At 33.6% G+C, this 114747-nt stretch overlaps 1 protein-coding gene across 1 annotated transcript; it reads right to left on the bottom strand.

Moving 5' to 3' along the window:
- Positions 1-16682: 16682 nt before the first annotated feature.
- LOC111053876 lies at positions 16683-98486 on the bottom strand. The gene is made up of 6 exons (XM_022340809.2): positions 97932-98486; positions 34930-35107; positions 33266-33408; positions 24855-25005; positions 23734-23848; positions 16683-20127 (listed from the first exon to the last, which is right to left on the bottom strand). The coding sequence occupies exons 1-6, from the start codon at positions 98008-98010 to the stop codon at positions 19993-19995; spliced, it is 801 nt and encodes a 266-aa protein (XP_022196501.2). The 5' UTR covers positions 98011-98486; the 3' UTR covers positions 16683-19992.
- Positions 98487-114747: the final 16261 nt, after the last annotated feature.

Here is a 114747-nt window from a genome sequence, read left to right as displayed (position 1 = left end):
AAAATGGAGTTTCCATTCACTGTGATTAGGGTTATAATTTTTGTCTTTTAACTTCCTTTGAAAGTGTGCATCTGTGGTTTTGTGGTCTGTCACACTCACTCAAGCACAAACTTTCGCAACTCAAACTTCATTTTTTTTGCTTTGTGAAAAAAGTTCAATTTATAACTTTCTGCGGAATACAGGAATATTTTAAAAATGAGTTTACGTTATGCTCGATAGAGATAGAATACATAGAAAGGGTGGAAGAAATATATTTCAAGTTGCAGTTGTGATGTTGAAGGAAGAATTCCAGCAAAACTCTGCAATTTGAATGGGGCTTCGTTCGATTACAAAACTGATAATTCTAATTTCCACCACATTATTTATCTCTGAAGCAATAATAATAATACCAGCTAATGCAAATGTCACGTTGAGTTCACCAAATCTGTCAAAATATAACGATCGATTAATTCCTCCTTAACAGTGTGACGCAATATTCAAAACGAGCTCTATTATCCACTTTCGAGAGCTTTTTTCCTTCAATTTTACATGTTACCTATCCTATCAGGCAATTAAAGAGATTTAACTCCTGATTGGATGATTATAACTATTACATTTTGATGCTCTCAGCTCACTTGCCTCTCCAAGGCAACAAAATGCGATGAAGAATGTCTGGAAGTAACAATTTAATACCTTGAAGAGAATAAAACTACGCAAAATCATTCTTCTTGGTTGCAACAATTTGCTTATATTTCCCATCCTGGATCAGTAATTTAGTTACTTTGTCCATGCTATATAATATGGCTTTCTGACTATACTCATCAAATTTAAGTTTCAGATTGATTTTGATGATGAAACTTCGAATAATAATCTTTGGGGTCGAAAATAAGCAACGAAAAAAATGAATGCTTCAGGCTAATGATACTTTTATGGTTGTTACACCTTATCCTAATACAGAACCCTGCGAAATATGACGTTCTGAACATAATTGATACCGTTGTAACTCTATGAATGTCTTTTAAATTCAGTGAATTCCCACTGGATTTACTCCTTATGTTTCTGACATCTGTCATCCCCTACAATGTTCCGCACTGGGCGGTCCCAGTTCTCAAAAAACAGTTCTGTGGATTCACCAGTTCAAGTTCATTGATTGATCCATGAAAACAAGTGAGTTCACTAAGTTTCTGCTCGTATCTGCTCATTTAACAGAGTAGACTGGTAGACAAATAGTAACTTCATGAAGTGAAAGCACCCTTTCCCGAAATCTTTGTTGATATACAAAGTTAATTCACTTGCTGACTGGGTCAACACGTGACTAGCTATGGCTTGGCTAGCTTCGCTACCTTGTTATAAAGAGTTAACTTACAAAGTTGGCTAACACATAGTAGATAGTAGCGCAGCAACGTATCCATAGTGATATGCGGGAATCAATAGTAGGCCTATCTGTCTACAGATGGAATTAAATTAGAGATTGCATTTGAGATTGCAATTAGAGATTCCCGGGCTGGCAAATAATTTTTGAATAGTAGCTCTCATCGAATTGCAATCTAGCTGTTAACCCTGTTGTCAATATTTGCAGTTGCAGAAGCCTTCGGGGTGATTTACAGCATTTAATTGGGATTTTCGTTAAATAATAATAATAATAGTATCTGTGACTTCTGTGTTGTATCGGAGATATCGATATATTCCAGTTATCCTAATATTCTGTATCAGTATCAAATTGGGAGAAGAAAGACAAGTGCACTTTAAAATGAACAATTATTCGGAACTTAAAATTTCATTATCATAAATAAAGTAATTCATTATAATTCAATTTAAAAGTGTATAAATAAGATTTATACGATTTGAATGAATCGATTTTATTCATGCGTTATGATGATCAAAGGAAATTATATGCTGTAGAAGTCTTCTATTAAAACTATTACAGAGTATCATAGATACGTGATACCCTAAACATTTCAGCGTCATGATAATCAAGAGAAATTATATACTGTGAAATAAAATTATTCAATTAAAACTACGGGTATTTTCGATACCTAATATTCTACAGACCTTGACCTATAGGAATAGAATAATTATTTATTCATGTGAGAAATAACCACCCCAAAAAGGTGAGGGAGTTATTGTAAAGATGTTTACAGACTTAAGAGCCACGAATGTTTCTCAAACAAAAATTCGCCAAATCTGTACTTTGATTGCAAACAGCTCATTAGCTGAGTTTCTCATAATTTCTTGCATGGATCCTCAAAATTTAAGATAAATCGCTTGTGAGCGGTTCATGTGTTGTTGATCGTCCACGTTGTGTGTGAGTCTGTACAGTTGTTTTTTATTGTATATATCGTATTTATACGTATATCGTATCTCATAAGTGAGCCTCATAATTCTGAAACGTAATCCCACTATTAATCATTCTTAGTATTAATTAATTAATTTATTTATTTATTTAATTACAATATGGGCGCATACAGGGCAAGCCCCAAAAATTGCTCCCCAATCGAACAATAGAAAATACATCAATTTCTTAAAAATATATAATTTAACACAATAAATAAAATATACTCCTGAAAATAATAAAAATAACAAAAAAGCAAACTACAAAACTGAAGAAAGTTATAAAACTAAGCGTGATAAACTAAAAAAAAAAAAAAAAAAAAAAAAAAAAAAAAAAAAAAAAAAAAAAAAATTAACCAATAAACTAAAAACTAATAAAATAAAATAAAAATAATAAAATGATAATCAAAATCTGAATAATATAATGCGAATTTAGATAAAATTAATTGAAAAAAAGAGATGCAAAAATAAAATCATTACTAATAAGAGGAAATTTATATAAATTTTATGAGAGATGAAGATGCTGATGATGATGATGATGAAGCTGGAGATGATTCTGACAATGATGATGATGATGAAGCTGGAGATGATTCTGACAATGAAGATGATGATGATGACTATGGAGACCAGGGTGAAGAGAAAAGAAGATTCAAAAAAAAAAAAAAAAAAAGATAATAACCTACATAGAATTACCGGCGGAAAGATGGTGGGTATAGGGCTGCACAAGCTTTCTTGAACTGCAAAGTTGACAAATGAAATGGATCAAGATGAGCTCCACAAAGATTAAAAAGACACATCATACGATTAACTGGGGAATTATAGTGATTATTGGTTCTGCACTGAGGAAGCTGGAACCTAAAACTGGAACGCCGAGCCACTTGGGGGACATAGATGTTAAGCAAAGAAAGAAGGTAAGAAGAATCAATCCTTCCATTTAAAAGATTATACAGGAATACAAGCAATCTGCAGTTACGCGATGCCCCAAGGGATTGCATTTGAAACATTACTCTCAGATCAGAAGTTGGGTAATTGAAAGGACAAACTGCATTGAAGTGTTTAAAGTACAAAAATCTTAAAAATTTTAAAAATTTATTCTGGATTTTCTCAATCTCCACACTCTGAGAAACTAGATAAGGATGCCACACCTCGGAGCAATAATTGAGCAAACTTTTAACAAGTGAGTTGTACAACAGAATAAGAACTGAAATTTCATTGAAATGAGAGCAAGTTCATCGACTTATGTAATCGACTTGTTATAGTAATCGACTTATGTATGCTAAACTACGGGATGCTAGAAGATACAACAAACAAATCTTGTCATCATAAAAATGTCCTCCTAACTTGTATTATTCTATGATATTATGATTCATAATTTCCAACCAGCGTAGAGAGTTCCCAATTTTGACTCTAGGCTATGATCACTATCGGAAAATTGATTCTCTTTAGAGGATGCAGTGTGCAACGAGTCTTAATCTAATTCAATATTGTTTCAATGATATTGGTTTTATTTAACCCTTAAGTGGTCGCGCAGCTTTTTGAAACACAAGTGCTCGCATGGGATGTTCAGAACACCCCAAATGAAAAATTTCATAACTGCTTTCCTTTTTATTACTAAGGGAAGAAACTATTTTTAAACAATAAAATGGACTCCCCTGATATCATTGTGCTTACACTCATGTGATTTCAAAATTTAGTTTATAATTATCAGATTTTTAAATAAAAGATTACCAGATTTCGAGTCAAGCTGTATTTGTACAAGTTTTGTAAAACATACATATATTCAGAATAATGTTTTTCTTGTTTTCAATGTTTTACTGCATTGAATATGAATAATACTAAATTAATCCCATGAATTTCAATCCAATCATGCTTTCCATGACATAGCAGCTCATATCCAAATATGACCAATTCATATATTATGCGAGAAAGTGTAACAGAAATTTTTACTAAATAGGTAACTTTATATTGATCTGAAAATTGACGTAAAATATGAGGAAAAGTAAATTTAGGCCATGTTCAACTTACATTTTATTTGCATCAACATCATTCACCTAGTTTAGGCAATTGTTACATACTGTTTTCATGTGTCAGTAACTTAACAAAAAGTTACTTTAGTAGTCGCGTGGGGTGTTGCCGACACCCCAAAGACAATTGAAGAGATCTTACTCGTACAATTAGTGTCCCAGAACTGGTTTTTTGATTTGGTTCTCCCACTCATGCACTGGTTTGAAGGTACTGTACCGGTCAGCAGGTTAGGCAATCGATCAATCAAGCTAGAGCATAATTTACCTTACTGGGGTGTTTAAAACACCCCGCTCGACCACTTAAGGGTTAAATTGATACATTGACTGAAATATACTTATGTATACTTAATATACTAATTTACCACAGAATTGAATTAATAATATTTAAAAAGAGATTTCGTGTCAAACTCAATTATTAAGTAACCATATGCCTTCAAAAATGCTATTAATTTGTATGTAGTTACACAATAAATACGGCTCTTATTTATAACATTATTGCATTTTGTCTGCTTGATTTGTAATTTTATGGCAAATAGACTGAATTTGAATTTGAAAATACCTTTTTGTCCATTATGCATGGTGAAGGGAAGGGCCGTAACTCTGTATAATACATACATATCTGCCGGACACGCACTAACAGAGACAAATGATAAGTTTTGAAAAGGCATGTAGACGTCGAGTGTGGCTGGGTTTACTTAAACGGAATCTATTATTTATTTCGAGAGTTTTAGAGGTCCAGCCGACAACAGTGTGGTATGTGGATGTGATGGACGACTCTCCACCATGAATTCCATCCATTAATTTGAAAAGACAGTATTTCACCATTACTGACGCTCGCTCCGATGCGAGTTCTCTGTTTAACGTAGCACTGGCGGACACATGCCACTGTTTACTTGTTGAACTCTATCACCGGTAAAAGCATAAAATACGGGTAACCTGACTGGCCCGCTGAATTCTGTAATTGTTCTTCAATGATCAATAATGAAATCGATTTGTTGTCAACGGTCACCTGCATGGGTGCGAGCTAATCAGCCCTTCAATCACCAGAACTGTACAGCAAAGACTCAAAATACACTTTGTTCTCAATAATTCAACTATTGTAACTCATGGAAGTCTACAATGATTGTTTTATTGAATGAATGAGGTGGAAAAATTTATTGTAAATAATTTTTCATTTCAGGACAAGCAGTTCAAAGATTTGTGTTATTACTTTAGTGGAATTTTTGCTTAAAATTGTATGGTAAACGGTACTACTGGTATGGTAGATGAATTTGTATTTAATAATTCCTTATTTTCTTTTTTTGTTTAATCTCACTCAAAACCTCTTGAAATAGTTGTGTTCAATTCACCGAATAAAATCCTCCTATCACATTTCTTGCAAGCAATAGCTTGAGTATTGAATAATGTGAATCAACACTGAAACTCAAACAATACAAAACAATTTCATGATGTTCTTATTAAATACTAAATTAGACTCTGATAATATATCTACTTGGTTGAAATCGGGTGAACAATGGAATGATTGGAGAAAGGTTTTGGGGGAAATCGCGTTGTTTCAAGAGTGAATAATTAATATTCACAAAGCACGTATTTTTCTTAGAGAATAAGATCCAATATTCATTCCATTAGGAAGTATTATGAGAAAAATTAATTTATGCTTGAACTTTCATTAATTTTCACAGATCTGTAAAATAATAATTGATGGTGCGTTTGCTCTTTTGAATTATATATGTGAGTTAAATTACAGTAAAAAGTGAAATGTTGTACGGTAATACAACCTGATCCTGATATATATACAGTCTTATTTTCTATATATCTCTTATCTCATATAATTCCTTCTGGAGATAAGATACTCCCATTAATAATTATTAATTATAATTAAAGCTGATTATTGACTATTTATCTCATCATATTTACTGACTTACGAAGCAAATTTCATGTTTCGTGTGTTGACTATGAGATTTAACTATTCTAAGACGAGTTCTAGAACGGTCTTCAATCTGATTCTGATGAGAATTTTCAAGATTTCACGCTTCCATTATTTAACAGATGATACATATTTAGAGGAGGGGAAGGAGGGAAAGAAATGATTACCAGCAAATAGCTTTCTCACTAACAGCACCTGGTCTTTGATTATAGGAAATTTTTCACTTTCCGTGTTTGGAATATCACTTCGCTCCTTGTCTAGAAGGAAAAATCGGGTGTGGTACACTCACACAGCTTTCCTTGCTCATTGAACTGTAAGCCTCATTCTTAAACGAGAATAATTTATGGGAATAACATAATGACGATTGGCGGCAAAATATTTGCAACTACGATCACACTACTGTATATGTGTATATATAATTGTTTTCAGAGTACTTTTTCCCTTTGTGTAAATTGTGAGATTCGATGATTTTTTCAAAAGTCGTCATAACAGCTGTTCTACAGATGAAATATCTCGACTATGACTGTGTTCTTTTTATAAACTGCTCTACTTACCTACCTCATGCACGAGAAGGAGGTTACAAAGTCCATTTCTCAAGGATGGGGTGGACCCCCCATTAGTTTCCCAGGAAAAAGACTCATGCCAGTTGATAGAGCTGATAAATAACTATACAGGGTATGAATTTGAAAAAAAAACGTTAGAGCCGTTTTTGAGAAAATCGTGAAAAACATGGTTTTTTAGTAACTGTCATTTTTCTTAAGAATATTACGGAGCTCCTACAATTTTCCCAGAAATGAGACTCATGTGAGTTGATAGGGCTTATGAATAGCCATCCATGGTATAAATTTGAAGAAAATCGTTAGAGCCGTTTTCGAGAAAACCGTGAATAAAATGGTTTTTTAGTGGTTATCCGCCATTTTTCTCAAGAATATTACAGAGCTCCTGCATTTTTCCCAGAAATGAGACTCATATTAGTTGATAGGGATTATAAATAGCTATCCATGGTATAAATTTGAAGAAAATCGTTAGAGCCGTATTCGAGAAAACCGTGAAAAGCATGGTTTTTTAGTAATTATCCGCCATTTTAAATTCAATTTCATTGAATTTCTTATTGTCGGATCCTCATGGTTTAAGGACCTCAAATTTCAAATTTCAAGTCAATCGGTTAATTAGGAATGGAGTTATCGTGTTCACAAACATACACATATACACACACACACACACACACACACACACACACACACACACACACACACACACACACACACACACACACACACACACACAGACCAACACCCAAAAATCATGTTTTTGGACTCAGGGGACCTTGAAACGTATAGAAAACTTGAAATTAGGGTACCTTGATTTTTTTTGGAAAGCAATACTTTCCTTACCTATGGTAATAGGGCAAGGAAAGTAAAAATGCGAGTTCCCATGGAATGTTTTCAAAGTTTGTAACGTTTATTTTTTTGTTGCAACTAAGTCTCAGTGCTGGCTGCATCAAATCCGGTTAAATTTTCACCGCGATTAATTCTTCGAGAACCAATCAGAGAAGCCAACTTTCAAAAAGGCCTTCTCTGATTGATTCTCGTAAAATTAATCACGGTTAAAATTTAACCGGCTTTTGTGCAACCGGGCCTGAGCGTGTTCAATCCTATAGTAGCATAATCATATACACATGATAAAAGATCCACACTCACGTAACCAATTTTCTGCTCACGCTAGCATAATATAATGCTCGCAGTGTAACCTGAGTTTTAAGTTGTAGATCTTATTTAGTAGGAGATCGAAGCATGTTTTGATCTAACCTAATGACTAAACAAAATCTAACTATCTAACTCTAAATTTAATCTAATCAAAATCTAACTCTAATCTTACGTAATGAGTAAACGAATAAATAATAAGATGTTGTAACTGATTAATAGACCTACATCACTCCCGGCCCGGACAAAATATTTATCTCGGGCCACTCCCGTGTTTCGGGTGGACCCATTAAATTGTCGGTCCCGGCTGCCTGAAAAGCAGTCGTTAAGTCATGTCATAGGACCTGAAATTGATCTGTTATGACCTGAAAACTCTGACACCAATTTACTCTGAATTCGATCACTTCAACAAGAAGTTAATATTTTAGTTACACTCGCACAAGAGGATTGTTTTCACACAAGTTGGAATAAATTTGCTGTGAAATTAAATGTAACTTTATTCCTTCAGTGGAGTAAAACATTATTCACTCCAGTCAGTGACAATGTGGAAAACGTGTCGAGATTTTATTGAAGCACTTTGTAAACAATTATAAATTCAATACGCTATTGCTGTAGAAAGTGACATCCTGTGTGATAGCTACATGAATAAGTGATAACTGTAAAGTTCATATTTTAATAAGTTGAATTTAAACGATTCTCTTTTCTAATCATCATTCCTTCAATTGATTCATATCTCCCAAGCTTATAATTGGCAACTTCCCTTTCCTCCTTTATTATATAGAACACATAGTGTTATCCTAGTGTGTGAATTTATCACACTATTAGAATCGGCCTTCCTTGTACAGTTTATCAGTTTACAGTTTATTATCTTAAAGTTAATGTTTAATTAAATGATTTTGGGTGCAGCACAAACGTGTGTGTAATAGACGTACTTCTAACTTAGAAGTTTGGTAATAGCAGTGAAATCTTCTATAATTAATGCTATTATTAATTGTGTGGTAATAGTAATGTGTGACTGATACACTGATACCATGGTGATGGTGATGGTGATGGTGATGGTGATGTTAGTTAATTATTGTGAATGAGGAGTAAATTTGTGTACGTTTATATGTGGATGTACTGTGATTATTATTGAATATATATAATCTTGAAATTTGTTTTGTTTTGTTAGAAATGGTTGAAAGCTTTTATTAATCAATACATTGAAAAATGAGACATGTAGAACTTGAATGGGAGATAAGCTAGAAAATAGTATCTAGTTATCATATGATATTTTTTATCATAGTCATTGAATCTCAGCTGTTTTCCATGCATGAAATCAATCCGGTAAACAGCTGTTTGCAGAACAAATAAACAAATGATTCTCATTACAGCATACTCTACTATAATGAAACCATACTTCTTTACAGTCGAGTGTGTTTCCTAGTACCGAAATAGGAACAGCAAAACTTTCCAAAAAAAAAAAACACCTTCAGCGCTCCAGGTGGAAGTTTTGTCAACTTCCACGAAATTCCCGATTCGGAATTTGTAAACTGGGTCATGTTTATAGAATGCATGTAGTAACTTCAGCACAAGCAGGTAATGTTCACTATTTCTCAATTATTCTTCTTTAGATTACTATGACAAAAAATAGTGTACGTTACTTGGACGTGAATGTCTTTTGCAGTGCTCAAATGAAATTTTAGTCTCGGCTAACGCCTCTACTAGAAACATCATTCTCACCTGCAAAAGGCCACTTCCCGTCCATTCTCGTGATGTAAGATACTATTCAGGCTTCTAGGCAGCATATTAGCAGATGTTACTAATGCTGATTTTAGAGATATAATAGTGGGTAATGAGAATTGGAGGAGAGACGAGACAATACGAATGAACGCACATCGAAGAGTATCAAAGGGATTATTTGTAATCAACTTTATTCTTAATGCTCTTAATGTCAGGATGTCGAACTTTGTAAGACAATGTCAAGTGAAGTAATTTCCTGCTGAATGCATCTTGATTTTCAGTTTCCAGAATTGATGAACTTGCGAATCACTGGCTTTGTAATTGAAGTGGTGTTCAGTGGAATGCTATGTCAAATTCTGAAGCTATCATAATCGGATCATTAATCTAGAGAGTTACTTATCAAGTTATTTCATGAAATCTATATTAATATTAAACTAAAGTTCATCATGAATTTAGATTATAGAGTTTATTTTGGAAAATTCATTCGGATCGATTCTTTAAACCTGAAGATCACTCTTCCATGCTAAATAGCACAGAAAGACTCACCTAAAATATTTTCCAACAAAATTATTCTTATAAAGTGTAAATTATCAATGATCGAAGTTATTTCTAGAGTTTTGAAGTAGCCTTATATAAAGAATAGGCTGATGATTTCTGATAGTTATCAGTTGGCTACACAAAAATCATTTATCATATCTGTGTAGATTTATATAAAATTTATTCCAACCATTTAATGGTTGAAGTTCTTCATTGTAGTAAACAGGAAAATTATTTACAGATTAAGCATTCTTATAGTGCTGAATATAAAACTAGAACCATTGGAGTTTTCCTCAATTAATTCATAAATGACAGATAGTAATAATCACTATAGTGCTATTTATAAATGTGTGTAAGATTATTCAACCGTGTAGCTATTAAAGGGAAACTATCAGATAGGATCAGCGAGAATGAATATTTTCCACGAGCTTGCTATCGAGTAATTAATTATTCATTTTATCAACAATTTCATCGTATTTTCCCAATCGGAAATTATTAATATGTGATGTATATGAATAATGTTATTATTTAGAGCTTCATGCTTCAAAGCATTTCGATTGGTTCATAGGAATGAAAAGATTCTATGCACTTTTAGAGAATTTTATATGATAATTCATTCTGACACTCCAAACGATTGCCACATGACATAGAAACTGCGCCAGGGATAAAACATTTTTTCCTAGTAATGGAGCTTATATTCTGATGCGATTTCTTTTCATCGGAGCATTTGGGATGAAATTAAAGCAGGTCATTGATATTTAGGACAAGAGTAGTCCGAACTTGCATTTTTTGCAGAACAAGGTTAATAAGAGACACGTAATGTGAATGTGGCCGTAGACGAATGATGAAAATCTTTCAAAACATTCTCAATATTTTTTTCTCTCTCACTCACTCACTCTCTCTCTCTCTCTCTCTCCCCCCCACACTCTCTCTCTCTCTCTCTCTCTCTCTCCCCCCACTCTCTCTCTCTCTCTCGCTCTCTCTCTCTCTCCATGGTATAACACTACGAATTGTATATAGTGAGGTCCACGTTATAATGGCATTGTTTGATTAGCAATGGTATTGCTATACTTGTCTATCATTCAACAAAGCGGATAGCGCTATTTCTTTCTCACTTTGCTCTGTTCCCAGATAGTCTTCTAACAATGTAGAATTAATAATTAATTAACAAAATATTTCATCTCAATCATGAAAATTCATTATGAAATTATTGAAAAATATTATTTTCTGCTCAATAGAATATAATTGACTATTTTAAACGAGAATGAAAAGTTAAAATTACATGAATCTACTAGTATCAGCTACTGTCTATATAAGGCATTGACAGAGGATCGGAATAGTATATTTCGCACCTAGAGCAGAAAATGAGATTTTTCCAGCTCGAAATCTCGATTTTTCCGGCTCGGCCTACGGCCTCTGACTAGAAAAGATTGAGAGCCGGAAAAACATTTTTGCCCTTGGTGCGAACGCTATTTTTCGCCACACACAAAAATAACCAATATATATATATATAATATATATATATATATATATATATATATAATATATATATATATATATATATATGTGTGAGAATAGTTGTTTACTAAGCACTTCCGAAAGCAGAAGTGGAAGGTGATAGCTTTAGCAAATCTGAGGTAATCTGAATATCAGGAAATTGTCCAAGTATTTTTATTTTTTATTCTGATTTGTCTAACTAACCTAAAAGATGATGTTCAATTATGTGGGAGGTTGAGTTTATACTTTTTTATTCTTTCAAATGACAATAAGATGATATTATTATAAATGTTTTAATTATTGAATAATGAACACAAATAATGAAACGTTTTTTGATCAGCTGTTTTTTGATTACCTTTCTTAGTTCCATGTTAGCGGCTGGAAAGGGTACTCTTTCCGGCCTAGGCCAGAAAGAAACCTGTTCTGACGTCAGACGAGAGTCGTCTGCAAACAATGTCTTTCAGATCTACTTTGTGACTGGAAAACAGCTGCTTTCTGTGCAGTGTGGCGAAAACGTTTTTCTCCTATCTTTCTCCACTGCCATTTTAACGTGGACCTCACTTAAGCATAATGCGATCCATTAAGATTTTGAGATTCCTATCAATAGCCAGTGAACCTGGTGTACGAATGTGATAAATTTCATCTTTGATATTGATGGTTATACTACTATTAGCTATGTATAACTTATTGCAAATTTATCCTTTGGAAGTGCGTTCATTTGGATTATTCAAGCACTCAGGCAAAAATATTTTGATGCCTGGCAAACCGATATAGAAGCTCTTTCACTTGTATCAAAGAGAATAAATGTCTTAGATTCTCTTTTTCAATCCTTATCAATTCTTTTCAATCCTTATCATCGCCAAGTGCAGAAAGATATATATATTCTTTACAAAGCAAAGAGCCTCTCTAATGTAAATACTGGTGAAGGGTATATATTTAAACTTTTTAAAGAGGTTGAAAACTTTTCCTTATTGATTCTGCCACGATCTTTCTGATTGTCTGTTCTTGCTCTAAATACCTCAATAGTCAGATTAGCGGGGTTGGAAACTACTAAATGGCAGAAGATAAAATGGGTGAAAATTCCCTCCATACTCATGACAAAAGATTAAATGGAAAGAAATCCACAATAAATTTTTCTAAGAGATTGTTAGTCAATAGTGAATCTAAACGGGAAGATGTCGGAGAAGAAGAGAAGATGAATCACAAATTGAGGTGAAAAAGTAGATTCACAAGAAAATCGCGAAGATTTAAAGTTGTGGAAGAAAAAATTCCAATAATGTCATCAAAATTGACCCCTTTTATTTCAAGTACAGTATATCCATATACTTCAAATAAACTTTCCACTGTATTATCCACCGTTTTAAAATCAGAACTATTTGTTGTTCTGAATACGAAAATCTCTGTTATCACAGTTAAAGATTAACATAAATATCAGTTACCAGCTATTTTTCAAGTTTTTGATGAACATCTTTTGAAAAATATCTTGAATATCATATCATATATGAGATATATAATTCTATATAGGCCTATATCGTTTTTTCTAAAAGCAAAAAGTGATTTAATAATAAGCAGTTCGTGATGGAAAACAACATTGAAGAATATAATATATGTATATTATAGATGATATCCCCGGTACCTGAGGAAAGGATGGGTACCGGAACAGGTTAATAACTGATATACGAGGTATAGTTATCAATATACCTAATGCTTGTAGTGAAAAAGAAGAAGAATTAATATCTTATATAATCTCATTATTCCACATAAAATCATGAAATGTTGATTGGATAATCTCATGTCATTCAATTAATCATCTCACAATAAGTATATATATAAAATTATCACATTGTTTACTATCCAAGTAATTTAATCCTTCATCTCTTAATTTTTCAGAATGCTTTCTTGATACTAGCAGTAATCGTTGGTTGCAATCTTGGACAGCGGATGTACATAAGTATGCAAAGGGAAGTAGGTCCAGTTTTACCCAGAGGCTTCATCAATAGATCGGTCTCTGGCTTCCTTGCTTCGTGTATGTCCAGCGGATATCATGTTGTGGTTTTGAGTCTGTGTGTGGGGGGGGGGTGTTAAAAGAGTGTTAAGAGTGGGGAGGGGTAGGAAGGACGATCCATTCGATAGAAACAGATCTTTGCTATTCCAGTCCCGAAGCATCTGCACCCAGTTTTCTTTTCTATTTCTTCCACTAGAGTACTTCACACCATCGTGATGTCCTGGTAAATGTACTGCACTTTTTCCTGGATTCTCTATCAATTTTTTCACCTCTTTCTCTCCTACTGCTTATTCGCTCTTATTTTTAAACTTTTCGTCTTTTATTCCTCTCCTCCTCATTCTTGTTATTCTCTGAAACACTTTTCGTTTTTCCACTAATACAAATCTTCGCCATATTCAAGTGAATCTACTTTCTTTTCACCCATATTTCTGATTCATATTCTCCTATTCTACTCCGACATTTTTTCGTTCTGATTACCTGTTCTTGGTTTTGAGCTTTTAATTGTGTTTAATTTTCTTCCACATAAATCTCAACTCCTCATCCTCCTCCTTCTGCTACCCATCCTCTACCTCTCACCACAACTCAACATCATCTTCCTCCTTTTCTTCCTTTCACTCCCCCCTCTTCACCATCATGCACCTCTTCTTACTCTTCACCCATCTTCTCCTCTGCTTACTCACCACCCACTACCTCTTCTTTTCCTTCTTTAATCCTGCTTGCTTCTTATTTCATTCTCTTTCCACTTCTCTCAATCACTATCATCTACTTAAATTTATTATTTCTCTTCTTCTTTTTCCTTTTCTTCTCATATTTTCTCTTCTTCTTCCGCTTCTTGTTCTTTCATATTCTCTTCTTGTTCTTCTATTTTCTAATCTTGCTTTTTTATTTTCGATTCTTGTTCTTCTATTTTCTCTACTTGCTCTTCCTTTTTTTATTTTTCTTCTCCTTCTTCCTCTTCCAACTTTTACTTCTAGCTCTTGATGTTGCTCTTCTTTTTCTTCTTCTTCTCTTTTCTCTTCTTCTTCTTTTTCTCCTGGCTCCTATCTCTTCTTCTTCTTTTTATTCTTCTTCTTCTCCATCTTCTTCCTTTTTCTCTTCTTCTTCATCTTCTTCTTCCCTTTTCTCTTCATATTCTTCAACTTCCTCTATTTTCAGTTCTCCCGCCCTCCTTCATATCTTGTCTCCTTTTCCCACACCTTTCATCCACCGCCTTCCTTCTTCGTTTCACCCCCTCTATCTCTGTCTGATAGCTATCTCCAGAGGCGAATGGTGACGTGATGCGGCTATCAAAGCACTGGTCACAAAGCCGGCATTCACTTGGCTCCCGCACCCATATTCCAAAACTGATAATGTGTGGAAAAATGAAAACGCGCTTCATTTATTTCGATCAGAACTCTTGTCGGCTCTCAAAATGATTTTTTTTTATTGAAAAATGAGCAGTTCTGAGTAACCATGTTCTGCTTCAAACATGAGAAATATTATATTATTAATAGTTATTATCAAACGGAAATCACATTTAAATGCTGAAAATCACTCCGACTTCTTAATTAGCATCTGAACAAATGCAATTTCCAATTTATTTCCATCTGTATCATATCATTGAATATAATTCAATAAAGTAATATTAACACGTTTATATTCAATTGACAAAAATCATATAATAGCAGTGATAATCAGTAGTATTCATAATCTTCAATTATAAAACATCTACGCATCACCAGATTGAAAAATATCATACAGGAATCATTGAAGAGATCCCGAAATTACAGAACGTCAAAATAGGGTTCTATCAGATTTGAGCTCCCTTCTCTGTTCTCCTTCATTTCTTCTACTGAGAGATGACGAATACTCATATCAACCAATCATGAATGGAACCAGCCCTGCCTTCTTAAACTCTACATAAATTGGTGTTTTCTCAATTTTTTCAATAATTTATAGAAAATAATAATTCAAATTTAGTATATAGATTCTGCTGAGGTGGAAGAATGTTGTATAAGAATTGCTTTGAAATAACCTACCGGCAAAGATACGCCCAAAATAGATGTTTTTTATAGCGTTTCTCTGCGTTTTCATAGCTTTTACAAGAACAAATAAACATAAAAATGTTCAAATCAGGTACATATATTCAGGTACATATCAGGTACAATCAAGGTACATACATATATCAGGTACATACAAATCAGGTACATATGTTCAAATCAGGTACATAAATCAGGTTCAGCTAGGGTCTAAATATCTTATATTGAAAGGACTTTAATTTTTCTCCGAAGATACGCTCAAAATTGGCGTTTTTAAAAATGTTCTAACACTTTCATTATCTTATTGACACGAGTTGTTAAATTTTGGTACACAGATCCGACTAATATTTCATGGGGTTTGAGTAAGTTTCTCCAAGGCTTTCAGGGAGAAATGAAATTGAAAGTGTGAACGATGTGTACACTGGTTTAGCTTGAGTTATGGTGGTGCTGAATTAGAGGGTTCCTTCTCTCAAATTTTTCATGCTTGAGAGGCTTCCATATTGATGTTTGTTAAGTTTTCCACATAATTCTTGTTTGAAATTCCGAAGAGACTAAAATACAATAATATTCTCATAATATCTCAACGAAGTAAAATTAAGAAATAACTAAATATTTATTAATTCTGATAAAAACAAAGATGTTTTCAACCCTTCACAACATAATTTGAATAGAGCTTGTGAATGAATCGAGCCAGAAAGTCTCTTTTGACTTTTTGACGGAAGGAAGCAAGCTCAAATAAAAAATGCAAACGAGCCTGCTGATCCTATTTCTGGATAATCCAGCCGGGGGTCCAGGGGGCGGAGCCCCCTGGCTAGACTCAAAGCGAGCGTAGCAAGCCTGTCGGCTAGTAATTGATGAAGTGTTTTTCGATATAAGGTATTTATTATTTTAAATTATGATAAGAACAGGATAGAGGAGAGAGGAATAAAAAACAACTAGTTTGAAGAACCTCGAACATTTTATTCTGTTTTATATAACCAATCTGTGGTATGTATATTACCATATCAACTTTAATTAAATAAATAATATCACATTTCAACTGATAATATCTCCACCCAGTATTCGAATTCTGTTATACATCATATATATTACAAACTCATTTCAATAAATAGACGAATATTTACAAGCAGTTCAACTTTCTCAAATACATTGAAAAATGCTATTATAACGGTAGCAAGAAACGCAAAACTCCACGTCATGTGAAAAATATGACTGCTCTGATATTATTGTACAATTTGAAGGTACTACAACTGTGTTTTCAACAATTTCTAGTATTATGTATTATCAAATAACAATATGCTATGTCATGTATTCAAAGTTACATACACATTTATAGAACACACTATTATAGAACAGTAAAGTATCACCGACACACAAAAGATCAATATTTCCGTATACATATTTATTCTATGTTCAAACATTAATTATTCACATGTAGGCCTTCTGTAAAGTAACGGATACTTACTTACATCAAGCTAGAAGAAATTTTATCATAAATTATTTTTGTAACAAAATGGCTAATAATTTACGTGAAGAATTGGCATATATATTTGTGTTACGATATCGCAAAACAAATTAAATAACTTCGATGATAACATTTTCATGGAGTTCTGATATGACTCGACGCTCAGGACATTGAGTAATAGAAACGATACGGAAACGAGTTCAATGAACAGAATCGTATCCTTCAAATCTACACATATGCTAGATAAAGGAAGCAGCCTTTAAAATGTACAGTGAGGAAAACTTATTGGAACTTAAAAAATTATATCAACAAAGAATATGAGCAGAGCAAATAATATTTTACAAGCAATGTAAAAGATCAAAATATTTCATGCTTGTTTAAAAAAATTTCTAAACTCAATGATCCAATGCGGCCAATGATACAACATAAACTTAGAGAGCTTAGTTGTACATAAAAAGCACATTGCTACGTGAAAAAAAAAACAATATCTATAACACTATACGACAAAAACATAAAGGTACTCAACAAAATTAAAACACTATGGTCTATTGTTCACAATTTGTGTTTCAAACGTAATAAAATTGTATCATAGACATGTAAAAGGTAACTTAGTAAGTTGTAATATGTTTCAGCACATGATGATCAATACTCTCCATCAAAGTGCTTTTGTATAAGAATCGAATTGATTTTTCATGGGTATGAATAAAACCTACTTAATGCACCGCATCTATTCGAACGAACTCGCGCAATAGTAAACATTTATAATATCTTGAAACCTCAACTCAAGTTACTACATAGATACTACATATTTTTTGTGCGAAACAATATTTTGAAATACAAACAAATTGTTGAAATCTAAGTATAAAAATATAATAAATTCTCACTAATAATGTATGTAAAATAGGTAGTAACTGTAGGGCCAAGGAAAACAATAAACAGTTCTATGAGTTACTCATCATAACAGTGGATATGGAGATACCTATAATATAAGAATTGGTATAGATGAGTGGAATAGAACGTGCGGAACAATGACTATAATATTACTATTAAATGGAACACAATCATTCGGTCATTGGTGCATACATACACACATTTATAAACTCATTCGTTCATCGATCACTAGTTTATCTCTAACTTTAGTTTTGGACCTTTCAGGTATCATTCGAATAAACAACAATATCGATCACTACTTATATTAATGGAACTTATTACTAAATCTCACTGGGGCTTCATTCAACTTGGTTATAAGTTGATAAGTTTAAAATTCCCAGCTTCAAAAAGTAGGAACCGACTATTCAGTAAGTTCAAAAGTCTTCAGCACATGAATAAGTTTTGGTGGATCTGACTAATCAGGCTCTCAGTTCTCCGTTAGAAATATGTTAGAAATGATCATGACTTTAAAAGCATAAAATTGTTGAAAGTTTTTCATAGTTTTTGATATTCGGAATAATACCGGCTGTACAGTAAGGTGTGCTTTAGGTATTTAGATGATTAATAATTACCTACTGATTAAAGAAACAATTCTTTGTTATAACTCAAAGTGGAATCAACCTTAAAGTTGGGTGATATGAGGAGGTCATGTCTTTTAGTAAATGATTGAATGTTTTTGAAGGAGAAGCATGAAAGAATATACTACAATGATTTTAAAATAATAGAGAAACATGAAAAGACACAGTGATCAATTGAATATCATCCAATATGGTTTTCTTTGAATACCATATCAAAATTTAATATGAGCAAAGCAAACAATATTGCAAGATAGAGTTCTGAAGGATTAACAATAAGTGATTTATTCGATACATAGAGTGAAGAGATTTTAACGATACACTGATGAGATAAATGATGATAAACTTAGATTATATATAAACAGTTAACAATAATAAACTTGAACATATCTCCTGAACCAAATTATCAGATTCATTATTCAGATCTTCCTCTCATCAATATCTCAACGTTTCACTTCACATCTAAAAAATTCTCTCCAGCACGAAAATTGTAAGCAACACTGTACAGCCCGCACTCTCACTGATTTATAAGGCATAGGCTATATATTATCGAGTTGAATATTACTATTTTTAAAAACATTCTCATTAAAACTGATTTTTCACTATCATGAATATGAGAATTCAGCAATCGCAGGATGAGGATAATGATAAGAATAATAACGAGCAGTGATATTGAATAGTTCATCTCCGAACTTTCTGTTCGGAAATTCAATAAAATATTAATTGTTACTCAAATCAGTTGATTAATTTGTTTTGCAAAATTGAAAGCATATAAACTCAAGAGATTCATTTGGTATTAAAAGGTGAGCCTAGAAAATTCTCAAGTTTATTAAAATCATCTCGAGTCTCTCTTGAACATTTACATTATTATTAGAGTCTGAGCTAATTCGGTTCATATTTTTTATGCGTCGATTAAAAATTTGGAATCTCATCGACGACAATTAACAAAAATGTGACAAAGAAAATTTCATAAGTTTCACATTGACAACATTTTCACAAAGATCGAATATGTGAATTTTAATTCATTTTTGTTATTTTCATGAGAGAGATCAGTGGAAAGATTGGAACCATATAAAGGTGAGTGTTCAGCTTATCTGTAGATACAATAGTTATCAAAATAAAAAGATGTTAACTGAACGTTCCGGAAAAGAGGAGATACTATTCTGTAGTGTAAGCTATCACGAAAATTGAATTAAAAATTTGCTTCATATCAATAATTACATTGAAAGAATTATTCGGAATGGTGGAATAGACGTTTTGTAACCTACTATGATATAGGTTAGGACAGAGAACTAACCAGCAGGAGAAAGAGAGAGACTGAGAGGATCCAAAGGCTTGAAAGAGAGGCTGAAGGTGACCCATTTCCCATTTGCTCACATACGTCCATGTTGTTCGAGTATTTCTCACAATGAAGCTGGAAAACAGGAGAAAATAAAAAATGATTATTGGATTTCACTCATAATATTTGTTCATTAAAAGTTTACACTCAAATCCATTCCTGTTACAGTAGAAAATAAATTTCTCGTAGAGTATTCACTTGTCATTAGAGCTGTAGCCATTAGAGTTCACTTGAATTGGAAGTTAACCCTGTTGATAACGCATTATTGGTTTCTCTGTTCACTTTACATAGAATAAAAATTTCTGAGAGTTGTAGGTCGTAGTAGATCACTTTTTACCGAAGAATGTTATTGACTCACTTCCAAGAGCATGTGGCATAGATAAGTTGATGAGTTTTCTTTGTTCCTCAATAGAATTGTGAACTCTGAAGTTGAAATGACAACGGGAATAAAAAAACAATATCCTTCAACTATTCTAGAACTGTTCGTAAGAAGGTCTGAGGTAAACATTAACTAACATTATCAAGTTTATCAAATAATATACAGGGAAATTGTAATTATATGCAGAGAAGTCAATTAGACAAAATTATTGGAGAAAATATTAATTTCATAAGCCATATTCCCTGACTGCCATAAGATTGCATATTTTTATCATTACTATATGATTCTTTTGTGAATTTCGTGATCTACTGCAAATACCAATGATGGAAGAAATGACAATTTCATACAAAATGAGAGAAAAGTCAATTTTCTGGAAAACTTTTTTCGCAGCTCATCTAAAAGTTGTTATATTTGATGAATGCCACAAAAGCTCCTGTAAATAATGAATTGAAAGCTTTATGCTCTACTGACTGTTAAAGCCAACGTGACTTTAATCTGACTTTTGGTTCTCTGCGATGCTGTACTTTTCGTTGGAGAGACAAATAGGGGAAAACTCAATGAGAGAATAATAAGGTATTTGATCATATGAACTCTGTGGAACTTTCATTCTTGTCTCAGTATGGTTTGTCGTTATAAGACAGTGAGCTCTATAATAATAAACACCTACTGTATTCACTCAATTCTGATTCGTACATGGGGCAGGGCGTGCAACAGTCTCTCCTTTATATATGTCGAGTGTATTTGGATTATAATAATAATGAAGATAATATAATTGTGGAACAAATTTGTACCGATTGTGATGCTACTGTTTCATGTGACAGGATTTTCCCACAGAATAAAACAAACATGATGTTCTAACATCAATTATCACCATTGTTTGTGTAGGGTATGGAAAACAGTACTTCTCTGATAAGGGAAGTTAGAAAAACAACGCAAATTCTCAAATGCAAATTATTGGTGGAATAACATTCACATACCGATAGACAGTATTTGAGTCTTTCTCTGCCAAAGTGTATCAAAGTTTAATTTTGTAACGATATTATGATAATGATGAAGTCAGTTTTCAAGTTGAAAAGGTTTGTGTTCGATTTTGGAGTCACACAACTCATCAACTACCAAAAGACATACTTTAATCGATTAATTTTATTTTCACTACTTTGTGACGGACGTCGTTTTTACTTCATCAGAAAGTTCATCAAGCTGAGAGAAGCAGGTAGATGCAAGAAAAATTGATTTGAGATGGAAAAGTGCCGTTGGATAGAGGTTGCAATGATTTAAGACGACGAACCAATAACGAACTAACTCTATTCAAGCTCCACCTCCTTCCCCGTGATTGGTCGATGTGTATTTCCAAATTCTGATACTAGAATGCAGTAGTAACTGGCTAATCAACAACTTCTCTACAACTAATTTTCCATTTCATACAAATAGCACTAGTAACTAGATGACCAAACTCAATTATTTTTATTTTTTCTTAGCTTGTAATATACTTCTCAGAGAGCATTAAAATATCTAACTTTAATTCTGTTGAAAGTTAGATTTCAAATAAATTCATGATTAGTATGGAAACAACAGGCTATAATTATTAATCGTATAATGGATAGAACATTAAAAATATTTTAGAGTCTCTTCCAGCTTCTTGAGCACTTTTAATTGAATTTCTAAATATTGAATCTCTAGATATTGAATTTTTTTATTCAAAATTTGAAAGAGTCAAAATCAATTCACAACTCTTGTTATCGGCTGAACAATTCATTCTCCAGTCAAGGCGATTCTAATATTCGAATTATATTTGAGAAACCTAGAAAATATAATTGCTACAAGAGTACAATACAAAGGTTCAATGGCTGGTGGGGTTACGCCTTTTGAATTCCACTGCAACGAGGCTAGAGATAAATAGCTGAGATATCGTTGAAAAGTAAGTGGTTAGTGGTTCCGAGTTGGTCTCATTCTTCAGCATAAACTACTCTCACGTTACGTCTTACGTGTCATGCCAAATCCATAAGAATTGTACGTATCCGGTGCTGCTACCACAACGGTTTTCGTTTTCATTCTTGATTGCCGGGCAGTGCACGAAATAAATAGGAATTGCTTCCAGACATACTTTCCGACCATACTAATTACACCCACTGACGAGCATTAGCTGGTTTTCATATCAGGACCCCGATCCAACCATCATAATGTTGGCATGTTTGGAAACCCCCACCCCCCCCCCTGCCACACCACCTGTACCAATTGACCCACGTATAAAACAGGTGCACGGTGTAACCCAACTCTCCCTTGCAACATAACGGGTAGTAATTTTTTGTCCGACTACCAAGTATTAAACATACTATTCAACTCAACCTTCCAACGATCAATCCAACAGTGAAATATTGAAATGACCCTAGGACCCTAATGGGTATCTGCACCAAGTGCCACTCCGTCGATTAAGCGTCCACAATAACGTTATGCGCTGTGCTTGCAAATAGGATTATTGATTTTTCTTTGTAATGCCCATATTTTAGAACAAACAATCGAGAGATAACAAGCGCATAAATAACTCCATTTGGATAATACACTGAATAACAATTAAACATGATAAGTATTAGTTTACAACCCAAATGTGCTTGAAAAATGTACTAGAATCTATGTGATATATGGTATATGATGTTCAAAATATAATATGCATATAACATCTATACTAATCAATAATTCTCAAATGTAAAACGAGTGATATAAACTGAAACTTCCATCATAGAGAAAAGATAGCATAAGAAGATATCCCATGGTATAGGTCGTTTATCTTCCAAATCTCAAGCTGATTTTTTGCTAACTCAAGTCGATGACTGTCGACTACTGTCTATATTTACTGTTTTGGCCAGGTGAGAGTGTTAGAACGGCACAGTATCAGAGATTACCAGCGTCACATAGATTTACGAAAAAGAACTAGCCTACTTGGACTATCAGCTTGAGTAAGCAGTGAAATTTGGAACATAAACGTCCTATACCATGGGATATCTTCTTACGCTATCTTTTCTCTATGCTTCAATGTACACGGGTTCATTATTTCTACTCATACAGCGAACCAAAATATCAATATATTCGTAACCGAAACTTAAGAGAAATAAATATTCTGGTATAATACAGATTTCAAACAAAGACATTCAGATAATATTATTTTTAATAAAACTTTATTCAATTCAGTTTTGTAGAATGAGAAAGAGCTCCTTTCTGATAATATTCATGCAGAGGAATATATATTTTTAACTCATAGCATTCTGATAGAAGGGTTGACTAAGAGACATAATATAAAAGCTTACTTTTATCATTGAAATGGACATCCGTTGCAACAGCCCAGCTGTGAATTTTGCAGTTCCCTCTCCGCATTTATCCAACATGATGCTCCGTGAGCAGCTTAGGTATTCTTGAAATGAACTGAAAAAAAAAGAATTTTACACACTCAATGACAGGCTTTTAAAATATCCAATGGAACTCCTATGTATAGTTGTCAAATAGGCGACTACCATCACTTGAGTGTTCACTTGTAGGGATTAAAACTATACTATTTTAAGGGTTGAAACGCAACTGAAAAATTATGTCCATCACGGCTGATAATATGAATCATCAAGTCTTTCCAAGAGAAGACACTTATTTATTCTGATGGTTCTGATGGAGTGCTCAGAATGAATTTGAGTTTATGAGATGAAAAACGTTTTTCGAGTTTAAACATGTGAGCGGGGCTTGTAGGACAATACAGTATTACAAGAGGACAAATGTTAAGAATTCCAAGTACTCGTTCATGAAAAATTGTCATCTTAGTCATGAGGTAGCGTTCAATACTTACTCAAGAATACTAGCATAATTGATTATATGCTTCAATAAAATACATGGTGGATAAATACTTCGTGATGCTATTACAAAAGTATATTGAATTTTAACTGTGGTGAACTGAGGAGAACAAGAGATAAATTGAAAAATAGATCTGCGAATGAGAATCATCCAAAGTACCTGATTCGACGTATTTCCAACTCTCGATAAAGATATGCTGAGCAGTTGTTTTGATGAATATATAATTGGAATTTAGATAAACAGTAGTACACTTACACTACGGTAGATGGGTACATGGCAATTAGGTTAGTTAGGTTTGATAAAGCTAGGTTTTGAATCTGAACTGTTGCAACACAAAAGAATTTCATATACTGCATTCTATGGGAGTAAATATGGACTCCTCTTAGAAATGACGTGAATTCTACAGTATGAAACAAATCAGGTTATCTTCGATGATTTTACCAGGTGATCATTTTTACAATTTATTGAAAAAAGCTCATTTAATGCACTTTCTCCAAAAAGTTTCTATTATTCTTCGAATGTACTAAAACAATAAAATGTATATAGATAAGTTCATCATGGAGCTTATTAGTGATTTTCATTTACTACTTACCAGCATAGTTTCTTGATATTTTTGTCATTGTCTCCTCCTGGATGATTGTTACTTTGACTAGTCATTTCTGTAAGTTTGGTCTGGTAAGTTCTTGTGCACCGTTCATATTCGTCTTTCACTTCTCTCATGCAAGGTGCGTGGCGTAAAAACTCTGCAATATAAGAAAAAAATGTTATTCCATATAAACACTAAAAACAATCCATCACACTGGAAAAATGGATTTTCACATTTTCATCCAACGTAACATGAAGTAGATAGAAGACTGATTGCAAATTCGTAGAAACGGAATTGGAAAGAATAGGCCTATGTGATTAATCCAATCCACTTCTACACACAGGCAAAATGAATAAAAACAGTACCACGTTTAACCTACTCTTATACTTGGCCAAAATGGATACAGTACCTATATCGTATAATCGTAGTTTTTCTTTGTAGTAGCTCAAGTGGTGAAGGTCTTTTTATAAATTTAATTTGTTTTGTGTTTTTTCCAAAACATTGGAAATTCTTCAAATTAGTAATTGATAGGTTCATTACGATTTGTTATTTTTAATATGAATAATTCTGTGTGAATATAAATTTGGACTCAACTTGATAATTCGGAAATAGAAAATAAATTGTTTACGAGAATAGATTGAGAAATAGAAGAAGCATTATGCGTAGTCCCGATCATGAATTACTTTCACCCTCCCACAACCATTAAGAGGCATTCATAACAAATATTATACAATGTGAGTCTAGCTTTCATTCTCTGACATCAAATAAGTTAGATGTGGAATGAAATGTCAAACTATTGAAGTATAAAATATCCTTACTAGTGAGAAAAATGACATTTCAAGATAAACGTTTCATTCGTCATGCACGTTATGTTTCAGATAACAAACAGAACGTAATCTATAGAACAGAACGTAATCTATTTTTATAAGACGTAATCTATGATCCACTAATAGTTCTCTCTACTCTCATAGTAGTCCAGGCAATGACTGCTTAAGAAAGGGTTTAGAGGGAAAAGTTGGGAAGACAATTTTTGACCCCGCAGTTCTGTTTAAGGTAGTAAGGAGGTAAACATATCAAAAGTCCCCACCCCTACCAACTGTGCTAAGGAGGTGGGGTGGTTTAAAGGTAACATTTTTTGGTTTCTCGCATAAAACTCAAAAGCTAAGCCTCTTCACACTAAGGGCGATACCATCCATATTAGGCGGTTTTTAAAGGCGCCAGCCCAGTAACCCAATCGAAAACCTTCCTGTCCTGCTGACTCTGAAAACGCCTGAGAAAATAATTAGCCATTATTTTCAATAATATAAAGTGAGAAATGAGATATCAGCCCTCAATCTAAAACTGGAATGATTTAATAATGAAGGTTTATTGGTAATATATTCTAGAATGGGAGATTAGAGAGGACTGTATAAGTATTTCCGTGCTTCCTCATTTCCATATCATGAATCAATTTCACCAATACTCGGTTATGTTTGCAATTCTGAACTCAAAATTGGAGCAAATGACAATAATGACCAATACTCCTGATGAAATTAATAATGTTTAAAACAGATTTTCTCAACAAGTTGAATTTTCATGTTCCATTCACTTTATAACGGATAAAATTGCCCAACTTATATTTTTTATATTCATTCAATTATACTCAGTATGAGAACACCCTTTGACTATGTTTCTCTTGGCACTAAATAATCGAATACGGTTTAGTAGTTTTGTGTTTTCTTCCGGTTTTGTATATGTTTGGACTTTCAACATCAAAAAGAACTTTATTTCGAAGTGAAAAGTGTAAATTTAAAGTATTGTCTCACTATGACCTTAGTGTTTGGTTTTCTAATGTTTCTCATTAGGGAACTTTGAACTACATAGGGAGAGGTGGAACTACCCTTGGGTCTCCCCACCATTCAAAGCCATACGCTAATAATAATAATAATAATAATAATAGTCGAATACGGTACAGGTTTTATCCCATATAATTATTGTGAAATGTCTTTTCAACTGGTATAACTGATTGTGTATTGGAGTAAGAAAAAGATGAATCATTTGAATCAAATCATCGTCAATATTGTCTGTCTCAAATGAGGATTCTTCATTTTCTAATAAATTTATGATAATTATGATCCCACTTTGAATTATAAACTTTCCTTGAATAATTAAAAACATATCCAATGAATGTGAAAGATTAATATTGAGAGGAAATTAAAAAAACTGAACAATTTGATTTCACATGAAATTAGGATTATCCATTATTAGTTAACAAGTTTGTTGAAAGCGGGTTTATAGTGCAAACAAAGCAGATAAAATTGGAAATCACAATTTGGCTCGATCAATAAACGGGTGATAATGGGCGATAAAAAATAAATTATTGATGCAATGACAGTAAACATTGTTTTGAGTGACACGAGTGCTTGTTATGTGGAGGCTGATTCGTGGATACGTCACTGATAGCGTGAGAAACCGGCTTTTCCAATGTGCAAGGTTATCCCCGATGAATGTGGAACAAGTACCAACAGTCAACACACCTCCTTGCTTCCATCCCCATCCCTTCCACTCCACTCATCAAAACACAAATTTGTTTGCTTTATCACTTGGGCAAGTCTTCTTGCGTCTTCTTTTCCGTTCTTCTGCTTCTTCTTTTTTGTTTAAATTGTTCGCTATTACGTCAAAGACCGGATTCTCCCTGATATCCAGTTTGGTGCTGCGACTCTATAATGATTCCTATTTCATTCGATTTTAAGTTTGAGAGCTTCCTCTGTCAAGATAAACTACCTGCATACTTCATTCGATACATCGACCAGCACAGGCTGACCGCGAAAGCCTTTACATTTTAAATGACATGTGGTATTTGCATTGTTTTGTCAACTAAATTCACGGAAACCATCGATCCATAAATCTGATTCTGTTGGCCTCACATATGGATTGCAGGGAAGTATTTGATCAGGAAAATGTGTTCCAAAATTATTGAACAAAATAATATGAAATGAATAATAATTGTTAAAATAGGATTTCCGTTGAGTTTCATACTCTTATTGATGTAACTTCCGACTTGGACTATATGTTATATTTACAAATCGTATCAGTTGGAAGCTTGCAACGCCTCAGTTTTCTCAATAGTAGAAAAAGTTACATTCTTGAGCTAGCTACCACACACATCGATTTTTGGACGTACGATTTTTACCGTCCTTATAAATTCTATTAAATTGAAGAGATGATGTTTATTAAGTTCCGTATGATCTGATAGAAATCATAAGGACGACAAAAAATCGTAGGTCCAAAAATCTATGTGTGAGTAGATGGTTTAACACAGTATTACTCAAATTCATGATGTGATCTACAGTAATTCGCAACAAACTAGTGTATTGTAGCTAGTCTACAATATACACTAGTATGTACACTTCCCTTTCATCTTGCTGATAGTATGGAATACTAATGGCAATAGGTAGCATGTGTGATTGTGTACGACTATTATTATAGCATAAAAATATAGGCTTAAAATTTTTTCTCTTACATTACTTTCTCTTCATATTTACTTATTCGTAGCCTATTTATGAACTGAATATAATTTTAAAATATAATTATCATTGCGAGACATGTAGCTTGCTCATTTAGTATTTTAAATTTTCTGTCGCTTGATATCATAATAAAATTCGACCAAATGCTTCGTTTTTTGACTGGAGATTCATCTACAGAGTCTGATATGATCGGATAAAAATTTAGCTTTGCAAGTGTAGAGATGCAATGGGTTTCATTAAACTGGTACAATACTTAATAAACATAACAATAGTGAAATGTACCACAAAACTTTTTCAATACCTTTATGGTATTATGAGTGCAAAGAATAAGACAGAAAATCTTTGAAATAAAGATAGAGGTTTTGTGGACTCAATGGAACTAGTCTCTCAGGTCTATTACAGCTTTCAGCTGATATTTTCGCAATCAACACTACAGAAGCACTGAATTGACTGAATTTAATGAGCAAACTGATCCACTTAACGCTGTTATCGACTATATCGAAACTTGAATTCTCTTATCGTAATTATTATTCTGTAGCTCAACGATCTCCTTGTATTGATTATCCAATCCACGATAAAATCGATTGAGGCCCTTGAAATATTCACTCCAGTGCTTATGACCTTCTGTATCATATACTAAATAGTGTGATTATGATAGTATAAAGTGCTTAAGGTGAGATACCTTCTCTTGGTATTCACCAGATTTATATTATCTACTACGTTTAATCTATCGGATAACAATTGACTTTTCAAGTTAGAATGAATTGAGTATAAACTCAAGGAGGATTCAGCTGAGACTAAATTGTAAAACAATAAATTCTTGTCCAATTAGTACAGAACGAGTATGACACATAAATGTGAGACCATTTCTTTGATTTTAACTGTCAAATCAAGTATAAAAGGTTCCGATTTTCTCTCATAATGGTTCATCTCCATGAAAATGAGAAATACTTATTAAAAAGTCTTATTATACAAGTTTTGAACTAACTAATGAACTTTATTGCTAAGGAGGATTTTCAAAGAAGAGAAACAAACAAAACAACCTGGGTATGATAAACACAAATATGAAGAAATATAATGAATGAAAAAAATACGCTTAAAAGATTCAATGAATGATATTATTCGATGTTGTCCAGAGAGTACAGAAATATTTTCCTCTATACTATACTCTCTGATGATTATAAAAGTACTCTTTTTAAAATTATTTTTTTTTAAACTCTGATGATGTCCTACATCATAGATTGCTGTCACTAGAATCATGTTTTCAAGGATGATTTGATTTTTTCATCGTCTATTCGTTGTCTCTGGTTGAAACTCCACTGGGATTATCCCAATCCAAGGTCTCACTAATAAAAAGTCAATAAAGCCTCCATAAAGTCAATAGAGATTCAGGGTTTTTTCAATTGGTAAACATATCAATCAGTTGGGCATGTTAACCTCATAAGTAACAATAAAATCCACGGTAAAATGTCCAGGTACTCTAGGTATTCATAGGGTAGTAGTGGAAGAAAACTAATTATTAATAGTATTTTCATGATTGTAAATTGTAAGTTTTCCTATGTATGGTCTATGATAGTATCCTGTCAATATTCCGTACATACCCACCACAACCTATCATAAGTGGATACGCTATACATAAAAATGCTACACATGACTTATTGAAATAAAAGATTGATTCTTATTCATGAGTTTTAGCTACCGTGACAAATGAATTATTTTATTTGGAAACTGGCCCAAATTTCAAAGTTGGAGTTCCTACTATCAATATGGATTGACATGAGTAATTCAATAACATCATAGTAATAGTGAGTTGGTCGATTTCTCAAACTTAATTATGAGTTATTTTCGGAAGTGCTCTAGTCAGTAAATACCTTTCATTTATCAAATTGAAATATTGATTACGATCAGGTAGAAATAAGAAATAAAAAATAGATAGAGGATCAATTGAATCATGAGGTAACATTTATGTTGTGAACGCTGATCCATTCATTTATCTCAAGTAATAAATTCGAAAATGTACTGAGAAAACTGATCAAATGATCAATTTAGATACCACGGGTAAATGAAATTAACAATGTGATTATTGTCATCGAACGTTGAAAGGTAGATAATAAATAATAAATTATGTTGTATGATATTATGAATTGGGAGTATTACGTAATTTGATACAATTGTTGCATGAAACGGGAGTTGAGGTCTTCCCTTCACCCTTACTTACATTCGTGCTATAAAAAGAGCTCAGCTCCCCTACAAGTCAAGTGTAAATAACAATACTCAACACCGCTGGTGAAACCGATAAAGAGAAAAACTTTCTTGCCCCAGGTGATCAGACTGGGTTCTGAGTTGATATTGACTAATATATTAAATTTAATTTTTATTCTTCTAATTTGATTTTATATTCTTTATCCAACTTCTCCTTCTTCTTCTTCTTATACTTCTCCTCCAACTCCTCTTCATTTTCCTTATCCTCCATCTCCTCTTCCCTTTATTCCTCGTCTCACAATAATTGATCTATCTGTCCCTCTCCATCAACTTCTTTTTATTTTTTTTTCTTCTTCTTTTACTTCTCCTCCTCGTTCTCGTCCACCTTATCATCCTCCTCCTACTCCTCCTCATCATCAACCCACTCCTTCTCCCACTCCTCCTTCTCATCCTCATCCCCCTTCCTCGTTCTCCTCTACCTCTTAGTCTTTTTTCCCATCTTCTCCTTCTCATCACCCTCTCACTACTTCCAATTCTGCTTCCACTTTCGTCTCTTTTTCCCTCCGCTCCCCTTTTGGCTCGCATGTTATTATTGACATGAGCTCATATTTTCAGTGCTTCCTGCGTCATCGTTTAATCTCATTTGCATCGTTCTAGACCTCTCTGCGAAAATAAGAGCATCTCTAACTTCCGAAATCATTATTTTCTGCTTCATCATTTTTGCATCACCTGAGGGGTTTTTCAAGAATTAATACGATATTAATGCTATTGAGTCAGGTATTAGGAGTCTTTAATATTTGAGGAAAAAGCAAGATCATGCATTTCGTAGTTTAATGTTTCAGATACTTTTCAAGATGGAACTGAAAGAATGGTTCCAATTTTTGATGATAAACATGATCAGAATCCTCCATATCATTTCAAATTCATATTTTTATGAAATCTTTTCTCAATCACAAATGTTCACATTATACCGCTAATATAGATTGAAGAAATAAAATGTTTGATAATCATGCAGGAAAGATATTATTGAAATCTATCTAATTAAAGATTTTGTGCATTTTTATCAAAAACAGCTTCTTTTATGAGAAATTTTGGAATTTCATTCCCTTTTACATTTCTTCGTTTGCATTAATCATCAGTTACTCAGTTCCAGGGCTAGATTTCTCAATAGGCCCGGCAAGCCAGGAGAGGGGACACACGACCAGAGAGAAAAAACCTACTGTAAATAAAAATGAATAGTCATAAGTCAACATATTTTCCAAGTAACTGTTAAAAATAATACATTGTGATTTCCAATTTCATTGGACCAAATAATTAGAGAACTATTTTTCAACTTCCCAGATAGCAATAATTTTCATCAACTGATTTGCATCCAATGATAGTAAATGTCAGTAACTTTGAGACAAACTTTAAAAAAAAGACTTATGGTTAGTATCAATCAAGTAAATTCTTTGCAAAATATCCTGGTTTGCTTTGAAAACAGACTCTGTAACACACTATCAAAACTTTTCATGTAATAGCTGTGTTTCTGAGATCCAAACTCATTATGATAACTAACTATGATTCAGTGCAAGTGTATTATTCAAAATTATTTTATTATGGTTAATTATATTATTTCAATAGTCGGTTAATCCGCTCTGCTCGCCTTATACATTAAGCAAGAGTTCTCCGCCTCCTGTATCACCGGCTGCATTAGTCGTGTGTTGATCCAATATAGGCTCCCTTGTTTTCTTCATGCTTTCTTTGCAGTACTATCAATAAAGAAAGATTTTAAAACTCGACTCAATAGCCTCTTACTTTTCAAACTATATGTGTCTTCTCTGGTGTTGCGAAAATCTCTGTCTATTTTAGATTGAAAATAAGAATATGCTTTTCCACGTGGAGAGATGATTGAGATATAATGATAATTCTGCAGATGGATATGAATGAAAGATTGCTAAATTCCTAAACACGTCGCTGCTCATTTCCAATGAAAAGTATGAGAAATGCACTTTGTAATTTATGTTTCCGATGCTATTCGTGAAGCAAAAATCACATGAATAAAATTTATAAAAAATTTCCAATTACTAGTTTCTGTCTATTGTCAAAGTTTGTGAAATTCGCTCTATGTTCATCAAATACCTGCCAGCACAAAATTGCAATAAACTACGAATTCTCTTTCTCTCTGCTAATACCCAGTGTACAGTATAGTGTACATATGGATTTCACTCTATCAAGTCTAACCTCAAGGTTAAGGTGCGAACAGAGCGAGTGAATCGCAGTGTAGATTTCAGTTACGACCGATACCACTTAATTAGCTTTTAATGCTAAAATCATTTGAATATCATCGTGCTGAACGGAAATCTAGACTCAAACGTAGGGTTCACTTCCATGCTTTACAATGACGTGCTACTTGAAGATTGGTCGCGAGCTCTATTTAAATCTATAAATATCGTCCTGGCCAATCTGTTTCTACCCTTAGAAATTCAGTTGAATTGAATCTGCACATTGATGTAGTGTATATCATGGATTTGATAACTAATTATGATAATTCTATCATGAGTAAATCATTCAAATATACTTATTGATAAATTTGATCATGAATACAAAATTCAAATATAATTCAAACTCACTTTTAGAACTTTAGTTGAATTGTGTCTGCACATAATGCAGTGCACGCTATAGATTTAAGATGGAATCATGCGAATTGTTTTGGTAGTTAAGCCTTACCTTCTTGATAGGGACCCTTCTGGCATATTTCCTGGATAACTATGCTGGTATCTGAATAGAGCAGATTGAAGTGCTGCCTTTGGTGGAGTTCCAAACATTTGCGTGTGTAATCGTCGATGCATCTTAGTCCTTTCTCTAAGTTACTGTGGAAAACAAGATTACAAAATCGAGAATGATTTAACACGATATTTGAATAGGATTAATATTGACTGAATTTTGTTCTTGAAATGTTCTCTGAGTCTGCATATTTCTGATGTTCTTTGCAAGGAACTAATCTAAAATAAAAAATAAGTCAAAGAAATTCATATGATTCATCTCAGTCATAAATGAATAATGAATATTATTTATCTTATCATCCACAATGATTTGCTAGTACACATGATGTGATCCAGGACTATATGTATTTATTGCCGAATTGAAATTTGGGAGAGGTCAGATTTAAACTTTGTGGGCCCCCTAGACAGATGTATAGTGCGCGCACATCACTATCAAGCCTCTCGGCTCCCCAGAGTAGGATCAAGAATGACCCTTCGTAAGAGAATGAATGAATTCTTTAGATATGGATAAAGTTGAAAAACAACAGATCAGTCTCTTTTATCGTTAATTTTCATGAGGTATATGAATGGAGTAATATGGTAATCATATTAAAATCAAAAATAACTCTGATACAATAATTGAAAACTTATCTTTAATCTGTGTGAAAGGCTTTGAGGGATGTCACAGTAGGCTACACATGAGAACAATAATCAATGATTGGGATTATTGGGATATTCATAAATAGGGAGGGAGAGGGGAGATGTCGTGGGAGACGGGGAAGGACTAAAGTTGTGAGGGAAGAATTTATATAATTTGTTTAGAAATTTACAATGATACATTTCAAGACTGTAATTTGAAATTGAAAGATATTTCCAGCGAATTTCGCATTCATTCTCTCCAATGATCCCATAATAATGTTGGAACACTTATTTTTTGGATACTTAAATATTGAGATTGACATTTTAGTTTATCCTGCTGATAATTCTATCACTGGTAATTACTTTTTGTGAGAGAGAATGGAGTCCAGAAGAATATTATTATTATTATCAAAGAATGAAATTATAAGGGAATTCAATATCAAAGGCTTTTTTCTACCGATCAGAGTTTGGATTTGTTAGAAACCAATGAGACAAAGGCAAATGAAACACACGTCTTTTGCAGATGTTCATTTTATTTGCGTTATGAGCTTCAGCTGCTTGATTGTGATAAGCAATACTTTTCACAACGAATCTTATGTAAAATATCATAGAATATCATATATTCTGGTAAAAGCAGACAATAAGTTTCGTAATCAAGGTCCTGAAGACAGGATTGAAGTAACCACGGAATCATCAAATTGTTTTTGCAGCGTGAAAAACAAATTATTTGCTAACAACCTAGTGTTTTCATTATTGATAGATATCACAACATTTCACCAGCAACAGTATCTGAAGAAAAATCAATGCGTTTTGGTTTATTTGATTCTTCATATCTGAATAAATCATGTTGAGACGGTTCAAAGTATCCGTGTTGCCAAATTATGCTGCGATATCACAATCCTTACATGCTAGCCTACATTCAAATTGACAACTCTTCGTTGAAAGTGTTTTTTTTTATAATTCTAAAAATACTTATAATTCTGTACTTACGGACAAAGCTCTTCAAGTTCCTCTCTTTTAGCTGCAAAACTCAGGTCTTGCGAGTTATCGCTGAGCACTTTTAGCGGCAGCGCGCACCTACTCAGCATTTCTTGGGTGCATTCTTCGTTGTGGGAGGTGGGCAACTCATCAGAAGCCTCGCTAGGGCTAGCAGTGCTCCACGATACACCTGCAACAAAAGCGAAATAACGAAAATTATATGATTGTGCACTGTGAGAGGCCGTTCTGTAGAATCGGCAAATAAGGGAATGAAAACGAAATGAAGAATGAAAAGGTTGACTACAATGAGGCTATCTTAGCCTGAAGAGACTGTATAAGGCTAGTGAATTATTAAATAAAAAGGCTAAGAAATTGTCAAAAACTCTTTTTATTTAATATGAGTAATTACCACAATATCAACTTTTCAACCAAACAAGAACTAGTGAATTATACTGGAACATTATAATTGAATAATTATTTTAAGGATGGATGAAACAGGAAAAGACTATAAAATGCTAAAAAAGGGGGAGATAAGCTTCAGAAGGCTAACATTATACTAAAGTTAGGCTGCAATGAGAACGAATAAGAAAAAGAGATACAATAAAAATGTGGAATCGCTGTGTCAATAAGCACTCATTTTTTAAATTCCTTATCAACTCATAGTACCCATTTGAGTGTAAGAATTATACGTGGATGGTGAATATAGTACAAAGAATGCCAACTGGAATCGGTCAAAAGTTCAAAAAAGGATCAACAGAAGTTGTCGAAGCGATCATCAATGATGAAGCTTGATGAATGTTGTGATTCAATGATGACAAGCGATCTACAGCTGAGTTGGCTAGTATTTTCAAATGGAATTGTTAATTTCTTGATCACATACGATGTTTCATCAGATTTTCCAGCTTGAACATTGTTGACTTTCAATTTGATTGCACTCAGCGGTGAGGCTATTAGTTAAAGTTGATATAAATTACTCCAGCTATAATACTCTCAAATACGGTAATCTTTTTCTGCTATTACCGTACTGACTGGAACGTATAGTAAAAATATAACCATCCACGATGCGAAACCGTCCGAGTTTTGATGGTACAAAAAATTGTGATGTGCAACTAGCATAACTGTCTGCAAGTAATTATGAGTACTGATAACTCGATATTAGAGAACTTAGAATACCATTGCATGGTTGACTTGAGCCAGTTTGAAAAAAGCTTGAACGGAATTTCAGCAAATCAACTGCTTGCTATCTTCATTTGGCTGATAACTTATTATTTTGTGCTGATATTTGAATGATTAGAATGTCATTGCATGGATGACTGGAGACAGTTTAAAAAAGCGTCAACTAAACTTTTATCTAAATCGGTAGTGTAGACCAATTTATGTTGGTGAAGAATGGTGTGGCGGTGTGGATTTGTTGGAGGGGGTTGGTGGAGAATATGGGTGCGTGGTGGGGGGAAGGGGAAGAGCCGTGTGAAGTAGGGCTGAAGTCAACTCACGTGCACGTTTGTATGACGGCAATTTGATGGCCTTTTCCAAACAACAGCTACTGCCTCTTGAATGATTTATCCGTTCCACAACACTCTTCTCCAGGATGAACTATAAGACGCTCTAAGTTGATAAGTGCAGCAGGAGTAAAGACAGGACGGAGAGAAAGAGAAAGAGTGTTGCTAGGAAGAAGAAGAAAGAACGAAACAAGTAAAATAAAAAGAGTGGAGGAAAACTGAGAAGATGCCAAAAGAGAGGGAGGATACGAATGAAAATGTAGTGTAGGAACAATCGGGCAAAAATAAGGGTTAAAAGCGTCTGAAACTCTTGCAAAGCTTTTTGCAAGTCTTTTTAACACGTGCTATAGAATCACATCCGTTTCAGAGCCGCTTCAAGAACTTTCAATTCAAATATAGGATGTGAATGATTTTGTGTCGGATTTTCCGGAATTCTGAAGATATTGAAAGAGAAAAATTTGAATTCTGTCAAAAGAGAAAAATTATCACTTGGGAGAACATATATTGAGAAATTTCATATAACATACATTCAGGAGAAGTTTTATTTGATAATTTTTTTTAAGTTAGTTGTTATAAATTAGCCTGTAGAATATCATTGAATTGTAGGACTCAATCTTCAAAAGTTGAATCTTTCAATAGTTTGAAAGTTAGTTGATAATTTTATAATCCATTTGATAATTATATTGCAAAGGTTTGGAAATTTTGGAGAGATTTTTGCTTGTATGAAGTTCTCTGTGGAACAGTATAATTGATCAATAGTAAGTAGTTGAGTATATAATTGAGCTCATGTGGGTGAACCCATACTTAATGTTGAAAGATTATGGCACTGTGTAGTATGGGATGTACACACAAGTACACATTGTCAGTTAGTATCACAATTCTCTAAAGTCACTAAGTCACTGAAGTTCGTGAGTATGTACTCAATCCATGAGTAGGGAGGAGAATGGGTGTTCTGATCCAGTGTGTGTGTGTGTGTGTGTGTGTTTGTGTGTGTGTGTGTGTGTGTGTGTGTGTGTGCGCGTGTGTGTGTGTGTGTGTGTGTGTGTGCGTTTCCTTCAATTTTTTTTAACCAAATCTTGTAAGAATTTACGACATTTGAACAAACGTCAATAAAAGTTTGAGCATATGGTAAGCTACATCTTATATCCTGTTCAGATATTGTGAAATTCTTCAACTTGCATTGAAAATTATGTACAAAATATAATGGATGAATTTCATCGTTTTTGTAAGCTGTTTTGCAGCTATTGTAATACATGAATTTTACAGTTTGAAATGCACCGAGCAGAAATTACGAAAATAGACTCAGGAGCTTTTGTTGAAAATTTCAACTTTCAGAGGCAACAATATGATTGTCCTCTGTCAAAGGAATCGAGCGCTGTGTTTTAATAGCTTCGTTATAACTCATAACAAGTGGTAGAGCAAGGATCGATCTACTTTAAAATGGAGTAATTTATTGAGAGAAGAGTTTTGGTATTCTCAACACATTTTGTACAGAATTTTGTACTCATTTTTGCACGGAAGCTGAACCAATAGTGCACAACCATGTATAAATTTAATTGATTCTCGAGAATTGTTTCTACATGAATACTGAGGAAAAAACATCAAAAATTTGTTTCATACTAGCTCATTTTATGAAAACGATGCCCTGTCTCAAATGAATGCTTGAGATTCAAGCACTTCATTACTGATAATTACAATCAATCAAGTAATAATTATTGATGAGTGTTGAGAATTCAACATTTGAATAATGGGAATTAGTAGTGAAAGCCGATGAGAAAAGACAAGTCATAGAATTTATAAATAAATTTAGGGTTTGACAAGCCATGATTCTCTACAAAGTATAATCTGGATTACTTATCAATTCAACAAAAAGTTGAAATTGGAAAGAATTTTAATCAGTGAGAATTGATAAGCAACTATGTCATGGTACATTGTTATTGGGAAACTCCTTCACGTAGAAAGAGACAGGATAGAGACAATGCAACGAAAAGCCATCAAGTAAACAACACGAGTTTTTTAAAAATTAATTAAACAACTTCTGAGAACTCCATAACGTCTTAAATGCTATCAGGCTTCTGTACTTTTGAATACAGCTAGTTCATTATTCTTGAGTCTGTTATTCAATAACTGCGTCAACCAGGATCTACTATGTTCCAATCAGCTAATCATACCAAGTGAGCTTGATAATGACTTAAGATCAGAATTGATCTACCTTTTGATAGTGCAACTTAGTTCAAGTTCAATTCTTATAAAACTAGCTTTTCTCATGAGCAGTAATATGAAGGCAGAATTTTTGTGAATAAAAATTGTTTTATAAAATGCGATTGAAATAGATAATTGAGTGCGTACCAATGCAATCAAAATGGTCATAATCATAATAATGATAACTATTATTGCCAAACGATAGGTTGCTGAGAATTGAATGGAAATCAACCATTGATTGCTTTTGGTAGCTCCTGTACAGAAACAGAAAGCATAATAATACAGCATTCGATGCTTTCACAGCGTCCAAATATTTTCCATCGATCTCGAACATTCCAGAGTACTTTTGAACAGGAACCTGCTCGAAATTTCGCAATAAAGCTGACTCCAAACAGAAATCAACAGGAAACAACAGACCTAGGTACTTAAAAGACGAAGTACAAGGCATATTAGAAATATGTATGGCTTATGCGGGAGGGAGTCAGTTTGGAAACTCATGAATAATAGGTATACTTATCTATGACATTCCATCGACCAAAAGTTTCCTAAGTTACCACCAACACAGTATTTCCCTGAAAGGGAGACGCCTGGTATTCCATAAGACGAGACAAACTGCAGTGCTTATTAAGATACATCTCCCACAATACACACAATAGAATGCTGAAAAAATTATATCACAAGATTCATGTTTATCAACTCTACTATTTGTGTAATCAACCGGTATTTCCAATCCTTGTTAATTGTAGATCAATGATTTCAAAGATGGATATTGAATCACTGAGGCTCGGTTGCACAAAAGCCGGTTAAATTTTAACAGTGATTAATTTCACAAGAACCAATCAGAGAAGGTCTTTTTGATAAGACGGCTTCTCTGATTGGTTCTCGTGGAATTAATCACGATTAAAATTCAACTGTCTTTTGTGCAACCGGCAGTAATAATTGTGCCCCAATTTCAGAATCAATTTCTATCATCCAAACACACTAACTTGAAAAAATATGCTTCTATAATACTGAATTTCAATAGATTTAATAAATACAAAGATTTCAATACAGATTTTCTTACTTCTAGGTTTATTTTTGAAGCCTGAGACACTGACATTTTATCTTCAAAATTTCATTTCCCATCAACTCCAATGATTTAGAATGCTGGTGCAATCAAAAGTTTCATTGCTGGTGCAATTAAATCAAGCTATAATCACACTAGCTAATCTTGTGAAATATTTCACTTTTCAATTGATTTAATTGGATTTTGGCAACTATATCAAGGTTCATCATTCATCTTATCATGAACTATAAATATATGAGTATCGATGATTTAATTATCATTGGCTGGTAAGTTGACTATTATATTGAGATATTTCATAAGCTTTGTTCCCGATTTTACAACATGTAATATTATCTTTTTTATCATTGTTATTGATTATTTCGTAATAAAGAACTTGATTATTTGGATGAACCATAATGTAAATATTGCTTTGACTACTGTACTAAAATTTTAAAATTATAATTGCAGCTCTATTTGATTGAATCACAGTCAAATCATAACCATCTCTATCAATGCTAATTGAACAAATCGATGAATCCTAATGATGTAAACTATTATGTCCAACTTGATTCAATGAATCAATCACTTCTAAACAAAACCTCGATTCAATAATCCAATACTTTTCCAATCCGCAGCCGAACAGGTTCAATTTCATGCAAAGCTTAATCCTTGTTGTTTTTCAGGTCACTGTGATAGTTTAGTGAGGTTGAAAAGAATCGAGTTTACAAGCGGAAGTTGGCTGGATTAGATGAAAATCTGAAATAAAAGGGCCTCTAGGTAGCGTCAGGTCATTCAAAGGAACAAGAGCATATATTATTTGGTTGGCTGGAATTAAAGTGGATGCAATTAGGTATGAGATTGTAGCCGTGCAATGCGAGACGCGAGAGAGATGGAATTTCACAAAGGGGCTGCGCACATCCCTTCATCGCTCCTTTAACGGCCGATCGAACTGGCAGTTGAATGTAATTGGCGTTTTCGTCAGTTTGCATTTTTTTGCGCCCATGCTTCTATTTCTGGTGTCTACGACCCTCCTCATCGACTGCCTTGTACACCAATTTGCATTATTTCTTCAGTTCTTTCACATTCGCACACGTCCCCGCCATCGGCAATTCGTTCCTTTTCCTCTGGACCGAATCATTTTCCGCGCAAGATTCACAAGCCGGCCAACTATCAAACGAAGCCGGATAACAAATTTGGTCCCGTTCTTTTGAACTCGAGCACGAAGAGTTCTTTTGCGTCTTCCTACACCTATTTCTTCAGGATTCATTTCTTGAGAGCCACTATTTATAAATTACATGCTAAAGAATCTCAGGTTCCAAAAATTCAAAAGTTTTTCTCTATATTACAACATTTATTTCTCTCCTTTATCTTTACAAGCAAATACTTCCGGATTTCCATTCATTTTATCCATTTATCGTGTTAAATGAATGGATCAATTTCAAATTGTAGTATTATTATGAATTTTGTATATTATTTATAGAATATTTTGTTATATTTATCATGATTATGGATAATTTATATCACATTATCATGAATCTTGAACGTTTTCTTTAAAAGTTTGTTATGTTTGATGTAAATTTGTAGACTGGAATTCCCTATTTTTAATATATATAAAAAAGGACTTTCAGTCCAGAAGAAAGACTGGAATTCCTAGGACGTTTTAATGTTTTTTCCATTAATTTCTCCTCTTTATTATCACTTCAATTACACTCGTTTCGAGTTCAGCCTGATCTATCTCCCAATTATAGCTAAGACTAGTGAATTATTGAATAGGTAGAGAACATATCAATGTAATTTTTTCATAAATTTCATAGCAATGAGAATACAGCATTCGACATGGTTTTATGATAGTGACGATATAATTTCATAGTCTACTGGTATAACAAAAGTAAAATAGATTCATTATTAATTTATTAGAATGAATGAAATAGTATTACTTTCTTTATTGTGTAAAATGTTAAGTAAAGTAGACTAATGCAGAACACAGTATTTCACGGCAATGTACTGTAGTACCCTCTAATACACGATAATGGGTTATCCAAAGTTACAAAAAGTATACATCAGGAAATATCTGTTGTTTCAGCGTTACAGCGGGTTATAATTCTCATGACAATCACAATATTGAGGTGGGAGGGAACGTTGATAAAGCAGCAGAGAGGGTAGAGAGGAGAATGATAACACAAAAACATTTATGATGAATTGAATTTTATGAACGACTATGAAAAATAGTTTTAGTTTTGGGATTCTTTCCAAATTAAAATTCCACTCAATCTAAAGTTTCAATCGAGAGCAGATTTGAAACTGTAACTATCAAATAATAGGTGAACACGATTTATACTAAATATAAACTAGATACAGCAAACTGACCTCCATTATTAACTACCAATTGTTCACCTACTCTAGTGCATGGGTTTCCCATAGTTGAGTAGGTTAATTTCCAATGGAATTAAATTCCATTTTTTTATAGACCTATTGTATTGTATTTTAGATATCTTGTTCTTTTTATGTTTTAATTGCTTGTTTGTATCCTTTAAAGGAAATAAATTTATTATCATAATTATATATAAATACGAAGGGAATTCAAGCTTGAACGAGCCAAAAAACTAACGAAATTGCTGGTGAATGTTTACTCTATTATCTCAATTTTTACAATTTTTGCGGCCTAAAAAGCAGACTACGCAATCACAGGAATAAGGTAGCTAGCAGGCTAGCACTCTTATCTTTGATTTTCCAATTTCTGTTTTTACACCTTAATTACGTCCTGACGGAAAAATACTGCGCTCTGTGTGTAATTTGTTGAGGCTTTGTTTAATAGATTTGTAAACAAGCTAGCTGCAATTCATAGACGGCCGTCAAACCAGGTTCGATGACTGTTGTTCAAAGCTGTGACATCAATTGCAATGAAAAATAACACTGCTCTCTTCTCTATGCCAAATAACAACTAATCAACCCAATCGACACCCGATTCACTCACTTGGCGTCACTTCATCGATATAGGTATTGCGGGCTCACACTTCTCTATACCTATAATGTATACACACATGTTCCAGATTTTGAATGCCACACAGACTTCACTCAGCGGAGCATGTACACAGGCGAGACACATTTTTAATTTCCTTCACCCATTATGATAATATTTTATATCAACTTTAAAACTTGACACGAAAATATTAATATTTCCAACACCAATAATTATTGCGAGAGAATAAATTATAGAGTGTTTCAGTTGGTGTTAGCGCCGCCTACTAAGCTTATTGTAGTTGTAAAAATTATTCTAAAAAATCATAAGAGTAATCATTAATGTGAAAAAGCTCCGTAACTAGGCTAGTTACAGAGTGGTAGATTCCGGCCGAAATTGAATATCCTATTTGAAATGAAGGCTTGCTGGAATCCCAAGCAGCTGAATTGAACAACTGATCCAGCTATAGATTCAAAGGTTTTGTTATTACATGAAATAATGGAATGAAAGCAACACCCGAACAAAGGAACATGTGAATGTGATACAATTTTGACAGAATACAATTACACTAAGAGAGCGATCCCTCGCAATAAATCAATGTACTTTACAGTGAGTTTTTTCTTACTTGTACGAGAAGAATGTAAAAAATGTAGATTCACTCCATTATGTCAAAAACACTTAGAAAGCCAACATTGCATCAAGCTTCTGCTTTGAAATAGGCCTTCAACTTTAGAAGGAGAGACAAAAAGATTACATTCAAGTAAAGATTAAGCTTCATTCTTACTAAATATTGGCGATGGCAGAAGAAAGCTGCAAACCTCCGAAGAAGAAGAGCTGACGAATGAGTAGATGATAGAGCTCTGTACACTTGAAATGATCCAATCTCGAGCCGGATATTGGACCATTTATATAACATAGCTGAGTGATAGCATCAACTCAGTTTTTCCCTCCGTATTTGAAAACCTTTTTTTCAGCTAGATTCACGTTTAACATTTCATATCCGACAGTCCATTTTCCGAGACAAGTCATTTGTCTCGACTTCAAAAGCAAGTGCGTTGTCAGGGCATCCCAGATTTTGTAGCGGGAACTGAAGAGCTACATCGATCCCGAACAGAATATATCAAACTGAATGGAAAATCAGATCTACAAATAATCGATTTAGACTGATAATACGATAGCATGATAACATATACCACATGTATTGATAAGAATGAAATACTAAAATAAAATGATGGCTTCAATAATTGGAGATTTAAAAATCGTGTAAAGTTCACTGTATTGTAGACCGGGTAGATCTATAACCTAGGAACAACCAAAATAAATAATTGAATTCAAGTAATAAGGAGATATAAAGCGTTGAATCCAAAACAAAATGTGGGTCAGAGTGGTTTTATTAAACTAAGATGAAAAGTTCAGTGGAGATACAGAATAATAGTAAGAAAACTTAGAATTCATTCCTGAATACTCTTAATCTAACTCAATAAATTGTTCTCTCAAGCAAGTTGTTATGTTCTTCATCATCATCGTCAACCTATCGTGGTGAAGAATCAACAAGTTCTCCTAAACTGAATAGTTTTATGGGTTCTCGATTTGAATTATTTAAGGTAGAAACGTATAAGTAGCTTATTGAGAGACTTGAGCGAGATTTGAAGAAGTTGATAGAGAAGAATAGATTTTATGAAAATAGCTAATGAAGTTGAATAATATTATGTTATTAGAGATGAATAAATATATTAATATATTCAATTAATTTGTTTGATTTAGTTGAATAAGTTGATAGAAGAATAGTTTTCATGAGTAAAACTATATTATGTTCAACACCCGCACATTCTTCTCTAAAACTTGTGCACATTATCTACTTGGCGCCATTACTCGGAGACCCCCTTCTAATGGCACAACTCGAGCCGAGTGATAACTCAGTTGTTTCTGCCAGATGCTTCTTGCTTCTTCCATCCTGATCTAATCATGTTGTGGACAAGTGTCTTGCCAGTTACTGACTGAGTGTTAACGGAATTACTTAGTTTAACAGAAATTGTGCACCAAATACGCTTTCTCAACTCAACACCCAACTCTCGATGTTCTCTTTCTCTTTGTAGTGTTCCTCTCATATTTACACCTCCTTTTGAATGTTTAGTAACACTCACTCAATACCCAATACTTACTTAACACTCGAACCTTATCAAAGAATCACTTAAACTCGACTCACTAACACTTATTTCTCCCTCATTCTTACTTTTATTCTGTCTGTTATTTGTCCCTTCTCTACCCACATTCCCTTCGAATTTTCTCTTAAGGTGCAAATTCGTTTGTGCATAAATTTCTGCAGTCGACGACAGCAACCATTGTTGACATTCATATTGTCCAAATTTCAAGTGTGCTAAAACAGCTGATCAAATAACTTATCATTATTTGTGTTTATTATTCAAGGATCAAAACATTTTTAATAGTATAAACATATTGCCTTTTGAAAGTATAAAAAGTAAACTAAACCTCCCTCATTAAAGCATAATTGAACATAATATTTTTGGTTATTTAGACAAATTGAAATCTTCCCAATCTGAGATGCTCGCTCTGTCGTGGTCGACGACAGCATTTACGCACAAACGAAAACCCAGCTTTACTGCTACTCACTCTGTTGTTTGTTTTTTTAGCCCTCAATACTTTTGGATTTTCCCTTACTGTTACTGACACTCACTGTTCCCAGTTTATCTTACTCTATACAGTCTTACTATACAGTTATCGACCGTTCATGCTTGTATATCAAATCCTTCTTTTCTGTTACATTAATATTTTCTCTGTGCAGAACCGTAGAATAACTGTGCAGAACGGTCGATGTCTAGCTTTCAGTTTAGGTCGCAATTGATGACAAACATGTTGCGAAGCATGGTAGTGAATAGAACGGTTAAGTTTCTAGCACGATGACATCACATGTTTTCGATCTACTTTATTCACTAGACCTGAGTGACATTCATCGAAACTAAAAACTGAACATCTGTCCGTTCTGTTCGTACCTTTACTGTATTCTGCTATTTTCAATGCGTTTTCCCTTTCCTTATGAAGCCCCATTCTCTCTCTTTTAATCTTATCTTTTTGAAACCTCTCTTTCTCTACACATTGCTTCTTTTTCGATAACAGCTTCCCAGCAAAGGTATCCTTTTTTTCTCAACAGCTCTCCCCACTCTTTTTTCTCTCTTCTTCTCATACGTTCTTACTAAAGGGTCTTCTTATGACCCTTTTGAAATCTTTTCTGTTTTTCAATGATATTTCATCTGAAATAATGATAATTTCATCTCCACAATATTCTCCTCATCAAACATTTTCTTTTCAACTCTTTCTTTTCCCATCCTTTCTCCTAATCTCTATAACTCAACTTTATACTGATATTCTCATTTCTCCTTACATTATCCTTCTCCATCGTAGCTTCTCTCTTTTTTCATTTATTTTTCCAGCACAACTCACTCTCTCCAATTTCTATGTCTTTTGAAAGCTATTCTCTCCACACTCACCACCTCTCTCTACACTGTCTTCATCTTATATTATACTCCTCTCACTCCTTCAACACCATAATATGGTGGGCATACAAGGAAAATCCACTAAATTCATAAGAGTAAATTTTTCAGGAAATCAATTTCTAATTTCTTTAATCAATCATAATTTCATAGTGCAAGAAATGAAATATTATATAGATAGTTTATAGAATTAATCAAAAACTAATAAAAAATCAAAGTTTGGAAAAATTGGAATTATTGCATTTTCCTTGTACGCCCACCATATTATACTCCACTTTCAATGCTTCCTTGATATATTTTCCTCGTTCTATTGTTTTCTCTTCCTGGGCTTTTCTCTCTCTACATTATCCCCCTCCGACTAATAATACTTTTTGCCGTGCTCATTTTCCTCGTAATCTTCTTTTACTCTTCCTCCTAGTTGTTCAATTTCACCGCTTAACGTTTTCATTTCACTTATTATTTCTCCACATCATCCTTTTTGATCCCATACTCCAATTCTTGCACTTTCCCTTTTCATAATCTATCCCTTTTATTCTTCCTACGCATGTCATTTCTTTTCAAATATTTTCTCTACCAGCTGTCTCTTCTCGGTTTACCCATTTATTCCCATCCTTCCCTATGGTTAACTCGCTTCTCGAATGCTTTTTCTTCTCACTAAAGCTCTTTATAACTTTCTCTCCCTAAATCCCTATATTCTTATCAACTTCTTTATCATCACCAACTTATTTCAATCATTCTTTGTAATTATTCCATCTTCCTTTATCGTTCTCCTACATTCACACTATCCTTCTTTATTCCTCACTTTTACTTATCCCATCTATTCATCACTTAATTTTAACGGTTCTTCTCTTCAACATACCTTCTACACGGTATGCCTCTCTTTTCCTCTACATAACCTCCCTTTTCTTCATCGCTTCTTTAACTCTTTCTGAATCCTCTCTTCCTCATCATATTGGTTTCTTTTCTAGAACCATGCTTTCTCCCCATGCTTTTTTCTGTCTATACATCTCTTCCCTTTTCATATCGGTTTCTGTTTCAGAGACATCTTCTCTATATATGCTGCTCTTCTCTCCATCTCGTCATAACTCTTATATTCTTCTCCCTTGCAGAACCGTGCTTTCTCAACATACTATATCTTCTCAACAGAATCTCTCCACATGTTATCTCTCCGTTCAACGCCTAGTTCCCTCTGCTCGTCTTCGAATGCCAAGTCCAAGGATTCATGTAGGCAGTAATTAGAGGAGACGGGGACGTTGGGACCCCGGTGCTGGTAGAGCAGCTCTTTCCACTACCCTTACTCACTGCCATTCATTGGCCACCTGAACTTACTACCTTCCCTTTTTCACTCCGCTTTCTTCTCTTCTTCCCCATCTACTCCTTCTCCATCTCTCTTCCTTCTTACTCCCTTCTTTCCTTCCGACACTCCCCACTCCTCTCACACACCCTATCGTCAAACAACCTCCACCCTACCGCTGAGAGAGACTCAATGAATTCCTATACACTTAAACTATATCACAAGTATCCAAAATTAGAAGAGAATATTGATAGTTCAACTTAGCATGAAGAAAGTTAGTATCATGAATCTAAGAATTGGAAGAGAATATTGATAGTTCAACTTAGCATAGAGAAAATTAGTATCATTAATCTAATCTAGAATTCAACAAGCATATTGACAGTCCAGTATTACATCAAGCAACTCAGTACTATGAATTGAACATCAAAAATTGAATGAGAATATTGTTACTCCAGATTTTTTCTGTTGAGGATGATGACCACATGAGTTTCAGGATTGTGTGTGTGGGTAATGAAACGGGCTATGATAAGAGATTTACATGAAGCAGCTTGGTATCATTATGCTTTCAGTATCAGTAATTCCTGTATCTGTATCAATTTTAGTAATATTTGTATCAATGATATTTGATCAGAGTAGAGAATTCACATGAAAGTAGTGGTTTTGAAAGTTATTCATATTTACGTTGGAATGTCTCAATCTAAATCATGCAGTAGGCCTTTTATGTGAGCTCTTAGTTTTCTGCCGACATAAGTATATAAGTTGAGTGTGGGTGATGATGATAATGATGATGATGATGGAGAAAAACAGAAAAGTCTAATCTTCATACCCGAGCGGATTCAACAGCAAATACGTGAGAGGTGAATTTGGCAAAGTGTCCAGTTTGATAAAAAAATCTCTCAGATGCTGCTACTGCTGAAATTCAAGAAGGGATGCTCGGGAAAACTTTCGAAATAAGTTGGTTATTTTTCAGCCTGTACTGGACTATATACGTTTGGAATAGCTTGGAACAGTTCATGACACTTATTGAATGTGACATTTGACTTGGCTTACGCAAGCGAGTGTACTGCTCTATTACGTAGCAAAATATGAACATGGATTATGGCTCAATCCTGCGAAAACCACCTAAAACTTCAGAATTTAGCTCTAGGCAAGTACTTATCTGTTCTCTTTCTGGATCAGAGAACGTGATCTCGTATCAAACTCAGTCTTATCCAATTCATATTAAGTTCAATCCAGAAAAAATCGTAGAATACTCATATTGCAATTAACTTTATTTTTTTGAGATAGAACAAGGAACCGTTTGTGAATAATGTGCAAAGCTATAACGCATGTCAGAAAAAAATCAAATGCAATACGTTAATTTTTCAATACGAGAAAACATTTCATTTTTCCTATGCTTATAACATTTTTTTGTAAGATAATAGACAATTTCGAAGTGAATATCGAACTAATAGTTATTCATATTTGGGTTATTAATAGAAATATACTTAGTTTTGAAAAGATAGTGTTTTTGGAGAAAAGTGAAACGAACAAATTGTGATTCTCTCTCATAGAAAAGCTTATTTCTTACTTTTCAAGAACATAAACTAAAGACGATTTGTCAATTAGATAACGATTTGGAGCTTTTAATTTTCGTAAATTTATCATCTATCTCAAAGTGAAAATACATTTTGTCAGTATCAAAATTTCCTAGGTCATATGAAAGGATTCAATCAATACACTATGACAGAGAGAATGCGAAATTAGTCGCTGAATGTCAAAAAAAAAAAATATATATATATATATTTATTAATATATATATATATATTATATTTAATATATATATATTAAAACCAATGAAACAGATTGTTTGGAGTTTGATAGCATTCTAGATAAAAATAAGACTTAGTTGATCAGTACTTAAAATTCACAATAAATGGCAGATAAGAGAGAAATTGAGTATAAAGTTTCATTTTCAGAAATAAATCTTATTTTAATTCTTACAAACATCAAATACTACGATAGCTACTGAAATTGGTATGGTTCGACAATTCAAAAGAATTGCTTGGAATAAGAAGGTATCAGAAACTTCCAGCACCAACTCTTGAAAACTGTTCCGCAGTAATATTCTCCATTGTACAAATAATCATAAGCTTTCTTACTCATGAGACTGTAGAAAACATTGTTCTCCCAAGATCCAAATTTACATTATTTATAAACTGGCTAATTCCAATGAATTGATAACTAATCAGCTGAGAACTTAATCATAGGCGAAAAGGAAGAATACTATTTGTATGGAATTACCATTTGTTTTCTATTGTGTGGTAATTCTTCAACATCCAGTACAATGTGGAGATTCAATTCTTTCTAGCTAAAGGTGATGAACGGAGAAATGATGGAATCATTTTACGTGACAAACAGCGAAAAATGATATTGATTGATCAATGTTTAATATGCATGTTCCAGTTTCTCTTTTGACAAATATAATATTCAAAAAATAACAGTTAATATGTGAACAAAACACGAAACGCCGTCCACAATTTTCAAAATATAACAAGTTGCGACATAATTGATAGAAATACAAATTTATATTTTAATAACTCGATTGGATCTTTTCATTTAACCATAATGATTGCTTGATCTACTAGAGTTTTTGAGTACTTTCATGAAAAAGTTTTTAAACATTAAATGAGTCCATCAAACTTGATTAAGTACAATAATAGTAATAATAATATCGAGTGACTTGGCTGGCTCATCAAATACCGTACGTTAGGCCAGTTTCACAAGGCAGAGACCTTGCTCCTGGAATATCATATTTCATATTTTGCAGCTCTCCTGTACTTTCACATGGGGATCTTACGAATAAGCCGACAGATCTAACAACTATGCCGACGTTTGCTCAAAGTATGACTCATCACTTTTTCTCAAAGTCTAACTTCCTTAAAAATATAGATAGAAGATTTCTGATTTCGGATTTGGATTCAGCGACCCCAAATTCTTCAAAGCGTAAGTCCCATTTTCAAAAATACCCGAAAACAAGGGAGTTATAGCTGTTTTTAATATAGCTTCCCATTATCATATGATTATATAGTACGTACTAAGATGATAATACTCCTGCCTCACAAAGGGACAAGCAAAGGTTTTAAGAAGTTTTTGAACACCTGAGAAGTTTATACATAAACATTTTTAATTTTTAAAAGTTCTAGTTTTCCAAAAAAATATTGAACTATGAAAAGATGAATCCAAATATGAAATCATAAATCATCTCCACTCATCACCCAATAAAATAGGAGGAAAAGGAATGTTGTACAGTAAAATTCACTGAATTTCAATTGTCATTCAACAATCCAATTTATCAGGTTCAAATCGTTGAATATCACTTTAAATTCCCAGCAATTATTGACTATTTCTTTTTACAATCAGAAAAATCTATTATGAACATACAGTATAAACATTGTGTATTAGAACTGCTGAGTTGATAATGCATACTGAAAAATCTGGTGTGGCGCACTCACACAACTTTCCTTGCTCATATTTGAAACTATGATCAGACTTCTGTATATGTGTATATATAATTGTTTTCAAAGTACTTTTTCATTGTGTAAATTGTGAAATTCGATGATTTTTTTAGTCGTCATTTATTTAAAGTCGTCGAAACAGCTGTTCTACAGATGAAATATCTCGACTATGTGTTCTTTTTATGAACTGCGCTACCTACCTACCTCATGCACGAGAAGGAGGTTACTAAGTCCATTTCCCAAGGATGGGGTGGACCCCCCATTGGTTTCCCAGAAAGGAGACTCATGCAAGTTGTTAGAGCTGATAAATAACTATCCAGGGTATGAATTTGAAAAAAATCGGTCAAGTTATTTTTGAGAAAATCGTGAAAAACATGGTTTTTTAGTAATTATTTATTACGCCATTTTTCTCAAGAATATTACGGAGATCCTGCAATTTTCCCAGGAAAAAAACTCATGTTATTTGATAGGGCTTATGAATAGCTATCCATGGTATAAATTTGAAGAAAATCGTTGAAACCGTTTTCGAGAAAACCGTGAAACATGGTTTTTTAGTCATTATCCGCCATTTTTCTCAAGAATATTACGGAGCTCATGGAATTTCCTCAGAAATGAGACTCATGCCGGTTGATAGTGCTTATGGATAGCTATCCATGGTATAAATTTGAAGGAAATCGTTAGAGCCGTTTTCGAGAAAACCGTGAAAAACATGGTTTTTTAGTCATTATCTGCCATTTTTCTCAAGAATATTACGGAGCTCCTGGAATTTTCCCAGAAATGAGACTCATGCCAGTTGATAGGGCTTATAAATAGCTATCCATGGTATAAATTTGAAGAAAATCGTTGGAGCCGTTTTCGAGAAAACCGTGAAAACATGGTTTTTTAGTCATTATCCGCCATTTTTCTCAAGAATATTACGGAGCTCATGGAATTTCCTCAGAAATGAGACTCATGCCGGTTGATAGTGCTTATGGATAGCTATCCATGGTATAAATTTGAAGGAAATCGTTAGAGCCGTTTTCGAGAAAACCGTGAAAAACATGGTTTTTTAGTCATTATCTGCCATTTTTCTCAAGAATATTACGGAGCTCCTGGAATTTTCCCAGAAATGAGACTCATGCCAGTTGATAGGGCTTATAAATAGCTATCCATGGTATAAATTTGAAGAAAATCGTTGGAGCCGTTTTCGAGAAAACCGTGAAAAACATGGTTTTTTAGTCATTATCCGCCATTTTTCTCAAGAATATTACGGAGCTCCTGAAATTTTCCCTGAAATGAGACTTATGCCAGTTGATAGGGATTATAAATAGCTATCCATGATATAAATTTGAAGAAAATCGTTAGAGCCATTTTCGAGAAAAACGTGAAAAACATGGTTTTTTAGTAATTATCCGCCATTATTTCCGCCATCTTGAATTGAATTTTATTGAATTTCTTATTGTCGGGTCCTCATGGTATAAGGACCTTAAGTTTGAAATTTCAAGTCGATCGGTTAATTAGGAATGGAGTTATCGTGTTCACAGACATATACACATACACACACACACACATACACACACACACACACACATACACACACACACATACACACACACACACATACTCACACACAGACCAATACCCAAAAATCATGTTTTTGGACTCAGGGGACCTTGAAACGTATAGAAAACTTTAAATTGGGGTACCTTAATTTTTTTTGGAAAGCAATACTTTCCTTACCTATGGTAGTAGGGCAAGGAAAGTAAAAAAGTCATGAATAGCTCAGACCAGCCTGGCCTGTGATGAACCTGTATAAACAATTCATAGAATTCTTAGAATTCATAGGAACGGTAAAAAAAATCAATTTTACGAAAATCGATGTACATGTAACTGGATTTAGAAGATCAATACGATAATGTTCTCTATCACAATTTAATCATAGAAATGTTTAAGTGAAAACGTTGGGCGCAAACCTTCTGCCATCAGGAGACAAATAAATTTATGAAAAGCTTGATAGCTTGAATAGTGATCTGATATTTGTTACACGTTTTTATTCTAAGACATAATATGTCTTAGACTAATTTTTAATGTTTCTTCAATCGGCAGGAAAACTTTGGTTTTTCAAAGTTATCTTACTCCCTTATTTTGGGGTATTTTCAGAAATCAAGATAAATAACCTACCAAATTTCCTACACGAATACAGTGTAAGTTGTATTTTGAAGCTACAGTACTTACGTACTGTATAGTACAGTACCTGTTCGTTTTTACCGTATAATTATATGATAATAGAAAGCTTTATTAAAAACAGCCATAACTTCCTTGTTTTCGGATATTTTCGAAAACGGGACTTACGCTTTAAAGAATTTGGGGTCGCTGAATCCAAATCAGAAATCTTCTATCTATATTTTTAAGGAAGTTAGACTTTGAGAAAAAAGTGATGAGTCGGCGTAGTTGTTAGATCTTGCCTCTGCTTGCCTCGAGGGGAAAAGACGTGACAAAACGAGGTTCCTGGATAGGAGTCACCATGTGAAAGACACGATTTGACTCAAGTACTTCGACAAAAAAACGTGAACACTGTTCAGTGTTCAAGTTGCACGTCTCCTATCGTGTGAAAGTAGCCTAAGGCTACTTTAAGCTGTCATAATAATTGAGAACAAAATAAGTACAGTATTTATAAAATCGAATCACTTTATGGAATACTTATTCATACATTATACAAGATAGGGAACTAAAAACATAATAAGTTCAAAACTATTTTTGTATTTCTTGATCTGAGAAGAAGAAGTCGAAATTGAATCATAATTAGGTAAAAAATAAAACTCGTGACCAACATCTAATTCTGGATATGCGTATTATTGATCGTGATATTTCAATTGGATTATTCACATTCAAATATACTAATAAAATTTATTAATAATTTATTTCATTGTTTAATCATATGATTAAATCATGCAAAACTGAAATAAATTAGTACATTAAACATCTTAATAAGAGCTTAACTATTAAATTTTACTTTTTTGAGTGTTAGTGAACACTTATAATTGCATCCATTCACATATCTAACCCTGAACAGAATAGTTTGATTTGTGAAATTTTAAATGTGAGTACTCATTCATTTTATTTTTGCATGATTAGTATCATTGAATGAGGATAACATTGATACAGTTTGAGATATCGATGTGCGGTTTCTGCCACACATTTTTTCTTGAAATTTATCTCTTTTCCTGTATCGGAATAATTTATCATATATATCCACCTTCCCATTCAATGAGTTGGTTTCAAAATAGCGAACCAAAATGTTGAATTGACAGAAGAGTATTTTTTCATTTTGAATAGGATCCCCAATGTCAAATTATTCTCGTGAAAGAAATATTAAGCTGTTTTTATCATTTTCACCAACTTTGTATAATTCAATTTTGTTTTGGATTTTATGTCTTCTCAATAATTGTATTGGATTTTCTCCAATATAAAAATAATCTGTAAACTATCAACTTCCTATACTTGAAGTTTTATAAGATAAGTGGATAACCAATCAGTAATCTTCAGTTATAATTAGTTGATAGTTGTCACTAATAACAGTTGAAAATCAGCTTGAAAACCACGCTTGAAGCCTAAATTCAAATATCATGACACAGGACTTCTTTCACATTAGCCTCCCTTAAATAGGCTTACGACTATTTTAATGAAGAAGAAAATGAATGTAGTTTTGATTTCAGCAGCACAGTCTCTTGTTATTAGAAAAATCGAGATCTAATCATACATAATCATTTTCATTAAACACCACTTAAGAATTGCATGTCACAAATCTGAAATGTGTGTAGTTTCAGTGCATGAATAATAATTAGCATGAGAAGTTCATCAACATTGATGCGAAGTGCTATTTGTCACTCGAACTAAACACGTTGATGAAAGCAAGGGGTCAAAGCTGACTGACTCTCTCGCTCTGACTGTGACGTTACTGGCTCTCACCTTATTTTTGTATTTGCCAGCTGAGCATGCGCACAGCGCAGATAAAATTAAACATTTGGCAATCGCTACTTTGATCATTACGTCTTCCCAAGTCACTTAAATCCATCTCAATAGTAAACAAGTGCAGTCATTTAGCAATAACATTCGAACCGCATTATTTGCTAACAATAATTCGGTTCGCTTTTTTCGTTGGCAGTTTTCCTTACAATTGTTCAGAATGGAATACTTTGGCCACACACGTAACAGTAACTGTAACAGAAGCTGTGAATTTAGAACAAAACCTCAATGTTATCATGTGCCAAATTGCTATTTTTTCACAAATTCATCCGAAAATACTTATCGGATTTTAGTGTACAGTTGCTAATTTGAAATGTTATATTTTTAAAGTCCATCAGCATTTAGAAGATGAAGAACATTCAGCAGTTCAAAATGAGATAGTGCGAGTTGAATTTATTGTAACAGTTTATATTGATGATAATTGTTTGAATAGATTGTTCAAAAAAATTGAGAAGTATGCTACAGCATAAATATTATTATATTGAATTTATTATTTGAAAAGAATGGTGGTTGGCTCAGCTGTCAAAACCGTACCTATTCACACAAATTAGATGAGCACAGTGCTCATGACAATCAGTTTTGAAACTGCTTGAAGCGAGTTCCATAAACTTATATAATAGAGGATAGGATCTAAGAAGTGATTCTCCTTGCTTATATTATAATATGAACACAATGTATTAAATGAATAAATATATAAATAAATTTGCCATTTTTCGGCATAATTTTCTGAACAAGACCTTTTGAATCAGTTTTGAAACTGCTTAAAGCGAGTTCTATAAACTTATATAAGAGAGGATGGGATCTAAGAATTGATTCTCTTTGCGTATATTATAATATATACACAATGTATTAAATGAATAAATATATAAATAAATTTGCCATTCTTCGGCATAATTTTCTGAACAAGACCTTTGCTGACCTATATCTACAGGAATTGCCTTTTTTTGCTGCATTATAGGTCTATGATAAATTCCAAGCGGTTTGAAATTTCAAATTGTAAGTTATTGGAAGAAGACACACCTGAAATGTCGGTGATTATTCAAAGAGCACCTAAAAATTGTGGCAGACTAGGCAAGACCCTCTTCAAATTGGAAATCTCAAAGAAGCCAGTCAGCTTGATTGCAGCATGCATGGCTGGGTTGTAGGATGAGGAGGGTGGGGTATGGAGTAGAGATTTCCCTTTTTTCCACTAAGGGAGGGATAACCAACAAGTAAGGTGTCAGATTCGTTTGAAGTTTGAAGTCGTCTCAGCCAAAAATTTTGTTTCTCACCAATACCTTTTGAATGTTGAACTTTCGAATTGCTCATTCCAAGTTCAAGTTACGTTTGGGAAGAGAATTTAAAAACAAATGTATTGGCCAACAATACTTCATTCTTTGCTCTGAAATAGATCCAATCTGATATTCACACAATCAACAGACAGCTTCAACAGTAATAATTATTTGGAATATTGAAAATAACACAAGGGCCTCATCCCTCGTGATGGAATTATGCACTGTGGACAGAATATTATTGAAAATGATCTAGAGAGTTTTAACAATCCCAACTTTCAGGAAAGCACCAAGATGTTAGTGATTCATGATCATAGTTTTTATTATGGTTATAGCACAACATTATAGTTATTAAAGATAAGTTTCATATCCTAGTTTCTTTGAAAACTAGACTCCTGATAGGGAAAGCGTCTTGGTGGCTCCTCGTCTTCAAATGCTACAGAATAACTTCTTGTTTGGAATTCAACTGAAGGTATCGTTAATACCTATCTATTTCACATGGAATGCGAATCATATTCCATCATCTGTCCCCTTATCACCAAGAATTAGTCAAATACGGCTTAACAGAATAATTGAGAGCCAGATTCATGTTTTTATTGTCTTTTTAGGCACGTTTTCCAGGTTATAAAGAACTTTTTAAAATTAAATCTTATAAACTGATTGTGACGATGTAACGTTGTAAACGAGGAATCACTAAGGTTATAAATAATGTTTTTGAATTAAATCTTATAAACTGATTGTGACGATGTAACGTTGTAAACGAGGAATCACTAAGGTTATAAATAATGTTTTTGAATTAAATCTTATAAACTGATTGTGACGATGTAACGTTGTAAACGAGGAATCACTTAGTTCGCAAACACTAATTTCCAGTTCCATACATTGTTATCAGGAAGTCGAAACAGAGTGGGGTGAGAAAGCACTAGAGCTTGTCTGTTAGTTTCAGTGAGATGAGGGATGGTAGGGTCTAATCCTAAGCTTGCTTGTCGAACTGGACCTAGCCTGAAGATGGCTGTAAACTGAACTAAAATACAAGTGACCCGTTCCCAAAACCAATCAAAACTCTAGAAAATGATAGGGTACGTTTGCCCATCCAATTCCCCTATTCGAAAATGGTACTTTGTACTTGAAGTATTTGAATACTAGATGATCATACACATTCAATACTTTTTGGTCATTCACAAAGCTGCTAAGGGCGGATTTGAGATCGTGATAAAAGTTTTTAATACATATTGAGGTTTTGGAGTTTCTCCAAATTTGAGAAACACAGTTTTTGTTGAACAATCCAATTTTTAAACAAACTAGTAGGACTTCACTTTTGTATTGAGTAGGCCTACAGCTGAAGATGCTTCGGTTTCAACACGAACCTGCAAGCTAGGTTCCTTCAAGCTAGACCTGCAATCCAATCAAGTGCATTCGACAACAAAAACTGTGTTTTTCAATGGAATTTCCTTTTCCTCCTAGCTGTGAAGGAAATAATTGATCGTTCATGAACTTTATATTCTGTGATGAGATTTCAATATTTGATTTGCCAATTTCATAGTAGATATTGTTTCATATGGAAGATTTTCAAGTCCATTACGAAACATGCAGTTTGCAATAAAACAAGATACGTTTAAAATTTATCACGTGAAGTTAAATAAAATGAAGTATTGCGCTTCTATTCAACTACAAACCAGCGCTTTCGCAGAAACTTACAAATTTCGAGTTTGAGAAATAGCCTCAGAGCTGATAGGTAGATTTTAAATGAACTCATTTTTCTCAGTTTTAGCACATATCTACTATTTTTGTAACAAAGCTTTTTCTGTGTGGAGGCCTTCTATTCTCAATCATAACACTCTTCTGTTGTTTCTGCCTGATCAGATGGACTAAGCAATATGGACCAACCCTATGTACCTTATACGGTAATACGGAAATTCGCATTTGAATGTCTCAATTCAATTAATCAGACTGTGTGAGTTGATTTATATAAAAATGAAATGCATGTCGAAAATTTAACAAAATGTGACGATTCCCAAGTCAATCAACTGTGTTGAAAAAATAAACTATATGTAGAAGAATAATTATTAATAAACGTTATTCAGAGAGGAACAGTATGCATAGAGAAAAATAATAGACAATCGCTTTTCCAATAAAATATAAGAGAATTCCTTTCTAGTTGTGGTTTCAGGAGTGAGCAAACGTAACTGGAAATCATTTGCACTTTTTATATCGTCCAGTTCGAAGTATATGTTATTGAATCTAAATAGATCATACGTGTGATTCATTGAGTTAATTTTTTTTATTTAGCGTATGGCTTCCAAGACATCAATCAGTGTTCATTTCCATCTTCACTTTTTCAGGATCATAATATGGGAATGATCTCCCTTGTCTCAAGATATAAAAATAAACATAAGAAAACAAACATAAATGGTAACTAAAAACAATTTATTCAAATGCATATATCCAGTCCATTCAGATAGGCTATTGAATGTGGAGTTGCCATCAAGAAATTTTCTTCTGTTCCTCCTCTAAAGGCCGGGATTGTGCTTTCTTTCACTATGTGGTCAATCGTTTGCGTACGATGTACGATGCTTTATTAGAGGGGTTAACAACTTACACGAGTGGTGGCACGTTGTACTTTTTACAACTGTCAGTTATGATGACGAAAGTAATATTTTTTGATCAAAAGTAGTAGTATTTATAATGGCATTTCATGCAAAAGTTAGATTTAAGTCTCATTTTCAAATGTTCAACACTTCAAATAGTGCCACAATCTAAGTTGCAATTGGTATCATTCTGTTGGTATAAGACGAGCAGTCGTGTGTTGTACGTTTAAACAACAGTAATTTTGATAATATTATATTATAATATTATATTCTCACAATTCATATCACAGAATTATCCAATATGTGTTCAAATTTGGTTCACAAGTCTGTCTAATATTTTTTGTGTTTGGTTTGAGTTTTTCCATAGATTTCAGGAACAACTGAACTTGAAAGTATAAACTCGATATGCCGGTTCAGTTTAGTGATGACGATGCTTCATTAGAGGGGTTTTTCTCCAGATTTTCATTGAGATTCAAATGCATTTTTCTCAAGGAAATTTATATTTGAGAGAGAGCTAGAAATGAATGTTTTGAAAGTTCTGTACATTCTTCCCATCTCAAATTTCAAGAACAATACTATTCAGGAACAACTGAAACTCGACACACAATTTCAAATGATTGTTAATGTTGGTGCTAAGTTGAAGGGGTTTCTTTTCTCCAGTTTTTCAATGCATCTTTCAAATTCTCAAGTAGCTTCATACTTGAGAGGGTTGGATATAAAAGTTATCTACATCATCTCTACTTCACATTTTAAATAATCAGACTGAAATACAATAATTCTCATAATATCTTAACAAAGTCTCTAATTGGGAAATAATTGAATATTTATTCATTCCAACAGAAATAGAGTTCTACCACCCTGTACTACATAATTCAAATCAGCCGGTGATTGAATCGTGCATGATAGTCTCTTTCAACTTTTTGACGGAAAGAAGCAAGCTCAAATGAAAAATACACGCGAACGAAGCGAGCCTGCAATTTTCTATTTCGGATGATCCATCCGGGGTCCAGGGGGATATAGGGATCAAACGAGAGAAACGATCCTGCTGGCTAGTGTTTCATAAAGTGAAAAATCCTAATAAACCAAAATTTATCAATTTGAATCCTGTACAAAATGTTTTCAACTTTTGCCTGAGAATAATAATATGCCGTAGAATAATATATGTTTTGGTTGGAGGACATGCTGAAGGTATAGATGATAGCCCCTAATCCCTCATAATTAAAATAACTTCTTTAAATTAAAAAAATATTATCTACTTTCTACAGCAACGTGTCTGCCGGTTGATCAATCAAACACTGTTTGGGATTTTTTTATTCAAAGCAGAAGGTATACTTTGATAACAATAACACTACAAGTGTTGATAGTAGTTTCAGAATTGAAGCCAGAAGTAAATAATAAGATAGGCGCATCTAATAAGCTGCCAATTACAGTATTATTTGAAAGTTGGCCTTGGCAATCATTGGAACAGCTGGCATCGTTACAATTGATTAATGCTCGATGAAGCATTCGGTCTAATTTATTTAAGTTCACTATTGATACCAATTTTTTATACGTAGGATTAAAATAATACACATACAATGCCAATTAATCGTTGATAACTCTGGATGAATTGATCAAATTAATTGATCCTTGATATTAGGACATACGATACTTGACTAACTGTCAAATTTGACGGACATGACATGATAACATTGACAATCCATTGTAATGTTGAGTACATAGGTCAATCATTCGATTTAAAAAGCTCTGAAGATGATTTTTTAAAGAAATTGTTATTTCAAAATGATGCACAATCGAGATAGATATGTTGAGAAACTATAAGTTTTGTTGGAAAGTATCAAACGTTAAAGTAGGTAGAAGCTTTGTTGTAGATTTTACATAATTATGAAGGTACAACTTTACATAGTAGCTCTACTATGAAACTTAACATGTAGCTCTTCTACGTGGTATACGAGCTATTATTTAAATGAAATAGCAGTATAATTATGCAGATAAGACAAAAATGAGAATGATGAATCGACTACTACACTACCAAATAGATTTCAAGATTTTAAGTACCTAATCCAATTTCAATCCAATTGAATAAAGTAAATTCGTATGTTTTTTTATTGGTGAGTAGTCCCTTGCGGGAAGGTCCCACCTCACCTGAATATTTAAATCGTCAATGGGGCTTACGGCTGTCTATAAATCAGCCGGGACCGACATTATGACGTGCCCATCTAACACGAATCAATTTAATAATCGGATCACATTCGATATCACTCATTTTTTGTATATGCTTTCCTAAAATTGGAGAATATCAATTTGAACAGTTTGGGATCGTACGCACCATCTTAGTTCAAACGGAGATTGATAAGCTGTTCGTTTAAGCCCGGAATCTGTGATGGAATAGTGTATTTTGAGATTGCTAATCATCATCTTGCTCATCTCTCCACAAAATGCAATGTATTATTTTGAATGGAATTATTGAAATTTATTATTTGAATGAAATTTAATGAATTATTTTGAATGCCAAATTTTAATGTAAACTTTGGATGATTTAATGGCATGATTTATATAGTATGAGCCAATGACCATGCATTTGAGGTGCATCTAGGGGAATTATTATATATTCGAGCTAACTCTGTTCAAATAATTATGCATTCACATGTACTGAATACCTAAATCGTACCAGAGTGCACTAGCACATTATTGACACGTTAAATGACGTCATCAATTAGTTAGCCTCAATTAGAAACCTCTCAGCTGAGATAGTCAATTCAACTGAGATATATCAAATCAAATTGGCATTCACTTCGGAAAGGCTTGTCCCAAGTTTTATTGCTTAAGCAGCCTGCATGAGAGATAGAAGCTTCCACTAGCTGCTGCGGGAACGCGGAATTGGGAATGTCCGCAACTCAAAAGTATATGATATTTCCAATTCCGCATTTCCTCAGCTGCTGACTGCAGCGTGCTTTAGGAACTTGGATTATGCATACGTTTATTGCATTTTCTATTAATTGCATTGCGTTTTACGTTAACTGCATTGCATTGTTATGTATACGTTTATCTGCATTATTATTGCAAGAACAGATGGAATATTGCTGATCTGTTGATTTTTAAAAAATTCGTTTACATATAAACTAGCTTTTTCAGATTTGATTAAGTTTTAGACACCATATTTTAATAGAGGGGTGAAAATTCGCAAAACAGATACATTGAATTAACTTTGAATTGACCAAAAGACTAATGGGCTTTATACTAAATACTAATAGTTTATAATATCAGTACAGCTCCAATTAGACCAACTTCGAATATGCTTGCGTGAAAAAGTATCGCTGTAAAGTTTTAAAAAACTCAACTGAATTAACATAGATATGTTAATAGATTTATCATCTACAATATTGTGATTGTGCTGATTTGTATGTACGAGAAAATCGTACCTGTACAGTATAATTCCGAACTGAATCCAAATTATTCCGCGGATAGATTATAACATACAATCTTAATTGGTTAGATTTTCATCAGCAGATTATCAATGTGGTTGTGAGAGACCTACCTTAAAGTGAATTAGGCGTAGGTACACAGATCACTTTACAATTTTCATAAAACATTTCCCAAATAATAAAAGAGTGGTCAATAATTTATGCTTAATCAATGAGACAAGATGGATCACTTGTTTTTCATACATTACATTCGATTGCATATTTCATTCAGATAGCTCCCCACTGTTTTGATACAATTTTACTAAGACAAGGCTGCTTTTCAACAGCTAATCTAGGTTTACTTCTAGCTTACTTCTATAGTAAGCCTAGATTAGCGTTAAAGGTTGGTGCATATGGGCCTTATTGGATAATAATGATTATTAATAATAATAGTTGAATATGTGGATTACTTCGTACATTCACACGAAAAAAATACATAGAGTTTGAGGCAGTATTCTCGTGGTCTAGTTGAATTTAATTCTATAATACCACTTCAGAATATAAAATAGTATTCTCTTCAGTCAATTTTTTTGAAGTAACATATTATCTAATCCATAGCATGGAGTAACAAATAAAATCATTCGAAGAATATAAGCAATGTTTCCATTTTCTGTGTTCAATTGGAAATGATTCTTTTATTTTAAGGGGGAAGAAAATTCATGGTTCTGCATTGTTGCATCTCTATATTCCTTAATGGAAAATGAGATCGCTGATTCAGATAGGCAAAATATCAGATGGTTAATCGACTATAACTACTTCTAACTGGTCAATTCAATTCCATATTTTATTCAGATAGATTCCCACTATTCTGATACAATTTCGCTATGAAAAGGCTGCTATACGTCTTCCGACGCGAGTGGAATACGGTCCACTAAACTACGTGACGCTCTTCAGGGAGCTACTACGTTACTGTATTGCATTTTCCTTTTTCATCCCTTGGAACATACTCAGAAAGCAAGAAACAATCATTTCTAGACTGGTATCACATACTTCCCACAATCTTTCGTCATCAATCTTTCTTTTTTCATGAATGTGGGGTGAGTTGAGTATAAGACGTAGAAAACGTTTCCGAAAATCACTCCAGGCTAGCTACTAAGTTGATGATAGGTATGGTACTAAGTACAGCTTAACGCAGTCTGATTGGTTTTATGCCGAGGATAATGATACCCAAATGACAGATGAGTGTTTGATTTATGTGTGTCCATCAAGATTAATGTGTGACTTATTAGACTATATTTTATAACGATAAGAGGAGTAATGTGATAGTAGCCACTGAGAAAAGGTTTCAGAAAGACTGACTTGGAAATAAGGGAAATACTACCTAGATTTACATTATAAAAAGATGAGCAAATCCGAGGCTACAACCAAAAATCTCAAAAAAATCTGAGAGCATAAATGATACAGAGTGGGTCAGTCAAACGGAAGTATTTAAGTCACATATTACAACAAATTATAAGAGCTTTTTGTGTAGTTGAGAAGTTGATATTGTGGTTGATAAACAGAGAGAGTTTATCAGAGATTGATAATCGTGTAACAACGGAAACCGGTCTTTCTAAGTATCAATAAATTTGTGGTTTTTGACAATTTCTTAGTATTTTTATTTAATTAAAAATTATAAGAACACAAGTGGAAATTTTGGTTTTATTCAGAAAAATTGATACTTCTTGAATATTAATCCAATGAGGTGGTGTTTATCCAACATTTTGCACACATTGTTCAAGTCTTACACTGAAATTCTCACTTACACGTGATAAGACAAAATTTTCGGTATTGGGCTGTTTAAAATCCTCAAGATCTCCATGAAAAGTCACTCTATTTGATCAAAGTGACTATCTGGAGTGCGAAGTCTACGAATTTGTAATTGATCCATATTTTTATGAATAACAACGGCCAAGACGAAACAGTAAAATCAGCTGCCTATGTTCAAATTCTCAACAACCTCCTTATTCCTGAACTTGGACGATTTAATGTGAATGAGAACACTTATTTTCAACAAGCTAGCCATATAGCCATAGCTTATTTTCCTTAAGAGAAATCTTCTTTCGAACCGCTTGATGAGTAGGAAAGGGAGGGGGGGTGTATATTGAGAATCCGCCATCACCATATCTAAGCTCCTGTCATTTCTTTTCATGGGGAGACCTCAAGTCCCAAAGGTTTTTGAGGTTTTTCATATACAAAACCTAACCTCAAAAAATTTTGTTCAAAGTGTTTCCCTGTGATGACACAACAATGAGTGACTTTGTATCATGCTTGTTTACCATGCATGTTCTAGCGTTATTGGCCAGCCTTAGTAACGCTGAGTGAGGTCAGTCATACACAATAACGTGATCTAGAGATGCTTAGGAGTTTCCTGTTAATTTCAACTGCATTTATAGTTTCTAGATATTGATGGTATTATCTGCATGAATAATGTTCAATCCGCAAATAATACATAAATAGAAAAGAATTTGGGGAGATACAGTTGAAATAGCACGAGATAGTAATAAATTTACAACCTTTAACTGATAACATTAAATGTTAATTGCATTGGAAATGGCTTGAAACAACAATGTCAAAGAGTATCTAATCGTTATGACCATAACCAGGCTTTGCAATGATAGGAATTTAATGGGCCTTCAAATTGATTTATAGATTCGACGGATTGAAATAACCTGGAGTAGATGAACTTCGAACCTTGGGGCTTGATATCTACGATACGACATGTATTTTTATGGCGAAGACGAAAATAAAGTGGGAGTTGATGGTGAGATAAGTTGACTGAAGTCTCACGCCATTAAATGTTTGTTAATGCTATAAATTTGATATGCAAGCTGCAACTTCAGAATACGAATTGGTTTATTAGTTTTTCCAATAAAAAAAAATTCAAATCTTGTCATCTAGCCACATGCCAGGAGCAGTCTCAATAAAATAATGATGGAATGCATTATTTTGTTTGAAACATTTGGTTGGTTCCACTAGATTACACTTTCTGAAAATCATCTGTACTGCAGACCCTCAACTTTAGTTTCAATATAACTTTTTTTAAATTGGCTATTTCTAACTTTGTAGATTAGATTACTTCATCTCCGACTTTCCTATTCAGGGTCTGGTTTCTATTAGGACAATACTAACTAGCTTAGAACGTTATAACCTCCCACTAATACATTCATATTCAATTGGACTTTATGGTACTCATTCAAGCTTTATGACGCAAAGTGAGCATCATAACGATTGGCCTCGCATCATAAAGTTCCACGTTCAGTGTTTTACCAGCTCATCATAATACTTATTGAAACATCAAAACGCAACGCTCTGTGTCACAAGGTTCTACGCTATCTCTCGTGCATAGCACTAGTGCATTATCGAAGCATTTGTGAGGAGATTTACTTCAAACTGTCTGATTTGTTCATAAAGGTTGATGGCTGATTTGTTTATAAAGGTTGATGGCTGATTTGTTTATAAAGGTTGGTGGCTGATTTGTTTATAAAGGTTGATGGCTAATTTGTTTATAAAGGTTGATGGCTGATTTGTTTATAAAGGTTGATGACAGTTTGAAGTGTATATCACTATAGCAAGGGTATCCCCCCTCCAAGGCCAAGGACGCATCTCCCCCTAAATATTTCAAATTTATACTCCGTACAAAATCACTTCTGACTTGGGAGGGACATGCGCAGTAGAGAAGGCATACAGAGGTAGAGATACAACGGTGGTGATGTTACCGTTCTGAACCGGCCAGCATTCTCTTATTTCTAGTGCATTATCAACGCATCTATAGTACTCTCCATTCTACTTCATTGCATCATTCACTACTTAAACTTTCTGCACAGATTTCATGGGGACCATTGATGTTTTTCATAGATGATAATGGCAGTTTAAAGTGAATATCACTGTAGTAAAATACAAAACTATAATGGAAATGAAGGCTAGGTAGTATATGGTTCAATGGGAACCTTTGATGCTATTTATAAGGAATACTGACAATGTGAAATAAATAACACACGTATAGTAAAACACTCACCTATAATGGAAAACACACCACTTATAAATAGTGGGTTTTATAACTATAAAACAAACCACCTAATGGAAATGAGGGTCAAGCAGCCAACTAGTGTTACTACCATCAGTTGAATGTGAAACAAAAGTTAGGAAGAGTTCGGTGCTCCTATTAATAGATTTATAATGGCGAGACGAATAATAATTTCAATTCAGCTAATAGAGAGACCAGTCGGCACTTATGACTTGTGGAGCACAGTGGCATTCTCTACTTGCTTGCACCAATTAATCGAGTCTCGAACGCGAGAGAGAGAGAGTGTGTGTGAGAGGATCGAATCTCGCACGCGATCCAAATGTAACTTAAGCCGTCATTGTCCTGATGATTTCATTCCCACAGTTGTCAATTTGTGTGGGGAATCGACTCAGGAAGCGGGCCTCTACCATAATCTAGCCTCCGCTTCACTCTCGCTTCGCTCCCCTTCAATCTGTTCACCTCTAAAGCCATCGACAGACACGCGCAGGCACCTACACTGCGTACTGCATGTATCCATTCGACAATTATCACAGGGTCCGGCAATGAATTATTCGATAAAATCATGGAGAAAAGATAGAATAAGATCAAACCATAGATATGTTGAAAATGTATATTTTCAAAAATATAGTTACATAATATGTTGAATATTATTGAATATAAAATAATAATATAATATAATTATACAAAAATTGAATATTATTCAACAAACAGTAAACTTGCCTTTATTGATTAACATCACCATTTTATAATTTCGTTTGAATGGTATCGATGCTGTTTTTCATTGATGAAATGCTTCAGCGGTACTCACAGGGGAGGGAGTTTTGACTCGCTCGAAATTCTTGGGGAGGGTCGGGAAGACAAATAACAAAAAAAATTAAATTATGCCTAAAATTAATAATTATTATTGAACGAAAATCGAAATTAAATATTGTAAATCACCCCGAAGACTTCTGCTACTGCAAATATTGACAACAGGGTAAACAGCTAGATGGATATTCGATGAGCGCTACTATTCAAAAATTATTTGTCTTCCCGGGCTGACAATGATAATTAATAAATCATTAGCATTTGAATAATTGCAATATCTCAGTAATTTCCAACTGTAGCCTAAAATTAATCTTTGGGTAGGTGCAAAAAAAGGTCAATAGTGTTCAATGACTTCTAACGAAATTTATAATTTTTTTGTATAGCAGCAATTTAGGGGGGGGGGTTATAGGCTTAAGAGGGAAGGGTACCCCTGAATACTTTGTGATATTTCTATAACTGATCCTTAATATGTGGAGTCATACAGAATAGGATAAAAAAGAGTTCATTGAGAAAAAACAAGCTACTTAAGCAAACCTTGAACCTTCAATATGTTTGTAATAAATTCCTCAGTAAGAATGGCTTCCATCATTGTTGACATAGACCTTAGCAAAAGTACTTCATAGTTTCATGTGTAAATTCTTATGCACGGTCTTTTGATTTATCACCTTGTGATTTTGTTATTTGTACGACAAACCAGCAAGAGACCATCACCTAGGGAATGGCAGCTATTGCAAGAGACCATCACCTAGGTAATGGCAGCTATTGCAAGAGACCATCACCTAGGTAATGGCAGCTATTGCAAGAGACCATCACCTAGGGAATGGCAGCTATTGCAAGAGACCATCACCTAGGGAATGGCAGCTATTGCAAGAGACCATCACCTAGGGAATGGCAGCTATTGCAAGAGACCATCACCTAGGTAATGGCAGCTATTGCAAGAGACCATCACCTAGGAATGGCAGCTATTGCAAGAGACCATCACCTAGGGAATGGCAGCTATTGCAAGAGACCATCACCTAGGGAATGGCAGCTATTGCAAGAGACCATCACCTAGGTAATGGCAGCTATTGCAAGAGACCATCACCTAGGGAATGGCAGCTATTGCAAGAGACCATCACCTAGGGAATGGCAGCTATTGCAAGAGACCATCACCTAGGGAATGGCAGCTATTGCAAGAGACCATCACCTAGGTAATGGCAGCTATTGCAAGAGACCATCACCTAGGTAATGGCAGCTATTGCAAGAGACCATCACCTAGGGAATGGCAGCTATTGCAAGAGACCATCACCTAGGGAATGGCAGCTATTGCAAGAGACCATCACCTAGGGAATGGCAGCTATTGCAAGAGACCATCACCTAGGGAATGGCAGCTATTGCAAGAGACCATCACCTAGGGAATGGCAGCTATTGCAAGAGACCATCACCTAGGTAATGGCAGCTATTGCAAGAGACCATCACCTAGGGAATGGCAGCTATTGCAAGAGACCATCACCTAGGGAATGGCAGCTATCGCAAGAGACCATCACCTAGGGAATAGCAGCTATTGCAAGAGAATGATCTGAAAAACTATTATTTACTTCCTAGTTTGACGTAATGGTCAAGACTACAATGTTTTAACAATGGAAGACATCATCTAAAGACATCATTTTCAAAACCCAATGATGCAAAAACTTTATTCTATTCCCATATAATAAATTTATTTTGTAATAATTTAGTATAAATCTAATCACTTTTGAATTCCATGAACACCTCGCTTCCAAAATAGGTTTTAGTGCTTTTGATGACTAGACTGTTTTTTATCAAATCAAATGAAGTTTTATACACAAATTCAGTATACATTACAGGAATAATATAATAAATAATACAACACTTGTAAATTATTTCCCCCATATAGACATGTCTGAGTGTGGGGAAAGAGTTTTGATGAAACATAACTTGGTACTTAAAAGAAAATATTTCATGATTACAGTGTTTTGTGCAATAAATAAAAAAGTTAATTAAATTCAGCGAAAAAAGTTTTATCTATTGTATCTAGGCTAGTCTAAATACTTCAAGAAATCAACCAATGATTCACCATTGAATCCACTTCAACTGTTGTTGCCTACATGCAGGCCACTTGAAAGTATCGAACATCACAATTAGACGTGAGATCGTTCTCACAACTTTCATAACTCGCTGTCTGCTCGTCTACTTCAATCAATTAACCGTGAACCAATTTCACGAGCTCAAGTATCTCGAGTTGAGAGACTCGTGTAAGCATCTTATTAGAAAATGTGAATCACAACATTGTGTAGTTTACAACTTCAAGTATTGTTTATATAATACAGTGTATGTATGTATATCAAGCTAGTGAAGAAAGTATTATTGGAAATTCATTTGAAGGTAGCCTACGCATAGACGACCTATTAATATCCCATGCATAGTGTATGAATAGGCTAAAATATGCCTTCAACTACTAGACGACTACTTAATATTATTAGTGAGAATTATTTACATACACTATTGGGTAGGTATACACTACTCTATATGTAGTTCAAAGTCTGAGTCTAGTAAAGTCTGACTGTAATGTTGCATATCAGTGATAAATATCATTTTGGATCCTTGGAAACCTTACGAAACAGTGAACAGTTGATATGATTGATATTGGTGTAGTATTGTAGGATACCATAGTATTCGGCAGGTACAGTACATAGAAAATATATGGTACAAAAATGGTCAATTATCAACTTAACAGCAGACTCTACCAGAATTCAATTTCGAAACAAGATTCAAGTCAAAGATGTGAACAATCATTTTCCAATTGGATTCAAGCCATGCCCAATAGAAAATTACAATCACAAGAGTATTGCATCACCAAGATGATGATAAATTCATCATTTACAGACTCTACAATCAAAATTAGTCAAGCACTAACAGAATCTAAATAGTCTCAATGGCGTTAGTGACATTCAACTTCAAAAGGAATCAGAATCAGTGAGGTTATTTCGGGTTCATTCCAAGAAATGAAACAGAGATTTGGAGATCAATTTTAAGTGAAGATGTCCAGTTGTTTATTCCTGGACAAAATACTTCAATTATTACAAAAAGCCAATGATATGAATTTTAATAGCTTTCAAATGAAAATTGAAAAATGTGAAGTGGAACCAGAGATAAAAGTACCAAGAGTGTTGAAAAAATAAAGCGAAGAGAGAAAAGCTCAGTTATCGGCTACGTGGCACTTTCTACGGTGGCGTTTCATATGAAACCATTAAACGCAGCGTTTCCTACGAACCAAGATGCAATCGTTACGGTTGCAACTGCATCTGTTACGGTTACTTGTGTCTTAAAGAATCTGTTGCTGTTATTTGCCTAGTATTGCATCTGCGTTAGATGCATCTATATAGATGCTATTTTTCTGCATCTATGGGTGGGAGTGAAAGAGTCGATTGGGAAGTCCATAAGAGCATTCTGTCCATTTTGAAAAGTTTAAGGATAATACTTTATATGCAAATATAGAGTCTAATGTGGTTGGGCAGTCCTTGGACCGTGAAAGTTGATAATTGAACACAAGTCATACAAAAACCTGATTTTGAAATTTGTAATTTCTAAATCTACTCTTAAAAGGAAGCTAATATCAGTATCATGAATGTACTCATACTTGTATATTAGCCATGCTTGTATTTATTCTCGTTATTTTTGTTTCCATAACATCACAATTGGTACATTTCTCAAAATATAGGCTGCTGGTCTTAAAGGTTAAACAGAATAGTAATTTAGAAATGATATATTGTTTGAAAGATATGCTACTCTCAGTTACTTTGTAAAGGTGCGTACAGATATACGCGCCGCGAACATGAGCAATTCACTTTTAATCAGCTGATTATATTTATGTATTTTTACAGAAACGGTAAGATACAGATATAAAAAGCTTGGCATCAGCTGATTAAAAGTGAATTGCTCATGTTCGCGGCGCGTATATCTGTACGCACCTTAAGAAGCGTCACTACACGAGAATCCAACCATATACACATACAAATAACACTTACATCTACATTACTCGACAGATGACTGTAACATATACCTACACGTTGAGTACAGGTAGCAGTTCTTCGTAGGAAACGCCACGATTGAATTTTGGTTCGTAGGAAACGCCACGCTTAATGGGTTCGTAAGAAATACCACCGTAGGAAATGCCACACTACCGAGTTATCACTGTAAATGAAAAGCTGATGGGGAAATAAAAATAAGTGACAAAGTTGAACAGATTTTGCTTAGCTTCTTCCACTTTGCAGACTAATAATGATAATATTCTTAATAATAAGTGTTAATACGAAGCAATAATTCAATATTAATTTTTCAGTGAGTTGGATTTCGTTAATTGATGCATAATATGTTCATGTATGAGATTTAAATATTGTTATTGTGAAGTGATTGATAAAAGATGTGTAATGAACTGTTATAACTGTATTCATGTAAACTAGTTATGAAAGTAATGTATTGTCGTTAATATTTTAAATGTAAATGGGTTCAAATAATAGTATAGTGTTATGTACAGGTTCTTTTGTAACAGCTAGTTGTCATATCCTTGGGCACTTTTTATACAGCATATCTTCCCAATTTTCAATACACTAATTAGCTAACCGCTAATGAGTTTCTCCTTCACCTTTATGAAATGCGACAAACGTTTTCCTCGTATTCGGTTTTATGGGATTTAAGGGAAAAGTAATACGATAATTTTAAATTTACTAACCACAATAGAAATACTAGAAGAAGAATTTTACTACTATAAAATTGTCTCTGGATAAGAATATGAATTGGAATTTTCTCGCCCTTCAATAAATAATGTGAATGATGAACCACTATACGAAACTATAATAATAGTTTGAAATAAAACAATGGATATATTTGCTTTTACTTGAGCAATAAATCTTATTTCAAAGCAATATGTAATTACAAGCTTCTAGCGAACACTGTAGCTGTTGCACTCAGGCAACCTTTATCACCTTGTCACTATTCATCTTCTGCATAAATATTTTAGAATATTCTGATAATAGCCAATACTTGATAGACTGTACCATACTGTATATTTCCATCTAATCTAATATGAATTATGATTATAATGAGACTGTGAGTATGATGTATAATGTATGTCTTATAGACCTATTTATTCACAAAGAAGCGAAAAACTACTCTATTTTCCCAGAATTATGTCCTTGTGGAGATACTAGCTTCAATTAATCTCAATACAATTCGTGAATTATTCTTTATCTATTTTACCGGACTCAAAGAGAGAAATGGAGCTTTGAATAATTTATTTCTATCTACAGTTTATGACAGCTACATATGACTCAGATTCACCTACTTATAAGGTGATTATTGAGTTCGTAAATTGAAATTTTTGAGGAGCTTTTTCTGTATTGTTGAGAACGTAATGATGTTATAGATAACAATATTGAATTAAAACGCTTTTATATTTTCACTTTATTAAAACAATTTTGAGATACCAGTTCCGGTTGCTACAGTATTATCAGTCTCCAGTAAACTGAAAACTTGGAGACTACTGATTTTAATGTTCTGTACTTTCATTTTCACTGATATCTCCTATTTTGTTTCGTAAATTATTTAGTATTTCTCTATAATTTGTTGTTGTTCAACGATTCTCATACGTGTACAGTGTACAGTAGTTGGAAAACGGTAGGAGTCTTTTGTCTCAGCCAGTGGTCAACAGACAGAGCTCAACCTTGATTAGTCAACAACTAACGGTCAATCGTACAGCTTTATGCCCACTAAATTAATGATAGTCTGTTACTCAATTAATCATAAATTATATTGTTATTATGATTTGTGTCTGTCAATGAAATAAATAAATAAATAAATAAATGTTTCAAGTTTTCAGTTTCAGATTGATCACGGTGTAAAAACAGAAACCAGCATCTAAACATTGTTTTAATAATTGTTTTGACAATATCAAGTCGGAAACAACAATGAAAACATTCAATTGAGAAGATAAGAATTACATAGGATAGCAGTGCTGTACATGTGGGTGAGTAGCTATTTCATATCTCCAACCTTACGACTATTGAAAACACTGTGAATATGAATGAGTTGATTTGATGTCCATGTTGATGATTTTATAAGGATGTAATTTATTTAATCAACTCATAAATTATGTGAAAGTATAAAGAATAATAATTATACTATTTTCACATAGATCGCAATGTACGTTTTCCTTCATTCATCTCAAGGTCCCAACTTGGAGCATTAATCACATAAACAACTAATAATTATTTATTATTGGATATCCTTGTCTTTAACAGTTAGATAACTAACGTTGTTGATTTTACGAGCTTTACCTATGATGCCGGTAACTCTACTGACTGGATCAGGGCCAACAGTCTCTCAAACAATGTAACTGACGTTCTAACTCCAGTGACCTATTTCTTTTTGTTCTATCTCTCACACACACGAATACATTTCCTCTCATTTTTTCTTCCTCTTAATTAGCGTTATTCCTGTACGATTTTTTTATTCAAATTTGTTCACGTCTGATTTGGCATATACATAAGCCAGCACCCTGGGGAGTCTTCAACTCAATATAAATGTGATTTTTTCAATTTCCATGTCGCTGAACTAATTGGAAAGAGGTAGCTCCATTGTTCAAAAGTTATTAGTGTGAATACATTACATCAATGATGCTATCCTATAATTTATCAGTTATCAGTCTACAAATCGTTAGAATGATACATCGATGCATAATTCATCGATGTTAGCATGTATCGATGTATAATTCAGATAGGCCTATTGATTTATTGGTATTTGAAAGAATACAGAATTTATAGAACAAAATTGAGAAATAAAACAATTTCTTTATGGATTGATGAAGTTACGTCATTTCTAAAGACTATTCCGATCAAAAAATAGTAAATGGATTCAAAATGAGGATTCATTAAGAAGTAAAACACCTAACAACATTAAATATACTTTATCATAAACAATAGCTTCATGACATGAAAAAATATTCATTATGAGAGTTTCTGATGCGGAGAATGGAATTATGAGAATTTTTATGTTGATTGGAATTTCCAATGTGAGCATTTTTAAAAAAATAATGGAGTGTGATATTCCAATTCACAAAAACCATTGAATATTCTAATAAAATTAGTCGAATTTATGGCGATTTTGTGAAATCTCTCCATAATGAAAAAACAAAGATATTGTCAAATTCCACTTTAATATTTAATAGAAACTTCAAAACAGTACCATGGTTTCACGTTTACCAACGCATCATCAGCTGTTGATTCGTTGGTAAACGTGGAACCATGGTACTATTTTAAAGTTTCTAATAAATATTATAGTGAAATTTGATAATATCTTTGTTTTCTTATTATTGAGTATTCTGCTAAAAAATCATCATTTTGAAAAAAGCACATTTCCCTTGGCAAATTTATCGATAATTGAAAGTTGAAATCTCAATAGAAGTCGAAATAAATATTGAAATTCACATCTACGTATTTATGTATTGGAAATCAAATCCAGAGTTTCTTCTGTTATGCTTTAAGGAGAGAGACAACACAAAAGATGATAATGAATGAGAGTCTCAGTCGCACACCACTAGGTCATTGTGTTAAATAACACTGAATCGAATTATTGTATTTTCAATCCCACTCGAGCTGAAATTAGTTTCCAGCTTTCAATAGGGATTACATTGTTGAATGTAAAGAACTAATGGGAACACGTGTTTGATGTAGTGAAGACTGATTTCCAGACCTTAAAAAGACCGAGAATTGATAAATGACTCCCACTAGTCATTCCGTATTACCTACTCACAACAATGGAAAGCTAAATGAATTGAATCAAAATAAGGTACGAGCTACGTCATTCGACACGTCTGTTCGTTAGCAAAACTCGATACACTCATTGCTACACAATAGCTATTTATTTGAAATACAGTAATACTATCTGATACCAGATAACTTTGGAGAATTTGCAAATTGCATTTTCCATCAACTGTATCAGTTATACTTTATATTATCACATTAATTTTTGTTAGGATAGAAAGTTCATCAATGATTAGAGGAAGAAAGAATTATGCGGTTATCATTATGCTCATCCTCAAACATTTTTTCATATTTAATGAAAATATTAACATAAACAATGTATCAAATTCGTATTTTATAAAGAATCAAATTGTAATGCATTCTCTTCATAAGTAGCACAACAGAAACAATACTTTAATTCAATTAAACCAGAAATTGACCTGTGAACCCCCTAATGGATTTATTCCCAGCTATCATTGATGATATAATAAAAAGGAGCTAGCGAATAGTGCACAGTGTGGATTTAACGGAATTAAAACCCAACTAAAACAGTTGGCTGGAAGAGTTTTCTGATATGTGGAACAATCGAAGAGTTCTGCGTGATTGTAGACTAGTGATAGATGAATAAGCATACACTTCTATTATGTGAAATCACTAGTAACCCTTCCATTTTCTTCGAATAAAATGAAAGGAATCCTAGAAAATGGAACTATCAGTAGCCCTTCAGAAATAAATGGAGCACACACTTATAACAAACAATCAACTAAATGAAATTAAACCTCAACTGAATCATTCTGTTAACTCACAGTTAGATATCCAGCCCTTCATCACTGATAAGAATGTTTGAACGTGTAGCCGTGATGTAATACAGCAGGACACAGGTCTGCCTGCGGTTGACGCTTGAATCACGTGTGGAATTCAGTACGCACAACTCTGAGATAATTTAGCGGCGGTCAGATACGAACAGCGCTCACCTAACCCATGGATCATTCACTTATTGGTGGCCCTTGCGGTAATTCTAGATTGTTCCCGGCGACTCAAAACGACAATGCTATCACAGCATGTGCCATGACGAATTTCCGCTCATTCTCAAAACAATACAAGTGTGTTCTTAACTGATGTGATTTTTACTTTTCTCAGGTGTTTCATGAGTATCGATAGAATTCCCACTGAGCAGAATCTCTTGGATAAATCCAATAAGAAAAGATTATTTGGTCCAGAGAGACTCAGTATGAGGATCCTGATGTTTTTTTACTGATGTAATCTTTACTTTCCTCAGTTGTTATATGAGTGTCAAGATTATCAATAGAATTCCCACCGAGTGGGATACATACTTATTAGTATGTAGAAAAATGGAATGAAGAGGTTAGATTCAATGCTTCATGAAATAACTTGTGAAAACAGCTCAATCCATATTACCCTTACTGTAGTAGGGTGATATAATCAAGTATATTTATACAGAAGTTATTATTAAGTCTAATTTTTCAAAATTAGGAAATTGAAGAAGTTTTGGTTTTTTCTTTTCCGACTATTGTATTGTTTGCTCTATCCAATAAATAGATATTTTCAGTATATTAGTATAATAAAAAGTATAATAAGTATATTAGTATATTAGTATGTGGAAATATAGAATAGAGAGATATAAAGTGATGTATTATTGAAATGTGAAGATTGAATTATTTGCTGACGGTGATGCCCACATCAGCACCAGGCTTGTGCGTGGGTAATGGGAAGGATGATGGTGATAATGATGATTAGAGATTCCAATAAGTCATACGGATTCAAATTATAAAGATGTCAAAAGATCTCATAAGATTCAATACAATATACCTCAAAGGTGAAGATGTTGGCCTTTCAATGACTTAATGCAAAAGGAGCGAGTTTATGAATTCATGGAAAATCGTTTCATGTACTGGCTGGGAAAATTAAAAGATGAATTTGAAATATGTTCTTGTTATAAAAAGTTTATAGCCTAACAATGAATCACATAATATGGATAAAAGAGAAACAACTCATCAAACTATGAGATTACAATTGGCAGTACTGAGAAGAGAGGTGAAACAATTTTATGTTTGTCAAGTTCAATTCATCTTACCGGAATCGCCAAAAAAATGAATTCCATTCGATCGAGTGATAATTAACGTTATTCACCTGAAAAAAAGTTGAATCAATTCAGTGATTTGAATAACATTGAAACAATTGCTCAAACATTGATGAATAAGATAATATTAGGAAATATAAACTCTATACATTTAGATACATATTTTGGTCCTAGTCCTACCAATATAGCTTTTAATATGTTTTTGTGAAATGTTACATGATCCACAATGAGTGAATCAATTCATATCTGAAATCGATCACTGCAGAAACAATACCTATCAGTGTCACTAATAAGAAACAGTTTGCATAAAGTAGACCAATGGAATGAAGATAACGTAATTCGCTGTTATGAGGTTAGCATATCTTTCCCCTGGATTACAGACAGTACATGTGAATAGATTGAAGGAGAAATGTAGACAACTTGCATTACACATTTTTTATTTCCTTGTGATCGTAAATGCATGAACGTATATGCATCCACCCATATGATAGATAAAAAATAACAATAATTGATTTCAATTAGTGAAAATCTATTACAGTAATTATTGTTTTCTTTATCTGAATAGTTTTCATTTTCGTTAAATGGTTCATACTGTGTATTAGAATAGTTCATTCTTATTATACGGTATCGTGTATGTTGATGAAAATGGAAATAAATTTGAATTTTGTTTTGAATAAGTGGCTCTTACTGTTGTGAGGCGAGATCAATCAGCATTAGCTTGAGAGGAAAGTATTGATGCTATTTATGAGGAAGGCTTGCAGTTTAAACTTTGCAATTATTGTGTTCGTTGAAATAAAGTGAACAATTTATTGTATAAAAGTATTTTTGAATATTATCACAAAAATTTGAACAAAATTTTCAAATGTTTGTAACAGAAGTTCTATGTAGGGTCGATTGTTGAGAGACACACTTGTACTCGCACAAGTCTATAAATTATGTGGGATCACTTTCACAATCACTCAACTAAGGTACTTGTAAGTTGTGACGGACTCGTAGAAGCAGTATTTGATTCTCATTTGTAGTATTTAAGAAAAATCAAACGGTCTTTTGAGATTTGCTAGGAAAATATTGTTCTATTATAGCCTACAATATTTATTCTCTGATAACGGTTCCTATTCTACAAAACGAAAGCAATTAATCTCAATCAAAGCCTTGAAATCAACCAAATCCATGAAAGTTTCTTTTGAAATTTAACAACGATCAATTATTATTGATCAAGATCACCGACATCTATAATATTTATAATGAACAAACTACAAGTTTTACAAGTTGTTTACCTTTGCTACAACATTCCAAAGTGGCTACTCATGTGGGATACAAGTTTTGGATTCACTTCATTATGCTATACCAGTACAGGTGTATGGTAATTGATCAAAAGCTTAGGTAGCTCTAACTACTCGCTAAATCAATCCTTCATTGCTGCTATGTACATAAAATAATGGAAACCCTACATATTGCAATTTATACAAATGTGTTATTAAATCTTGGATCTATAAGTATTTTTTCCAAGAGCTGCTACTAGCTGTTCAAAAATGTATAATGTAGTGATTAGATTAAAAAAATAAGAAGAAGAAGAAAAAAAGAAGAACTTATATAATTTCGTGCAGAGAAATATATACTGTAATATTCTATACTTTCTGCTTTGTGTAAGTTGTAATATCGATACATGTTAAAATATAACCTCATTGAGATTTCAGTTTAAAATGTATATTTGTCATCAAGACCCACTGACCCACTGTTGTCATAGAAAAACTCAGCTTTTGTGAGATAATTGCAGTTTGTTTTGATTTTCACGAGCCTGTACTACATTCTCGTTCTAGATAAGAATTTACAGATAAAATTTGTGTTAAAGGGACAGTTTTAACAAACTGTTTGGGCTTACGATTTTTAACAGAGTAATGTCGATGACATTACAGCTGACATAGCAATTCGCTGGAAATTACATCACTAACAAGGCTCTCCGAAATATTCTATTTCAGGTCCGCTGTTGACCACAAAACATCACTCGAAGTAAAAGCTGCAGATAAAAGAGTTGACTGCTTATCGCACCTTTACAGCTGATTGACCAACAACAGGCCGTGCAAATTTAAAGCTTAACCACGTGCAGTTTGCTCACCATTGGACTCGATTCCTGTAATTTAATTTGAATCAATTCAAATCACGGTCTGCTTCCTCGCTGCCCTCAAAAAAAAAAAAAAAAAAAAAAAACGAGAGTACATTAGTTTGTCAAGTTCTTAATTTATCAAGTTACCTCTATGACCACTTCTTGGGATACTGAAAGAGTTTGTTCTACTGGGAACTTAATTCTCAATCATATTTATTGGTAAATTTAAAAGGATCAAGATTCAAATTCCTCCTTTCTCTACTTTCCTTCCTCCAGTTTACTGAGAAAAATATAGTGATAGATATACATATAAAATAAGAGGACTTGACTTCGTTACATGTCATGTCCTATATTGAAATAAGAAGATACTAGTTTTGGAAGTTATGTCGTTACGAATCTATAGCAAACTTTCATGTTTACTAGAGAGTGAAATAAAGCTTTTCATAGCGATATAGTAATTAATTATAAAACAATTGAATAGAATTATTCTGATATGTACACAAGCCTGAGGCAATGTTGATATCATCATCAGCGAGAATGAATGGAAATTGCAATGCTACGAAATTGAATAGAGTTAAAATATTCAGTTAAGGACTAAGGAGTGCTTTGATTTGATAAGGTCTTATCAAACAACAAAGAATCGACAATGTTAAGATTGTGATTTAACAATTAGCATTCTTCGTTAATTATTTGTGAGGTGTATTATCGGGAATTTATGAGGTAGGCGAGAGTACTGTCAATTACAAATCCAGCTGACAATCTCTTTATAGAGATGTAGTAGATTTAGTATAGAAGAGACTCTCTTAATCTCTTTTCAGTCTCTTTATATTGAAGAACATGTTGATCAAATACAACTGCTGGATAGATAACACCAAAAATGACCAGCGTTGACCAGAAGTGATTTAGTTGTTAGTGAAGCTTTCCAAGAGGCATGTAAATTCGCGAGCGGTTCGCAGATTACGTGACAGAGGAGAAAATCAAACGCATTGGAAAATCGGTGTATCGGTAAGAGGAGAGTCGTGTGAGAAAACTAGTAACTAACTGATGCGGAAAAACGCGCCAATTGTCCAACTGACAACAGAAGCAACGTTCACTGTTAAATTCAATTAACTATTCAAAGCTTCAAAAATCGATTTTTGACCACAACTGTGTCCGTCTGTTAAGTATGTAATGCCGATTTCCTCAAGGTAGTAGATAGGCCAGTTTAGGGATCAAAATCGAGTCACAGGATTTGTTGAGGTGCATTGTGGATTATATTGGAGTCAACTGCTTTAAAGGCATTGGGTGCTCCATGAAGCATTGCTAATTACAACCTAATCTATCAATAGATAGTCAATAAATATTCTAAATCTGTCAATTATACACAGGAAATCGAAAAAATAGCGAAAACTATTCAGGAAAATTCCAATTGAAAACCACGGAAAGAGACAGGATTCAAATATTTCATGAACAATAGTGAAAAATTGACCAATGTCGATGTGTGTAGTAGAATTTTATAACGTTGGTCAATCATTTTCATCTCCAAATTTGTTCCACCAATGGAAAATCATGATGAACACAATGTGTGTGTGAGATTCGCCCTATAATGCAGAGTGTTTGCTATTGGTTGAATGTTGATTCACATTCTCAGCCGTTGCGAACAGTCATAGACAACGAATGTTTGATCCAATTTTTTGTGATTATATGTGTTGCATAGAAACTGCCTTCGAGACCTCCAATGAATATGATGGATAGACTAGAAAAATATATATAGTAGAAAAGATAAGAGTATATGAATCAAACATTTTCTTTGGATCATGCATAAGCAATGTGTTTAATCTCGAATCGTCGAAAGCAAGAAATAACACACAGTAATAAAAAAAATTCAGGGAATAATTCAAACGATTGCCTTCATTTCCACAATTACCATAATCTCTTAGATAATAACGATAGCCTAATCATCAGTCGCTTAACACATTTCTAATCGCATACCTATTCACCCAAATACACAAAATAATGCTACAAATCAAACACAACCGAAAGTTATCCTTGAATGCACACGTTCATGTTTATTCTGCAAACACGATTTTGAATTCACAAATCTGTAATTTTAGAAATGCGACCAAACGCTTCTATGAATAATAGTTTACCAAGTTCATCATCATTTTCTAATCAATCCAATTAGATACGAAGCAGATCTCATGAATGCGAAGTATTTGTATTCATGAACTTTTAGTTATCATTATTTTGTGGCCACGAGTCACAGCTCATGCTGTGTAAGTAGTGATATCTTACTTTCATTAGTGTGTTATTTTCTGTGTATTGATGTTATCTTTTGTTCTATGAATGTGATTGTAATAAAAATTATATTTATTTATGATATTTCATATTGGATACTACATGAATACTGGGATTGAAATAATGACAGCTCTCTTTCTCCACTTAAGGTTACATGGGATTAATTTGGAGATTGAAAGTACAGTATGTAGGCTATATACGTCATCTGATATTTAAGAAAACCTTTTTGGAAAGTTGTTGAACATTGAGAATAATGGGAGTTGGATAATTAGAACGGTTTTCAATAATATTCTGGTAGATGGATATAGAAAATAGCAAGTTTTATAAGCGTATAAATAAATTTAAACCTTTTTCTTAATAGATGTGAAAAAATACTTCCAATTAGAACAATCGTGTGAAATAACGGTGAAATGTTCGCAGGAATTTCATGACGAGGTATCGTAACAATAATTCCTCTCCTAGATCTAGTTATGATTAGCAAGCAACAACGTATGAGAAATACTCCATACATATGGAACTATTTTCTCTTTTATTAGGCTTTTATCAGGAACTAGCCTCTAATAAAGGACTAACAAGCAATGTAAGATCGAATCAAGAACGGAGTCCATTTTTTCCAAAGATTCATATAACAGAAACTCTGCTTTCTTTTTTACAACCTCTTTTTAATTACTCCAACCTGAATTATAATATATGAAGACTCTCTAATTTTTTGACAATAGTGACTATAACTCATTTCCTGGGAACTGTTTTGATCAGCATATAAGTCTTTAAAGCAGAAGAGTATCCGATAAAATTCATTCAAATTACATGCTGCTTGTTTCCATTGAAACCGTGAGACCTTTTCTAATAATTCTTGATAATCATGAAACAAGCCTCTGGTATGAAGATAGTGACCTCTTTGAGATAGATACGATTGTAAATTATTTATACTATCGGTCCATACGGTCCATAAATATTTTATAAAAAAAGGAAAAGAAGTAACAAAGAAATTTCAAAAAATGCTGTTCATTGATTGAAGAGCTCAACCTTAATTTGAAAACTTGAAAGTCATTGTGATGTCTTGTGAAAGAGCGAAATCTTACAAATTTTAGTAGAAGAAAAAGCCAGTTCGTTTCGAACTTTGGAGATTGAAGAGAGCAGATCATTGATAATGAGGTATTAAAGTTGTGTGGAAAAGTAGAATATTGAAAGCCATTGATCGATTGACAAAGATTATTAGAATATTCTTGATACATCATCCAATATCTTAGATGACAGGGCTTACAAGATCATACCTGCTTTGATTGAGTATTGGGTAAATTGGAATATCATGTTAGAGTGAATAGATTTTCTAAGGAGATTGGTTGAAGGATTGAATGAGATTAGTTCAATTCTCTGTCGAAATAGGAAAAAATTTAAAGATTTAAAGATTGAAATTTTTAGGTGAAATTCCTCTGTGAACTTTGAAAGGTATAATTACTATGTAGCTGAAGTCTAATAAGGTCACAATCCGGTTTGATAATAATTTTTGATCTTTAATCATTCTCATTCTCAATTCACATCTCTCCATGCACAAAAGTAAGTCTATTACAGTACAAAATGAAACAATGTAGAATTATCAAAATGATAAATTGTACATCCATGACAAGAATAAAACAATCTCAAGTTAATCATAGGATTAATCTATGTATCAATCTTGATGTATAAGTTTTCTCTGATTCATGATAAAATGATGATATGACAAAATCGACATACACTATTGAAAGTAATGTAGTCATAAAAGACTGAAAACATTGTTGAAATGAGATGTAAAGGCTGAATAACACTATTTCACTATAAAAAAATGTCATGACAAAACCAAGAGATCTGTAGAAAAGAGTGTAATTTATACAATCAACCTTAAAGAATAACACTTTGTGTTATACATTGAGAAGAGTCTGCTGTCAACTACTGGTTGTCTTATTGATTTATAGCTTGCTCTAGTGGATAAATTAATGAATGAATCATAAAAAGTATTATTCTGATGTTGTGACAAGTTTGTTGGAGTTTTACTCGTACAGAGTTGTGGATTGGAGGTTGAATCAAGATATAGCTATTGGGCCGTATTTATAAAAATGAAGGATATCCTTTCAAGTAAAGGGAGTCCCATAAGTCAGGACGTCAGGAGTCATGACCAAGAGCAATCATCACAGATGAGTGGTTATGGAGTTTCAGTCATGCTTGAGAGATTTCTCTGAGTTTAATTGAACAATCCAGCTTATAAATGATCAATTTATATCAATAGAAATTCTATTTCATTTGAATTTCACCTAATTCTATTTAGAAACCTTAACAGTCAGTCTGTAGGAAAAGGTTGAAGAGGTCAAGTATTGTGGGATCAATGAAAAAATTAACATCTTTCTTGTCTCTAATTTAATTAGAATCAAATTATAACTAACATCCGTTACAATTAAATTAGACACGTTTCCATGGGCGACTGAGTATTTTTTAATTAGTCACCCAGGTAAAAGATTTGCATTCCAATTGAAGTTATCGAAGTGGGTGATTGAATATCCACAAAATTATGTGAACAGTGCTCCAAAGCAATATCAAATAATTTTCCATATAGTACAGACATTATTATAACATATTTTGAATATTATTCGAAATGCTACATCAAATACAAAACAAAGAATACTTGCCTCAAGTCAGAATCGAATTGTATTATTGTAGAAAATTTATAGACACGTGTTGGTACATCTTTTTGCAATGAAGGGGCAGAATAATTGAATATACTATCCAAACGATTTTTGGTACATGACAAGAGAAAAATGTTTACAGTCAAGTTAGTAGAAGGATTCGCTGCTACTGGATGTACTTACTACACGTGGAACATTTTAGAGTTGCTCCAAACTATCTAGCATAAAACCCCACAAAGCCCATTCACCAAAGATTATGATCAGAACCCTAAATTAAGATCCATCTGAAGCTTAGACGTTTGCTAGAAGGATGTTTTGCGACCCCATCAAAAGAAGTATTTCTTTTCACTAGAGTTTCAACAACTTAAAAACTGAAACTAGTTTCTCTATTTTTTAATGAATATGGTATATGAAAATGTATATGAAATTAATATGGTTGTTACGATTTCAAGTCCTTGTATTCGATGGATAGCTGGAGTTTCCCATACGACTTGTCTAACCTCAAGTATATCCTAATCATTTTATGGCTTCCAAATAGCTACAAACTAAGCTAATACTTCAACTGAGAGATACAGAGATAATATAGAACATAATAAATTGAAGCAACTAAGAGCAAGTAATCAGCATACCCGTCATGGGTCTACAATCACTGCAACGGTTATTGGTCCGATTCCCTTTTCATTTGGCATTTATTTTGTCACCCCCCACCTTACTCACAAGTAATAAAGACCTCCAGTGAGATTCACTTTAAATTGTCAGCATCTGTTAAATGGCAAATACGTATGTTATTTATAAGGAATGCTTTAAAACTATGAATCTCACCACAGATATAATATTATGTAATAGCTACATACATGTAATCACTACATATCATACATGTAATAGACATCCTCATAGATATATCATAGATGTAATGAACAAAAAAATCAATAAGTACTTGACCTCTAGAATACATTTTTTTTGTTGTAGAAGTCTTTCAAATCATTCAAGGTTAGATTCAAATTCTATGTTGAATTTCTTACAGCACTCAGTAAACTTCTAAAAGAAGCATTATTTCTTCCAAAGAGCTGGTAAAAGCACTAAATGATGAATGGTAAAGTGTATTCTATTACAATGGTAAGTGTATATCTATAAATGTACTATTACATTATGGTAATGGAAAGTGAAAAGAAATTCTTGTCCATGTGAGTAGATGATGGGAAAAAAGCAATATTAATAGATTCAAGTATACTATAATTACATACTAGATTTGAACTAGACAAGCCAGTGCGGAGAAATCATTGGTACACATTTCACGTGCGTGTGTTGAGTGTGTGTATGTGCTGACGTCTGTGTGTGTGTGTGTGTGTGTGTGTGGTGTGTGTGTGTGTGTATGCGTTGGTTAGTCGGGAGGTGTGGCTGGCCAAGTAAGTAGTCTGCCTTAACAACGACCTTGCCTCGTCTACCTTTCATTCAAGTAACTGTAAAAAGATAAAAGTTTGGCTACCTTTGCCTCTAAACAGCGATAAGCTCTTGGAGAGATGCAACTTTTCACAATTTGCTAATCTCAAACAATACAACGTTTTAACAAATGCTTAGAGCATAGCTTTTGTTTGCCATGGGGGAATGCCATGGGGGAATGAGGGATAGCGCCAGCTAAGGCAATAACTGACAGCTCATGTTCATTCAGCTCATAGTAATGTGCATGACGGCTAAATTGTCTTCACAAATCGATTCATAAAACATTTCATTTCCGTCACATTATTCTTCAAAATGTTAATATGAGAAATGTATAGGTACTTTTTCTGTTAAATAGTTTTTTTACACCAAGTTTTCAAAAGTTTCGAATAAGTTTTTTAAAATAAATAATGTAACCCGTAGAACTTGATGCAAATGAAAATAGATTCGAATGATACGTTACAAACCTCAGAATCATTCGATAACAGTTCATTTATATTACTCTAAATATTATAAATAACATACCAAATAGTTTCACCATTCACAAAGTCACTAAGGGCCGGTTTCCGAGCTCGGGATTTAGCTAAGTTCTAGACTTTAACTGGCTTTAAACTCTGGAGTCAGAAAATTGGCTTTCCGAGTCAGAGCGTTAACGTAGTTGAGGACTTAAATAGACTCTGGAGTTTAGAGATCATGTTAGACCCTGGAGTTTATAATTTCGCTTTCTGAGTGAAGGGCTTATAAGTCCAGCACGTGAATTACATTCTCGCCTCTTTCCGAGTCAAGGATTTGAAACAGCGTGATTTTAAACCCTCGACTGGGGTAGGGTTTAAATTCAATTCTAGACTTAACTGAGCAAACACAATTCAGTTATTGTTTTGGAGTAGATAAAAAGCCAAATGGAATACCTAAATTATTTTTTTGTTAGTCAATCTAAATTCATAATTTATAGTTTGCAAGTTCATTTTGGAATATAATTGTATCAGAATTATGCGTAAAAAAGTAACCTCATTTTGACATAACCTAAAAATGTTCAAGCAAAATAATACAAGGATTGCCTTGGAATTTACATTCCAATCTGAATATTATTCATCAATGTCATATTCAACATATTAATAATAACAATAATTAATTATCACTCCAGTTTTTTCAAAACAAATACGATTTCAAACTAAATAGCCTAATGAATTTTTATTCCAAGATCACTGGTTAGGATCAATGATCAATAACAGCATAACGTAAAATGAAATGTTTATTCATTCACCTTTCAAAGGTTTTGCTTTGAATAGGCCTAAAATGAAATCGAAACGTATTTTTGCAAAATAGTTTGGAGAGCATGCTCATTTGAATTGTCCCGCTGCAATCAGCTGTTTCGTTTTGCTATAATGCCAACAATACAACAGCAAAATATTGTGAATTTCCCTCATGTCTACTGCGTTAAAGTCCTGGACCTAAATAAGTCGAGAACTTGATAGACTCCGGAGTTTAGAAGATAAAATCGTGACTCAGAAAGTCAATTTAGACCCTAGAGCTTATTTGAGTACTGGACTCTGTAAGTCCAGAGCTTATTTGAGTACTGGACTCTGTAAGTCCAGAGCTTATTTGAGTACTGGACTCTGTAAGTCCAGAACTTATAGATCCCGAGCTCAGAAACCGGCCCTTAAGACTTTAAACTGCTGGAGTCAGAGAATTGGCTTTTCGAAACGGGGCGTAGTCGTAGTCCAAATTTAAATTAAGTTTCGAAAAAATAGAAAATTGAACAAAAAGTAAAATGAAGAGAAAATAATGTAAAGTTTCAGCTATTTTGAATTATTTAGGTTTGTTCCATTTCGTCAACAAAAAACGTTTCCAATTATAGAAAAAAGAGAACAAAGATTTTTATAAAAACTGCGACTAAGCCCCGTTTTGGAAAGCCAATTTTCTGACTCCAGCTGTTTAAAGGCTATTTTAGCAAAATCCCGAGCGCGGAAACTGGCCCTAAATATGTCCCATCTAATGTAAAAAACTGGATAATTGATACATACAAGTTCAATAAGACTACATTATTCATCTGATTCACAATTTTCTAGATACATTTTTGTTAGGCTAGGGTTTACTGAACTTGAATGAACTATATCCTCGAGTACTAAAAAACGTTTGGTTTCTCTTTTTACAATATTGATACTCCTACTGGCTGTCAAGTTTTACTTTTGCCAGTAGTAATGCACAATAAACTTTATCAAGTGTAGGAAGATTGAGATGTTCAAACAATAAATGTTTTATTTAGAATGTTAAATGTTTTACTCAAAAATTTTAATAAATATGTTTAATTTTTGGTTCTATGAAGTATTTTAAGAATTTGTATTTTTTAGTTTTATTCACATTATATATAGTTTTTGTATTATTTTTTCTGTGTGGGAATTAATATTTGATTTGATTTAATTATACAGCAGTATTCAATGGAAATATCATTAACATGAAGAAGGTCCTGAAACTCTGCTTTCCAGAAGTCTTTGTAAATTATAAATATTTTAAACCTATATCATAGACTGAATAAACAGGCTTAAATCTGTATCTATATTATATACGGCAGGATAATGTAACACAAGGATGATATATAGCTTGGTATATATAGATGGTCTATACACTATTCTTGAATGTATCACTATTAGACTAGTTAGACGTTTTTCACTGAGGTTAGATTGGTTTTTTTAAAAATCAAAGAAATCATGGTTGGAAAAGTATCCTTTCTCTAAAATATACATTTCTCATAAATTTTTGAATTACTAGTATTCTGAATAATTCCAATAGTTTGGAAAATAATGAAAAAGCTTATTCACGTATTAAACTATTGAGTTAAATTCAAAATAAATTCAATAAAATTGATTTTTGAATAGCTTTTGAACTATTACCACAGCCTACATAATCCGTATCCAATTTTATTATGTAATACTTACAGTTCTATAAAAATGTTCTTATCAATTCAGAAAATTATAATTATGAAGAAAATATAACAGTCTGATTGAGAGAAATTTGATAAAAAATAATGACCGCAACCTGGAAGTTGCTGATTTATGATAACCGCTAGTTATTGTTTGATTTATTTTTGTCGCTTCGGCTTCAGTTGACTGATGGTTATCGCAATTGCATACATTTTTTCATACGTTAATTATTATCACATTTGAAAAAAAACCTGTCCCTATTTGTACACAAGCCATGATTATGATTGCAATCCGAGTGTTTGCTTGGCAATAAATCTTCTAATTAGTCAAAATCATCAGCAATGATCCAGGAAGAGGTGATGATAGTGAGATTGCTATAGGCTAATAACTAATTGCGCTATTTCCTGCTCTAAATATAAGGCACGCAAAACTTCAATAGGCGCCACTTTGGAAATAAAAAATTTAATTATTTAGCAACAAATCCGTTTTCCGATTGCAACCATAGGCTATAAATAGAACCTACAAAAAAAAAATAGGCAATCAAAGATAATCTATAATTCAGTATTATTCATGTACTTATTAAAAAATGACTTTATGTACTTCATTTTATAAGAGGAAAAGCTATTTGTTTTAGTCGGTTTCCCTGGGAAATCAGCTCACAGCTTTGTATGTGTTAAGAAGGAGCAATTCCTTTAGAATAATCTGATCTGCTACCATTCGAATTCGGTTCAAACTTGATTCCAATAGTTATAATCACCTTGACATGATAGCTTAACTATTAAATGAGTGAATACGATTGATTCATAGGATCATTATGAAAACATGTTTTCATAACATAAAAACATGGTCATTATGAAAACATGTTTTCCATCGGTCCCACAAGAAGCTTATTCATTAAGTTCAGTCAGAGAGAAAAGAAAGCATAAGCTTATGCTAAGAACGAAGTTGAGAGTTAATTTATATCATAAATATAAAAATTATGGCTGTTCAAATAATACCATATTGCACGTATCATTTCATTTTTATCATGTAAAATAATGTATTATTAATGAACAGGATCTGGGGCATACATACCTCGATTTTTATTATACAACACTACAGTATATTAATAAAATATATAAGATTGGAAAACTTTATCGCTAGGGGAAATTCCGCAATATCTAAGATGATATAATTCAGTAATAAATGGTGAAGTTTATTCTTCAATAAACCAATAAAACTCCTCCTGCATCCAGTAAGGAATCTCAGTTTCATAACAGCCGTGATGAAGTTGCTCATTCCAAAAAAGTCAATCAGAATCATCGATTTGATTTGTTTAAATCAGGTGATCTGGTATCAGGTGATGAATAGGATGCGGGAACGGAGCTGGAGCAGTAGGGCTGTCTCATTCATGAATCATGAAAGCGTATCGCCTATTATGTTACACATTGAAACAGCATTCGCCTTTTCAAGCATTCAGGCAGAGAGCCGTTTGATTAGTTAACAGCAGTCTATTGAATTACAATCGCCTGATTTCAATAAGTATGGTAAGACTAGAAGCGTAACCAAAACTACCGACTTCGTGGAAATTATTGAAGTAACTAATAGGCATAGTGAAGTGCGATTTTCATTCACACTTCATTCGAATCAATTGGAAAATTAGAGCTAGAGAGGCACTGACGACACTAATTGTTTAAATGGAACGCTTTGACTATTGTAACTGAATGCACTCTTGTGATTTTTTCCCTCATGACACATTGCCTGGGCTATAAGAAAACGCACATACTAGAACATTTCTTGCTTGCAGTTCATGCAATCATACAGTTCAAGAGTTGTAAGATCTTACGACTCCAGAGTAGAATGTAGAACTATTTTATTGGGATGGTTAGAAGATATTTAGTTAGGATAAGTTAAGTAATACAAGTAAAATCTCTTCTCTATAGATCTGGGCAAGATTCATGTCCAGTAGAATTATGTGCATACTCCGCTTCATGCAATAGTTTCATGTCGTTAAGACTGACATCTTCAATAATTGTAGTACATAGTAGCTTATTTGAAGATATGATATGAGAGCTTATTAATAACTTATGAGTATTGTGAAAAATAATATCAGTTTGACGTCTGAAGAAACTCACTCATCCTTCATACATCAATTAGCACTATAATTGAGCAGACCCAAACGCTACTTATAAAAATAGTACCGACCAGACACTGACAATCGGACTTTAATTGATTATACAGCTCATCGGAAGTGCTTTTACAGTTATCATTTCTCTCGTAATTAACTTTCAGACCGTCCAAATATATTAACTCAAGAACTAATCATAGATATATTTCTAGTGGATATCTATGGTAACAGAGGTGTAGAATCGGAAGAAAAGATGAAGTAGCGTGGAGTTAAAAAAACCTCTAGAATGTTCTCCACTTCTATGATGAATTATATGCAGTACTAAAGAAACTAAGTTCTCATAAATCCACAATTTTTGTATCATCAGGAGTATGACTACCTAAGAAACTCACTGAAATATCTTATTCACTCAAACACAGAGCATAGAAGTAACAGTAGCTGCTCTATCATTTTTCTCCTTTCATGGATATGAAAAACTCTGTTTCTGTATTCATGTTCAGTGATTCTTCAGACTCGACTGATGTTGATTGAACGAGATGGAGTTCGTCAATAACTCAGCCGTACACCTCGGCAGTTGATATCTTGATATAGGCAATTCAAAGAGTTATATTGTACAATTCGATTAAACCCATTCCAGGAGTAAATCTCCAATGCAAGTCCGGTTGGAATGGAGAGAGTTGAGATGCTCAGTTACTCGCCAAGAAAATTTAAAACTGTAATCAGTGTAGTCATTGGATTGTGGTAGGAAATTATTCGATTGAAGTAAACCTGTATTTCAATACCTGAATGTTTGTAAACCTGACCACTGAACTAAACAGAAACTCAGGATAGAAACTATTAAATATTTGAACATTCTCATGCTAAAAATTGAAGATGTTCTTATTACGTTTATAAACCTGGAAACATTTAATTTCCCACGAGAATGAGATGAGGATAATTGATACAGACTTTACAAGCAAAGAAGTAACCAGTTACGAAACTTTTTCAAAAGTCCCTCTTTCAGTTTCTTTATCAACATTCAGTTCAGAATCCGACAAACTTGTTGATAAGTAATGTGAGCGGGAATTATACGCTGTCGCAACACGTTATCAGTGGTCAACACAGCCACAAACAAATGAATCTGGATAGTTGGATTTCTATTTGGCCAGCATTCAATAACTATCAATTAAGTAACCGTTCTCAAAGACTCAACTGCAACATGATTATTATCTGTTTTGTTTCCAATTGAAACAAGCTCATTACCGTACCATTGAAATCCTCATGATTTGCTACCATCTGCAACTTCGTAGCTTTTAATATTATTTCTTCAAGAAGGATCACCGCAAATCGTCTGTTAATCTGCCTGAACTACCTATTGTAGGAAGAGAAATCATTTTGGAAAGTGTACAATGCAAGAATTTCTTTTTCTTGATTTATGTGTGCTGAAAATGATAATTTCGAAGAAGGAGCTCATGTTGTATGCATTTTCCTTCAAGCATTGCTTTTTTTACAAATTTATTAATAATTATAAATTCATGATATTTTGTTCAGAGTGGATTATCCAAATACTTTTCGTAAGAATAGATTTGAAAGAAGGGAATGATGCAAATATATTCATTTCTTGACTATATTTAGGTAAGCAAATCAAAATAAAAGAAAACAAAAAACAAATGTGGAAGGTTTCCAGATTGTATTGATGAGTTTAACTATTAGTTTTTTCCTACTACATACTAGTGTATGTGCTTTATATGGTATGTTTCGAACTTTCTCATGTTGTGTGGTTTGGTTTTTCAAATCTTTTTTATACTAAATCATGTTCTCAAATTACATTTTTCGGATTTCAATAAGTAAATAAAACAGCGTATACCTCAGTATATCCTCAGCGTATACCTCTTCCTTCTTATCTCAAGTAATATGGAAAAATATGACGAATATTTGAACGGCGAAAAGAGTTATAAATTATGGAATAAGAAACCCTGACGAATCCAGCTGGAATCTGTATTTATTTTCTATTCACATAGTATTACAAAGAAGGATTTCCAATTCCACATTAGTTCATGGAACTCAAAACCACGTTTTCTTTTTTATTTTTTTGATTAATAGCATTTCACTGTGTGAATCAGATTTTCGTCTTTGTACGGAGCACGTTATCATATTTCCAGAGGGATGGAAAAAGGAAATTTTTATTGTACCTGATATGAGGGGATTATTTTTTTTGTTCTGTTGAGCTACCCTTTACTCCCACCAACAAGCAAAAAGAGATATAAACTTCTCACATTATGAGAAGATGACTTTGGACTAGACAATTTTCTATTCTTATGTTCAAGATTCCTATACTAAAAGTTGATAAATCTAGTTGAGATAAGTGAGTATTACCAAGACACAATTTCAAGAAGAACGAAACTAATCTCATTTCATTAAATTAGAAATTTTCTAATCTATAGCAGTAAATTAATTTAAAAATTCGGAAAGGAACATCCAGTTGGGCTCACTGATTGCTTTGAGTAATTCCTTTGTGATTAATAATGATTCATTTGGTCAGTCAAACAACAAATATTGTTGGAAGACAGTGTACCTAATTGGTTTGAAATTACATAATACACTAACATTGTTCGTTACAGAATCTTGCAACTTGAATTTATTCAATCCTCAAGACTTCTAGGCAGTAGGCTAGGTGATACATTAAAAAGTACTGTTCTTGATTTTTTGCATATGATTGCTACACAAGTTCAAGTCTGTAACTTGTAAGTGAATAATGAGTGATGATAAAGTACATTTCAGGCAGAATTAGAATCAAAATAATAAGAAGTGCAGATAAATAAAAACGACCTCATTTTCAAATACATTTTGATCTTCTAAATTCTGAGTTATCAAACATAGTTTCATAATCAAATCTAGTGCTTCTAAATCATAGGAAGTCTTTTCCTATTTGCTTTTTTTGTGTTGCTTATGTTCATCAAACCTTCTAAGTCGACCTACGCAAAGTGATATTAACACTACATTATAAAAACAAACTGAAGATTGGCTCTATTAAACATAAATAATACTCAAACATGAGAAAAACTGTGAAACCTCGCCTCGCCACAAAATCATTGATCTATTCAGTTTGTGTGCTTTTATCTCTGTTACAGTCTTTTGACAAACAACGTAATAAGTTTATCGTGCTGGCGATATGAATCGGTTGGCTTATCGAGTTTAAACAGTATAAATGTGGAACACCCTCTAAGCTCGTCAAGTTCACCAAATCTAACTTGATTCAGATTGTATTTGCTCACGTAGCAATGCAATTACATTGTTTCGTTTGACGTTTACTGCCTACTTCTGACATTTGTGGAAGGTAAGCGACGGTATGTACATTGTAGAGCTGTCTAATCTTTTGTATGACACACACAAATATGTTTCATCTTCGTTCTCTCCACTGAAAAACGTAATAAGCCTTATGTTTGGGAACCACAGAAGATGAAATTATTAAATAATTAATATTTTAAAAACTTTTGTCCAAATGTTCTTTTGTTTGATGAGTGACTGCTATTTCGGTTTTATATACGAGTATATATATATATATATATATATATATTATATATATATATATATATATATATAAGAATTATAGTAATTATGGTTATTGCTGGAGTATTATAGTAAAAACACACCACTTCTATGGGCTTCTTTATTAAAATTAATACATAAATATAAATATTTTAAATGAGAAGGGTACTTCATGTTTATATATTGTATTTATTAATTAATTTGTCGTGTTTCGGATGGACACGTTAAGCCGTCGGTCCCAGCTGCGTAGAAAGCAGTCGTTAGGTCATGTCAGAGGCCCTGAAATTGATCAGTTGCGACCTGAAAAACTCTGGCACCAGACCTGAGCCAGCCAGGTCACACGATATTATTATTATTATTTTTATTAATTATTATAGTACTATAGTACTTTCCTAGATTGATGATAAGTTTTCAAATTTTGACAAGCAATTTTTAAATACTCTTGATTTATGAATTACGTAATAACAGCACGTCATTCATTGACGTGAGTGGAATACGCTTTCAGCTGTCTAAGCACTTGATTACTAGATCAACATTCTCAAAATCTTCATCTATTTCAATTGCGGCAGTGGATCTTCATTGATAGGGTGAGGTTGTCAGTTACTCAACAGCAATCAGTGAAGGTTGCAGATGATTTCCACAGAACAATTAGAATGGATCCCCATCCACTTCAAAATGGAAATAAACAGTTAAACTCCTCCCCAGAATGAATTTATTAAGAATCAAGATTAAAACTTTATGCTGAAAGCGTGGTGAATTTCAAATTTGAAAATTTTAATTACTGGTTCATTGAAATTGTTTTCGAGTGTCAGGATTTATTGGCTATATACAGAGTGAGTCATATGTAAAAATGAAAATCAAAAATTTGTCTATTTCTGGATGTATTAGGTACATGACCTGGAAGATTATAAATTCATCCAATCTGAATGAAAAACGTCGACAATTTCAGAATAATTTGATGGAAGTAGTTCCATCACATTAGTGCGATTCCTAAAACCCTTAAAGGAATGTAGTTTTTTTTTGTTTGACAGGTTTTTTTTGCTTCAGAGAACACTACTAGAGTGTTATGTTAGATAAGATTTATGAGCCTGCTTCCGAACTCTATCAACCCTCTATTATAGTGAGATTCGCTTTAAACTGTAAGCATTGGTTGTATGAGAAGTATTAATGTTATTAGAAATCACAGGCAAACACCTCGAAAACAAGATTGCCGCCAAAATGTTCAGGGTAAGTTATATCGCTTGTATTTTGATAGCCGTTCAAGATATTTCGCCGTTATTTGCACGGAAATATTCGGATTATATTCCTCTACAATTATTTTTATATAAAGGTTTACTCTAAATCGAATATTTTATTAGTTATAACCTTCCAAAACTCTTAACAAACAGTTTCTCTCCATTTTTTCAACTTCCTTCGTATTATAACTTTTTTTGTGGGAGAGTTACAGAAAAATGTTGAATCTATTGAATTGAGATCATTCTCTTAGATTCAAAATGATTATATTATCACGCGCTGTACGTCGATAATTGTGTTCTCCAGCACCCTCCAAAGAAAAACTTGGATTATTTTTGGTGCATCCTCCATACGAATGAGGTAACAAACTAGAACTATAAAATCGATTTTTTAAGATTACTTCATGATAAAGACTTTCAAATGGTCTCAATCGCTTCGTTACTGCAAACCGAATAAAAATATGAAAACAGCGAGAATATTCGTCATCGTTGAAAAGTTCAAGATGACGGCCATTATTGGCAGAATTTGTTTTATCGATTGCTATTCAGTTATAGTTAGACATTTAGTAGATCGATTCAACTATCAAAATGATTAAATTACCCGGAGTATAATATTCGAGAGATTCATCTCATTTTAAGTACTCTTTTCATGATTAATATAACTCCAAAAACTTAAAACACACAATTTTCGGGGACAAACTTTCTACCCTGTAAATGTATTTGCATTGCACATTAACATTATTGATTAAGACAGTGTTATAGAATATTTCCGAAGCTTCAAAATTTTTAATAAATAATTTTACGATTGAAAATTTTCCACACACAAATAGGGCTATATAATATGAGAGAAATGTTGTCAAAATGCAATTTTATTATGACGAATCGATTTCTTTGTAACTCTTGTATCACAACTGATATGAAATTGTCTTATAGATTCTCTTTTATAGATGTTATGACCTCTCATGCTAATCTGATAGCTATGAATCTGTAGTTGAATGAAAAGTAAATTGACAAAACATTCCTCAACTTACTGTTTCTCTATTGAAAGAATTCAGCTGATGACCAAATAATGATGTAATAAAAAACTAGGAGTATTGTTCACTATACAAGTGACAGGTCACGAAGTTTTATTGTCTGATTATCCATATTGATTTTTGAATAGCAATATTATGTTCTTTATTGAGTAAAAAATTCGTCATATGTTTGAGAATATTATGAAGGTGGAAAATAGTTGAACTTAAAATAGCATTGCAGATATGGTTGGGATAGTAGAAAAAAAATTATATTCACATTTACGTTCGAAATATTCTATTAAGCTATCTTGTAAGTGATGTTAGAATGATATAGAACGTTCCTCTTTTTGCGATTCATATTAAATATTGAATTTGATGAAATGATAATTATATTTGCAAATGATTCTCAATCATTATTTCCCCATTTGATTGAAGTATATTGATTCATCTCTTATCGATGGGAAAAATCATGTAACTATTTGAGATTGTATTTCTACAAACTCAATGATTATCCACCTTGAGCATTCCAATGAATTGAAAGAAAGGATCTGGTACAGATGGAAAGTGAGATAATATACCGGTATATATTCCATGATACCGGTACCTATGGAAAATTGATACTAGAAATTTTGAGTCTTATAAAGCATTGGAGATAGACTAAACTTGAATTTCTATCTCTCGTTCTCAGGATGCATTATAAAATTCAGCAGATGCGAAAAATTTCCAGTAAAATAATATTATTAATCCATGGTCGATTTCAGGACAGCAGGGAGCGCCCTGGTAAAAAATGATAATTTTGTAGAAAAATCTATGTCCTGGAGGGAGTTAAAAATTGTTTATTTTTTCAATAAGAATTATGAAATCTCAGAGCTACTAAACATGCTGTCATAGAAGTATTGAGTAGCACCATTCCTATCTCATGGTCTTATCAATCATAACTATATTATGGAATTTCAAATGATATAGAACATACACAATCCACTACAAATGTATAAGACACATCAAAGGCTCTTTTGAACTGTAAGTTTCAAAAACAATTTGAATGACATTGATCAAGCTGAAGTTTTATTGTAGAAAACAACTCGGTACTCAATTCATTAATACTAATTGTTTCAAAAATCAGACTCAAAAAAGTAAACAGGGATCCTTTAAAAAATTAAATTTGAATTGTAAGCTGCTTGAGAGGGTAACGTTTCAAGAGGAAAAATTTTGAGGAATTATCTTAAACAAAATGTTCGTGTTGAGATGTTACATTGCACTTGAATTTATAATTCAATCATGTAAAATTAACATTATAATTGATTTACTGTAAACCTCATACAGTAGGTGTTCCAGGGGATAAAGTTATTATATTCCAACATTTGTAAGTACATTTTCATAGCAGAGTACTAAATTCTACTTGGTTATTTCATAGCAATTTATGTTTCTAAGAAGGATGAAGTGTTCGCGAGAGCATGATCTCCAAAAAAATTAAAAAGCAAAAAGAGTTTTGAAAAAGTTAGTGACGAGTTGAAAAGCACGTGTTGAGAGCAAGATCTCCAAATAAATTAAAAGCGAAAAAGTGAATAACGGGTTTATAAACAAGTAAAATATTATTAGGTCAGTCTGCCGCTGGATGAGGCATACCTGAACACGAAAACATCAACTTATTAATCAGACAACATGCTTCAGATGGGAATAGGTTGACTCCTTTACCTGAGAATAGAAGAGCGAAAACCGTGAGAATAGTTTTCATCTGTCGGAATGAGGGTAGCGTGTTACACTGACGAGACATGTGGTCCTTCAGTCCGACCAATCTAGTAAACACCTTGACGCACAAGTTGGAACTGAACTAGTCACAACTCAGAAGTCTGAAACTGAGAGCTAAGCGAGTACAACAGGTTGGATCTGTGATATGGAAGGGGGAGGGAGAGTGAGATTGTGCGCGCGACGGATTATTTTGAAGCGGGAATACCAGAACCTGCTCTCTGGCGGCGAACTACTCCACCAAAATATCACGCCACGACGATCTGTCTCTCTCACACAAATTACTTGTGTCTCACTCTCCTACGTATTACACAATAGTAAGAGATGGCACAGATAATAGTAGTACTCTCCGTTCGCGTTCGTCTACCTGGCTTCTGTACAGTACTACAGTATTGCCATGCATTAGAGCAGTCACGCCAGAACCCAGGCACACGCTTGACGGCATCACACTCTTGGCATTGGGACACGTGTTTCCTTGGCGGTGCACTTCTGCTCCAACTATGCAACTAAAAGCATGAGCTCGCAGCGGTCGAGGGAGGGATACCTCTTGATAACACAACAGCATAGTTTCTTATGAGTGCATGAATAGTAAAGAAAGTAATAGTTGGTGATGTTGTTCGTTCATAATTGTCATGAAGGCTTCGCTCAATCTCTTTAGAGACCTCTTCAATGACAAACGGATGAAGAAGTCACAAGACTAAACCATTTGACTTCACTGACTGGGATTACAAAGAAAATGGTGGAAAGCCATTGGTTTTTCTGCTTCAAAATGACAACTTGAAGGAAACTTGTTTGAAGGCAACTTATTATATGTTTACTCGTTTCTTCTTTCCATTTTGATTTCTCATGATGATTGAAGAAATTTAATTTTCTCAAAATATATTATGGGATACATTATTCACATTTAAACCTCCAAGATGTAGTCAACTATCACAGATATTTTGGAAAACCCCCAATCCTGTTTCAACACTTCATTACAGTTGTGTTGTATGTGATGTTGTGGTACTTTTCCATAATGAAAACTCAAATTGGATTTGACAATCACTTCTATTATTATATAAATACAGAACCTGGTTTCGTGGCTTCACCAGCCACTTCTTCAATGTAGCGTCATCATCAATGTACATCTTCAGCTGTAAGCAAACAGCTGTAAGCTGGTGTTTTTTACAGCTGAATATGTACATTGATGATGATATTATAAAGTACTATATGATAGTAAAAGTGGTTGACAATATTTCAATTTGTGTCTTCACCTATGTTTTCATCTTCATTATGAAGATGAATCCATTTAATATCCTCACACTTATAGATGCTGAAATATGTTTGTGGTTTTTCCAAAAGGATTTGTGATAGTTGACTACATCTTCGCGTTTTCATTATGACTGCAAATATTATCCCAGCATCAAAGGTACATCTCGCCAGACACTTTGTCAGAAATTATTCATCTAGTGTTCAACAAAGCAAAATGGTTTTGGCACTAATTTTGGCACTAAAAATGATTTCGAGATGGTAACCTTTTTTAAATGAATGATAACGAGATGGCGCTGGATTTGTAATGATCATCCAATTTTTATCTACTAATTTTATTAACTATGTTTGTAATTGTCAATAAAACAGGCTATTATCATTCATGAGGGTTGAGTTTTTTCGTTTCCGTTTTTAGACTGACTAAAGCAGTGATTTCATTAATCTATATGATTTGCACTGTTAAGCACAAACAGTGTGAAGTTAGAAGAGTATTTGCCAGTGGTGTATCGAAGATGAACAGATCTGGATGCAGAATCAATAGTTCTATAGTTCATATGTTCGACCATCCAATGGGGAAAGATGAATGGAAATATTTTACAGTCAACAATCCATTGTCAGTAGCACAATATCCATGATACCATGAATGATGCCTCGAATCTGAAGTAGATGCCAAAACAGCACCTCTCTCACAGCCACAATCTGGACACACCGAATTTCCGCCGTACTCCTTCCTGTCTGGAAGTGAGCCGCACTCACTTGTGTGTCTGGATGCATTCAGCGGTCATAGAGAATGTTGACTAGTTTCGAAATTAAAAGTAACGAATATTAAATACAGTAACGGAAATAAGATAACAAGTATAGAAATTAAAAATAGCAAATAAAAAAAGTTGATGTAGATTGGACTAAATTTTACAAGCGATCTGCTATATGGAGTCCTTTTCTCGAAATTCACCTACGAATTTTAAAGAATAGGTGAATCAGATTTACTAGCAAAACTAGCCATATGGGCTCTGTCAGACCTCTGCCATTGCTATAAATGACATCTCGTGGAGTAGCTACTATAGCATAAAGAACATGATTTACTCTTTAGGAACGTTATATTTTCTTCAAGTGACCAACTTAATTCTTTTAAAGGACATCATGTATTTTTGTTAAAAACGGTGGTAGAGGACCTCCCTACCACCTCGAACCACATGGCATGAAATTCAGTCTAATAAACTACAGGAGCACTCCAATTAGGATTTTCACTCGCTTGATGGGTAGAAATTTGAAATTTAGATTGCCAGTTTTGGATGATTTGTGAGTTCCACAATATATTAAGACCAAACTGATGAAACAAACGTTAAATTTTTGTAAGGAGAGACAGACGATATACTGTACTTTGATAGGCAAGCTAGACCCTTGACTGAGTTACACAATAATGATAGAATGGGGGTCAGAGAAAGTAGTATGTGGAATGTAGAAGCTGTTGGAAAAATATTGAAAAATAGATCATATATCATGAGGAATGGTACGGTTTTGTGAAGGAATAGTGTTCAGTTGCTAGTAACAAGCAATGATGAGGGAGAGAATAGAATTTCCAATCAGGCTCCTAGATTCTATATCAGGATAATATGATTATGATGCTTTTCTTTAGATTAATTGTGTAATGTTTGTATTATGACTCGGTATAAGAACAGTATATTGTCTTTATCATTCAAATTTAATAAGTGGTTCAATTGTAATGTAAAAAAAATCATGTAACAGATGTAAAGCAGTAACAGAAACGTTACTTGTGCTTGCACATTGTGGCTTTGTGCATTATGCTCCAGCTTGATTGAAGGTAGATGAATGGAGCAGGGGGGGGGGATTCTCGTGTAGTTACACTTCTTACAAAGTAACTTAGGGTGGCATATATTACAAACAATACAAAATTTTCTAAATAACTGTTCTGTTACCTTTACGACTTGCAGCAGCCTATATTTCAAGAAATAGATCTGTTTTGATGCTATGAAAATAATTATCAATTCAAGCATGTTTAATATTGAAAATAAAAAAGAATAAATTCGGAGACCAAGTTTCAATTTCATTTCTAAACTTCTCGTATTTAATAATCGAATTCCATTAACATTTCGAAAATGTTCTGAATTGAGCTTCAGCAATATTCAGATGAAAATCAATAAATTTTTCCAGTAATTTCTTTTCAACTTTAATGAGATTCTTTGAATATGAAATTCTTCATTTGCTAGCCTTAATACAGTATACTACATTCATAATTCTTTAATGATACTGTATCTCACGATAAGTTATTGGGGATATTGGAGTAGGCTGGAAGAGGAAAATTGTTTAAGAGCTACTTGTCAAATAGATCACGGATTCTAACAATTAATAAATAACTCATGATGAATTAATAACTCAGTAAGTGAGAGGCCTCTCATGCTATGGTCTACCCCAAGGCACTGTTTTATCGACTATTCTCTTTCTGTTATAAAATTTGAATGAATTACTACGATTATAGTTTTTTTTCACCTTCAAGTTAAAAATAAGTTTATTTTCAAATCTTTCTAAGATTATAAATGTTACATGCAGAGCTTAAAATTAAACAATATACATACAAATCAAAAAAAGAAACAACACGAGTATATTATACTAAATAAATAAATAAATAAATAAACCTTTTATTGCAACTTTTACAGTATTTACCTATTGGTACATAGTAAAAATAAAATAAAATTTTCATGGTTGCAAATCAGCTTCCGCTGAGGTTACTTCTTTGGTTGGCACCAAATGAAATATGAACATGATAGATAACATTCACTTTTGAAATTTAGTCTTTGTATAGCCAAACACCGCCGTACACCTTCTTCATCCTCTCCCATTCCGTCCTCTCCTGTGCTACCCTCTGCCATGTTGCTCCAGCGCAGACTCTCCTAAATTCCTCGTCCCATCTGTTGGTTGGTCGTCCTCTGCTTCTCTTCAGTGTTCGTGGATACCAGTCTATTATCTTCTTTGTCCATCTGTTGTCTTTTGTTCTCGCTATATGTCCTGCCCAGTTCCATTTTCTTTCTACTATCAACCGTCCTATGTCCTCAACCATTGTCTCTTTGGATATCCATATTTTCGTCTTTTTATCTCTTTTAGTAACTCCCAACATGATCCTTAGCATTGCTCTCATACTAGTTCTCATTTTCCTGATAATTTTTCCTGTGAGAGTCCATGTTTCACAGCCATACAACATAACTGGGATTATTCACATCTGAAGTAATTTTCGCTTATTTTCCATAATAACCGTGGAGCGGAAAAGGTGATTAAATCTTTTAAACATTGACCATCCCAACGCATATATTATATTATTCTATATTATATTCCTATATTATACTATCATACCTAATAATTTTCAATGTAACAGATATAATTATATTATAATTTCAGTTGTAATTCCACATGGAAATGTGCCCACATAGGTGTAAAACCTGTGCGTAGACACGAGTTGCTGTTTCGAGAAAAATATAGAATTAATAAGGAGCAAATCATTCAAAATAATTCGGCTAACTTACTGCACAAGATAATAATCATTAACAATAAACTAAATATGATAAAGAAAATGATACAGAGTAAAAAGATTATACAAATTAATTATGCAATGGAAAAATTATTTCAAAAGTAACATATAATGTACAATGTTGAATGGAGGAGAAGTATATTCAAACGCAGACGACAAAGTTATGTTGTATGGGTTAAACATAGAATAATGAGACTTATGACAAGGCCTCTAGAGACGCCTCCACAATAGAAAGATGGCTGGATTTTAACTCCCTTAGTTTCAATATTGAAAAGACAAAGCATATTGCAATATATATTGCTAGTGTATTGCTGAAAGAGACAACTGTGAACTTGAATTGCACATCAAATTGTGAAAATTTCAACAATAACCTTTTCATGTTGCCCTGAAATAGAAAAACACCAGCCACTTCAAATACATGTGTATAACTAATGATAAAGGATTTGAATGGAGAAGAGACATTGACTATTTGTGTGGCCGATTTAAGTTTGTATCTTATAACTTATATGAATTTATTGCAATCCATATTCCAGTTACCAGTGATTCACTTTGCAATTGAACAGTACTTACAGCAATATGGATTGGTGTTTTGGGGGAGCATTCAACTCAATAATTCATAATATTGGTTCATTTAATTTAATTCAATTCATAATAATGCAGAAAATGATTATAAAAACAATACTTTTCAATAGAACCATAATATACCCTTCTATTGAATTAAAGTAATGACAATCCGCCAGCTGTATATATTTAACGTTTCTAAATACTTCCAGAGTAACAAAATATATTCGAAAAAATAAATAATAATTATCAACGAACCAGATACAATATAAATATATTAGAATGTTATGATTCAGATCTGACAATCATTCCTAAGCAGCTATTTATATTGCACAAAAAAAAAAAAATAATGAATTTACTACAGATCTCATTGAAATGCCAAATACTGAAGCTGTTCCTAAGAACATAAGAGATTGGATTTGCCAGAAATTTTATTTCAATTGAATCCGAAATTCAAGGTGTTCTCAACATCAGCATTCATTTTTAATATGGTCCTGCCATCTAGGAGTCTAGAATAGAATAAGAATAGAAAGTTTTGCTATTCACCCCTAGATTTCAGATAGCTTCAGTCTGAGTTCTAAGGATTGTGAAGGCTCGCTTCGCTTGCTTTACCCGTATATCCAGAGTGAGTGGTGTTTCCAAGTGGTGTTGAGGGTGCCGAAATAAGTATCATGTCCCTGACATTCGAATGAACAAATCCAAAAATCTAATTAATGTTGAAAAATAAATTCTCATATGCTATTTTTTATTATAAAATTCAAACAATTCCCCCGGACCACAACACCAATCACCCCTTCCCCCTTCAACAGTTCAGGGTCCTAGATCGGTGCCTGCGCTTCGGTCGCCGGCATTTTTCATAATGACCTGTTTCCTACCGCTGTCAGCTCTGGTAGTCCATCCCATTAGCCAGGGAAGGGCTAAAAACAGTACAGTTTTGAGAGTGAGAGAGGCGTGAGCGCTAGGAGAGAGATAGTGTGAGTGAATAGGAGTGCAAATACAAAGGCATCAACCATCCCCACAAGTTTGGTGATGGCCGTAACCAATTGATTGTTGAAAAGTCTGCCCAGTATATATAACACTAGCAACAAGCAAAGATAACAGAGTACTTCTTCTATTCTTTTTGGATATTCGTTTGTCTCTGCAAAAAGCAACCAAAAAGTCCAGAACTCGAGTCAAAATCACAGGCAAACAAGATGACAACCAAAAGTTTAATGGTTTTGTTAAATCGCTTGAATTTTGTTAATCATTCATCCAATAATTTAATTCAAACTCAATTGTTTTTCGTAATTCGGTTGATTTCTCCCATCTCAAACATATTTCCATTCTCCTCTCCCGTTCTCTCTCAGGGGCTACCAGTTCATCCTGCCTTGAAAGCCCTCTTGGCGTTTCACCTCTCCTTTCTTTCCGTCTCCTATTCTTCTATGTTATATTTTAGACAGTTAATAATATACAGAGTGTAATAATGACAAGAAATAAGTGTAATATTTATATAGCACAGATGGAGAGTAATATTCCAATATTCTGGAATAGGGCCTGATTGACAACACTGTGATTGAGACTGCCATCGATTTACATGCAGCTCTGGAAGTGATTTCGAAAAAAATCTCCAAAGAGGCTGTTGCAGATATAATTCCAGTTGTTACTTCACTGCTAAATAATTATGACGCTGCGATTAAGGTAAATAATGATCTTAAGAAACATTAGCTGACATAGCAGCTGAAAATTTATAAACGGAAGAACAGGAAGAATGAGTTCGATGATTCGTTGTGTGACGAAGAGAGGGATGAAGCTGAAATTAGAGAGATCAAAGCGTAGCTGAATTCAGCGTAAATCACTGTCAGTGATTCAAATTCAGAAATATCATCGAAGGATGCCATTATCAACTTATTGAAGGGAGATGCACAGCAAGCAGCCTACAAGATTTAAAATTTGGAATACGTGGTTGAATTATTTAAAAGAGGAAAACTTTTCCAATAGAGTTCAAGACTCCAAAATCAACTTGTAGGCCTGGATTATCGCAAGGTGCTGATTTCTGTTGTATAGGGACGTCAAATCGTTACTCATTGCTGAAAAGTGACGGATCACTGCATCCTGTTGGTGCACGTACAATTCAAGTAAGAGCTCAGGTGCATAGAAGTAATTCTCGCACGTCTTTGGAATCTGGGAAACCGATAGAATCGTCATCCCAACCATCAGAGAAGAACAGAATTGTAATCCTTGCTGATAGCCAAGGGAGAGATATCCATAATTTCCTTATTATGGGATTTTCGTTTATTGTCTGCCAGGAGCGAAAATGAAAAAGGTTATCGATAATGGATTGCAGTTTGTAAAGGATTTAACCAAGGCTGATTACATCATCGTGATGGCAGGCTCAAATGATTTTTGTAGTTATGAGCCATGTCATCTCACTATACAGCAGGGAATGGACTTGATATTAGGTGCGGGGTTGAACACTAATATCATCATCAGCGCAATTCCTTCCAGATATGACGAGCAACATCTCATTGATGACACTAACTTCGCTAATGCGTCTATCTCTAATAGAATATCTTCTTACATGTGATCCTCAATATTGTGATATTCGACAATTGCAGTAGCAGCTTGAAAAGGTATCACTTCACAAGATATGGCCTGCATTACGGAAAGAAAGGAAAGCGTTTGCTCGGAAAGTCATTCTGCAATATTGTGATGGATCATAGTCTCTTGAAGCGTGCTCCTTCCATGTCAATGGAAACTTGTAACAGTGTGGACGAGGACGCGACCCTGATTACGCGACTCCGGCTTCAACCCCGTTGGCTGCAGAACATCCCGCGACTGAACTTGATGAGACGCCTTCAACTTTTCATCATAGAAATTTGACTATCCACCGAGTGAGCGATGATCCCATTCACATTTCCCCTTCTGAATCTTTCACACCATCGCAAGGAAAACTTTATTCAAACTCATATTGTTGTGATAGCCAGATCCAATCACCAACATCTTCAAATGTAAATAGAAAAACTCTTGTTTTTTATAGATGATCAATTGTACAAAGGTTTCTCATGTAATGATCCATGTAACAATCGGGTTTTTTATATTAATAGCAGACAGTTAAACTCAATTATAGCAAATAAGAAACAAGATGAATTATCAATTCTTTCTTGGAATGTGCAAGGTCTTCCTAATAAATTCAATATCGTTGATGATTATTTTTCAGAACTTGAGATTGATGTCTTATGTTTGGTTGAACATTGAATGGACCAAGATGAAAATGTATAGTTTAAATGGTTTAAATTTAAGTAGCTATTATTGTAGACCAACTAAAAAAAGAGGAGGTTGTGCAATTTTAGTCAGGGACACATACATTCAAAAGCCGATTGATTCAGTGAATGAAATGTCAATAGAAAAAGTTTTTGAAGTCACTGCTTCTCTTCTGGAGGAAATAAATGCTATTGTTGTAGCTCTGTATAGACCCAATATAATGTGCAAGGACTTCAATTTTTTTATTAATAGAATAAATATGCTGCTTGAGCACTTATCTTCATTCGAAGCAAATATTATTTTATGCGGTGATTTCAATATTGACTTTATATCAAAAAATAATCTTGATTCTATTGTTCTAAGTAATGTTTTTGTATCATTGAACTGTTTTTTGAGATAACTTTATGAGCTTTGGCCGCCTCCACTACAGCTCTCCACGCTTCTCGGTCCTCTGTTAATTGTCTCCATCCTCTATATCCCATTTTTTGGAGATCGTCTCTCACTTCATCTTCCCATCTTATTCTCGGCCTTCCTATCTTTCTTCTTGAATGTAGCCTCTCCTTGAATATTATTTTATGAGATAACTAGACCGAAGAATGGGGGTGGTAGCTGCCTAGATGATATAGTTACTCTCAAAGATAGAGTTTTGTCTTGCAATGTTATAAGAACCATAGTTTCAGATCATTGGGCAATTCTACTCAAATCACGTGTGGAAAGAACTGAAAAGCGAGCATTAGCAAATGTTGAACGAATTAAAATTAGAGAAATAAAAGATGCCAATATAATTAGGTTTCTCAATGAATTATCAACTATCAACTGGAAGCATATTTATTGTATGAGGAATATAGATGATAAAGTTAGGTTTATCCTTACTATATTACACCACTTGACTAATCAAGCGTTTCCTTATATTCAGGTGAGAAGAAAGCTCAAACAATCAAGGTTGAACAGAGTTTCAAATGATGAAATCAGGGCACTCAAAGAAGACTGCTCCTTCTCATATGATTTCTACAGAAGTTCAGGATCCAACGAAGTAAAGAACCAGTATAAGATTGTAGAAAAAGATTATATAAATTGGTAAGGGAGACTAGGATAAAGATAAACGATAATTTGTTAAATAATTCCAGGAATAAGTCCAAGGTTTTATGGAATATTGTTAAGAGAGAGAGAGTAAACTTATTGATAAAGATGATAAATAGTATGGTATGCATGATGCTGAACGGTTCAACGAATTCTTTGTTAAAAAGCCGATGATATTCTCAAAAAAGTTTCAGCTCTTCCATGTAATAATAATTCATTTTACTATCAACATAAACTTCCAAAACATTCCACTACCTTCAACTTTCATCTTGTAGAAATAGAGGATGTTGAAAAAGCTATTATAAGAATGAGTAGCAGTAGATGTGAGGATGTCTATGGATTGAGCTCTTTCGTTTTATCGAATAGATAGTTTGAAGGTAGTCATGACTCATTTGATAAATTGTTGTATTGTTAACTCTGTTCTTCCTGATGATTTGAAGTTTGTTGAAGTCTAACCTATGAACAAGAAGGAGATGAATCAACTTTTGAGAACTACAGACCAATCCCCATCATATCAGTTTTGTCCAAATTGCTGGAGATCATCCTCAACGAACAAATTGTGGATTATTTTGAGAAAAATAATTTATTTGATGACTCTCAATTCGGATATAGGTCTGGACTAGGCACTGTTAGGGCAGCTGTTTCTTTTATCAGTAATTGAATTCTTTGTCTAGATAATAAAGCATGTGTCAATGTGAGACTATATGATTTATCAAAAGTATTCGCTACTGTCTCTCATGCTCTTCTATTGAAAAAGTTACAGTTTTATGGTTTCAAGGAGGAGGCTGTGTCACTAATGCAGTCGTATTTATGTGGACGATTTCAAAAGGTTTTTTGTGATGGAAAAGAGTCAGGATATCTACCTGTGAAACATGGTGTTCCTCAGGGATCATTCTTGGTCCAATCATGTTCATCATTTACATGAATGACCTGCCTAATGTTTTATCGAATCCATCAGTACAGAGCTTTCTCTTTGCTGATGACATTAATATCTGTCTCAGGTCTAATTCACATGGAGTATTGAGAAACGAATTAAAAACTATTTCAGAAACTATACAAGATTGTTGTACTGCTGATATTTTACGCATTAATGAAGGCAAAATACAAGATTTAGAATTAGATTATATGACAAGAAGTATCACAGAAGCTGTAGGTCATTCTGTGAATTTTCTAGGATTTATGTTTGATGAGAATCTGGATTGGGAGAAAAAAATTATGAAAATTGAATCGAAAATCATTAAAGGCATATTCCTGATACGCAGATTGAGACTGTGTATAAGTTATAAGGTACTGAGAACGGTCTATTTTGCATTGATCCAGAGTCATTTGAGTGGAGGTACCTTACCCTGGGGTCATAAATTCTCTAGTGTAAGGCTACTGAGGATGCAAAAAACATGCATTAGACTCATTTTGTAGACTCCCTTCCTGAGCTCACTGTAGAGAGGGGTTTGTTCGTCTTGGTGTGATGACGGTTCCTGCACTGTTTATCTTTCAAAGCCTACTATACAAAATCTGGTGTGGTACACTCACACAACTTTCCTTGCTCATTGAACTGTAAGCCTCATACGAGAATAATTCAGGGGAAATAACATAATGACGATTGGCGGCAACATATTTGCAACTACGATCAGACTACTGTATATGTGTATATATAATTGTTTTCCTTGGAAATTTTCCTTTTTAAATAGTACATTTTCCTTTGTGTAAATTGTGGAATTCTATGATTTTTTTAAAGTCGTCAAAACAGCTGTTCTACAGATGAAATATCTTGACTATTACTGTGTTCTTTTTATAAACTGCTCTACCTACCTTCCTCATGCACGAGAAGGAGGTTACAAAGTCTATCTTTCAAGGATGGGGTGGACCCCCCATTATTTTCCCAGGAAAAAGACTCATGCCAGTTGATAGAGCTGATAAATAACTATACAGTGTATGAATTTGAAAAAAAAACGTTAGAGCCGTTTTTGAGAAAATCGTGAAAAACATGGTTTTCTAGTAACTGTCATTTTTCTTAAGAATATTACGGAGCTCCTGAAATTTTCCCAGAAATGAGACTCATGCCAGTTGATAGGGCTTATAAATAGCTATCCATTGTATAAATTTGAAGAAAATCGTTGGAGCCGTTTTCGAGAAAACCGTGAAAAACATGGTTTTTTAGTCATTATACGCCATTTTTCTCAAAAATATTACGGAGCTCCTGAAATTTTCCCAGAAATGAGACTCATGCCAGTTGATAAGGCTTATAAATAGCTATCCATGGTATAAATTTGAAGAAAATCGTTAAGAGCCGTTTTCGAGAAAAACGTGAAAAAAATGGTTTTTTAGTAATTATCCGCCATTTTTCCCGCCATCTTGGATCGAATTTATTGATTTTCTTATTGTCGGATCCTCATCACACACACACACACACACACACACACACACACACACACACACACACACACACACACACACACACACACACACCACACACCACACACACACACACACACACACACACACACAGAGTGTGTCACAAGTGACATAGATATATATTTCGATTCAAAGTAGTTTGAGTTATAAACATTTTTTGCATAGTCAATTGATGCTTTTTTCAGGCAAGAAGCATTCATGGAGAACTACTTTGCTAGTCAGAGAGATAACATTTTCAGGAATGTAGAGGTCTTGATCTATGTTTTCGATGTGGAGAGTAGAGAACTGGATCGAGACATGCATTATTACCAGAGCTGTTTGGAAGCAATATTACAGAATTCACCAGATGCTAAAGTTTTCTGCCTAGTACACAAAATGGATTTGGTGCAGGAAGATCAACGAGACTTCCTGAGGTGCAGGGTATGAATTTGAAAAAAAAAACGTTAGAGCCGTTTTTGAGAAAATCGTGAAAAACATGGTTTTTTAGTAACTGTCATTTTTCTTAAGAATATTACGGAGCTCCTACAATTTTCCCAGAAATGAGACTCATGCCAGTTGATAGGGCTTATAAATAGCTATCCATGATATAAATTCGAAGAAAGTCGTTAGAGCCGTTTTCGAGAAAACCATGAAAAACATGGTTCTTCAGTCATTATCCTCCATTTTTCTCAAGAATATTACGGAGCTCCTGAAATTTTCCCAGAAATAATACTCATGCCAGTTGTTAGGGCTTATAAATAGCTCTATCCATGGTATAAATTTGAAGAAAATCGTTAGAGCCGTTTTCGAGAAAAACTTGAAAAACATGGTTTTTTAGTAATTATCCGCCATTTTTTCCGCCATCTTGAATTGAATTTTATTGAATCTCTTATTGTCGGATCCTCATGGTATAAGGACCTTAAGTTTAAAATTTCAAGTCAATCGGTTAATTAGGAATGGAGTTATCGTGTTCACAGACACACACACACACACACACACACACACACACCACACACACACACACACACACACCACACACACCACACACACACACACACCACAACACACACACACACACACACAACACACACACACACACACAACACACACCACACACACCACACACCCACACACACACACACACCACACACACACACACACCACCACACACACCACACACACCACACACACACACACACACACACACACAACACACACACACCACACCACACACACACACACACACACACACACCACCACACACACACACACACACACACCACACACACACACACACAGACCAACACCCAAAAGTGATGTTTTTGGACTCAGGGGACCTTGAAACGTATTGAAAACATGAAATTTGGGTACCTTAATTTTTTTTAAAGCAATACTTTCCTTACCTATGGTAATAGGGCAAGGAAAGTAATAAAATAAAATATCCATTTATATGATGCTTTGGGTTCATATCACTCATATGGAACAATGAATAGGGCTACTTTGAGTTTAATCAGGTTCAATTACACCAGGACTCAAAAAACATTCATCTATACAGCGATAAAATTATATAATTTTTTACCTCCTTCAATCAGGAACCTTGAGATCAAAAAATTTAAAAATAAATTAAAAGCAATTTTGTCAGAAAATTGTATTTATACAACAGATGAATTTTTCGAAATAAATCTTGAAGTGGAATAGCCTTATTACTTGATTGTTATATTGAGATCAGAGAACAATTTATTGGTGTAGAATTAGTTATAATGATTTACCTGTTTACGATTGTGACTTATAGTATTTAATAGTTCTATTTATTTGTTATGTATCTGTATTTGTTTGTTTACTTCTGTTACCATTTGACGATGTAATGCATTTTGATGTCCTCTTTTGCTACTACAATAAAACATTTATTAATTTATGATTCTGGTTTAAAAATAACATCCAATTGCATTGAGAGATAAATGCAATTACCTCATTCTCATTATATTTTTGCTAAGTTCAATGGGATTTTGTAAAAATATCTATGTTACCGTGAATGGTTTGTGATAGTAATTGTTCGATAATGGATCAAGAAATCAACAACAAACTATAAAAATGATCCTACATATAATTATAAGACTTGGTTTTTTTCCTTTATTCCTACAGAGTTACATGATAGCTTCATAATTATTATTACATTGAATCACTAGTACACTTTTATTTTCTTTGCCGTTTTTGGCCAATCAAGTGTCAAAATGTACTATTATTATAAAACCTGCATTACCTTAGTAAACCTTTGTTTATTTTCTTATAGCTCATATTGACACTTTATAATGGCATGATTAGCCAAACGCGGTCGTAGCATCAAATAAAATAGAATGGTACCAACTAGTGATTTTTGTTGAAACAGTAGGATACTTTCTGGGTTCCCCCATGTTAGGGGGAAACATACACATACACATACACAATACTTGGGAGTCAAATACAGATATCTTAGTCAACTTCTGGTGTGGGGGGGGGGGGGTGGGGCGTGATTGAGGTTGTGGTCCAGGGGACCCCCCACCCAGAGAATGATTGAAGTTTTTAATCTAAAACAGCATTTGAGAGCTTTAATTTTCATTAATTATTGGATATTTGGATTTGTTCATTCAAATGCCAAGATCATGATATTCATTTCTGCACCCACAACATTTTATTCAAACATCACTTGGAGAAGTAGGGTGGGGTGGCGGAGTCCTCTGGGTAGACAGATAAGGCGAGCGAAGAGAAGCTGCCGGCTAGTGAGATATATACTTAGAAAGAAAAATTAAAATCTCAAGTCATTTTCATTTTCTTGAAAATGGCATCAATGTCCGAAACATGTTGTGATTAAATAATCAAAAAGGTTACTGAGATTTTTATTTTTCTTTCTATTTCTATAAAAAGTAGCCCTATACAGAAAAGAGATAGATATATACTTATCCAACACATACCGACCTTCATAATCCTTAGAATAGAGACTGAAGCTATCTGACATCTAGCGGTGAATAGCAAAACTTTCTATTCTTATTACTGACTCCTAGATGGCAGGACCATGTTATATGAATGCTGATGTTGAGAAGCGGTTTGATTCTGTTTATGATTCAGTGGTCTGATTTGGACTAAAAATATACATCCTTTGATTCATATTTTTCTAATGATTTGTAGTTTTGGAAAGAGATCTACTATTCACTGGAAACCGAAGTTCTACATTTCAAGAATTTAAAACAAGATGGCATTACATAACATTCTGGTTGACCAATCACTCATAAAAGGGAAATATAATAGGTACCTATATAAAGTTAAAAGTAATAATGAGAATATAACTTTCACTTATATAGGTATAATAGGTATATAAAGGAGAAAGATCAGATAATGTTTTGATAATGTTATAGCTGAATCCTATTTGCTCAAACCAGTAACGTATTACTAGTCTAAATGGGTGCTTTCCAATGAATTCTGCCCGGTTGAACTGAAAAATAATACCATTGCTTATTATGAGATAGTTTACACTCTTTGACAGAAAGTCTGGCATGAAAAGTACAGGAGGACTAGAATTTGAAAAATGCTAAGAACTTTGAAAAAATACAAATCTAATGCTAGTATATATTCATTTTCATCAATTCAAAACTCATTCAAAATTCAATAACTCGTGACAGTCAGTAATAGCAATATTCATCAGCAATTTCCTTCACAGGTATAAATATTACAACCAAATCTTTGCATTCAAAAAGTTTTGAGGTTATACAGAGTGGGTGAAAAGTCCAAGAACGGCTTAATATCTCATACACAAAGGTAATTTGATGGTGGGTGTGATTGGGGATTGTGATGATAAAACAGCTGTAATATTTATAATCTGTTATCTCTGTTACTAAGACACATATTTAATGTTGAATAAAGCTCGTGTTGAGTCCAATTCTATTACAATTTATTCGACATTAAAAATAAAATAAATGGGTCCGAAAAGGAAAACGAGTAAACGTCAAGATTTAGTCAGTGAAGGAGAAAACGATTCGCAAAACCAAATGCTTGGAAAAATACTTAAACCAACAGTTTTATCGATTGACCAAGATTCAGATGAAGCACCGAAAACGTGGAGACATTGGAAGGTAACATTTTTAAACTTCTTAAAAAACAGTTCAATCCCGAAAAAGGATGGATTGAATGTTTTGATCAATTATGTGTCACCGAATATTTTTGAAAGTATTTGCAATTGTATATCATTTGAAGAAGCTATAACAACTCTTGAAGAAAGCTTTATAAAACCTCAAAATGTAGTACATGCACGTTACTGCTTATCTAAAGCAAAACAAACCCATGGAGAATCAATTGATCAATTCTATAATAAACTAAAACGGCTAAGTTTACCATGTAACTTTCAAGCAGTCACGGCTGACGATAACAAAAGTGAATATATCCGAGACGCGTTCATCTCCGGATTAGAATCATCGAAAATCAGACAACATGTTCTGAAATGAAACCACGCTATGCCAAAGGAACTGGCCGCCTTATCAAAGCAACTCGACCATTTGAACGTCTTAATATGGATTTCAAAGGCCCACTACAATCAAGTTCAAGGAACAAGTATATTTTAGTTCTTATAGACGAATATTCCAGATTCCCATTTGCCTTCCCCTGTCCTGACATGACTACTAATACAGTAATAAAACACCTTACATCACTATTCTCTCTTTTTGGTGTACCGTCTTA

The sequence above is a fragment of the Nilaparvata lugens genome, chromosome X, assembly GCF_014356525.2.
Source record: "Nilaparvata lugens isolate BPH chromosome X, ASM1435652v1, whole genome shotgun sequence".
Lineage (NCBI taxonomy): Eukaryota > Metazoa > Arthropoda > Insecta > Hemiptera > Delphacidae > Nilaparvata > Nilaparvata lugens.
Note: the sequence above shows the minus strand (reverse complement) of the source record. Positions and strands in the feature narration are given on the sequence as shown.

Excerpts from the sequence above, each read along its gene's own strand:
- LOC111053876 (XM_022340809.2), bottom strand. The coding sequence starts at position 98,010 with ATGTCTCGTCAGTGTAACACGCTACCCTCATTCCGACAGATGAAAACT. Across the intron at positions 25,006-33,265 it reads GAAGGGTCCCTATCAAGAAG|AGTTTTTACGCCACGCACCT; the intron begins GTAAGGCTTAAC and ends CTTATATTGCAG. Across the intron at positions 23,849-24,854 it reads AATATCAAGAAACTATGCTG|TTCATTTCAAGAATACCTAA; the intron begins GTAAGTAGTAAA and ends TTTTTTTTTCAG.